General features: G+C 26.7%; 2 protein-coding genes across 5 annotated transcripts; both read left to right on the forward strand.

The window, feature by feature from the left end:
* The first annotated feature begins 3,143 nt into the window (after nt 1-3,143).
* LOC135926687 (DNA-binding protein HEXBP-like) lies at nt 3,144-3,737 on the forward strand. The gene has a single exon (XM_065462621.1). It carries the CDS (start codon nt 3,144-3,146, stop codon nt 3,735-3,737), a length of 594 nt encoding a protein of 197 aa, XP_065318693.1.
* Nucleotides 3,738-13,919: 10,182 nt separating this feature from the next.
* Nucleotides 13,920-114,027, forward strand: LOC135931500 (liprin-alpha-2-like). Of its 4 annotated transcripts, none has more exons than XM_065468661.1 (28): nt 13,920-14,226; nt 48,704-48,805; nt 48,984-49,148; nt 59,670-59,744; nt 62,196-62,387; nt 62,495-62,584; nt 65,170-65,316; nt 65,420-65,554; nt 65,646-65,729; nt 65,882-66,076; nt 66,268-66,392; nt 66,492-66,603; nt 67,635-67,815; nt 68,077-68,185; nt 72,054-72,228; nt 75,616-75,699; nt 76,779-76,927; nt 77,007-77,299; nt 79,158-79,352; nt 81,767-81,989; nt 82,338-82,419; nt 92,750-92,968; nt 102,197-102,372; nt 108,748-108,908; nt 109,818-109,990; nt 110,118-110,183; nt 111,250-111,339; nt 113,168-114,027. In XM_065468661.1, exons 1-28 carry the CDS (start codon nt 13,990-13,992, stop codon nt 113,426-113,428), a joined length of 4,296 nt encoding a protein of 1,431 aa, XP_065324733.1. In that variant the 5' UTR covers nt 13,920-13,989; the 3' UTR covers nt 113,429-114,027. The 4 variants fall into 4 exon arrangements, with proteins under 4 accessions (XP_065324733.1, XP_065324734.1, XP_065324736.1 ...); XM_065468663.1 differs by lacking the exon at nt 13,920-14,226 and adding an exon at nt 34,799-34,933; XM_065468662.1 differs by lacking the exon at nt 111,250-111,339 and having other exon boundaries at nt 113,168-114,026.
* The last annotated feature ends 3,192 nt before the right edge of the window (nt 114,028-117,219 follow it).

A 117,219-nucleotide genomic window follows, 5' to 3' on the forward strand; every position in this document is an offset into this window, starting at 1 on the left:
TTAGTCAACAGGTAAAATATATTACTTTATAAAAAGAATAACATAAGACTAACATTTAACATGGGAAAAATATCCAAGCATCCAAGACTAACATTTAACATTAAAAAATCCCAATATAGGTTCAAGAAAAAAGCATCCAAGATCTTAATATTTAAAAAGAATTTCTCTAACCCACCTTCCCTAATAATTTTGAAACCAAGCCCAGAGATATTAAATTTATAATTAATGAAGAGGAAATCTCTAATTTACCAATTATTCTACAGGTAAAATATATTACTATATAAATAATAACATAAGACTAACATTTAAAATTAAAAAATCCGAATATAATTTTGAGAAATATTATACTTGATAAATAAGAGAATCTATAAAAATATTTTCTATAAAAAAAATAAAATAAAATCAATAAAAAAAATAAAAATAAGTACGTACCGATGACATGACGTAGCAATGACATGACGTAGCGATGACATGACGTAGCGATGACATGACGTCACGATAACATAGTGAGGACATCGGAAAATTATAATATAGATATCTATTTGTAAATTTTTAACTTTGCCAATTTTGCTATTAAAAATACAATTAAAACTTTAAATTAATCTATTAATATCAAAACTAACTTTAACACACTCTTCTTTAGTAAATATCGACTGAATAACGATTTTATTTTTATAAAATTTATCATTATTATTGCAAGGATTGTCAAAAGTTAAAAAATTTATCCTATCACCTACATCTAGCTTATTAATAGTGGTACTATCAGAGTTGAATTTAATTATGTCAAATTCTTTGATCCAGTCTTGACCACATAAAGGTTATCCTTCCCCTTCCAAAACATAAAAATCTAAATATTTAATCGTATTAAAATATTTAACCTTACAATTACTTACTTGACCAATGACTGTGATCGGTGATCCTTCTTATGAGAATAATTTTCTCGAACAACTTTTCAACTCAACATCTTCATAATTGGCCAGCTTTTTAAAATCTTTGATGGGTAAGGATGTCACTGGAGAACCAGTATCTATCATAGAAGAAAAATTTAGATTAAGTTGTATGTCAATCATAAAATCATTAATAAAGTTAATCTTATTTCTTGGTCTAAGATTGTAAGGTGTTTGTATTATCTCTTGTTTTTTGCAGTTGTTGTTGTTTGCCTTAAAAACCTGCTTGTTATTTTTCCACGACGAAAAACCTTGCCAATCTGCACCATCATTTCTTCTCCGTGAATCATTTTCTACAAAGATTTTATTACTATTTATTTACATAGATTGACATTTGACAACAATGTCCTCAATGATATTAAGCTCTGTTGTGTTTTCTTCAATCAATCTTGTTTTTAGTTTTTCATTTCGACAATTAATAATATACTGAATAGCTATTAATTTCGTATTGATCCCAGAACCACAACCTTATTCAAGTCTGTCAGGCTTAGCATTGAACAATTCAAAAATACGTGTAATTTTGTTCTTTTCAACTTTCTTTTGTATCAAATCTTTCATTTGTTGATATGATAAATTATCAATGTTATCCATGATACTCACAGCCATCTCTTTGTCCAATGTTTCGAATAGTTTATATTTTTTTGTAGCTTCATCTACAATATTCTCCGCAAGAAATTTTAGATCCAATGCCTTCAATAACACCTTGATCTTTACATCATTCCTATCCTCCACTATAATGAAATAGAATATAGGATAAAAGAATAGAATAAATTGCGTGCGATTGTATTGAATAATTAAGGAAGAATGATGATTTTATTTTCGACTAAGATCAAAAAAACAAAAGGTAAAAGTGTCATAAATGAGTGACATATTTGATAATATTTATTGCGTGAACATTAATAAATAAATTGTGCCGGTTCATTATTAGACCGTATTTTAATATTTTGTTTTATTTTATTTTTAGATATAGAAATTAAGTTTTGTTGAATCATAATGAAATTGTATTTTATGCGCTTCCCTATAAAAGGGAAGCGAAATATTATAAAATTATTATTATTAACTATTTTATTTTTGTTTTTAATATATTTTTTTTTTGGTTGTAATAGTATATATAAATTTTGAAATAAAATTATTCATTTTTTTTGTGTGGGAAATTCAATAAAATTATTATACTCGGAGTTTTGCTTTCTATTCGGACTTATACGGCACAACGTAATAGTTGGTGCCATGACCAAAAAACTAAAGTAAAAACAATTATTTTTATAAATTATTTTTGGGAAAATATTTTTGTGGGGCGTTGTGGTGGATAAGACCGTCAATTTGAAGAACCGTCAAGAACAAGTACCGTCAAGAGCAAGTACCGTCAAGAGCAAGTACCGTCAAGAACAAGTACCGTCAAGGATAAGTACCGTGTGTAATAAGGGACCGTTTGGGTTAAAAGACCGTCAAGAACAAGTACCGTCAAAAGAGGTGACCGTCAAGTGAAAATTTTCAAAAGACGTAAATTACACGGAAGTGCTGCCAAAATTTTTGGTTATATAAATCTATTAGAAGAAAGTCCGAAAATTTACTAAAAAATTAGGGTACACGGAAGTGCTGCCCAAATTTTTGCCTATATAAATCTATTAGACGAAAATCGAAAATTTACTAAAAAGGTAGAGTACACGGAAGTGCTGCCCAAGTTTTTGCCTATATAAATCTATTAGACGAAAATCGAAAATTTACTAAAAAGGTAGAGTACACGGAAGTGCTGCCCAAATTTTTGTCTATATAAATCTATTAGAAGAAATTCCAAAAAAGTTTATTAGAAAGCAAGTTACACGAAAGTGCTGCCGATTTTTTTTTCAAAAGACGTCAATACACGTAAGAGATTAAAGATTAGCGGAAGGTATTGATTTTTTTTTTGAAATTGATAAATGTATATGTGTATTATTGGAGTTTTTACCTTATTGATTTTATCTTATTGTCTGACATTACAAGTAGTTAAGATATTTTTGGTGAAATTAATTATTAATTTTTTGTGAATATTTTATAAAATTTAGTGTTGTTAGAGAAATAAATTAGGAAAAATTGAAATACGTAAATATTTTAATGAAGGGTTTTAAAATTACAAAATATGTGGAGTTGCAATATAATGTATTGGGAGCGGTGGTAGTGTTGATGATATGGTTGTGTAGTTTATATTTTGGAAGGAGAATGCGAAGAGAAAGGAGTATAAGGATTCGTGGGCAATCGTTGTTGGTAGAGGGGCATAATGGAGAGGATGATAGGTTGGGGAGAGTGACGTGGTTACCGGTTCAAGAAATAATGAAGGGTTGGGTCAATAATGAAGAAATTGACCGGTTAAAGAACGAGAGGATAGATGACAGACATTTGGATGTATACCGTGGACGTCAAGATATGCCAAGGCCGTTCAACAGTGGGGGACAGAGAGGTCGGAATGGTAGATGTTATAAATGTGGGGAGATGGGTCATATTGCGGTGAATTGTAGAGATGTCAAATGTTTTGCGTGTGGGGAGATGGGACATATTTCGACATATTGTCCGGGCAGAGCAGAGAGAATACGTTGCACGGGTTGTGGAAGATTTGGACATGTGTTAAAGGATTGCCGAGTGGGAAAGGTGGAAACAAGGGCAGGTTTTCCACAGAGGGGAGAGTCGTCGGGGGTCGTGAATATGAGGAGTATGACGGAGATAGCTGGAAAAGAAGGAAAGGATATTGGAGAGGAGATGACGTGTTTCAAGTGCCGAGAATGGGGACATTGGGCCAGAGATTGTAATAAAGATTGACTATATGATGGGAAGGAGAGTAAAATAATGACCGTGGCGTTAGGAGGGGGCAAGAAAGAGTTGAGAGTTAAAATGTTGCAGCAGGAGGTTCAAAGGGAGTTAATGTATCTGCCGAGTCCAAGGGTATGGTTCGATATCAACGGGAAGATGGTATCTATGTTATTTGATACCGGAGCAGCTATTTCGGTGATGGGATATGAGGATTTTAAAAGACTTTGGCCGGGTAGTAATATAATTAGAGACGTTATGCAAGTAAGGCAGTTTGATGGATCGGAGATGGAGATGATGGGAAGAGTGCATATTGGGGAGGTAGGAAGAGAAGGATGTAAAATGTTGGACTTATGGATAATTAACCGAGACGTTGAGCCGGTGATGGGATGGGATTGGATTACAAATGTAGGGCCGAGGTATGGATTCTGGGGAGTATTTGCCCGATGGGGAGTATTTGTGGCGATCGAAGAAGATATTCGGGAAGACTTGATAAATATGGTCCGAGTGAATGAAGAGAAGAGAATGTCGAGAGGAAATTTGGAATGGATGGAGGGCCTAGATAATATTGAAGTAGACGATGGAAGATCCATGTTTTGGGGGGAAAGCGAAGAGAATGCGAGAGAATATATGTTGGGGAGAGGTCCGATTTATGTAGATGGAGAAATAGGAAATGTCCAAGACAGTAGATATGGAGTATTGAGGCCGCTGGTTAGTGAGAAGAAGGGAGAGAATTTTGTAGAACAAGGAGTTGCGAAAAATTTGTGGGGGTGTGGAGAGGGAATAAAGGAGGTCCAAAAGGAGGTGGAGAAGTTAGTGGAGAGGTATGGAGAAATATTTGAGGAAGAGTTGGGTTGTTTGAAGGGTTATGAGGTGGAGATTCGGATGAAGGAGGGAAGTGTGCCGAAGTATTGTGCTGTACGTCGTGTACCTTTTGAATGGAGGCGGGAGATAGAGCAAGAGTTGGATAGATGGGTAAAGGAAGATATTGTATGTCCGGTCGAATATAGCTAGTGGGCGACACCTTTAGTACCGGTGAAAAAGGCTAATGGGAAGTTGAGATTATGTGCAGATTTCCGAGTAACATTGAATCCGTGGGTAGTTGAAGTAAAATATCCGTTACCGAGGATAGAGGAGATATTGGCGAATTTGAAGGGGAGTTTATATTTTCGAAGGTGGATTTTTCTAATGCGTATTTGCAGTTGAAGGTAAGGAAGGAGATGCAGAAGTTGCTGACCATAACTACGCCCAAGGGACTATTTGCGTTTAAGAGATTGCCGTTTGGGTTGAGTGTTTCGGCACCCATATTTCAGAGGACAATGGCGGCCGTTTTTCAGGGTTTGGAGGGAGTGTTTTACTATATGGACGATGTATTGATAACAGGTATTACGCAGGAGGAGCATAATAGGAGGCTGGAGGAGGTATTTTGGAGAATCAAGGAGAAGGGATTGCGTGCTAGTAGAGAGAAAAGTGTGTTTGGAGTAATGGAGGTTGTTTATTTGGGTCATCGGATTAATGGAGTAGAGGTTAGACCTTTGGATAAGAATATGGTGGGTATTTCAAACATGTTGAGGCCGAAATGCAAGTCGGAAATACAGTCTTTTCTGGGAATGGTTAACTATTATCACAGGTTTGTAGAGAATTTTGCAGAGATAGCGGCACCTTTGTACCAGTTGTTGAAAAAGGGAGAGAGATTTGATTGGGGAGATGAACAGGAGGGCGTTTGAGGAGTTGAAGTGCCGGATTGGAAAAGAGCCCGTCTTAGTGTGTTTTAATAATGAACTGGAGGTGATATTGGCGGTAGATGCGTCTCAAAGGGGAGTAGGAGGAGCGTTATTGCATCGTATAGAAGAGCTGGAGAGACCGGTGTTATTTTTTTCTAGAATTTTTAGGGCCGCGGAGACGAGATATTCGGTAATTGAGCAAGAGGCATTAGCTGTAATTTTCGGATTGACAAAGTGTCGGGAGTATTTGATTGGGCGTCGTTTTGTAGTCTATACGGATCATAAGCCGTTGATTCATTTATTCCGGAAGGATAACAAGGAGTTGATGATGTCGCCGAGGTTGCAGAGGTGGTTATTGATGGTGAGTAGTTTTGACATGGAGATGATATATCGTAGAGGCCGAGAAAATTATTTGCCGGACATAATGTCGAGATGCGGAGCAAGGGAGGATGTGGAAGAAGGTAATACAGAGGAGATGTGTAAGAAGGAGGTAGCGATGGTCATGGTGGTATCGAGAATGTTGAAGGGAGGTCCGGTAACGTGGGAGGAGATTCGGAAAGAGACGCAAAAAGATAGGGATTTGAGTCGAATAAAAGAATGTATAATGGGCCGGAAGCCGTGGAAAGAAGGAGATAGAGCTTATAAAAATGTTGGAGGAGAATTGACGGTGATGGACGAATGTGTAGTCCGGGGAAATAGGGCAGTGATACCTGGGAAGTTGAGAGGAATGGTTTTAACAATGTTGCATGCAGGTCATCAGGGAATGGAGCGTATGAAACAATGGGGACGAGAATATGTATGGTGGCCGAGGATGAATGTGGAGATTGAGGAACTAGCAAGACAATGTGTAGTATGCAATACTTGGGCCAGGATGCCAGCAAGAGATAGAGAAGGGACTTGGCCGAAAACAACTGAGCCATGGGAGAGGGTTCATGTCGATTTCTTCGAGTACGAAAAAAAGGATTATTTTCTAGTGGTTGATGCATTTTCTAAATGGGTGGAGTTTGAAGTTGTAAGAGGGTTGACAACGCAAGTAGTGGTCAGAAAATTGAAGAATTTGTGGGCAAAGTTTGGAGTGGCTAAATCAATCGTGTCCGACGGTGGACCAGCGTTTAGTAGTGCAGAGTTTGCGAAATTTTGCAAAGAAAATAGGATACGGCATATTTTATCTCCTCCATACCACCCAAGCTCCAATGGGCAGGCAGAGCGGATGGTGGGGTTGGTGAAAGATTGGTTACGAAAGACAAAGTATGGGAAAGGAGAAGTATGGACATCGGTGATGTATTATAATAATAGTAGGAGGGGAGAGGATTTGTCTCCAGCAGAGAAGTTTTTAGGGCGCAGAACGAGGATTGGGTTAGATGCTCTGAGGCCAGAGTCTGAGGGTCCGAGGAGAGAACGGGAGGAGGAGGGACTAGCAAAGTTTATGGTGGGACAGTCGGTGTGGGCGAGGGTATATGGTGAAAAGGAGAAATGGCGAGCCGGAGTTGTGATGGAAAAGGTGGGAAAAAAGTTAAGTCGGGTCCGTTTTCAGGATGGTAAGGTTGGTGTGAGACATGAAGATCAGATACGCAGAGGAACGGAAGCGGGGCGAAAGTGACAGGGGCAAGAGGTCAACGAGAGGTCCGAAGTTAAAAAAATATATATAGGTCAAGGTCACGGGGGTGGTGTAGGTGGTCGTTCCGGAAGGCGGAAGGGAAAGGGGAAGTATGATATAAAGAGGGGTATATATATATATAAGGTGGGAATATAAGTCAAAGTATGATCGAGTCAAATTGTAAAGAAAAATTATAATGTATCAGAGTAAAATAGTAAAAGGAAAATTGTTTTTTTTGAATTGTTTTTTTTTTGTGAAATTTGGTGGAGCTGAAATAAATATTAGAGAAATGTTTAAAAAATGTTGAATTAAATAAATTAAGGAGAAATAAAATTATTAAAAAAAAAATATTTTTTGGAAGTTTAGGTTAAATAAAATAATGTAAAGGGAAAAGGGTTTTGAAAGTGTATATTAAGTAAAATAAATTTTCGAAATATATTTGGTGGAATAAACCGGTAACGAAGAAGGAATAAGCGGCGGAATAATATTGAAACGAAAATAGTTGAAGGTTCTTGTGGTAAACGGAGGGGCGGAGGCAGGAATAGAATGGGTATGAATAATGGGAATAGGTGGATGGGATGATGTAATAAAGAGAAGTATTGAGAAAAGTAAAAATGAATTTTAAAAAAAAAAAAAAAAAGTAATAGTAAAAAAAAAATAACGGGGTTAGGGTTGAGTGATTTGTATTATAATGTTTTTTATATTATAATGTTGTATTTTGTTGGCAGGGAAGAGTGAATTAAAAGGAAAAAATAATAATAATAATAATAAGATGTTAATAAAGGGAGTAATGGTTGTTTGTTGTTTTTAATTTTTCTTAAGAGAAAAATAGTAGGAGTTAAGGTTAAATGATAAAAAATATAATAAAATTAATAAAAGTTTTTCTGTTAACGAAAATAGAGAGAGAAAGAGAGAAAAAAAAATAGAGTTAGGGAGATGGGGTATTGAAATATAAAGGAAATGATTTACGAGTAAGAGAGTGTTGAGAAAAGGAAAATTTTGAATAAGTAAGAGAAGAAGAAAACATAAAATTCATAATTTTATTCGGTAGAGGAAAATATCATTTTATTCGGTATGCCGATTATTAATAAGTAAGTCGTTATATATATATATGCAAGGAGAGTGATGAGGAAAGAGGAGGGAAGAAAAGGGGGAAAGCAGAAAAAAAAAAAATAATAATAAGAGAAGGTAAATGATTATGTGATATAGATCTGTAGACCTGGGTACTCATTTGATGCGAAATACGATAATTAGTGCGGATATGGAACCGCTTGCTAGTGAATGGAGGGCTTTAGCCCAGGAAGGCACGAGATCAATGGAGGGGAAAAGAAGACCATCAGAGCACTCAAGGGAAACGGTACGTGAAGAAAGAGACAGGGTGATATGTTATGGTTGTGGAATGGCGGGACATATCCGCCGGTGGTGTCCCAAGGAACGGTTTGATACTATGGGAGGGCGAACCTGGAAGGAGTTGGAGCCAACGTCCGCATCTTCCGATAACAGAGCAATACAATCATATCAACGAATGGCGCCGGACACGCCAGTGTTACGGGTAGGAGAAGAGGAATATAGGCAGTTGTTGGAGCCAACGAGGTCCGATAAAGGGGGGAAATGTCATAAATGAGTGACATATTTGATAATATTTATTGCGTGAACATTAATAAATAAATTGTGCCGGTTCATTATTAGACCGTATTTTAATATTTTGTTTTATTTTATTTTTAGATATAGAAATTAAGTTTTGTTGAATCATAATGAAATTGTATTTTATGCGCTTCCCTATAAAAGGGAAGCGAAATATTATAAAATTATTATTATTAACTATTTTATTTTTGTTTTTAATATATTTTTTTTTTGGTTGTAATAGTATATATAAATTTTGAAATAAAATTATTCATTTTTTTTGTGTGGGAAATTCAATAAAATTATTATACTCGGAGTTTTGCTTTCTATTCGGACTTATACGGCACAACGTAATAAAAAGTAATCATGATCATTTTAGTATATATACAAAATTAACATCAATTTAATACTAAAATAAAAATCATTGTATAACTTTTCAAAACATCAATTTAATATTAAACATAATATAATATATCGTTTTAAGCCTTAAGTCTTCTACAATACAAAATCCATTAATAAACATTGTTACTTGTATTTAACACCTTCTAGCTATTTTATTACATTATTTATGATAAACTTAGCATTAATTCATAAGCAAATAATATTTCCTTTAAACACATTTTCACATAAGGCAATAAAATAAATTGTGTATCTCTTTATTAGTACCAACCAAAACCCAGCAGATAAGTAATTATAAATAAAAAAAATTATTTACTATTATTTTTAATTAGGGCTGTGCCGATATTAAATATCGGATTAGATCGGCACCGATATTTAGCATTTCCCAAAAATATCGGATAGGACCGATACCTGTAAAAAACCGATCAGATCTTTTTACTTTTCATTTTTTTTGTTATTTTATGTTAAGTATATTTATTTTACATTATTATAATATTTTCTAAAAAAAATTTTTTAAAACAATGCAATGCAAATCACTTCTAAATTTTATTTCTTTTTTAAAATAGATTTATAGTATTATAAAAGTTTTTTTATAAAAATAGAAAGGAACACCCAACGTTTTATTTATTTTAAATCTTTTTAAATAATAACGCAAAATCTATTATTTATACTTTAAATAAAAGAATTCTTTTAAATATAGTATTTGATTATGGAAATATTTTACAAAAGACAAAGATAATCTTGCAAAATGTCTGACTTCAGTGCGACAAGGGATATAGGTAGTCCATATCGTAGAAGTATATTATAAATTTTTTTATATTAAATATTACAATTTTATAATTCATACCAATATAAAATGGATATATTATTAAATATATATTTTTTTAAATTAGTCTTAATTGTAGAAATAAAAAAATTAAATTAAATTCTAATTATTTTAAAGATTATCATGAATCACGTTTGATTGATAAGTGTCGGTAATAATTTTTGTAAACTTTAGTAAATTGTCATTTAACAACATTTTCCTCTAAGCTTATAAATTATAAAGCTTAGAGAAAAATTAAAAAAAAATATTATTATAAATCACATATCAAATCGTACATGCTACCAGAGTTAGTGTAGACTATGGAAAGATGTTTTTCAACAATCAACAATTAAATTTATAAGCTATCTCCTTATAGATGTAATTTGAGTGGGACGAATTTTGAAAATATATTAATTTTGTGGCTTAATAAAAAAAATTTAAACAAAAAAAGTAAAATATTGTTCATATTAAAATTAATCATTGATATTTATTTTTATTTTTATTTTTATTTTTATTTTTATTTTTATTTTTATTTTTATTTTTATTTTTATTTTTATTTTTATTTTTATTTTTATTTTTATTTTTATTTTTATTTTTATTTTTATTTTTATTTTTATTTTTATTTTTATTTTTATTTTTATTTTTATTTTTATTTTTATTTTTATTTTTATTTTTATTTTTATTTTTATTTTTATTTTTATTTTTATTTTTATTTTTATTTTTATTTTTATTTTTATTTTTATTTTTATTTTTATTTTTATTTTTATTTTTATTTTTATTTTTATATTTATATTTATATTTTTATTTATAAATTAAATTTTATTTTATAATGTGCAATTAAAATAAAAGGTAGGTTTTATACATGTATTTTTTTAAATTAATGATAAAATAAAATAATATTTTCCCTATACATAATTCGAATGTAGGTTTGAATACAAAAGTGTTCAAACCGGGTTTTAGAGGTTCGAACCGAACCTAAACCTTGAACCGTTATTTTTATCCGAACCTGAACCCGAACCGATATTCATTTCGGTTAGGATCCCCGTGGGCCTTAATAAACTAATTGCAGATTCTGAACCTGTTGTCAAAATGTATTGACAACAAAATGAAGAAAGAAGAAGGGATAAAAAAAAATAAGTTATTAAAATCAAAATTATATTCAAATCTATTATCATATAATAACATAAATATTCTCATTGAAACTATGAAAAATATGATTATAAAAAAAATTCAAAAGGAGATTGAATTTAACAGATGCTTAGTAAGATTAATTGAAAATAGTGAGACGCCTAACCCTGTTGAAAGACTGATAGACATATATTGTACATGAAATACAACTGGTCTCGATATTAAAAATAATATAATATCCAAACTTGGCTCCATGAATCTACCCTCGAATTCCTAGATGGGCAAAACTATAATGGCGCCTCAAACATGAATGGAAAAATCAATGGAGTGCAGGCTTTGATTAGGGCGGAGGCGTCTAAGGTAGCTTTTATTTGGGGCTATTGTCATCAATTAAATTTTATCATTATTCAATCATGCCAATCAATTAAAGAACTCAGAAATGTTTTAGGAATATTAGATGAGATTTTTGTATATTTTAATGGCGTTAAAAGATATGATTGCCCAAACATGTCAGAGTAATGTACTGACAAAATAGCAACGATTTCTACGCATCAAAAATACCACTCAATAATATTATCTTATTTGTTCAGATTTAAAATGTTTATTTTATATTTATAGAAGCTGGCTATCATCATACAAGCACTAGTAAATTTTTCCTACTTTATGATGCCTTGAGGGCAGCTTTGACAAATTTAAAGAATTCTGGATTCTACCACTTCCACTACTAGTGTTATAGTCTTTAGAATAGAAAAATTTTATTTTATTTTATCACTTTGTGTTTTGGATAAAATATTGCTGATAACAAGCTTGGCTTGTACAAAATTACAAGCCTTTATAAGGATATATGGTTTGCAATAAATAAAATTCAATTGGCAAAAGATTGGCTGATTAATTTGAGAAATATAATTTAAATTATTGTCTTTTATTATTTTTTAATCCTAATTGATAATAACACTAAATGGATGTTTTTTCAAAAGCACAAGAATTTATGAAGAAGAGAAATCTACCTTTTTATTTTGAATGTTCTAGACTTCAAACATTAAAAAGGAGAGGTATATACTTTCATCATTTTTATTTTAGTTTTAAAACCAGTGTTATATGCTGCACCTGATTTTTGAATTGATTATTATGCAGTTTAATGAAAGATTTAATGATGAATCAATGAAATAAATCAAATTTCATTTTTTACACCAAAGGGAATGGCGGAAAAGTCGATTGTTTAAGATGATATCGAAGATATATGTGAATTTTATCATTTAAATTCAAATCAAATTTTTGAAGAAATGTTGAAGTTTCGAAATATTTATAAGATGGCTAAAACAGGGGAGTAAATATTACTCGTGACCTAGAAGTTAAAGATACTAAAGATTTGTCAAATTCTGAGAATTGTAAATTTATTTAATTAAAATATTTATACTAATACATTATTTAGCTTCTACTTCTGATGATGATGATAATTAGACTGGGCAAACCAGTGGCGAAGCTAGGAATTTTCCTTAGAGGGGGTCTATACATATAAAAGCTGGGGGGCTTCGCCCCCCGGAACCCCTTTAACTTGCCCGGCCTTCGGCCGGGTTTATCTTACAAATCATAACCATATATTCTATAATATATAATAAATATATTTTTTAAATGCATCAATAATATGTTATTATAATTTAGTAGATTATTCTCAATGACTTTATAATAATACTATCCAGAATAATTTCAATAGTAATATAATTGATATAAAATCACTTTTAAGTCTTTTGAACGTATAATCTAAAAAAAAATTTGCTCTGGGAGGGGTCCAAACCCGAAAACCACCCCCGTAGCTACGCCACTGGGGCAAACTATTCGTTTATTTTACCTTATCTTCTACTTTAAAAATTTTCTGCTTTACCTAGTAATACAAATATTTATTAACCATTTCTACTACCTCATGTACTGCCGAAAGGGTCATGAGTAAAATTTTATTAATTAAAACAAGATTTTGTAGCACCATGAAAGATCCATTTCTCAATAATTTAACCACTTTATCAATGGAAAAAATTCATTTAAACAATTAAATATTGATGAAATTATAAATTCTTTCGTTTTCTCTTCCCCTAATTTATCAAAATTATTAATTTAAAAAAATTTTTTTTTAAAGTATACATTTTTTTTACATTTTATTTATAATATGTATTAAAGATTGATGCAATAAAAATTATTTTTAATTATGGATGACAAGAAATATATTTTTTAGAGGGGGGTACTTTTCAAAGGGGGGGGGGTATTCTGCTTCCATCGCTCAGAAAGTGTAGGGGCCACTGGCTCTTCCCATGTCAAGTCTGGAGTGTTGATTAATTTCATTAATATTTTTTTATTCTTAATTCCCGACACTAATTTATCCCTCAATACTGTATTATACATCTCTTTAAAACTACATGTATTTGCTTTTATCTTTAATTTATTTATATATTCTGTATTCGTTTCCTTTTTCTTGTTCCGTTTTGAAAAAATAATATCTCTCTAGCATAAAATTAGTTTTCTTCGATTTTTAAAAGTTTAATTATATCATCATATGATATTGCATCTAATGTCTTCGGGTAAATACAAAATTAATTAATTTATAGAAACTGTAATCCAATATTTGCTAATAAAACGTTTTTTTGTCTTCTATTTTTGCGATTTTAAAAATGACTTCCATCTCGCACTCTATGTTAAATTACTCCATTTGAAACTGCACCAATGACATCTCTGACTATTATTTAACAGTTTATTATATTTTTGATTGCCTTAATTTGTACTTAAGTTTATATATCTATCGCATAATACAATATCATAATGATAGATGAACAATAATTCTTAGTCTAAAAAAATTCGAAATATAATTTAATTTTTTTAAAATTATTAGTCAAATCCGTCACTCATTATGTTTATAGTGGATGGAAGCTCTATGAAAAAAAATGACGGATTTAATAATTTTTTTAAAGAAGTCTTGAAATATTTAAATATTGTTTAAAAATGAAATGCATTATGCCTACTATTATAGAGGATAATATTAGTCAGAGGGGTTCGAATTTTTCTGGAGATGAGGCTAATTTTGAACAAATTATGGTTAATATACTTGATGAAAGAGATAAACTAATGGATTCATTACGCGAAAATCAAGAAATACTTTCAGAATTGCAATTAAAATACCATGAATTAGAAAAAGAAAAGGATTCCTTGACTAAGCAACTAGAAGCTGACGTTCCTCATGTAAAATTTCAATCTTGAATATTTATCTATCATATATAACTATGACTACTAATATAGGCTGATATTATTTTAAAAACTAAAATGATATTTTTTTCTGGTTTTTTTATAATTGTATATATAATTTATTTGGTTTTATAAATAATTCATAATAAATTAATGGAAGGAACTAAAAAATTATTTCTTATAATATTTAAATTTTTTTTTACTAATTATTATTATTTTATATGCAACAAGAAGAGGATTTTAAAATGTCTAATGGGCCACACACATGGATTTAACCAATTTTTAATAATTAACGAATATTTTGGCTAAAAATAAAATACTCAAGCTTATTTATTCTTGCCATAGATGGTAAAAGGGTGGACTTTTATTGGCAAAATTTTGAAGCTTAAATAATAATATTTTTTGTATGATTGGCTAAATAGAGCTGTTCAATAACACTAATTAATCCATAAGCATTGCAAATATTTTAAATAACATGATTTATTTTTGGAAAATAAAAAAAATAATACTCTTAATAATTTCTGAAAATTAATTGGTTTTATTAAATAAAAATATCGATAATTTTATGATATTAGCAAATATAGATGGAATCAATATAAATATTAGGATTGGATTAGTTTTGGTTAGACAAGAAAATATTGGATTGAATTAGTGAAAAATTTGTGGATCAGCACAGCCCTTCATATAACAAATTTGAACCTTCATATTATTTAAAAATAAGCTTATTTTGCAGACATATATTATTTAAAGTAGATAAATTTTTAATAGAATCTAATCAAATTTATATATAATCAAAAGTTATATACCTTTCTATATTATTGTTTAGGGTCATTCTACATCATATCTATCAGGTTTCTTGGATCTCGTTCAATTTGATAGAAATTTTGCATGATTATGTTGTGAAAATCTATGCAATTTAATTATTTAAGCTCTAACTAAATTAGTTCTAGTGGTATAGCTGGCCAAAGCTCAAAAATATAACTTCCTAATTTAGAAAACTGAACTAAAATATATGAATGAACAATTTGATATCCTTAAATTGCCTTTGAATCCCTTTCTTAAAAATAATTAAAATTTTTTAAAATAAATCTCAGATGTTTCGTTATTTCTATAATTAAAGGTTGATTTTTAATATCTTCCTGTGCTTATTATAAATACAAAATTATATAAAAAATATTAGGTTGGGAAAACCATTTTAAAGTTATTTATTTTTTAAAATTTTTTATCCATAAAAAAGTCATTATATGCTAAAACAAATTAAATTAATATTTTTAAAATAAATTATTTAAGAAACAGCACTTACTTAATTTGGAAATAGAATATCATTATTTAGTCATTTATTTTCATTTTTTGTTGTTTTTAAGGTTTCAGTAGATGTACCCATGTGAGTTTGCTCTTTCAAATATATTGCATAGGTCCTTATAGAAATAATTATCATGCAAAGTTATTCAATTTGAAAGAGATCCACAAAAATGCCCTTTTTTAATTGGTTTGTCTTGGAATGGCCTTACAAACTATAATTACCTTTCTATATTAATTTTTTAATATTTGGTAAGTTTTTAATATTTAAAATTTTGATAAGATTTAACCAAGGAAATTAAATATAATATTTTTATTAATTTAAATTTATATGTGATCAAAATTTATAAATCTAATTAATTTGCTAGAATTTTGGTAGTTTATCAATATATAAAATATTGATAAGATATAATTAATGATAGGCACAGCTACAAGATACTTAAAAAAAATTAATTTAGCTATATAGTTACAATTTTGTAGTTGACAGATATAGCTATAGCTATAATTATAATTTACTACAAACCTAGTCTTCCTATGAATATTAATCAAACCATTTTTAAATTAGCAATATTTTATTGACTAAAAAGTATATAGTACAATTGTTATCAATATTTAATATCTGCCCAAATTTGATTTAACCATTTTAATCCTACCTCTCTACCCACCTTTTTAAATTTTACAATTAAAAACTAAATCAATTTATATTAATAATTAAGTCAATGTTGATAATTAGATGAAAAAACAAAGATGTTTAGGATCAATTTTAGCAAATTTTTTCTTTTGTTTATTTACTAATTTCCAGATACTCTTAACAATAATTACTGCTACTGGTTAATTTCTTTATAAAATATTTCTAAAAATATATGGAAAAATATAGTGGCACTATAAATTAATATTTCAATGCAATCAAAGGAGCTTTTGTTATTAGTTGGAAAATTATGTCAATATAATAGTTAAAAGTAATAATATATGTAATAAAATTTTTTATTTAAAAATCATTTTTATACATCTAAAAAGATTACATTCCCTCAGTGTTGTTAGATAGCACCACTATTTAAAACTTGCAAGTGGGACTTCTTTTATTATATTTATAAATTGTTTAAAAAGTCATCTTAATTAATGTATTTGTTGAATACAATAAAAATAATATATATTAAAATTATCAAATGTTAGGCTACAAGTTGCTATTCAATTTTTTTATTCTTGTTATTTTTTATATCTAAATTATGAAACATGAACAATAGACAATATTATGTTAAACATACAAATGATATTGAAATGGAAGAACTAAAATTTCCATTTCCATCTTACAAGGAATAATTTTCTCTTCTAAAAGAGATGGAATGTTTAAGGATACCAGTTCTGAAATGGATGGAGATTTTTACAGAATAGAAATTTATCATTTTTTACAATGACATTTATACTGTTCCAGCTACAATAGCAATTTAGTGGTCATGGTAGATGCAGAGGGAATTTAATAAAATGGGCCATTCCATGTTTATCATTTGGAGTCTGAGATAGTAATTACAATATTTTATGAAACTGCCCTAGATTGGGTATTATTTTCTAATTGGTGTAATTGCTGAAAGGAAATAGATTTGGACACAAATATAGTATTTAATAAAATTATTGAATTAGGTGCACTTTTTTAGGTAGTAGATGTTGACATATTGCAATATTGATTAAGATGCATTGAAGTAAATTTTTATAGTTACAAACCGGGTTGATTAGTTTCTTTGGCTCTGATATTTTGTTGCTTCTTAAGCATCACTTGCGTATTTCCGTTTTTACTAAAAGAGTAAGTAAAGAAAAAATAATTATATGTATATTAAATAAGAATTAAATCTTAAATTTGCTTAAGTGAGAATATAAATTCATATTTTCTATCAGCAAATAATGCAAATGAATTTAAATTAAATTTTATTAGTGATAGAAATATTTAATTATAATTTTTGATTAAATTATTCTTCTAGGCAAAAGTTTTTATATTGAATAGAATAAATATGGGATGATAGTGTTTTATATTTTAGCCAATAACATGGTATGGACAGTTGCCAATGATACCCAATACTGATAGAAAAAAATAATAGTCATTTATTTATTGAAAAAATTAAAAATTAATTCAGAATAGTGATCTGCATTGGGTCTATATTTTCAAGCCCGGCCTGGCCCAAAATTTTTGAAAAAGTTTTACTGGCCTGGCCTGACTGAAATTATTTAAAATTTACTGGCCCAGCCTTTATTTAAATTATAGAAATTAATTTTTATAAAAACAAATAAGAATTTTTAATGATAACATGGTTTAAAAATATATATTAAAAATTATATGTAAAATATTAAATAACAATAAAAATATATTGTAAATTTTTTCTGGCATAGCTAAATTAGATATTTATAAATTTAATAATAAAATTTATATTGTTAAACTAATTAGATAGTTTTAAAATTTTAATTAATTTTTTTATAATTTTTAAATAAAAGAAAAATCATTTAATTTGGTAAATATAATGAGAAAGTGAAGGTGATAACTAATATGTTTGGGATTAAAAATTTTAAAACTAGAGTAGTTTCTAGATAGTCCAATCGCTTAAAAATTGATGCATCTACGATTAAGGCTTATAAAATAAATATTTTTACTCCCCTTATTGATACATTTTTATTTCAATTAAAGGAAAGATTTATTAGTCACAATTTTATTCTAAACAGCTTTTATTTTCTTTTTCCGGTTGAGTCTGAATTTGCGAGAGGATATTAAGAAAATCTCAGAGTTTTATTCTAATGAATTATCGGATCGTATGATAAATTACTTTGTGATGTCGAATTTTGGTATAAAAATTTGTACTCTTTGAGATCAAAAAATGTTTTGCAGGCCTTTTCCATGTGTAATTGCACTTTAGATTCCCTGCCTAATATCAAAACATTGCTCTTTATTTTAGAAACCTTATTCATCAGCACCTGCACTAATGAGGTCTTTTTCAACTTAAAAGGTTAAAAACCTATTTAAGAAATATCACCAATGAAAGCCGTTTAAATGGATTCGCAATATTAAATATTTATATGGAGATTATTCTAGATAAAAATTTGATTCTAGATGAATTAGTCAAATCTCAGAGAAAGACCTCTTTTTATAAATTCACATAAAATTGCTATATTAATAACATAAAATTTTTATATTCAAAACGTAAATTCTTAGTCATAATATTTATAATACTATTTTTAATAAAAATATTGCATTTGCAATAAGAATTAGTGATCTGCATCAAGCCTAATTTTTCAAGCCCGGCCCGAAATTATTTTAAAAAGGTTTTACCGGCCCGAACCCGAAATTTTTTTAAAAAAGTTTTGTCAACCTGGCCCGAATTTATTTAAATATAGAAATTCATTTTTATAATTACTCAAAATAAAAGATATATGTTATATGGCGTCTAGTTTCTATAATTATAATCAAATATTTTTATTTTACATGAAAAATTCAACATAAAATTAATAAATTTATATAAAAAAATTTCAAGGCCTGACCTGGTCAGAATTTTTAAAAAAAATATTAGACCCGATTCAGCCTGAACCCGATTTCTTTTTAAAAAATAGGCCTTTTGCAGATCTCTAATTCAGAATATAATATTTTTCATTTATTAAGAATTAATTTATGAAATAAATTATATTAAATTACAGCATCTTCTTAAGATAATTAATTGAGTATCGGTCACTGGTATCTGTTTAAATTGAAATTAGTGACCAATATCCACATGGCACAAGTATATGTATTAATAAATCTTTGATTTTAACTGACAAAAGAAACCATATTGGATAGATATTTGTTATAATGACCATGAGAATGGTTTAGTTATTATTTGTTAAGGAAATTTAATAAAATTTGTATGCTATTGTTTAGTAAATTTAAATTACTTCAGCATTATAAATCTATGCTCAGTAAAAAGAGTTACCTTGAAAGTAAAGGAAAATATATAAATATATAAAACATTTTAATCTTGTCGGAATTGAATTGCACTGAGATTGAATTACTGGATTGAGAAAAAGTTAATAAATTAAGTAATTATATTTATAAAAACAAATGATTAAGGAAATTAGCAACAATTCTCTTATAAAGAGGTTGACTATAAATTGAATTGCAATGACACTGCTATTGAATACTGGATTAAGAGAAAAGTTGAATAAATTAAATTAATATGCTTTTTTACACAATCAAATGATTAAGGAAATTAGTGGCAATGGCCTTGTAAAGAGGTTGAGAATTTAAGAGACTGAATAATGGTTTATTAAAAATAGGGCTGTGCCGATCCACATATTTTTCACCGATCTGATATTTTCCGATATTGCGTCAAAACCGATCCGATATTTATATTGATTTTTCACCACCCCTGAACTAAATGTAATTAAGAAATCAATATTTTTTATGCAAAAATCGAATTATGCATTTAATTTAATTTTTTTATTTCTACAATTAAGACTAATTTAAAAAAATATATATTTAATAATATATCCATTTTATATTGGTATGAATTATAAAATTGTAATATTTAATATAAAAAAAATTATAATATACTTCTACGATATGGACTACCTATATCCCTTGTCGCACTGAAGTTAGACATTTTGCAAGATTATCTTTGTCTTTTGTAAAATATTTCCATAATCAGATACTATATTTAAAAGAATTCTTTTATTTAAAGTATAAATAATAGATTTTGCGTTATTATTTAAAAAGATTTAAAATAAATAAAACGTTAGGTGTTCCTTTCTATGTTTATAAAAAAACTTTTATAATACTATAAATCTATTTTAAAAAAGAAATAAAATTTAGAAGGTGTTGTGATTTGTATTGCATTGTTTTAAAAAATTTTTTTTAGAAAATATTATAATAATGTAAAATAAATATACTTAACATAAAATAACAAAAAAAATGAAAAGTAAAAAGATCTGATCGGTTTTTTACAGGTATAGGTCCTATCCGATATTTTTGGGAAATGCTAAATATCGGTGCCGATCCAATCCGATATTTAATATCGGCACAGTCCTAATTAAAAATAATAGTAAATAATTTTTTTTATTTATAATTACTTATCTGCTGGGTTTTGGTTGGTACTAATAGAGAGATACACAATTTATTTTATTGCCTTATGTGAAAATGTGTTTAAAGGAAATATTATTTGCTTATGAATTAATGCTAAGTTTATCATAAATAATGTAATAAAATAGCTAGAAAGTGTTAAATACAAGTAACAATGTTTATTAATGGATTTTGTATTGTAGAAGACTTAAGGCTTAAAACGATATATTATATTATGTTTAATATTAAATTGATGTTTTGAAAAGTTATACAATGATTTTTATTTTAATATTAAATTGATGTTAATTTTGTATATATACTAAAATGATCATGATTACTTTTACCTTTTGTTTTTTTGATCTTAGTCGAAAATAAAATCATCATTCTTCCTTAATTATTCAATACAATCGCACGCAATTTATTCTATTCTTTTATCCTATATTCTATTTCATTATGGTGGAGGATAGGAATGATGTAAAGATCAAGGTGTTATTGAAGACATTGGATCTAAAATTTCTTGCGGAGAATATTGTAGATGAAGCTACAAAAAAATATAAACTATTCGAAACATTGGACAAAGAGATGGCTATGAGTATCATGGATAACATTGATAATTTATCATATCAACAAATGAAAGATTTGATACAAAAGAAAGTTGAAAAGAACAAAATTACACGTATTTTTGAATTGTTCAATGCTAAGCCTGACAGACTTGAATAAGGTTGTGGTTCTGGGCTCAATACGAAATTAATAGCTATTCAGTTTATTATTAATTGTCGAAATGAAAATCTAAAAACAAGATTGATTGAAGAAAACACAACAGAGCTTAATATCATTGAGGACATTGTTGTCAAATGTCAATCTATGTAAATAAATAATAATAAAATCTTTGTAGAAAAAGATTCACGGAGAAGAAATGATGGTGCAGATTGCAAGGTTGTTCGTCGTGGAAAAATAACAAGCAGGTTTTTAAAACAAACAACAACAACTGCAAAAAACAAGAGATAATACAAACACCTTACAATCTTAGACCAAGAAATAAGATTAACTTTATTAATGATTTTATGATTGACATACAACTTAATCTAAATTTTTCTTCTATGATAGATACTGGTTCTCCAGTGACATCCTTACCCATCAAAGATTTTAAAAAGCTGGCCAATTATGAAGATGTTGAGTTGAAAAGTTGTTCGAGAAAATTATTCTCATATGAAGGATCACCGATCACAGTCATCGGTCAAGTAAGTAATTGTAAGGTTAAATATTTTAATACGATTAAATATTTAGATTTTTATGTTTTGGAAGGGGAAGGATAACCTTTATGTGGTCAAGACTGGATCAAAGAATTTGACATAATTAAATTCAACTCTGATAGTACCACTATTAATAAGCTAGATGTAGGTGATAGGATAAATTTTTTAACTTTTGACAATCCTTGCAATAATAATGATAAATTTTATAAAGATAAAATCGTTATTCAGTCGATATTTACTTAAGAAGAGTGTGTTAAAGTGAGTTTTGATATTAATAGATTAATTTAAAGTTTTAATTGTATTTTTAATAGCAAAATTGGCAAAGTTAAAAATTTACAAATAGATATTTTATTAAAAGATGATTTTAAACCAAGATTTTTGAAGGCTTGGAGAGTGCCATTTGAATTAGAAGAAGAATTAGAGGTTACATTAGAGCAATGACGTCAACAGGGTATAATAACCCCTGTGAGATTTTCTCAATGGGACACTCCTTTGGTATGGGTTAAAAAGAAAGATAATGCGTTGAGAGTTTGTGCTGATTTTAGAGTAACCGTAAATCCACAATTAGAAAGATTTGAATATCCCCTTCCAAGGATAAGTGACATAATTGCTAAAGTAGGAATTGGAAAAATATTCTCGAAAATAGATTTTTCCTCGGCATACTTGCAAATTCCTGTTTCTAAAGAAACTTCCAAATTTTTGACCGTTTCAACCCACAAGGGTCTTTTTCAATTTATCAGGTTACCTTTTGGTCTAACAGTATCAACTGCTAATTTTCAAAAGACCATGGACGAAATTTTATCTGAAATTAACGGCGTTATTTATCATTTAGATGATTTGCTAATTTTTGTTAAGGATAAAGAAGATCATTTTAACAAATTAAGAAAAGTGTTTATAAGAATGTTGGAATATGGTTTGATTGGAAATATTAAAAAAAGTGAATTTAGCAAAGATAGTATTAAATATTTAGGTTACTTAATAAGTAACAAAGGGATACAGTCAATCAAAGAAAAGATTTATCCGATAAGTACCATGACTGCCTAATAATAAGGATGAATTACATTCTTGGCTGGGTCTTATGAATTACCATTCGAGATTTATAAGAGGTTTATCGAAATTAGCAATTAATATATATGAATTGCTTAAAAAGGGTAAAAATTTTCACTAGGGTGTTAATGAAAAAGCTAGTTTTTACGAGATTAGAGAAAGATTGTGTAATGCACCAGTTCTTGCGCATTATGATAGAAATAAGAATTTGTTTATTTCAACTGATGCTTCAAATAAAGGCATGGGTGCAGTCTTATTTCATGTAGAAGAAGATGGTCATGAAAGACCAATTGAATTTATGTCCAAAACTTGGGCTGATACTGAAAAAGATTATTCTATTATTGAGAAAGAAGGATTATCTATTGTTTTAGCTGTTAAAAAATGGAGGGAATATGTAGTGGGAAGAAAAGTTAAGATTTTTACGGATCATAAACCTCTTGTTAATTTGTTTGGATCAAATCCAGTCTTGACCACATATAGAAAGAGGGGTTGGTGAATTAGTTGCGGAGTTTGCAGCTCGACTTAAAAAATTGGCTCAAGAATGTAAATTTGAATCTGACCTAGATGGGAGATTGAGGGATCAGATGTTGGCTGGAATCAAAATTGGTGCATTGGAGAAAGATATTCGCACTAGATTTCCAGATGGAATAAATGACTTGGGAGAAAGGGTGAGTTTTCAACAGGTTTTAAATATGGCTTTGGCAATGGAAAGGGCTGAGGATGAAGTGACAGAGGATGAAGTGACAAATATGATGGTAAAAAAAGTCAATAAACCTAAGGAGCAGATTGAGAATAATCAAGAAAATTTTTCTAATCAAAAGTACTCATATAATAATAATAACAATAGAAAAAGAGGCACGAGCACTTTTGTTTGGTATTGAAAAATTTCATACATTCATTTTTGGTCGAAAATTTTTATTACGAACAGATCACAAACCCTTGGAAAAATTATTTGGTGATAAACGGGAACTACTAAAAATATCCAATAGTCGATTAACGCGCTGGGCTTGGAAAATGTCCGCATATGATTTTGATATTGAATATGTTCCTGGAAAAGAAAATAAAGTAGCTGATGCATTATCTAGACTGCCAATAGATGGCATAGAATCAAATAATGAAAAAAAAACGCGTTAAAAATTAGAGCTATAAATTTGCACGATATAAATATTAGTCAAGTTGAACTCCAAAAGGAAACAAGGAATGATAGCTTGTTTAAAAAAGTAGTTAAAAACATTGAGCATGGATGGGTGGATTTTGATGCGAAAAAAAATACAGAGTTAGTTTGTTTTTATAATCGTAGAGAGGAATTGTCAGTAGATCATGATGTTATTGGTTAAACCTTTTTTTTATAAGGGTTCTTTTCTCCTTCAAAATATTATAATTTCGGTTATTACGGTTCAGATATTTATAACGGTTTATAATGGTTTAACGGTTTGTTACGGTTCACTCCGAGTCCCTGTAAAAAAATGAATTATATTGGAAAGAAATTGTCCCAAAATTTGTCAGACATTTTTTTTACTGGTCAAAGAAATTATATATATATAGCTTGGCACAACTTTCTAGACCCAAACTCAGCTAGAAATATTTTAAAATTTTTGGGCCCTACAGCCCTATCCGACCTTACTTAGACACTAATCGGTCATGTTTTACATTTTTTATCTAATTTTTAAAAGAATAATACCCATAAATGTAATATAATCCTTCTAACAAATTTACAAATTATGTATTGTGTTATTGTTCCAAGGTTAAAATGACAATTATTTACACTTATAAAATGATTGTTTAGAAAAATATCAATTTTAAAAATGTTTTATGTATAGACTTTTATTTATTTATATATAAAAAAAATTCCTAAAATTAAGCAAACCCATTTTCATTGTCATTTTTAATTTTTTTCAGATGAATCAAATAATTTATTTTCTCTTATTTCGATGAGATGGAAAGATTGATTTGCTTTATTTCATTCTGTGGAAATTATTGGAATCTTTAGGAAATAGAATATAAATTAATATAGGTTAAAAATTTTGCACCTGTCTTTTTAAAAATATTTTGCTTACCCATTATCATTAATAGAATCTTACACTTAAAAAAATAAGGAGAGAAGGCATAGTTTATATCTAATGAAAGAGAAACGAAAAGCTAATAAAAAACGGAGCTAATTGTAGCTGTCTAGTAAAATTGTAATGATAATGCTAACTGACTAAGGTATATTTTGTCTGCCAAGATAATATATTAAATTTTTATTTGGGAGGCTTGATATATTTTTGCAGATCCGATACTCGCGAGAGCGGGCGGTATTAATATCGACCGATGCTTTCAATTTTAAACGATACAGTTTTTCATTTTTATTTCCTATCTTTTTAATTTTAATTTCATAAATTAATTATAAATGATAAATAAAAAAATGTTTGTTTTTTTCCAATAAATACTTCATATATAAAAATAAAATATATTCACCAAAAAAGTGATATCACTGCGCCTTTAAGATAAAACATTTTATTGATAACATATAATTTTCTCTAGGCTTTTTCATAAATTTTTTTATTTGATGACTGTTGGTTTCTTTCTTGCTTAGCCTATGGTTTATAAATTGTATACCAATATTTTTTGTCATCGTATACATTTTAACAACAAAAAAATAGAAAATTGGCATTCCAAGGATGATATTTGATGCTATAAGTTACTGCCTAACTTATTAATTCATCCATCAGTTTTGCCAATAAGATAAAAGTAACCGAATTTTAAGCAAAATATAAACTATGATATCACAATGCATGAAGTTAACAAAACTTTTGGAGGCATTAACTTCACTTTTTTCAAATTGATGTGTATTTAGTAGTGATGTTAAAAGTTACTTTTGAAACATAACTAGTTACAGTTACTAGTTACATTGGCAAAAACATAACTAGTTACAGTTACTAGTTACATTTTTACAAAAGTAACTAGTTATTAGTTACAGTTATTTTCAAAAGTAATTAGTTACTTACTTTATACATCATTCATATGCGCATTATTTATTTATTGAATGCATTTATTTAATATAAAAAAAATTAGGATAAACAAAGTATAATCAGTTATTTAAAATAATATACAATTTATATATAAAAAAATATCGCAAAATTGAATATTTACATCGAATATAAAAATATATATTTGCATTGAAAAAAAAACATTTATTTTTCATAAAAATTAGAATCTAATAAATGTTTATTTGCTTTTAACAACAAATTAATTTCAAAGTTATTATCTAGGAGACGTGCTCGTTTATCTCCAAAAATGAGCTCACCTAGACTGAACAAGCGCTCTACGAGAGCACTTGATGTTAGAACAACATTATATTTAATAAAGAGTAATTTTAACTTTGGAAAATCGTTATATAAAGAAAAAGTGTTGTTATTAGATTTGATAAAGTTTTCTATAAGTTCATTATCCAGAATATTTTGGCGCTTTAGGTCAAAAAATCCAACTACATCAAGTGATGTTGGTTTTGAGCATGATTCATTCGTCTGGGATTCACTTTGAGGTATTAAGGTAAATTTGAACGGGAAATTATAACAATCAGACATTTTCACAAAATTTTAAATTAATAAATTTAATTTAAAAAATAAATTTAATTTAAAATTAATTTATCACAACATATTAAAAATAAAATTAATTATTTGAATATATCTTTAAAAGTAACTAGTTACTTTTGGCAGTTATATTTCAAAAATTATAACTAGTTACAGTTATTAGTTTCAATTTTAAAAATATAACTAGTTACAGTTATTAGTTTCAATTTTAAAATATAACTAGTTACAGTTATTTTTTAGCCAAAATGTAACTAGTTTAACATCACTAGTATTTAGTACATTTTAATACTTCAACTTATGCCTAAAACGAATTATTCGATTCGATTCTTATTTTACGAATACGAATAACAATTCGAATCGAATACTAATAAGGAAAATATATTATTGGTTGAATAATTTTTTATCCATTATTCGATCGTATTCGTATAATTTGATTTTTTTATATTATTCAAAATTCTTTATATTCGACATTATTCTTAAATATTCAAACTATTCGTAAATATTAAAACTTATTCTTAAATATTTAAAATTATTATTTACAGAGTTGTTAACGTTCTTTTTTAAAAGTAGCTAGCTCCCGCTCTTACCCTCAAAAATAACTCGCTCCTGCTACTAAATTTTTAAAAGTAGCTTGCTTCCGCTCCAATTAATGGAGTGCCACTCATAGCTGCTCCTTTGATTTTCATTTTTTTAGAAAGTACAAAAACAAAATCATATTTTTTTTATCAAAAAAGTTTTATTTATATTAATGATATATCAAAATATTTATTAGCTTTTAAAAGTAATAAATTTATTTGAATCTAACAAGCATCCATTCCTCTCCACTAAAACCTAAACGCTCAAAGTACTAGAGGGAAACGAAATTTATCAAAAATATTAATTTTGATATCATTATTTAAAAAATATTTTTCCAATATGTTATTTTCCTGATGATCAATTTCAATCTTTCAAATCATTGCAGGGTTCCCGTTACTAGTAGCTATTTTTGCATCAGGAATTTGTTTTATTAAAAAATTAATTATATTTTAGTTCCATACTTTGTGCATTTTTTATCCATTTCCAATTTATTTTGAATGGAGGATGGATAATAGCCGCAATGATATTTTCATCATTTTCATCAATATAAACATTTGAAAATCTGCAATAAAGTTATTTAAATAAATAATTTAATTTTTACTTCGATTTATTCTTCTATGATGTCTGGATCCATAATATCAAAAACTGTTTTTATCATATATCTATAAAATGAATATTAATATGACTTACAAGATTTTCCAAGAAATTTTCAATATAAAAAGAAAGACAAACCTGATGTTTAATATTTTTACTGATTAGATGAAAAACTAATATAAAACTCGGCTCAACATTTAATAATGCATAAATGTGGAACGGCGCTCCTCCACTCCAGCCCTAAAAGTAACTAGCTCGTGCTCCTAATTTTTAAAAGGAGAGGTGCTCCAGGAGCGGCGCTCCTTAACACTGAATTTGTAAGTATTTATCATGTTCCTTAAGGAGCATTTTATTTTTTAAACTTTATTTCTACATTTATAAATCACTTTTAAAATTTTAATCTTCTAATTTTCCCAGAGTTTGAAAAAATATTTTGAGCAAAAATATTTGAAGATTTTTATAGAGAAGGAAGATTTTTGATAAATTTTATCTAAAATTCAAAATAAAAATACATTAATGGCAAAATAAAAAAAATTATTGGAATCATGCCAGAACAAAAATTATACAAGCACTGAATATCCGGGGTTCATCAATATTTAATGACTGATTTTACATATTAATATATAGGGCTGTGCCGATATTAAATTTCTGATAGGCATCGATATTAAATATCGGGTCGGACCGATACCTGTAAAAACCGATCCGATCTTTTACTTTTCTTTTTTTTTCTAATTTTATGTTAGGTATATTTATTTTACATTATTATAATATTTTCTAAATAATTTTTTTTAAACAATGTAATGCAAATACACAACACCCTCTAAATTTTATTTCTTCTTTAAAATAGATTTATAGTATTTTACAAAAGAGGGTATATAGATGGTCCATATTGTAGGAGCTTATTGCCAGAAATTTTAGAGGCTCTCATATTTATTTAAAAAATCTAATATATTATAATTGTTATATTAAATATTACTATTTTATAATTCATACCAACATAAAATGGATATATTATTAAATATATATTTTTTTTAATTAGTCTTAATTATAGAAATAAAAAAATTATATTAAATACATAATTCGATTTTTTGTATAAAAAATATTGATTTCTTAATTACATTTGGTTCAATAGGGGATGTTGAAAAATCAGTATAAATATCGATCGGTTTTGAAGCAATATTGGATCGGATCCGATCGGTGAAAAATATGTGAATCGGCATACCCCTATTAATATATCATTGGACGAAAGAAAGCACTCATCAAACAGAAACTGAGTTATAAAGGAAATAAAAACTATTACGATTTAAAATTCAATTACATCTAAATCAATGATGTAAACACTAAAATTTAAATTAGCGCGCTACCCATAACGCTACTTGACAAAAATGTAACCTCTTCTATACCTCCATTTTTTTCAAAAACGTAGCACCAGGGATGCGAACCCGGTAAAAATTTTGCCCGGTTCGGTTTAAGGTTTCGGTTCGGGTTCGGTTCAGGAAAATATTTTTGAACCCGGGTTTTAAAATTTTTGAAATCTATATTAAATCATAATTAAAAAACTAAACATAAATTTGGTATAAAAAATAAATTTTTTATTTTATTTATAGGCAAAATATAGTTAAAAATTAGTGATGTTAAAATAACTAGTTACCTGTAACTAGTTACATTTTGGCTAAAAAATAACTGTAACTAGTTATATTTTTAAAATTGTAACTAGTAACTGTAACTAGTTAAAATTTTTGAAATGTAATTGCCAAAAGTAACTAGTTACTTTTAAAGATATATCCAAATAATTAATTTTATTTTTAATATGTTGTGACAAATTAATTTTAAATTAAATTTATTTTTTAAATAAAATTTATTAATTTAAAATTTTGTGAAAATGTCTGATTGTTCCCAACAATAACACAAATACTTATATGTATGGCAGATGTGCAGGAATTATAATATTGTCAACCTCTAAAGGATACTATATTAGCTAGTATTGAAAAAAGGTAACTAAAATCAAATAATTATTTATAAATTAATAATATCATGTTATAGGTTTAATAATCTTTATGATAATGACAACATCATTGCTGCAATTCTTCACCCTTTATTTAAAACTGACTGGCCTTGGATTAGGCAAGAAAGGAATAAAGCAAAAAAGGAGGAAATTTTAAATTTAATAAATACCTTAATACCTCAAAGTGAATCCCAGACGAATGAATCATGCTCAAAACCAACATCACTTGATGTAGTTGGATTTTTTGACCTAAAGCGCCAAAATATTCTGGATAATGAACTTATAGAAAACTTTATCAAATCTAATAACAACACTTTTTTTATATAACGATTTCCCAAAGTTAAAATTACTCTTTATTAAATATAATGTTGTTCTAACATCAAGTGCTCCCGTAGAGCGCTTATTCAGTCTAGGTAAGCTCATTTTTGGAGATAAACGAGCACGTCTCCTAGATAATAACTTAGAAATTAATTTGTTGTTAAAAGCAAATAAACATTTATTAGATTCTAATTTTTATGAAAAATAAATATTTTTTTTTCAATGCAAATATATATTTTTATATTCGATGTAAATATTCAATTTTGCGATATTTTTTTATATAAATAAATTATATATTATTTTAAATAACTGATTATACTTTGTTTATCCTAATTTTTTTTATATTAAATAAATGTAGTCAATAAATAAATAATGCGCATATGAAGGATGTATAAAGTAAGTAACTAGTTACTTTTGAAAATAACTGTAACTAATAACTAGTTACTTTTGTAAAAATGTAACTAGTAACTGTAACTAGTTATGTTTTTGCCAATTTAACTAGTAACTGTAACTAGTTATGTTTCAAAAGTAACTTTTAACATCACTATTAAAAATATAAAGCATAGTCATGTATATATTTAAAAAATTTTATTTAGACGTATTTCTTTAAATTAAAATATGTAATATAATAATTTTTACTGACTTGTTAACTTTTATTTTCCTCTAATTAATATTCTTTGAGAATAAGTTAAAAATTAAAAATAAATGTCGTAAATGTATTTAGTTGTTTAAATTTATTAACAATCCAATAGGAATCTTTGAGAATAAATTTAAAATTTAAAAATGGATAAGTTAAAAATTAAAAATAAATGGCGTAAATGTATTTAATTGTTTAAAATTTATTAACAATCCAATAGGAATCTTTGAGAATAAATTAAATGGAGTAAATGAATTAAGTTGTTTAAAATTTATTAATTTCACTTAAATGGAAATTTGAAAATATTATAAAATGTCAAGTAAATTATTAATATTTGTATTTATAATTATACAAATATCTTATATTAAAAACAATATACTGAACCCGATGGAACCCGGGTTCAAATAAAATTCCCGGGTTAGGTTCGCGGTTTTGAAAATTTTATAAATGGAGTTCAGGTTCGGTTTGGGTTCAAATTTTTTCCCCCCAAACCCGTGTTTTTATCTCCGGGTTCGGTTCGAACCCCTGCATAGCGCACTAATAGCTACCATTTTAAAATGTAGTTTTGCGATTTTTTATGCTACATTATATAATATCTAATTCATATCCATAAAATTAACATTTCAAACTCAAGCATGCAGGAAATATTGATATGAAAATGTATTGCTATTTATTTTTATTGCATTATATTTAATAATAAAATTATTTATATAATCATCCTAAAGTCTAGAGCGGCGATCATGATATTTAATTATCAAAAATGTTGATTTGATTATTCTTATATTTAAAAAATTGCGCAAGGATTAAATTATCTAGGGATTGAAACTGTATCCGATAAAACCCCCTTTTTTGATGTGTCCGGCACTTTAATTATTAGCCCGAACCCTTTCGGGTTCAATTAGTTTTTAAATATTTATTTTTAGTCTAATTTAATGTTTTAAAACTCTTAAATGATTTTAAATTTTTTTTACATTAATCACCTTTATTTCCTTCTTTATTATCTTATAATTCCTATTATTAGATTTTGAAGAATTTTCAAGCTAGAATGTAAAAATATTTTGTTAAAAGAAATTTTTAAATACCAGGGCCGGACCTATGATAATCATAGAAATATGGTTTAATTTATTTGATTATTAGATCATAAATACCAAAAGATTTATGATGATTATGAAGAGAGAATGTCAACTGACAATTTTCCTGATGATGCCTTTAGCTCTTTAGAAACTAAATTTCACAGCCCTAATATTAGGGACCCCATATTTTAGGGTAATTTTTAGAATGTGAACATTCGAGTATTTATGGCTTTTTACACGTTGCTCATACTCTTCACTTGCTAAGGAAGATGATAATTACTGTCATATCGAAGGCCAAGTTAGTTAATGAAAAACTAAGAACACTTATAGTTTTAAAGTTTATAAGGATGCTACATTTTGTTGAAACTAATCCTAGATTGTCATACGTGGCATCTACTTATGATATTCTAGAACGGCTTATTAAGCTAAAAGCATTTTTATCAGGATTAGCCAATTCAGATAAACTATTATTTGACAATTAAGTAATAGAGCTAAATAAATTATATATTAAAGAAAAGTTTTGCAGAGTGAGCATTTAACGTTGAGATAAAAATACGGGATTTAGTTAAATTTGATGGCTGAAAGAAGCTTAGCCTTAACTATTTGAGAATTTCTGAAACATTTAATTTATTGTAGATTCAATTTAAAATTTTTTCTTTTGGAATATATGATATGGTTAGAGTAAAATTCATCCTTTTAATAATAAAGATAAGCTGTTATTGATAATTTCACACGAAAGAGTCTTGATATGGTATCATATTTGTCTTTTTCAATTTTTACTCTTAATCTTTACTAGTGTTTTTTTTCCCAATAAACGTAAAAAAAGCCAAAGGGCTATATCCTGGTTCGTCTTATTTCTAAACAGTCGTCGGTTTAGTTAGCTCCATCGCAGCCTAAATAGGAAGAGGCTATTTAGATTTACCGCGTTTTTAATAATAATTAATATTTGTCTAGTTACAGTAATAAGTTTCAAAAATAAGACCAAGGCCAATTATAAATTTATACATCGAAATTAATATTAAAATTAAGTTAATTGAAAATTTAAATTAATGCTTTATATTATGAAATAAATTTTCATATTTAAGTTAATATTTATTTTTTATTTTTTTAACATTTCTTTTCACCTAATTCAGATTGTCTATCATAATCACTATCATATATAAAATCTTCATTCTCACTATTAATTATATTGTCATAATCACTCAAATAAAATGATATTACATCTTAAATAATTATATATTTAGTTTCAGAATCTGCGAAAATCATAAATGATAAAAATAATTTGAAGTCAGCTGGTGAAAAATAAAATAACTCCACCAGAGAAAATCTTTACGTTATCTTTATCATATATAACACGATTTTCTCAAAAAAGTAACCTATTATTATCATCGCTATTTCTCACAAAGAAGTAGCGCGCTATTCTCTATGCTAGATAAATGGTGCTCCAACTCTGAAAAAATTCACCACTTTTTTCAATACTAAAAAATTTAACAAATAAGGTATAAAATTTCTCGGAAATCTGTAATTAATGCATTTAGAACTTAATCCATTTTTTTAAAAATAAATAACTAAACCATGGACATGGAACGTTAACTCTTCCCCTAACCCGAAGTCATCTGCCTGGGCTCATCCACTTTACTTAGTTGCAGTGAAATTTAAGAAAATTATCATTCATAACTATCTAGAGAACAGGAAAACTATCCGGACGTCGGCCCAGCACAAGTCAGCGCATATTTTTACAAGGCCAAAAAGATCGATTTTTTTTATTATTTGAATAATATATTATAATTTTAAAATTATATTATTTCATTTAAATAAATAATGTAAATTAGAAAAATTAATTATTGCCTAAAGCTTTTATCATCAATTATTCATTACTTATGTTCTTTATTATACATCCAAATCCTTTGTATTTTAGAACTTTTTAATGTTTTAGTAATGAATAATTATAATATAAATCATTTCTATTCTATTAAGTCTAAAACATTTTTAGCAAGAAGACACATTAATTATAATATATTTGTTATTAATTGTTTGTTTTATTATAACATTTTATCTTTTTGGTAAAATATGTTCCTATTACCAAAAATCTTAATTAATTTAACAAACAAATTTGCTTTAAGACGCGTTTGGTCCTAAAATTTGCTTTAGAAACAAGGTTGTCAGGTCATTATTCACATAGAGTCTTTACCTTTTCATTTTATTCTTTATAGTGCTTCCAGATTAAAGCGTTTTTTGCACCTTATTTCAAAGAATATATATCAATATCAAATGATAAATATTGTGAAAATTTTTACCTTATTTTGCTTTATAAGATATTTAAAAATATGTAAAATAGTTTTTTATATGCTTTATTCTTTAATCTGATTTTTTGATATCTAACAAAATTATTAGACCAAATTTTATAAAATAATATCATTATTTCTAAATTTGTTTCCTAACGACATTAAAATCAATATTGGGAAAATGTCTTGCTTTAGATATAAAATATAATGCTTTATTAAATTGATTGAACCTTTAAATATCTCTAAAGATACTATAATTTGCTTGTATTTAAAATTATATAGGGCAATTTCCTGCTTTACCTCTAGAATGAAGAAAAAATGTCGTTGTTATTGGTTTAAATATAGGGTGCAGATTTTAAATATTTCCATATTTTTTAATTCGTTTGTAAATAAAATTATTTAACTTGTAAAAATTGATAAGAATATATAAATATGTTATTTAACAATTTTTTTGCAAGTCAAATAATTTTATTTTCAAATAAATTGAAAATTGAAATAATTTAAATTAAATATGCACAATACTGTATTTATATTTTAAAAACTCCTTCCAATAGAAAGAGGGAGAGTTCTGAAATTTCTTCATTTGAAGATGCTAGACATATTTATAATTTATTTCTAAATTTAATTATAAAATAAAAATTAAACAAAATTATATTATAATAACGTATTTTATCGATTTTGAAATTGCAATAGATTTAAAGTGCAGGAGAAATACTTTAGAGAATTCTGTACCTGTTGAGGAAAATATTACAGGAATCTTCCGCTAATAGTACTCTCAACCCTTGTTGGGGATTTTTGCTTTTAACATCCGGTCTTGCTTCCTGTTCATCCTAAGCAATATATAACAAAAATGGTCCACCCGCAAAAAAGCTTCCAAATGACGCCTCTCTCTCAAAAAGAAAAATAAAGGCCTTGGTGGACAGATGGTTCCCATACTAACCCTATTGTGTAACCCTAAGCCTACCCTTAATTCTAAGGTACCTGCCAGACTTATCCTATTCCTAGTTTCGTTGAGATTAAGAAAAGCTATTATTATAAATAAACTAACCCTAAACCACGAACCCTAAGTTAATTGTTGACCTTATTCCCCGTATCTATTTTCAGTTAAATTAAGCAAAACTATTATTAGAAATTAACCTTAAACCATATTTCGCTAACCATACCCCTAACTATGAATGTAAAATTCCCGGAAATTTTGACCCCGCCCCTGAATTTGGGGAATTATAAGGTATTTTGGGGACCTTAGTAAAAATATTCCAAAATGGCAAAAAACCAAAAAATTTGATAAAATTTTTTAAACCTTAAATAAGCCATTCCGATGATAATCAATACCAAAATGTTAGAAACTAATAGACTTTCTTCCCAGATTATTTTTCTAAAGATCTAAAAAAATGTATTTTTGCAGCTATCGGGGATAAATTTCTTCCTACCCAGATATTAATACAATGACCAGATTTAAATGAACTTATCAGACCTCTATAAACGACCAAAACATAACCGCATTTCCATACTATTTGGAATTCAAGGTGCCAATCACTTTAAACCTAAGGTTTTAAAAAGCCCGATTCGGGTCGACTTTTAAAAACCATCCGATTAAGGTTTAGCTAAAAGAATATTATGTAAGCCTGGAGTGCTCATAAATGGCAGAATGGTTATCTCGACTCTCGATTCATCCTTCATAATATTGTTTTTACTTCGGATCCTTTTTCAAAATCCGCCCTAATCGGGCTTTTTAGCAACCCTACTTAAACCTTTTCATAATTTTAGTATACACATCTCTCATATTCAAATTTATCTATCCTGTAACACTTCACTTCACTGATATATTAAATTATTAATATTATAAATTAACATTGGTTATCTCGATTATGTCAAATTTTGGTTGGTTCAATCTCGCATATGCGATATTTAACATTAACCTTTTAACGTATCCTTACCATATCTTTACTTATGTCAATCATTCACACCTCTATTAAAATTTTTTTTTACCTTAAATTATATTTGTTTCTCTATCACTAATCAAGATTTTGATTTTAAGATTATATATATCTGGTGAATTCCATATCAAATCAACAAAAAAAGTCGATTTTCAACCCGACCCCCTTCAATTTTTCTTAAATTTTGTATACTGGTAGTATATACTATAACTAAGAAAAAAATGAAATTTTTCCAACACTGTTTACCCGCTAAGATATGGCCGTTTAAAGCGCGGAAAATGGTACATTTTTGTCAAAATACACCTCATTTATTCTCAAATATATAGAGAAATAATTTGTTAGACAAATATTTAAAATTTTATTTTGTAGCTTAATAAAAGTTCTTTAAAATGACATAAAAATAAATATAATGGACATTTTATTAATAACGATAACCGGATGTGTAAAACCGGAAATGGCCATAGAAAAAAATGGTATTTTTTTTTCTTTTCTGTAGATAGATATCACACTGCTTTATATTTGTACAAAATCCTAGATTGTGATGAACATGGGTTTAGGAGTTATCACTCTTTATGGCTATAATTTAAGGAATAGTTATGAAATAATGATAATTTAAAAATTATGTCTAAATGATAGGCCCTTACTTTTTTTTTTATCTTTATAAAAAAATTTTGAGAGGTGGCTGGGATAAGGATCTGTTTAAAACTTTAGTTAAATTTTATCTCGAAATTAAAATTACTTGACAAAATAATTTTAAATATTTTATTTAGCATAAAATAATCTACCAAAATTGAAATTCAACAATAAATTTTCCCCCATATATTCAAAATTAAAAGAAAGGCTTAATATATTATTTGACGAGAATTCTATAGATTATAAAACATTCAAACAATGGATAGCAGTTGATTGAACTACCCTCGAAACACTGACAAAACCGCTTACGAATTTGTAGATTATTTAATTGAATAATTAAACAATTTAATTCCTCATTTGTTTATAGCTTCACGATGATCATTAATTCAAAACTTTTTAAAATTCAATTTAAATGTTGGCGAATTCTTAGTTATTGCAGACTTTTCAGAAAACTATGCATTTGTAGACCATGCACAAGGATTTAATCAGACCAATAATCAATCCACTATCAACTTTTTTATAATTTATTACCGTGAGAACAACATAATAAAACATGTAAATTTAGTGGTTATATCAGATTGTTTAAAGCACAGCGCATGTGCATTTTATTTATTTTAAAAATTGATCGTATTTTTGAAGGAAGGATTTAATAGAGTGGCTAAAGTTTATTATTTTTCTGATGGACCAGTAACCAATATAAAAATAAAAGATTTCATTATTCTCTACAAACATGAAAATGATTTTGGAATAAAGGCTGAGAGACATTTTTTGAAACCGCACAAGGTAAAAGTCCATGCGACATTTTGGGGGCCGTTACTAAACGGTTAGCAGCTCGAGCAAGCTTGCAACGTTCATATGAACATCACATATTGACAACAATAGATTTATTTAATTCTGCAAGAAATAATATCAAAGGGGTAAATTATATATTTGTGAGCAATAAGGAATATATGAACATAGAAAGTCATCTTGAAAGCAGATTTTTGAGAGCAAAGAGAATTTCTGGAACACAAAGTTCCAAGCTTTTATTTCCCTAGACGAAAACAAAAGTCATAATTTATTAAAATTCCTTGGATGATTATAATATATGATATATTTTAATTATAAATTTTTGATTGTATTATATGTAATGCAATTTGAGGCAAATAAAGTTATAAATATGTTTAGAATATTTTGTCAAGTAATTTCGGGACGAAATTTAACTAAAGTGTTAAACAAAGTTCATTATTCCAGCCACTTCTCAAAAATTTTGATAAAAGATAAAAAAAGTGATAACACCCAAACCCATGTTCATCCCAGTCTAGGATTTTGTACAAATATAAAGCAGTGTGATATCTATTCACAGAAAAGAAAAAAAAATACCATTTTTTTCTATAGCCATTTCCGGTTTTACACATCCGGTTATCGATATTAATCAAATGTCTATCATATTTATTTTTATGTCATTTTAAAGAACTTTTATTAAGCTATAAATAAAATTTAAATTATTTTTCTAACTTAATTATTCCTCGAGATATTTGAAAATAAATGACATTTTTCCGCGCTTTAAACAGTCATATCTTAGCGGGTAAACAGTGTTGGAAGGTAAAATTTCATTTTTTTCTTAGTTATAGTATATACTACCAGTGTACAAAATTTAAGAAAAATTGAAGGGGGTCGGGTTGAAACCTTGGTTGATTTGATATGGAATTCACCATATATATATATCTAATTGGGAGGGGATGTGGATATTATTATAAAAGAACATAACATATATTACTTATTGATAACATATAAAATATAAAAAATTTGCCACAAAAATCAATAATAACCATTTCTAACCAAATTTATCATTTGTTTTTTATTTGCACTCTGCTTGAAAAGATTAGATAGAAATATAGCTCGAAAAATATAAGGGAAACAATTGATTAATTATATTCCTAAATTCGGGAAAGTAGAATATCAGAAAATACGAAATTTAGGCTGCATTCAAAGTGGAGACGGGTCCGTTTTTTACATCCGTTCCGTCAAGGTCAAATTCATTAAAAATGATATATATGTTCAAAGTGCGTCCGTTCCGATACCTTCCGTCTTAAAAACGGATCCGGCAAATTTTATAGAGCGTTATAACGTTACTTATAATTTTTTAAAAATGAAAATCAATATATATATATATATATCATTTTTAATGAGATTGACTTTTGACGGAACGGATGTAAAAAACGGATCCGTCTCCATTTTGAATTCAGCCTTAATAAAACAAGTTAAATAAAAAAGTTGTTAAAATTTATTACTTATATGGTAGAAAAGGTCTTCTAGTTAGTGCTGTTTTTTCTAGTCATTTAGTAAAACAAGCAATAATTAAATAATAATTCACTTTTTTTAAAAGTACAATTAATAAAACTAAATTATATATATTTAATAACGAAATAAACAGTGGCGTAGCCAGGATTGGGGGGGGGGGGTTTAAAAGTTTTTTTGGTCACCCCCAAACCGCATTTAAAATTTTGCCAATATTTTGCACTAAATGAAAAAAATATTAGTAACAAAATTTTGGCCAAACTTATGATTAATACGTGACTGAAAGCATTATTCTAAAAATTTTATCAATATTTAGTCAATTGTAAATTAATTTAATCCGTTCAGCAGTGTTGAAAGAAGAAAAAAATAATATATCTTATTCTATGTTAAAAATAATTATTTATTAAATTTTTGCATATAACAAAATTTTGCAGAGAATTTCATTATAGATTTTATTTATTATTAAAATACTTTAGTATAAATATCACCCCTTTATTTAACTATGTATTTATTTTAATGATAATATACAATAAAATAAATTTCAAAATGTATAAATTTTATACAGATTTATAATAAAAATTTATTCTAAATAACTATATTTAAAAAAATAAAATTACAATAAAATATGAGTATTCTATGGTATTTAAAAAAAATCTAATTTAACAATTATAATTAATACAATTGAGTATATTAATAAAACATAAATAATTTTTATTAGAGATCTGCAAAAGTAGGAAAATCGGGTTTGGGCTGGGTCGGGCCTAATATTTTTTAAAAAATTTGTGCTGAGTTGGGTCGGGTCTTGGAAATTTTTTAAATATATCAATTTTATTATAAATTTTTTATGTAAAATAAAAATATTTTATTTTATTTATAAAAACTAGACGCCATATAACATATCTTTTATTTTAAGGAATTATAAAAATGAATTTCTATATTTAAATAAATTCGGGCCAGGTTGACAAAACTTTTTTAAAAAAATTTCGGGTTCGGGCTGGCAAAACATTTTTTGAAAAATTAGGCCTGATTCAGATCACTAATTCTTATTGCAAATGCAATATTTTTATTATAAATATTATAATATATAAATATTATGACTAAGAATTCATTATAATTACGTTTTGAATATAAAAATTTTATGTTATTAATATAGCAATTTTATGATTTGAATATATAAAGAGAGGTCTTTCTCTGAGATTTGACTAATTCATCTAGAATCAAATTTTTATCTAGAATAAGCTCCATATAAATATTTAATATTGCGAATCCATTTAAACGACTTTCACTGGTGATATTTCTTAAATAGGTTTTTAACCTTTTCAAGTTGTAAAAGACCTCATTAGTGCAGGTGCTGATGAATAAGGTTTCTAAAATAAAGAGCAATGTTTTGATATTAGGCAGGGAATCTAAAGTGCAATTACACATGGAAAAGGCCTGCAAAACATTTTTTGATCTCAAAGAGTACAAATTTTTATACCAAAATTCGACATCACAAAGTAATTTATCATACGATCCGATAATTCATTAGAATAAAACTCTGAGATTTTCTTAATATCCTCTCGCAAATTCAGACTCAACTGGCAAAAGAAAATAAAAGCTGTTTAGAATAAAATTGTGACTAATAAATCTTTCCTTTAATTGAAATAAAAATGTATCAATAAGGGGAGTAAAAATATTTATTTTATAAACCTTAATCGTAGATGCATCAATTTTTAAGCGATTGGACTATCTAGAAACTACTCTAGGCTTAAAATTTTTAATCCCAAACATATTCGTTATCACCTTCACTTTCTCATTATATTTACCAAATTAAATGATTTTTCTTTTATTTAAAAATTATAAAAAATTAATTAAAATTTTAAAACTATCTAATTAGTTTAACAATATAAATTTTATTATTCAATTTATAAATATCTAATTTAACTATGCCAGAAAAAATTTACAATATATTTTTATTGTTATTTAATATTTTACATATAATTTTTAATATATATTTTTAAACCATGTTATCATTAAAAATTCTTATTTGTTTTTTTTAAATATATTTCATTTTCATATCGTATATAATTTTAATTATAAACTGAACCCGTTTTTTAATTAAAATTATTCGCAATAAGATAAAAATATTTAAAAAAAAATTTTATAAAAAATTTTAATAAAAATATTTTATTGTTATGGGAGTGGGTTTCAACCCCCCCCCCCCCCTTTATCTACGCCACTGGAAATAAAGTCATGATAGAATCATGACTTTCAAAAAAAGATAACTGAGTAATGCGTATACAAACCTGATTTGAATTTTCTGAGTCTAAACTAAAATAGAACTAACTGAAATAAATTACATTAGTCACATATATGCCTTTCATTCACATAAGTACAGCAATGTATCGCTTATTTATTTTTTTTATCAAAGTATCGACACAAATTCTTAAAATCATTAGTACCGAGAATTTTTTTTAGAAAAGAAATGACTAGTTTTGAGCGCACATATATTTTTCTGAGGATTCATTTTTTAATTTGAGCTTTTCAGTTTTGGGCAATTTCTTTTAAGCAAGAAATAATTCTGAGCAAATTTTATTCTGAGCGTTTAGGGACTTATTTTCTGAGCATTTCGGTTTTAATTCTGAGCGATTAAATAGGAAATAGGAGTCATTATCTATACTAATTTCATCTCGGAAACATTTCTTTGACACCTCATTAATTTAATTTACGAAAATTCTTCAGACATTTGAGGATTTTTTTTATATCTACATCAAAGGAATATATTATAAACCAGAGTTGTTAAAAGATATTTCCAAATGGATCTTGATATAGATGCACTGTCTAAAAAATATATCTAGATATAGATATAATTTTTATTATACTTATAGATGGGCATAATGTTTAATATAGGATTCATTTTGAAGTGAGCTAAAAAAAAATTGAGCTGATATCACATTTATATAAAAATATATAATTAATAGATTGTGAGATTTTAATAATTCATATACAAAATATATAATTTAATTTTTATAAATAATTGTTAGATTTTAATAATAAAACATTCTCAAATTATATATTATTAGGCACCCCCGTTTATCTGCAACCCCATTTATCTGTAAAGACATTTTTAGCCACACTAAACTTTTTCTGCTTAACACGTAACAGCAGAGTGGTTTTTAATATTTGATGAATAACAACTTTATATTGGTATAAATCATTACGACACTCATTTAAAAATATTCAAAGATTGATGAGCGTCAAAATTCATTCAATATATCATGTAAGAGGTGCCCTAATATTAAATTATTTGATTACTTTTCAGAGATTTTTTAAAAATATTGATCTAAAAATGATGATATACATTTTTTAAATTAATATAAATAAAATTATTATAATATAAAATTTACCTTTGTCATCATCTATTGCATAAAATAAAATTTGTCTGCTTTGTTTTTGTAATGAAAACTGACATATTATATGAATTTAAATATTATTAATATTAAATAAAAGTAAATTATATCAAAATGTATTTTAAAATTGATTCCCGTACCGGTATCTAGATATATTTTTTTTATTTTTTATAAATGTTAATATAGATACAGATACCACATTTTTCTAGATACTTTAACAATTGTTATAAATAGTTAACACTAAAAATTTAGGATTTAGAAGTAATTAAAACAAGTGTGTTTTAATGAAAACGCTATTTCCTCTCAATTAAATATTTCCCGTTATTATTTCGAAAAACGTTGCAATTTAAATTCTGTATTTTTAAATCGTAGTCCTTTACTTTACGAAAAACATTTCCTGCTTTTGAAATTAAATTCCTAAAGAAATAATTTTTTAAAAAAATAAAGGGTCAGTGGCGTATCCAGGATTTTCTTATAGGGGGGGGGGATTTTTTTGGAGGCTACCTGGCTCGGCCGGGTTATGTTTTAGCTATTCTATTAAATTATTCATAATTTAAGAATAATTATATTTCTATTTTTAACTATTATTTACTAATTCGTGCTTATGGATATTACAAGCCTATTTTTTATTATTTTAAGTTAGTTATATTATATTTAATAAAGTTTTTTTAAATGTAAAGTTGAAATAAAGTTTAATGTCATTTTTTTTATAAAATTTGCTTTAAAAACTAGCCTCAGCTTAAATTCTCATAGAATATAAGTAGAATATAAATTTTTTATTGAAAATACTAATAGTAATGTGTATAAAATATTGACTAGAAAATAATTTAAAAAACAAGTTTTTTTAAATTTCTTATCAAATATAATATTATACAAATTTTTTTATTAAATACTATAATTATAATGTGATTTTTAATTTTCGTGGGAATGTTGCCAATTCATCAAGAATTTCGTTTGTTGTTGGAACCAAATCTCTGTGGATATTTAACAGAGCCAACCCATTTAGACAAGATTCGGAAGTAGTACTTAGTAAATATGTTATCAACCTTCTCAAGTTGGAAAAAGTCCTTTCATTCGTACATGTTGTAATAGGCCGTGCAAGAATATAAAACAACTTCAAAATATTAGGAAATTGAGCCAAGGTTTCTTTACACCGATTGAGCGCATCAATAGCATGCTCAGGTAAAATAGCTAAACGTAATAAATATTAAACCACAATTCGAATTCACTGATTAAATTTATTTCAGTATCTATATCATAGGAATACAATTTTGCATTTAATTTTACCAATAGTGGCATTAGAAAGCGAAGAAGAATCTTTGGGTAATAAAACTTGAAGATTGCTAAAGACTTGTTTTTTTTATCTAAAAACGGTACTTTTATTTGCGATAAAAAAGTATCTAAGAATGGGATGAAAATGGATATTTTATAATATTCTTCAGTTGTGCCAATATTTATTTTACATCTCAATAATTGCCTAGGTGCTAGATGAGGTTTAATTAGTGTTATATCATAAAATTTAGCCTTCGATTCAACGTCGAGATAAATATTATGAAAATATTCATCTACATTCATTCTTATTGTATCTTACCTGTTCATATATATTTTCCGCCAAATCAATAACCTGAACCAAATCTAAATTTGGTTTTTGTAAATTTCTACAAAGTAGTGAGCTATAGGAAAATAATTTATTGATGCAAATAGCAGCAATGATAAACTCTGATTGATCAATTGAATTCCATAATGATATCGCTTTTGACGACAGACACATTACTTTTTTTTCATGCTTAGCCTTATTTAATTGTATTTCTATTTCTTCTGTTCTACAAAATGGAAGTAAAATTACTTTTTTTCATGCTTAGTCTTATTTAACTTTTGTATTTTTATTTTTTCTGTTCTACAAAATGGAAGTAAAAATGAAAAATATTTAAAAAATTATAGATATTTATTATTAATTAAAATATTATGAAAAATACTTATTAATTTTAACTCACTAATAATTTTAAATTTAATAAAATAATTTATAAAATATTAAAATAAATTACCGTTTGATTTCAATCTCTTTGACTAAAAATTTTTCCATTTTATTAATATTTTTGAATAATGTTAATGTAAGGAAAGAAAATTTTAATAAAATTTATTTATAAAAAATAAGCTTTATGTTGGAAAATGGATATTCAAATATTTGTAAAATTTTGATGGGGGGGGGGAGATTTTTATTAGCTTAAAATGATATTTATGAAAACAGTCAAATTTGCGATGGGGGGAATTCCACCCCCCCCCCCACCATTGGTTACGCGCCTGTAAAGGGTTATAAAAAATTTTATCTACTTATTTTTAAGCGAATCACAAACTTTTGTTTTTAGAACTTGCGAAATTTTGTTAATTGAGTCTTAGTGAATATTTCTAGTAGAAAATAAAAATAAAATTTTTTGCTAAAAATTTTAAAATAAATCATGTTGATTCAATTAAAAACTTATAATATATTTTTCACTCCTCTTCCTAGTTCTCGCAATTATATTTATAATTATAGTATTTAAACTAAATATTGTTAAAATCACACCAGTTTCATTTAAAAATATTTTTATACATATTGTAAATTTAATTAATAACAAATATTTGTAAGCATACACAAAAGATCGATGGCTTTTGTATTTTCTTTGTAACAAATTTTAACTGAAAAACATCAATTCGTCTTTCAACCTTGACAATAATTAGTAGCTGGTAAGACATTAGAATTTATTTATTTAAATTTTAAAAAATCATATAAAAATCATTACTCAAAAAAATAACGATGTAACTCGCGTTACTCTGCAAAAATAACACCTCTACACTCATCTTCTTTGATTAAAAAAAATAAATAAATTGTTTTCCTTTTTCAATAATCGATATACATTTATTACTCAAATTCCGAAATTCAAACAAATAAATGGATTGTATTGATTTTTATATATTAAGCTATATATGCTGATAATTTAACGATTTTCATGGTGATTCTTTTTAATTTATATCATTTATCTCTCGGTAACGTTTTTTCTATACGGAACACCCGCTCATATGTGCTGAAAATGGTAGGAGGTGTTTTATATCCTATATATAGGCTTAACATTTGCTATTATTAATATCAAGTGGTTTGGCATTAATGGGAGGAAAAGATAAAATTCATAAATTCCAAATTAGGTATTTCCTTTTAGCCCATAGGATTTAATCAACTCTGCATCCTCCATAGATAAATTGGTAACTTGAGCAGGTTAGTCATAGGAACGGTTGTGACGCTTCTATTAATTATCAAATTTATAGCGTTAAGACGTTGATCGACTTAGCTATATGCAGTTTAAATCGTCTTTTCTTTTGTAATCTACAAGAAAATTATATTTCACCCATAAATGAGGCTGTATAATGTAGAACTCTATATAAAAACCAATTGTAACTCTCAATCGTTAATTTCAAAGACCAAGATTACTACTAGGAAATGACGTATGAATCGACTTAGCCTTTCATTTAGAGGCTAAAACATATATACCTAATGAATAACCCAAATCTTACTTCTGATAGTTTCTTCAACCGTAAAGGCCTGTCAAAAAAATGGGCATAGCGATAAATTGGATATTTTTTGTTAAAACTTTTTTACAAAACGAGCATTTAGAAGGGAGTCTGAACATAGTTTATTCCAGTATTTCCTTTCAAACGAATGTTTAACCTTGATATATATGGCTAGATGTACCCCTTATATCATCTCGTATATGATAAACAATTGAGAATTGCCATTGGTTTACTGGTAAATATTCTTGCTCTAAGTCACAAATTATATAATTTTGTAGCTCTTAGCTCCTTAATAAAATTAAATAAATTTAAAATCTCCAATGACGTGGTATTTTGGTTTTCTAAAAAAACAATTGAAAAATTAGTCCTTTGGGACTATGAAACTTATGGGACAATTTTTTAAAACCCACTTCCTCTATTAGGTAGGATTAGGGTTGAAGATCAGAGATAGAGTTAATATATATAAAAATGAGTGTTTTATTTAAAAAACAAAAAAATTGAAGTAATTAAAACCATTTTGAATACAACACGGCACTCAATTGATTTTGAATAAATAACGCACTATATTATTATAAACCCGATTTTTATCAAAAATAACATTATTTATGACTATATCAGATACTTGCATAGGTACACGACCCGGCCCTTATTTTTAATTTTTATAGATTATAATGGCGATTTAAAATATTTGGCAACAGCCCTGCCCGGGTATTTAAATTTTTTTTAGGCCCGGACCACTTATAAAATATAGCCTGGGCCATGTACCCACGCTAGGTCCGGGCCTGCAGGTCTATGATTTATATCTAGTAGAGATCTGCAAAACCCAGTCCGTATGCGCCGGCAAATTTTTAATGCATTATAAGGAACCGATTCGTGTATCAAAAATAAACAAGCCGGGCTGGACAATTCATACATAAAAAAATTGGGCCAAGCCTCACAAATTCTGATTTTTCGTACAATTTTATTGAGCTTTAAAATTTTGAATTTTTTTCTGAAATTCAAAGCATTTACAAAAAATTAAATAAGTTATTTTTGATATGATACAATTAAATACACAATACAGATATATAAACACAATTAATTTACAGGGGCGTCAATCTCAGGGGGATCAACTAAGCCCCCCATACTCCCAAATTTGCATAAATATTAAACATATCTAAAAATAATATTTTTTTAATACAAAATCTATTTACAGTAGACAATGTTTTATAGAATTAACTAATAAGAAGAAATTTATAGGCCTTACCAAATCAAGAATTCTTTAAGAAGAGAATATAAATGACCAATCTAAATCATAAAACTATATGGTGGTTAGAGCTTTTTCTTAGATTACATGATGTAAGCTAGATAAGTAATCGTGAAAATTATTGTGAGATATTAAATTTATAAAAGATTCTCTTCCATTTTTAATGATATATAAACGACGAACAGTTGATTATTATTGCTTATCTAAAATATGCAATCATGCTTTCAGCAGCTATAGTAAAAATTATTTTAAATTACATAGCCACACAAATAATAGATGCTGGTTAATTTATAGTCATAGCCATGACACTCATGATGGTAACCCATATCAGAATTTATTATGTTAGATAAATTGATTGATGAAACAAAAACACTAAATCTTTAGAAGAAATTATGCAAATATATTGAAACCTTGTGTTATTTACACGGCAAGGATGCCATATTAGAAATGAAACATTTTGTAACGATAAAATAAGACCAGAGTGATATCATGATAGCAATTAAAATTTTATATATTATTGTCGCACCATCTCTAGTTGGTATATTATATCTTAAAATAATAGTAGTTTGTAATAATATCTAAAATATATTCGTATTAAAAATTTAACTCAAAACTGTTTTTCAAAAAGAAAATAATAGCTTTTCTAAAAACACGTAAAAAAAGTGAATAAAAGATATCTAATTTATTACATCCATTGTGGGATGAATAATAAAATGTATATTGTAAAAATATTTTAAATAAATAGATGGCGTTAAATAGTTGAATGCAAATTGTTACTTATATTTATTATTAAAAGCATTTATTAGTAAAGTTTTAAAAATATTAACTGTAATATATTATAAAACTGTCAAATACGTCTGCAAAAGTGGCATTTTACCTAATATTTTATAAATAATTATATATAATAGAGGATTATAAACTATATGTCTACTTACTTTTTAATAGATTTGGACCTTGAAAATAATTTTAGAAAGAGACATGATAATTAAATTTAAAAATCAATAATATAGTTGATTAGTGTGATGTTAATCTTGGCTAATTACAATATTAAATTTGTTAATTTTCAATTAATAAATTATTATATTTATTTTAGTTATATAATAATTTAAATAATAGAAGTCAATTAAGCTTCTTCTACTGTTAATGAATGCCAAATTAATATTTAGTGAGTGATATTGATATTCTATTTTTAACACAGAATTTGATTGCAAGTTGACATAATGAAAATATAATTTATATGTATTAATCTAATCTAATAATTAAAATAGTATTCATTTAATAAAAAATTAATTTTTAAATAATAAAATAAAATCTATATATTACTCAATAGAATTATAAAAGAAATCGTTCAGGGAGCAATTAAAAAAATTTATTTTAGTTTAAGGGGGTATTAAGGAGTCATTAAAAAAAATTTCTTCAGGGGGCTATTCAAATTTTTCAGGTGGCTCGATCCCCTGCGCCCCCCTCTAGCGACTCCACTGTTAATATAATTAGATGCAATTTTTTTTACATGCAATAGAAGATTAGAAAAAAGAATTATTAGGATGCAACCTTAATTGATATGCATAAATTAATTCCTTTCTGTCCTATTTATATTCAATTACGTTTCAAATTATCCTTCCTTTCAATGCTATAATTTTCACTTGAATTATATTAGGCACATAATTAGTTATATGTATGCAATAATTTATTAATTTATTTAAATATATTTGTTAAAAGGATTTGATCTCATTGACCAAGGAACTGACTCAAACCAGGGATGGTTTAATGGAAAAGGAAGAAGAGATCTCAGAATTGAAGGCCGAAAGAAATAATACCAGGGCAAGTTATAGGCTTTAATTTTTAAATATGATCAACCTAGATATCTCAATTTTAAAGAAGGAAAAGATATACCCAAAATATCAATTAAATGAGCGCTAAAATTTAGAGTTTAAAATGACTAATTTTTAAATCAATATTTCCATTTTCATTCTTTAATTTTTGTTTACATTAACTACAGCTGCTCTTAGAACACTTGGAATGTTTGGTATCCCGTCACGAACGTTCTTTGCGAATGACGGTGGTAAAGAGACAAGCCTCTTCTCCCTCTGGCGTTTCTTCCGAAGTCGAAGTACTTAAAGCTCTCAAATCCTTGTTTGAACATCATAAGGCCCTCGATGAAAAGGTTAAATGGCTATTTATATAGAGTGTAAAACTTGCTCTTCACAAGGTTGCCCCTAATTAATGACAAAACTAGTTATGACTATCTTCTTATTGGCTGCTAAAAAATATACTACATTTCCTAATAGCAGCATATCATTAGAATGAGTTTGGAACATGATCGCTACTCTGATTTTCATCTAAAAATATCAGATTGGATCATCTGGAAAACCGGTAAGGATGTAAAGCAATATATCTATGATAAAAAGAATAATCTTATAAGTGAAAATAACAATTAATGTATTTTTCAATCAATAATAGAAATTCAAAAAAAATATTTAATACTCGAAAATAGTGGTATTTTTGATAAATAAATTTTTTTTTTCTAACATGAAATTTCGATAAAATGGAAGAACTTTGATTGGTAATTCCATGACAAATCAACCACGGCCGACCCCCTTCGAAAATTGGTAAGTAAAGAAAGGTCAATGTAACTAAGAAATAGCCAAATTTTTGTCTCCTAACATTTATATTTTTGAAGTTATTAAGGTTCAAAGTGGCAAAATGAAGTATTTTTACCATTAGCGTCAGGGATCCAAACCGAAACGAATATCGGTTCAGTTCGGCTTCAGGTTCGGGTAAAAATAACGGTTCAAGGTTCAGGTTCGGTTCGTAAAAAATTAAAATATTGGTTCGGTTCTAACCTCTAAGAACCGGTTTGAACATTTTTGTATCCATACCTACATTCGTATCATTAATTTAAGAAACACATTATAAAACCTTCATTTTTTTAATTGCACATTATAAAATAATATTTAATTTATAAATATAAATAAGAATAAGAATAAGAATATCAATGATTAATTTTAATATGAACAATATTTTACTTAATTTTTTTTTATTAAGCCGCACAATTAATATATTTTCAAAATTCGTCTCACTCAAATTACACTATGAGGAGATAGTATAGATTTAATTGTTGAAAAGCATCTTTCCACACTGACTTGGGTAGCCGGCACTGCCAATATGATATCAGATTTGATGTGTTATTTATAATAATATTTTGGATTTAATTTTTCTCTAGGCATTATAATTTACAAGCTTAAAATATTTTAAAAAAATATTGTAAAATGACAATATACTAAAGTTTATAAAAATTATGACCGACACTTATCAATTGTGATTGATGATAATCTTTAAAATAATTTGAATGCAATTGAAATTTTTTCAATATACTAATAACTTACATATTGTTTTATAAGCATAAAATCATGAAACTCGAACCGGTTCAGAGACATTATAGCGGTTCAGGTTCGGCTAGATTTTTTAGCAGTTTAGGTTCGGTTCAGGTTCGATAAAAAATACAGGTTTTTAGCGGTTTAACAGTTCGGTTCTAGTTCAGTTTGGATCCCTGCCTGCCTTCATTCAATTTAACATGTCTTAAAACCACATAATTGTAAATAATAAATATAATATCAAAATAACATACAAAGATTTTACTTTTAGATAAAAAAAATTGTTTTTCCAATTTCCAGCCATTTTATTTAATATATAATATAATGACTAAAAACAATTTTTTGGAAATAATACGACCTTCAATTTTTAAATTTTTTTTAGTAGACATTACTAAACTATTCCTTTATATTTATAAAAAAAAATTGGTCTGGGACGCGGCCATCTTCATTTTCAAAATAGATAAAAATGTTTAGAAAAGTGTATTATTTTTCCGAAAGGGGACATCTTTGTATAAAATTATATATTAATCAGTTTTTAATGTTTTCTTGAACTATTTGATATAATTTAAAGGATTATTCATCTTGCAAGTGAAAATAACAATAAATGGGGCTTTCATTCAATTATAGAAATTGTCTATCGATATAGAAAAATCAATTTATTACTTTTATTTATTATAAAGTTTTTTGCCCATATAACATATATTTAATGAATATTAATAAAATATATTTAACCAAGTTTATAGTTCTTGAATGTATGAATCAGAATCTTGTGCATTTCATATATAGAATATTAAAAAGTAAAGATTTGATATAATATCTAACTACTTTTAAAAGATTCTAATTTTTCTGTAGCGCATTTACTTTCTTGTGACGACAATGTATAACTACGGCCAGTGCAGTTAACTGTGAAACTAATGTTGAGATATGACATTTTGGCAATTAAAGAGTGTCGTCTATACTTGGAAATGTAAAGGAATTAGAAGGTCCGGATTGGTGTAAAAACTTTATATATATTTCTTCCTGCTTTTAATTTTTCCCTAAAACAAAGGCTAACTACCAATTAGAATCATAAACACATGTTATGTATCCTGATATTTCTCCAAAAATTTACTTTCATCATTATATGATAAATATTCTATAGTGCTTTCTATTGAATTGGAATACATTTTACTTTTAAATTGATGTAGACTTGTTGGAATCACGATGTGAATTTTCTGTGTTCCAGGTATAGGCCTAGTTTTTGAAAATCTTTCCCTGGGTAATAGTTCTTCCTAATCATAATTTTTTTGGGTCATATATTCAAAATATATGCCATTAATATTTTCTTTAGCGAACTCGTACAATACATATGATGTGGTTATTTGCGTTGAGTAAGGGCTAACTATCTCTAGCGGCTAATCTTTAACAGTGCCACCAATCCCATCTCAAACACTTTTACCATGTGCTATAGCAGAAAAATGTCATTCCGCTTGTACCTCGAAATCTATCTCATGATGGCAAATATTAATAAAATTTTTGCGATTTTTATACTGTGCAATGGGTCCATCGAAAAAATAAAAAATTTCATTTGGCATACAAATTTTATTAATTAAAAATTTTACCAATGTTTTTTGGGAAAAATGTACTGTTATTGTATTGTGTTGCAAAGATTCGGATATCATTACATAATTTAGGCAACAAATATTGGCAAAATTATCTTTATAATATATAACAAAAGGGTGAACAGTGGATTGAGCTCTATTCCAATGATAACTTTGTACTTCATCCTGAAGTATAAAGCTATAGTTTTCTTAAAAATCACATAAAATTAAATATTGGCCTTCGTATGATACAACGATTGTTGCATTGAAATAAAAGAATGGGGTAATAAAGATTCCATTTTTTCAAAAAAGGCATTGATAAATTCATCTACTGGCTTGGTTATTGTTTCAAGAGTTCTATCTACGGATAGCCATTGTTTGTATGTTATAAATTCGATGTCCTTAGAACGAGACAATATTTCTAATGTCGCGTAAATGTGTTGACCCTGGACAATTATCACATTTGCCAATATAACAAGATCGGAGGCAGATTACAAATTATTAAGGGTAAAATATGTTTGTATGTTTTAAAGGGCAACATATCATTGGATAAATTGGGAAAGATCCAATGATCATTAATTTAAAATTTTGTGGTAGCTGCAAACACATTCATTATGTGCACCTCTACCTCCAACGAGTATACAATTTTTTAAGCGAATGTTTGCAAATTTCTAAAAACCAATTTTAACATCAGGCCTCATTTCTTTAAAAAATATATTAATTTCTTTCAAATTATCTAAAATTAATCTCGTTTGTATGGTATTCTTTTTTCCGTCTTTGGTCAAAATCGAAACGCAATCTTTCTTGCCTGGCATGATTCTGCTTATTTCGTCCGTACGATAAAATTCTTGTACAATTTTAACTGTATATTCGTCCATAGTTTTTCCAGGCTTGGGGTTAGGTGTTGATAGAAATCCCTTTTCCGCTATCAATATTTTAGCTTGTCATGCCATGTATTTTATTGTATTAAATTCATTCATTATTTTGGACACTGTCCAATTTTCTGGTAATATCGGCAAAATTTTATATTTATAAGTTTTAGATAAGAGTGGGATTTTTTTAAAATATTGTTTAGAATATCATCATCTTTATCGATAGTAGCTGGCTCAAAATCAATTTAATATTACAACATAATAAATACATTTAAAATCTAAGAAATGTACAACCATGAATGATATTTCATCCAGATGATAAGATGATATATGTGATAAACGGAAAAACTCCCAAGTGAAATGATTCATTTGTAGACCCTGATACAAATCATGAAGAGAATCCCACTATGTGGGGAATTTTCAATAAAAGAAAGGTTAACCGAAAAAGGATATCCTATTTAAAAAAATTAACAAGATTTAAAAAAGCGATGGAGTCTCTTTTAGATAAGATGATGATATTATAATAAATATTAAATAAAATTCCCACCCTTATCTAAAACTAACAAATATAAAATTTATATGATATTTCCGAAAATTGGACGGTATATAAAATTAAAATTGAATTTAATACAACATATTACATAGCATAACAAGCTATATTACTGATAACGGGGAAAGGATTTTTTTCAACACCTGATTACAAGCCTGGAAAAACTATAAACTTTATACAGTTAAAATTGCCATAATGTTATTATAGAGACGAAATAATCATGCCAGGCGAGAAAGATTACATTTCGATTTCGGCCAGAGACGGGAAAAAGAATACCATGCAAAAAGATTAATTTTAGATAATTTGAAAGAAATATATATTTTCTTAAAGAAATGAAGCATGATTTTAAAATTAGTTGTTAAAAATTTGCAAGCCTTCGGCCAAAAATTTGTATTCTCGCAGTTGAAAGTGGTAAGCATAATGTTTGGTATTTGCACTAAAAGGTTAAATGAATGATCATAGGATCAAATTTGCCGAATTTAATCAAAGATAATATTAATAAAATTTTTATACTGTGCAGAATTTTTTTTATTTGACATACTAAATTTATTAGTTAAAAGATTTCTACTAATGTTTTTTGAAAATTATATACTGATATTGTGTTATGTTGTAAAGATTCGGATATCATTATGTAATTTAGGCAACATATATTTGCCAAATAATCTTTATAATAAATAACAAAAGGGTGATAATAGATTGATCCCTATTTCAATGATAGCTTTGTACCTTATCCTGAAATATAAATTTGATCTTTAAAAATTACATAAAAATAAATATTGTCCTTCGTCTAAGTTCCATTTTAGATGGTTTTAATATATAGATTGTTGGGTTGAAATTAAAGAATGAGAAAATAAAGACTATTAGAAGAATAAAACCATATTTATATATTATCCGCCTAAATGCGTTGATCATGGATTATTCTTACATTTGCCCAAATAACAAGATGATTGAGGCGGATTACTCTACTGATTTGTTGCCTAAATTTCGTTATGATATCAGAATCTTGACATCATAATAGAATATCAGTAGGGGAGAACGGGGTTATATTGTTTATAAAAAATTGAAGTGCTATAAAAATTAGATGAAGCAATTTTTCCAAAATGTTTAAACGTACTTTTATTCTTTACATATATCTTTACGGTAGAAATCAATCAAGAAAAAAATCTTAGTTTTTTATTAATATAAAAATTTTAAAAAATGAAAATTTGAGAATTAGAAAAACACCCGGGGTACCTATTACCTTTCACGTTGCTTGTCATAGTGCTTCTTTATTTTTAAATAAATTGCCAACAATGTTAAATTTACCAGATTCACCTATATTATATATATTACCCGGAAGAGCTTGTTATTACTTAAAAATGTCATATAATTTACGAAAAATAAGTCATGATAAAATTGAATTTATTTTATCATTTAGAATTTTTAGTCTGAGTAACATTTATAAAAAACTTTATTAGTAAAAATGTAAAAAAAGTTACTTTTGACGTTTTGAAATTTAAATTTGATTTATAATTTCTCATGAGCAATTTTGGGCGAATTTTTTAGATCTCTTTAAGCATATATAATATTTGGCTTAAAAATCTCAAAGTTTATTAGTTTTTTTAATCATTTGAGAAGGAATTACCTGCACCGGGATAACACTATCCCCGTTTAAATTTTTTTAACTAAAAAATTTATCGGATGGATCCGCTGTTTTATTAATTATATGCCATCATTAGATAGATTTTTGTTTATAGGCGGAACAGCACACGAGAAAAATGCTTGTGAAAGAATTGATGGCACTATTAAAAGATTAGCTACTAAGGCAAGTTTACAAAGATTTTACTCACAGAAAATAACAACACCATGTGAATTGTATGAATTCGCTAAAGATATTAATGGCATATATTTTGAATATATTACCCAAAAAAATTATTACAACGAAGAAGTACTATTAAGAGAAAGATTCTCTAAAATTAGACCGAAAGTTGAAACACAGAAAATTCACGCAGTGATTCCGTTCCATCTACATCCATTTAAAGGTAAAATGTAAATTCAATACTCGATGATTACTATAGAGGCAAGTCATTAACGTTGGGTCCAAGATAACTAATATTCGTTCAAACACGATACTACCGAGACATATCATTAATTTTGGGTCAAGATAACAATATTCTTTTAAACTCGATGAAGATTACAAAGGCAAATCATTAACCTTGGTTAGAGATAACTAATATTCGTTCAAACTCGATGCTACGGAGACAAATTTAACGTTGGGTCCAGGTAACAATATTTGTTCTAACTTGTTGAAAATTCGCAGGCAAATCATTAAAGTTGGTTCAAGATAATTAATATTCGATCACAGCCAATGCCCACTTCAGCGAAACTATCGAGATTTTGAAAAGGAAACCACTATACTATCAAAGATATGGGAAGGAAGATAAATTCATTCTTGTGAAATATTATGGAATTCTATATTATTCAGAATAAGGAATCGAATGGGGTAAGTTAAAGAAAAAATATATATTCTAGAAATTTTTAATCGTATTTGATGGTTAAAATAAAATAATTTGGAATTAATGATAAATAATAATAGACTCAATATAAAACTGAATATTTGACACGATAGAAAGAACCCATGATGAATTAGATTTCTAAAAGTATGCATATTCTAAAGTTACAACGGGGCCAACAATATGGGGGGGGGCGAATGAGCTCATTTATGGAGGGCATGTCATATTATTATTTATTTTTAAAAATTATTTTGTTTAATATTTATCAAATTTATAAATAGTCACGCGATTTTATATATCACGTGTAGAACTCGTGATCTCTTTGTCCCCAAAAAGGATTAAAGGGACTAGATTTTATAATTATTATGACTTTGACTTTTTGTTTTTTTTGTAATTATATATTTAGTTGGCGAATAAAATTTGGAGTTGAATATTTATTAATTTTAGTTTTGAGTTGTGTTGGTAAATTGAATGAGTTACTAAATTGCGTTGTATGGGTTGGTTTTTTTTTATTGTATATAATTTTCACAAACATTATTTACGGATATTATAAAATAATTTAATACGATTGATTTTCAATAATTCGATCTGATAATGAATATAAAATTATTCTACAAATAATGTATATTTTCCTTATTCTGCAGACTTAGACGTAGTGAAAGAGAAGATGGTAATTCTAGTTGCCAGAGTAGGGTATACTTTCTTGGTATTCACATTCGTAAAATACGAATCGAATAACGAATTAATTTTTAGGTATAACATTGTTATTTTCACTTACAAGATGAATAATTCTTTAAATAATAAAAATGGAAAGAAATTATTAACTACTGAAGTAGAAATAAATAAATATAAAAGATTTTGTAAATATTGTTTATAAAAAAATTCATATACAAGTTTCTAAGCAATCTATAAGAAAGAAAGGGCTTAATTTCTTTATATTATATTTCTTTTAATTTTATGAATTTCATAATTAATTTAGAAATAATTGACTATTATGAACAATTTATTATATTTTTAACTGCTTTAATATATTTTGTACTTAAGTTTATATATCTTTAACAAATTACAAATTATCTAAATACATCAATTAATCATCATACAATTAATCATATTATCAATTACCTTTAAGATTAATTGATTCTATTACAAATTTTTATAAAATGATAATATTGATGAATTATACGTTTGTATTTTTTCATTAAATATTCTACATTATTATTTTTGATATCATCCGATACTGTGTTAGTTTCGACTTTGGTAGCGGCTGATAGGATGGTATTGTCTCTGGTTTTTAAGGATTTAAAATGAAAAATAGAATTTATAAAGTTATAATTTATTCCCAACTTGTATAAATCAGATTTGACTTCATTGAAAATTAATTAAATTTTATCATTCATTAAAGTTCGATGGAATAGGAAGAACTTTGCAAGGAATTTTTTCAGTATTATAGATAATTATAAAAAAATTAAACATTTTGTTGTTAGATTATTATTACAGGTATCTAGCTTGTTAAATTCATATTTGTTCGAAGTAATTAAGGCACAATATCATCTTTAGGGTTCATCTCTGTCCCATTACAATTACTGACAAAAACCTTCCAGAATTAATTTTAAATATGTATTTTATTTATTATACAACCAATATTGGATCGAAATTTTGTAAATCATTTACTTATTATCCTTCGTTTTATATATTAAATATATTTGTATAAGTATATATATTATATTAGGTATAGTATAGGACAATTATTAGTAACTAGGACTGGGAACAAATATTATAAAGGCACATGATTAACGAATTCTAGAATATTGGTATTAAACAATATTTTATTGTTTTGGTAAAATTGAAATTATTAAAAGAATATAAATAGTGTTATGAAAAATCTTAATTGTATTTTTAAATAAACAAAGAAAGAAAACCATGAAGCATTACTGTTTAAAAATTTTATTAAAACGAGGATTCAAAATTATATAAAAAATTTATGAAGTGAAGATGAAAAATTTGATTTAATTATAAATTTTTTTGTATCAACTAATCAAATAATAAAAATATAGATTTTAAACATTTTATTTAACCCAAAAATATAGCAAAATGAAAGAAATATACAACTATCTATTTGCATAAAATACAGTTCTAAAAATTGATCGGAATTTAATATAAGGATAAATAATTATATGTATTTGTATGTGCTCTATTATTTGTATGTCTTCATTTAATATCCAAAATGAACAGATGAAAATTTTTTTCATATGTAAAAATTTTGCTTCCATAATAACAGATCAGGCAGGTAACCATCAGAAATTTGTTCTCGTTATTATTTTAACCATATAAACCCACACCCTACCCCTCCTAATATGTACAATATGTTATTGTAGACAATAATTTGAAAGAAAAATAAGTAAGGTTAATAATTTATAACGACTATAAATCAATATTTTTTTAAAAAAGCATTTTTATGAATAAAGTGATTAACCAAAATTAAACTTATAAAAATTTAACATAGCCAAAAATCTACAATAAGTGGTTCTAAAGATCTCTAATAAATTTATGGCGGAAACCCCACCTTATAGCGTCCCTCCCCATAAAAAAATCCTAACAGATAGTGGATTAGTTACACTAATTTAATATTGTATGTAATAAGCGTAAGTGGGAGAAAGGAAGAAATAAAAAATAAAGAGTGACATATTGATCTACGAAAAAACCAAATGATTTTATATATTTATCTTTTTTTTTTACTAATATTGGTATTGTGCTTTATATTATTTTTAAACAATATAAATATATCGGTATTGGTCCCACCCATACTAGTAATCCATATTTATTGGTTTATATATATGCATAGAAGAAATAGAATAAGCATGTATTTCAATAAGCAAATCTAAATGATTGACAAAATACTATTTTCTCCAATAAGCAATGAGATTTGGATACTTTTTGAAATTTTACTTTTCAATCGAACTGAACATACCTAACTGCCTTAATAATGGATCCGGGCATGAGCACATTTATGTTATCCCATTCAAAGGCCTGGGTCTCTAAGCCCTTAAGAACTTAGTTTTGCCTTAGTTAGGTTTAATTGAAAAAGCCCTACCAGACACCTTCGATGCTCCAATCCCTCAGGCTCTAAAATCAGGCACTCTTACATTGTTTATACATTCAGGGCACAGTAATAACACTATTCACATGCCGAAGGTATTCCATCTACTTCTTGTTAGCCTCCCTCAATAAACGCCTGAATGGATTTACCCAGGAAAATAGAGAAATTTCTTGCATGGGATTTCTTCTGTTGTCTCAGGGATATACAAATATTTCAAAGGTGAGAAGTGTGATAAATTTCGTCACCTTGAACCAAGATACCCTATTCCGTCCAATAATTTAAACTATGCCACCGATCATTCGTTCCAAAATTATGTTTATTTCAAAGATAAGGTTGCTGATGCTTGCTAGAATAACCAAGAGAGACATACTACATAAAAACTGTTAGCCCTAAGTTAATTACCTATTTGAAATAATAATTATAAAATATCACATTTATTTTTATGGGTTCATATTCATTTTTTGTTGATATATAAGACCATAATAGCAATAACCGGAAATTCCATTGGTATAACTAAATTTAAAATCTTAGCAAAATATTTTTTAAAGAAGTTTACCGAAGGTAAAACTTAAATTATACAATTTCATAAAACAAAAGAGCCATACAATTTTAATTTTGCTAAATTGCGATAAAGTAAAATTTATTCACATATTTTACAAATTTAAATAAAAGTAACTAATTCAAATTTAGCATTTTCAATATTTTTATTCTAAAATTTAGGTGAGAGAAAAATTACGGATAGCTTTGGAAAAGGTGGTATCTCTCGAGGAAGAACTTAACAGAGCCAATCAGGAAGTTATAAAATCATATATTTTTAAATCATCAATTATTTATAATTAATTGGTGTAAATTTCAATATTTTTTTCATTAGAGATTTGCACGGCCAGCCTAACCCTTGATCCTTAAATTTTTTTATTACAGGCCTTGATAACACGATTAACTGGTCGATTTTGCAAAATATTTCATGGGTCAGAATTTGGCTAGTTTTTTAAATCGAAGAATTAAGCTAATTTATATATTTTCCTTCATAACAAATTATTTCGAGCCGGGCAAATATACAATGTTATTTTACGAGATGGACCAGGTAAAAAATACTTGCGGACCTGGCCATAAAACCTTTTTAACGGCCCAACCGCGCCAGCCTCTAATTGTAATATATTTTGTCTGCTTAAATTAAGATAATTGTTTTTATTTTTTAAGGGTTAGGTAATTTAAAATATATTAATTTAATCGATAAGACATTTTTAATTCCAAATCTCTAATATAAATTCATGCCTACTTTTATAATGGGTTATTTTGAGTTTTATAGGCGCGGCATTTTAAAGGTTAATCTGATTTAGCCGATATCTAGTTGATATCAACCAATGAAATTTTTAATAATTATATTATGGGGAAAGGATTAAAGGAAATATAATAAACCATATATACATCAAAAAATAAATATACATAAATAATTGGGGGCTATTCCGATTTAAAAAATATATATTTAAAAAAAATATTTCCGTATTTCGGTATTAATATTGTTTTACTAATAAAAATTTTACACCGATCGGCTCCACCAATTTATCATATCGGCTGATAATCTATTGCTTAGAAATACGAATGATACGGCCAATCCGATATTAAAAAGGGGTTATGATTTTATGGACAGTAAATTTAAGAATGGGTATTATTTTTATTATCAAAAATATAAACAATTTAGGCAATATTTATAAAATATTGAACAATAAAAAACAACAAAGTCAGTAGTTGTTTAGTATTAATACATATCTTTTTATTATAAGCCAAGTATATTATATGAAAATTAACATATCAAAAATGAGTTGCATTATGGAATCACAAATTTTATTACACTGAATCTAAAAATGGAAAAATATCAATTGAAACTTACATGTTACTGTAAACAACCCTTTTTAAGTATTTATACAAATATTTATTTATTATAAGTTCAAGTTATCAAGTATATTTTGTTAAAATTAACATATCAAATATATAAAAAAATTAGAACAAATAAAATATCAAGAGTGAGATCCATTATGGAATTGTAGTTTGTATTGTGCATTTGTGTCAAGCAAATCTAAAAAATAGAAAATATTTATGTTAAATACTAGGAAAAAATTAGAGCTGTGCCGATATTAAATATCGATCCTTTTACTAAAAATGCAATTCTTAAAACTTTTGAGTAATGAAATTATGAATTATTATTACATCATATTTATTATTTTTTTAAAAAATATTTAAAAAAATAAAAAATTTTTCGAGTTTCAATAAGGTTCTATATTACATTAATAATATTTTCTAAATAATTTTTTTTTAAACAATGCAAATTTTATTTATTTTTTTAAATAGATTTTAAAAGTTTTTTTATAAAAATTTATTTTTAATTTTTTTAAAAAATAACACCAATTTTATAATTTATACTTTAAATAAAAGAATTATTTTAAATATGGTTTCTGAATTATGGTTTTGATGAAGATAAAGAGAATTTTGCAAAATGCGTTATCTGCGGAATTCTAATTTCACGGGGAGGAATAATGAAAAATTCATTTAATTCAACAAATATTCGGAAACATTTAAAGCGATTCCATCAAACGGAATTCGAAGAGCTAATACAAAAATAACGAGAAATATTAGAAAAAACAAATCGAAAGTCAGCCAACAATATCAGCCATTCTTAATAAAACTAATATTTGGAAATATTCTGATCCTTTGCCTGAAAATCTAGAGGCTCTTATATTTATTTAAAAAAATCTAATATATTATAATTTTATATGTCAAATATTACAATTTTATAAACCAACATAAAATGGATATATTATTATATTTATTTTATCTATTATAATATAATTTTTTTATAATTATTGTTGAAATAAAAAAATTAAATTAAATGCATAATTCTTTTGCATAAAAAATATTGATTTCTTAATTACATATGGTTCAAAGAGGGGTGGTGAAAAATCAATATAAATATCGGATCGGGTTTTAACTAATATCGGATCGGATCGGTGAAAAATATGTGGATCGGCACAGCCCTAGAAAAATAGACCAGGAATTCTAAACTGTAAAATGATAAAAGAGCTTAAATAATTTTTTGACTACATAATAGGTAGTTATTTATAAACCTCATCTTTTTGTTGACACTACTAGATGATTTGATTTTAGAAGTATTTACTGTTGTCATCGAAAGATATCCCTTATTTAAAAATTTTTATTATAATTCTTGCATGTTTTTTCTCTCTCAAAAAGATACATCGACTGAAGGAAATAAAACGTGACACTAATGGTCATGACAAATTATCGGTTATGACTTCACCCGATGGCACCATTTCTATAGTCAATTCCGATTATTCCATTTTCGGGAATAATGTTTTATCGAGCGAATGCGACACTCCTACACCGAAAAACTTTTCTGAGCCAAGCACCCCCGTTTATAATAAAGTATAAAATGTAGTTGTATATAACGGTTTATAAAGAATATTTATTTTTTCGAATGCATATATGTTTTATATTATCTATATGATTTATTTGAATCCTATATTTTACAGGAAACTCAATTAGATAGAGATATTCGCGACGAAGAAGAAGTAAAAACTTTGAAAGAACAAAGCGCTATATTCCAACGAGAATTGAGAGAAGTTTTATGGCTATTATAAATGTTTTATAAATTTTATTTTTCAAAAAATAATTATTTATCTTATTCTATAAATATCACATGATTTAAAGGTTTTAATCTTAGTTTACTCTCCTTCCCTAAATAAATCATTCTTAATTATGGGCGCCCATGGAATAGAATTTTATTATGGCATTCGCCATAAAATCTGTCCCCTTCTCATTTCCACTAGGGTAATCACATTCATACTCTCATTTGCAGAGATCTGCCCAACTGACCATTACAACTAATATTATTTCAAAAAAGAACCGGGCTTAAAAATAAAAAAACAACTCCAAGCTGGACCTATAAATATCGTTTTTTTAGTATATCAGGACTGGTCGATTAAAAAATGATATAAATTAATCAATTGAAAAATTTTATAATTTATCGTTTAACATTAATTTGCTTCTAGGGTTAGCAAAAATCATGATTTTTTTGATAAAAATAAAGAAATCTATTAATTTAATTAAATCAGAATTTTTTGATTTATATCAAATTTTATAATAAAATGATAATATATTTTTAAAAATATCCTGGAGAAAAATAACTCATAAAGGGAAGTGATGGAACTGGCTTTCATTTTATTACGTTATATCTTTTTCCCTGAAATATTTATTAACAAACCATTGTTAAATTAATTAGCAATATTTAATTAACAATTTTATCAATATTTAATTTTTTAAAAATCAGCTTTTCTGCTGAGAGCGATTGGTCTAATTTTTTTCGAAAAAGTCCACCAAATTCAGCCTAAAATTATGATTAAATAAGTCCGGTCCTGTCTGTGCGATTTGTCAGATTTTTTAAAAAAAATTGCAAAATGAGTTGTTAAAAAAATACAATTACTTTGATAGGCTAAATTTTAAAAATTATAGGTGGAATGTATTTGCCATAAGCAAAGTTTATTGTGTCACATGAATGCTAAATAATAGCTTCTATTAATAATATCAATGTTTATATAATGTAAAATAATTAAAGCTCTTGTTGAATTTTAAAAATTATGACAAAATAAAGGAATTTTAAATTTGAAAGTATAATTTTTAAAAAATTATAAAGATCGTTTAAATGTTGTATCTTAAAATAGATTTGAAATTTTGAAAAAAATCAAATTCTGTCTAATATGAAAATCAATATCTGAAAAATTTACCCTGTCATAAGTTTTACTTCTGGCAGGCGAACTCGGACAGATCTTTACAGAGCACTATTACTTATACACTCCACTAGTGTTGTTAAACTGCTCGTTGAGGCGATTTTAAAAACGGCTTAGGAAAATATTGCCTACGCCTCTAGATTTTGCTATAGATGTCTAGACATTTGTAACAACTATGAGCAAAATCTTCAGGCTTGCGTAATATTTTTATTAATAAAATATTGAGTTAGCCGTTTATAAAATCGACATAAAAATGCAGTTATGAACTGGGATGAAAGAATAGAACAACCTTATCTATTAGCAGTAATAGCAATGTCTTACCCATCTACACATGTTGTGATCTATTGCCTCCCTTCAAAAGGTTTTTAAACCTGAACCTCTTAAATTTTAATAATGAACTTAATTAATAAGTTCGATACTCCGGTTAATACATCAGAGCCAGACTTATTTTTTCAAATTCGCTCCAGGCCTATTTATATATAAATAACGGTATGATTTAATTTTTATTTCGTTAAAAAAATAATACCGGGGGTGAACCTTTTTAAAAAGATTAATTTATACATAAAGATGTACATTTTTTTAAAAATTTTATCACTACAAACCCATATTTATAGAAATGAACCTCTATTTTATTTTTATTACCTAGAAAATTTATAAATGATTAAAGTTATAAATAATTATATGATATTTTTATTATTCTCTAATTAAAATGTTAGTTATTTGCTTAAAGTCGTGATTTATATAATAGAAAAATTGATTTTTATAAAATAAATCACAATTTTTGCCCACCCAGGGAGCATAGCACATTATCGGGGTTCTCCATTTCAACTTCTTCTAACATTTGGTCTATAATAAAATGAAATTTGTCAGGTAGTCTTATGAATCTTTTTTTTCGTTAGCTCTCATATTTTCATTATTCTTGTTCATTTAATAATATAATAATTTTTATATTAGTTAATGTGAATCAGGAACGTTGTGTTATCTTAAAGCGCTAATTGTTGCTTTTTGTCCATCCATGCCTATAGACCCTGAAACTATATTGGCTTGCCAATGATTTATTTTATGGTCATTCAAACTTTATTTCGACAATTATTTCTATCTTTTTCACTTACATATTTCAAAACAAGTATTTCTAAGCCCATGCCATCATAACTATCCTTTATTAATTTCTATCTTTTCATTTTTATCCATTCTCCCTTATTCAATACAGAGCTATTCTCCTTTTCTCTGCACCTTAATCACATCAAGCGATCATCCCTACATCCATACTCATTTACGTGCTTTTTACTATCAAATCTACGTAACAGCTAGTTATATTAAATTATCAAATAGAAATTCCTAATATAATCAAAATAATTTCGGATTTAGAATAAATATATTCAAAAAATATTTTAAAATTTTCTCATTAATTTTCCTCAAAGTCATTGGCACAAAAACACGATCAAGAAGAAAGGATAACCACTCTAGAAAAAAGATACCTAAATGCGCAACGAGAATTGACCCATTCCAAAGAAACAACAGAAAAACTAAAGGCCGAGTTAATAAACAATCAAGCTTCATTGAAACAAGTATAAAAATATTTAGTTATTGAGCACAAAATTACTAATATTATTTGAATCCCATTACTTCTATAATCTATTTTGTAATCTTGGGTCACAATATAATTCTTAGACCGAAGATCAACTCAAAGCTTTTAAGGAAAAATTAGAAATATCCGAAGATAGATTGTCACAATTTATTCTTAAAGCCGAAGCCTTACCCACAATGGAAGCAGAATTGGCTCAAAGATTGGAAGCACTTTCCAAAGTACTGATATTCTTTTAAAATAATTATGTATTCGAGAATATATTTTTTTTATTTAAGATATATTTTAACTATAAATATATATCACTTTTAGGCTCAAGAAAAACAGGGTACATCTGAGGATAGAATTAAACGACTAGAAACACAATTAGAAGAAACGAAAATGGAACTACAGCGAGTTACATATATTTTATGATTAATGTTTAAAAGGCCAACTTTTTTTTCTAACTGGATTAACATACCATCTAAGTGCTCTTAATGACAATCCTCATTAGTATTTTGACCAGGGTATCTAATTTATCCAATATAATATTGTATTGTTGCTTAAAGGGAAGACAACGCGAGAAAATGAATGAAGAACACAACCAACGGCTATCGGAAACGGTAGATAAACTTCTCTCAGAATCCAACGAGAGATTGCAATCACAACTCAAGGAGCGCATGAATTCGCTCGAGGAGAAAAACAACCTTTCACATGAACTCGATAAGTACAAACGTGTGGTCGAGGATATGGAGAGGGAAAAAGTGTGTATTACACCATATTTTATTTTTCCCACTCGTATTTCAATTCGTTAAATATTACTACCTAATGGAATTTTAAAAAATGAATTTTAAAAAATTCCCTTAATAATAAATTGATGTTTATTATGTGATCTATAGTTTAGAACAGTACAATAAATGAACTTTTTATAAAATTTAACTTTTTTATCAAAAAGCGCAAGATGATCGAGGAAATGGCTAAGATAAGATCCGAATATGAGATATTCAATGCTGTCGGTGATAAAAATTTACTCATGCACCCTTATTACCATTTCCCTAACTCATCTTCTAACAATAACGAGTAAAATTATTAAATTCTTTAAAAAATAATTTTTAGATGTAAGCGGATTACTCTTAACTTAATAAATTTTAAATATATAAATATTGTTAAAATTTCTAGAGTGTTATATCAACTGAATCACGATGAAGGCATCAACACATCAACGCACATCTTGAGACGCCCATACAATATTCTTAAACAATGTGCTCTATACATTGGGGATAAAGATCAAGTACAAATCACACTTTAATCGATAATCATTTTATTTATTACGACATCAATTTGAACTAGAAAGTCGCGATTTTTTAAAAAACTTGACCCTCGTTGTTTTATTTTAGTTAGCATTAGCATACGCAAATTTAAAGATCATAGTTAAATAAATAATTTATAACTTACACCGTGTCCACGTGGCTTTGTAAAAAACTATATAGTAACTCAAGTGTTTTACTTTTTCTTGCTTATTCGCAATGAGTTTTGTATGATTGAAATGTGAGAACTTTTAAGATTAAGTATTAGAATAATTCATACCAATTTATGTACCTTTATCAAAATTATTTATCTTTTTTCAATTTTTATTTTGAATTCATTTATAGGATTAATTAAACTGCTTTCAAAATTAATTTTAAACTAATTTTTTCCTAACCTATTAATGATTAACTTTACATATATGGTACAATTGTTATTATTTTTTTCACATATTATTATTTTGAGTTGAAATATTTAAAATATTGCCTTTTTCATGGCTTATATTTCTACAATAATCGTCAATTTTGGACGTGCTACATGTTCTAGACTTCCACATTGACAGAATTTATTTATTTTTAATACAATTATAAATTAAAATTTAATTTTATGCCCATTATATTATCTAGTCTCGAATTTAAACAAAGGATTTTTAATGTATCATATATCTGCAAAATTGTCCAAATAGCAGTATAAAATGTTCCATTTTTCTAAAATTTTTTACAATAATAAAATTGATATGTAATATATTTTTTTAAATGAATGAATAAAAACTATTATTTCATCATATATTTGATAAATATTTTCTTCTAGAAAATTTATACGGTAGACAAAGAATATCTCTCGAGATGTGTAGATCTAATTTTATCTCCATCCTCGTCCTGTTTTTTGTTTCAGTTTATATCATTTATGATATATTTTTTTTCTTCTTCCTATAAAAGTTTTAATAAATTTTTTAAAAGCTTTTTTGAATATTTGAAATTGATACAATTAAATCCTTTAAATGTTTTATATAACAAGGCCTTGCCTCATTCATTAAACACAAGAGAATGCAACGATGGGGTTATAACTGATCGAGTCAATGACGCCTTTTTAGCTTTAGGAGACGCCGCTCTTTCATTTCAAGAAAGTAGAAAATCTATTTATTCTGCTATGGAGATTCTCTCTAGTAGCCCAAGACCTTCGTTTAACATACGTCAGGGTAAATATTTTAGTTCTCTAATCCTTACTTTATCTCTTGCTTAATTTATTTTTATCATTTTTTTGACGTTTTAAAATGGTTCTTATATTCTTATTTTTCCTCATGTTCTCTATGATTAATTAGTATCTTTATAATACAATTTAATTTATCCTTCTGGCATAAGCTGTAAAATTAGTTAAAATTCATTATTATATTATTAAAATTTTTCGAACACATTTACTTATTAACGTAATAATTTTTAAAAGTTGTAATTATATTTAGATAATCTTGACGGAAATATACATGCCGTACCCTTTTCACCATCCTCAGATCCACGGTCTTTAGCTATTATTCTCCAAGAACAACTTGATGCAATAAACAATGAAATCAGGTGCGTATTTGATTCACATGTTAAATAGCTTTAATTAAAAAAAATTGTATTCATGAAAATATGACGGATCTAATTTTATAACGATTTTATATTGAATATCATTTTTTCCTAACAATTTTAAAAATTCTACTCAATATACTTGGGGCATAATTTAATCATGTAACACCTCTTTTTTAACCTATTAATTATATTATCCTCAAGTTTAAAAACACATCAAGCCAGAAACTTTAGGGATGTTATAGAAAACAGATATAAAAGATATACTGATTTTAATTAGGGACTCGGGCCTATTTCTTTTTGCATTCCTGATCAGTTTCAGCCTAAAAAATGTTCTATTCCAGTTTTGTGAAAGTTCAGGAATGTTCCTGAAAAATATTCTTGTTATATTATTACCCAGCACATTTCTCCATTAATCATTATTAATTTAATTATTACATCTAAGTTATTATTTATACTTTATTATTTTCTCTAAACGATTATATTTTGGGACTTTAATAATAAAAACGTGAATGTATAGAAACACACTTGACAGTCACTTGTATGACATTAACATGTGCAATTATAGAATCGATTTATTAATATTATCCACTGCGATTTTTAAGTTTAAAAGAATATTTTATTATACCAGCCGCTCATTGCACCCAGGTGAGCATTGAAAGGCTATTCATGCTAAGTTATACTAATACGTATAAGTGTAAATTTATACTTTTGGATAATATATAACTTAGATGTAATAATTTTTAAATATATGATTGAAAAATCATCAATTTCTTAAAATGAGAATATTGCTTGAGCAAAACATTGGAAGCTATATTTTTCGTCCCATCAATCTAATCCAACTTGTTCCAGGTTCCTAATTGCAAGTCAAGGATAAAAATATCCCCCTTTTAGCCTTTTTTTTACCCCTCAAATTATATTGATTAATGCTCAAATATGATATTCTAAAAAAATCAGCCGAAAAAAATAATCCTAAATAGAAAATCTAGCCTGGTGCATATCTGCACCGTTAACCAGATTAAAAAAGATAAAAATTATGTATAATACTAAAAGATCAAAAAACAACAAAAATCTTTATTCTTTTTTTGTAATTTATAATAAAAACAAGAAAATGTTTATATATTATGAAAATTCTTGAAACATTTAATATGAAGTGCGATTTGACATGTTTGACACATATATCTTGAGTGCTTATGGCAATATCTGCATATTCGTCTTTTTCTATCTATAATTTTGGATAAATATTGTCCAGTTTTCACTCTGTAATGCAAACTGGCTGGCGTGCCTTGTACTTAAATTTTTTACAAATTTTACTGGTGTTCGAAGGAGGTAGTTAGTAACTTCTCGTCTAAATGTAAACAAACTCTTCTTGTCATCACGATTCACGAATTTCTAAATTTTCCACGAATTTACCAAAGCATCAATAAAATTGGTTAATATTGGCTACCACCATTTTTTTCCTCTTATTTTTATTCTATATGTAGATATGAGATATCACACAGATCAACTCCACCCATGTGTTTGTTATAAGCAAATTTTTATTTTAGAAGATATTTTCTTGGAATACCTTGAAACATTAGAAACCAAAGAGATAGTGTGGCATGTCGATGCAACGGTTACCACCGAATTATCATTCCAACGAACTACAAATATTTCGTTTAATTTTTTGTACCTATAATCATAATATCCTCTTTCTTTTTTTTGCTAAAACCTTTATAGATTCAACTGGGCAATGAATGCTCTATTCTATTGTCCCTCACAGTTCCAGTTGTAAAATATCCCATTTGTTTTAAGTATGACAAAAGTTTAAATGAGGGAAAGAAATTATCAAAATATATTTTATGATAATTTAGTTTTTATAAATACTTTTAATAATTTTATGATTACATTTCCACCTAATCCATATTCATATTTATTTTCGATTTTTCCTTGATATATATCAAATGAGAATACGTAACCGTCGGGAGAGGCCAATATCCAAGATTTGTATTCGAATCTAATTGGTTTTCCTTTTATGAACATTTTGCAAGAATGTCTTTCTCGATATGGTATCATCTGTTCATCTATTGATAAATTATGTTTGAAAATTCCGAATTGTTTTATTCAATATATTAATGCAAGGCCTAACTTTATAAATCTATCATGTTTATATATTTTATTGTCTGCCAAATGAATATTATATTTTGAAATTGTAATTGAGAAATATCGCTATAATTAGACCTAGTGTTGTTAAACGGCTCGTTTTGGGCCGATTTTTTAAAACGGCTAACTCAATATTTTAGCCAGAAAAGTATTGCCTAAGCCTCAAGATTTCGATAATATATGTCTAGACCTTGTTCCTTCTTTACTTTGTTCTACAATTAAGGAATATAAGTCTTCGTCGAAAATTAAAGAAAATATATCTTATGGACTTTTACCTTGCAAATCAATCATCCTCTTTTTCCCTATTGAAAGGGCTTGAAGAATATTTTGCATCTGTTTTTCTCCATTTTAAATTGTGAGAAATTCGAGAATAGCTTCTTGTAGAAGATAGTTCTGGAAGGTCGTCATCAACTGAATTATGAATTTCCAATTCTCCAGCTGTATCTTGAAGGCATAACTTCATAGTCATTTTCGTCGAAATTTTCTTCATCACTAATTGCAGAGGGGTTTGGCGGAATTATAACTATATCTCTTTCTTCATTTGGTTCCTCTTCAAAAAGTTGAGCAAGCGCTTGTTCATTTGTTAGAAAACGATTTTATTAAAAATTAAATATTTAGAAAAATTATTTTCGTAGGATCTTGATTTTTAATTAGTCATCTATTATTTTGATAATTATAATTTTGATTGAATTGACAAAACAGGTGCATAACAAAAAAAAATAAATTTAAAATAAAATAAAATGTTCAGCAAGGAATATGTTACAAATAATTTAAAATTTTTATGAATAATTTTAAATATTTATTAACCAAATATTTGGAATAATTTCATATAATTTGATCGAGATACAGAATTATAAAAGGAACAATATATTATTCGATTTAAATCTCAGGGGACTATTTTTTTTTATTATTTTCAAAGGACCTTTTTTGGGTATAAAATTTTTTTTTCAAATTTTCAAGGGAGCCATCCCCCTCCCATTAGTGGCGGTTCTGGTTTTAAGTATAATATAAAGAATTATAATTCATTATGTTAAATTTGATTTGTTTGAATTTTTTAAAAAATTTATACTGCTAGATTGTTAACGGTGCATATATGCACCAGTCAACTTTTTGTGGTTACCTATTAAAATTTTAATTATTTAAAAATTCAAAAAGGATTGATAAATATTGATATATCTATAAAGAAAATATGCTCACTAGTTTTCATCGAAATAATTTCATAATATGCTCGTAGTGTTGTTAAACGGCTCGTTTTGAGCCGATTTTTAAAAACGACTAACTCAGTTTTTTATTCAGAAAAATATTACGCAAGCCTGAAAATTTTGCTCATAGAAGGAGCAAAGGTTTAGGCATATAGTATCAAGATTTCGAGGCTTAGTTAATATTTTTCTGGCGAAAATATTGAGTTAGCCGTTTTTAAAAATAGGCTCAAAACGAGCCGTTTAACAATATTACTCGTGAGATCACTTAGAAAATTTTGCATTTTAGACCTTTTTTTCATATTTTTTTTACAGTTTTGAAGTAAAATGTCTGAACTAGATAAAAACCTTATTTATTATTTTTTAAAATAAAAACTACTATATTTAAAAATGGTATATAGGAGGTGGTGCATATATGCATCGTACCAGTAACGGGTTAAAATATTAAAATTAAACAGAAACGCAAAATGTGATAAAGTGAATCACCCCACCTATCTATATAAGACATTATTTTATTTTGATGTTTATAGATTGATTCAAGAGGAAAAGCAGTATTCCGATTTAAGAGCTGAAGATTTGGAAAGTAAAATGATATACGAAATTATTAGCACAGATCGGCAAAATATATCACCTTCACATGATCACATATTACTCTCCTCATCCTCTTCGCCCCCTATCGGAAGCTCTCCTGGACTTAATATCCAAGTAGTATTTAGCATTTTTTTTTGTTCAAATTTTTTTTTTTATTTACTCACATTTAAAATTTTTCCTAACTTATATTATGAATAAAATTTAAACGATATTAGCAAATTTTGAAATTTAGTATAATTATACAGTTAACCCACTCTATAGTGTGTATCGAAACTATTAGGAAATATTTTCAAAAATTAAAGTGTTATAAATGGATTGGATTAGTACACTGTATCAGAGTTGTAACAAGATAGTTTTAAATGTATCTAGGAACTGACCAGGGTTGGGCAAATTTTCAGAAAATTGTATTCGGATACAGATACTTTATAAAATTTTGTATTTAAGATACAAGATACTAGATACTTTAGAAAAATTTCAATAAGATATAAGATAAAAAATACTTGTATTTTTTTTAAAAAAAAGTATCTAAGATACAAGATACTTTTTAAAAAAACTTTAAATAGTCAAAATCAAAATGTATAAAGCTTTATTTCTTATCTATAATATAAATTTATAAAAAAATATTTAAAATAAATTGTAGAAAATAACAAATTTACTATAAAAGATAATGCGATATTCTATTTAATAATTATATAATTAGTAAATAATAATAAATCAGCATCATATATCAGCATTATTTTTTAATATTATTAATTTTACAAATGATTTATCGTTCAATCTTTGACGATTTGGTCTATTAACAATATTAGCAAGGCTAAATAATCTTTCAACGGGGCTGAGGAGGGTAATATTGTGTTATATTTAATAAATATTTCTTTTATATATTTATAACTATTTAACATATTTATACTCCGCCTGTCATCTTTCATATAATTTAGGACCTCTATTTCAATATCATTTATTGAATTATTAGAATTGGGTGTGGTACTTTTAAGGCAAAAGTAATCATCATCTTCATTAATTGAAGATTTTGTTGAAGTATTAATTTCAATATTATTTTTAAAAACAATTAAAACTTCATGTAATAACAAATCCTGAAGGTATTTTTTTTCTTTTTCACCATCAATCCAACGATTTTTAAAATAGGGATGAGAAATAGTTGCCAAAAATGCACTTTTAAAATTGTTATCAAGATCATATATATTTTTAAATCTTTTATTTAAATAATTTTCTATGGCAACAGCTAATGGTTTGCAAAATTGTAGATTGGTTTGAATTAAATGTAATTTTTTTTAACGACATTTAAAATTGGAGCTTATTCTCCATAATAGCAGTTGATTTCACTCTGTATTTTGTCAATCGCTATAGCCAATGGGGCCATTATATTGCAATATTCTTCTAAATATTGAATTTCAATATCTCTTAATTTAGGAAATTCTAATTTTTGACATAATTTAAGAAGTTCGCCTTTAAATTTTAATAAACTATGAAGACTATCATACAAACTATTCCATCCAGTGCAACAAGGTGTAACTAATTGTTTTCCTAAAACTGCTTTGATAAGTTCTGCAGTTTTAGGCCTATTATTTGCATTCCATAGCTTAGTACATTTAGCTATTGCAGGATGATGAATTTTAGAAATGTTAGGAGAATCATAGCTCTCTCGACATCTGTTGTGGCAATTAGACTTATCGTATGGCACAAACAACGATTGTGTTGAGGCAATGTTATTGAGGCTTCTTTACACCCTTAAATAAACAAATAAATAATTTTATTTGAATAAATTTTTTTACTAAATTCACAGTATCATAATAAATTTTAAAGAAGTATTAAATAATACTTAATGATTTCGAATTCTATACATTCATCATCATTGATGTCATAGTCATTCTCTACAGCTTCCATAGAATATCCAAACTTCTTGAAAGCTTTCTTAAAGTTAGAGCCGTTATCTGTAACAGTTGCTATAACTTTTTCGTCAATACCAAAGTCACGATGAATTTCTTTATTATGACCATCTTGAAGTACTTCAAAAAATTTGCCATTAAGTATGCTTAGTTTAAATTTATTGTTATAATTTTCGGTTGAAGAATCATCTGAAGACGAAGATAAACATATTATTTTATTTTCTTCTTCCATAATTTAAAATAGACAGATATAAAACGATTCAAATATGGTAGTTCTAATTGTTAGCAAATTGCTATATGACGACCAACATCATATATCAAAAATTATCTTAAAATATCTAAATTTTGACTAAATTTTTCATTTAAATCTTAAAACAATATCATTTTAAATTTTAATACTATTTAAATTAACCAATATAAATTTTTTTTAAATTATCTGTATCTTTTTGAATACAAAGTTGGTTAAGATACAAATACTTTTAAATAATATGTATCTTAGATACTGGATACAAGATACTTTACAAAATTAGATACAAATATCCGCGATACTGCCCAACCCTGGAACTGACATTGTCTAAAATAAATCTAGATACAGATACAATCTTACAAATGTAAAGATACATATTTATTATTTTCAAAAACATGATTGATTTTTAGTTATTTGCAAATTTGATATTAAAAAAATGTAAGTGTATCGCCGCTAATGGCTATACACTTTATTTAAATTTTAAATTATTTCGAGTATATCTTTTATTTTAAAACCAAAAGTCAATTTCAAATCATGAATATTATAATGAATACACTTTTCATTGTAAAATTATTCCATAAAAATTAATGTCTCATCTACATACAAAATATACAATGATAATAATTGTTAGATTTTAATAATACATTTACATGCAAAATATATAATTATATGATTATATAATTGTTAAATTTTAGTAATAAAACATGGGTCTTTTTCTATATGAAGAAGAGGACGAGGAGTCTAGTTTTAAACTTCTTTATTTTCCATATGCTTTTTTAATCTTTATTATAAGAGTTCTATGTTTTCTCTTAAAATGATAAATATTACAATTGTTAAGTATATTATACAATGTTGGAATTTGTGTATTTGTTGCTTTTATTTTGAAAGATTATTTTTATTTTAAAAAATTTATAAATTGGTTAAGGAAATTCAATATTTAACCCGCTAATGCTGGATCGATTATTTCTTCTGTTTCTTCATCATAACTAGTAATGTTGATCTTCTAAAAATTAGAATATATATATTCAATTTAATATAAAAATTCACCATGTTGTTGTTATCCATTGCTTAAAATTTGTCTGGTATGTTTTTATTGAAATAAACTAGGACATAATATTAAAATTAAATTCAAATATTTATAATATAAAAAACGTAAATTAAAATTATATCAAAATATATAGATATAGATGCAGCATTTTTATGCCCAGATACTTAAATAATTGCACAGTATATGCGTAACGTATTATAACTCACTAACAAATAAGTCACGTTTTCACGATTATTCAGGAATAATAAGAATATGAATACTTAATGACTATCATTAATACGATTTTATGTATTTATTAGCTATCTACTTTAACTAATCAATCTTCCCTTCAACACCGTTGCAATAGAACACTTAAAGCTAGAATACTTAAACCAGAAATTTCGGTAATAATTTTACCTTATTATTACAATTAATATCGCTATAATTTCCATTTTATTTTTAAAAAGTAATATAATCAAAATTGTCACCCCGAAATTCCAAAATATTATGGGCCATTTTATTTGAAAAAAATTATTTTGGGTGACCCTTTTTAAAATAAATGAAACTTGGCATTATTTTGTATATTTAATAAATTTGAAATCGTAGAGCGCAAAAATGCATGGACTTAAAATCGAAAATCGTGCTAATAATTATTTCATTAAATCTCATTTTTTATGCTAGCCACAAATTAGATATAATTTTATAGCCCATAAAATTCTTCTATCTTCAGCGTTTTCTTATTTACGGTAAAATGAGAAGGGAATTTTTTAGGTGCTGAAACTTGCTAGGAATTATTATAACTTATTAACTGTTTAATTTTTATTATAGTATAATAAAAACCAATAACAACTTTTAATTTTTTATTATTTTTTAAATAAAAATATCTAGTATTTATCACTCTTTATTTAAATAATTGTAATGTAAATTTTTTGATATACTCTTATATACCTATCCCTACTGGATTCAAACAAATTCCAATATCGAACCTATTTTTTCAGGTCCAATTTAATTTTTAAAATGTATTGTCCGACCAATCCGATTAAACATTTTCCTCAAGGTCGGAGTCCAAGCTGTAAGTCAGTTTCAACCGAAAATAGAATCTACATAGTCCCACTCGTGCTATCGAGAGTTAAAGGCATATATCTTTACTATAAAATTTAAATTTTTGCAAAATTTAATATAAATGTTAACAAAATTCGGATCATTAATAACCATTATGCCAAGTTGGTTTATGAGAGTCCTCCATAAATCTCATTTTTTGCTTGATTTGTCATGAAATACCCATGTTTGTAATAAAAAAGGTCCGAATATATATTAATAATACATCATTGGACTTGTTTATGACCCAGTTCCCATGTTCATCCCATTCCAATAGGCCAAAAGTATATTTTTTTTCTTCTGAAATTAAATCGATATTGCGCAAAATCTATAATAAATGAAATATACAATAACGTTAATAACTAATAAAAAAAATTTTCGAAAGGAAAATGATATATATTCTACTATAAACCCACAAGAAAAGAGATCACCCATATACTATTCAGATCAGGGTATACAACAAAGTGTTTACTCACAAGAGAATCGCCATTCCCCCCAATCGATGTCTATAGAAACTATAAAACAATTAGAAAGGTTGGTTATATGATAGAACATATCTTAATATTAAAAAGAATTTTTAAAAAGATTAATTGAAACCAAATTATTTTTACAGTGGAAGCGGTCAAAATTTAATTATGATTGGAGCTTCTCCTTCAGCCATCACATCACCTTCCGCTTCTAGGGCTAGGCTTCTTATAATGGGAGGTGCTCCTCTAATTAGGAATAACAACTCCGATATTTCTTTAACTAACAAATCTGATTACCTATCCGACGCCCTTCCTAATCCTGAAACGTTAAAAATTTATAAGAAATTCGTAAACGGCGATATCAATTATTCCATTTGTCGAGAAAATAACACTAGTAATATCAATTCTCAACATGATCCTAGTAATGTTTATTTGAAAGGTAGAAGTATTCTTTTTTGTAGATAAATTTGATTTTATATTTTTCTTATTTTATATATGGTTAATTTCATACCAAATCAAACAACGATTCAATTCTATAACTTCAGAATTATATAAATATATTTAAGTAGGATTTTTTTAACCTAAATAAATCAAAATACAATTAAGTAAGTTGGCAGTGGTTTAAATTTTATATGCCTTTAATTGACATAGAATTTAGCAGGATGGAATTGAATAATTATATATAGATAATAGAATACAAATATATACAAAATAACTTACACTGAGGTGATGGGTCTAGGAGTTATTATGTTATTCTTTATAAAATTCGACCTAAATATAATTAAATTAATATTTAATAGTGAGAATTTTTGGTTTCTAATCTTCTTTACTAGGTTATTTTTTCATTTGAAATTGAGCTGCAAGAAACGTATGATATTTTTATAAATTAAGTTGCTTATATAATAAATAATACAACCATGGTAAGAAAATAAAGAACCTATTATATACATCAACCTACCAAAATAAGAATATAATAATTAGATTATTTGTATTCGTGCAAATATTAAATCTTTATTAGATTTGATTCGAGGATTTAATTTTTCCATTCCAAATTTAAAAATTATTATATAGTTTTGTAATAATTATTCCTCCCAGATAAAAGATGAATTATTAAATTGATAATAATAAATTGTCTATTGTATATTTATCTGATAAATATTAATTATACATATTTTTGAATAGATTCAATTTAAAGCATTATTCAAATTTTGTTTGCTTTCTCCCATATTTAAATTAGAGGTCGGCACCACCTTAAACAGGGTAAAGAATTTCAGGCTGGCTTGGACATATTCTGCAAGATATTTTTATTAGCCGGACCGAGGTTTTGAAAATGTTTTACTGATTATGAGTAGGCAATTATGTCGTTTTTCCTTCATGAAAAATTCTGGCACAACTTGTATAAAATATATGATATAAATAATTACAAGCCACGCCACAAAACCCGATAAAAGATTTTCAAGGCCCGTTCCCCGCCACCTATTCCAAATCAAATAAATTAATTATTGAAATATTATTGAGCTATTTAAGTTTATCACGGTTTGCAATAAAAAGGTTGAAATAGGAAATAAAAGGTTCCAGATCCTCTACTAGGAACATATTTTAATAGTATCGTTTAAAATATTTATGAATATTATAAAAATTACTTTTAATATTTTATTGAGATATAAAATTATCCAAAAACTAAAAGCATATATAGTAAAATTTATTGAACTTTAATAATAAATATGAGTAATGCATATTATAAAAATTAATATAGTGAATGTGCTGTGTCTATAATCAAAAGCTAATTATATAATCATTAAAAACTAAAATATGGTCATTTTTAATAATATATTCTCCTCGCCTTTTAATTTACAAAAGAAAGATGTCAAAACAATCTAACGATGCAATGTCATTTTTGATAGAAATTGAGGATAGGTTTACCTGTTGGTCTTCATCACAATGACTTAAAAATATTAAAGGGTGTTTTATCCTCAATATAATTATGTGCCATTCATTTTTTTAAATGTAAGAGTATGATCAATAATATTATGATAATTAATGGCGTAACTGGGGAGGGGGCAAAAGTAAGCTCATTACATCCAAATATAATATGATCACACTAAAAATATATTCTAACAGTTTTTTTTACTGAGCACGTGTCTAAATTTTGTAAAATTGGCATTTTAGCACGCCTAGATAAGAGCTAGTAACACCACTAAATAATAGTTTACAATATTTTTTTATATAGTACAGGGTTATGTTTTATATTTTTTTTATGATAATAAATTTTACCATGTAATATCCTTCTACATTAGCTCTACCTCCTTCATCGACCACAAATAGCAAGAAGAAAAGCTTAAAAGGAAGTTTAGTTAATCGTCTGTTTGGAACTGGTAACAATTCTTGCGCGTCTCAAAAAACTATTACTCGTCAGGGTGCCCTAATTTCCTCCATATCATCTGCTCCTTCTATCGTTTATACCTCTCATCATTCTTTGACCTCAGCTCATGGTAATTGAATGCCATTTAAAATGAAATGCTAATTTACTTTTATTCAAAAGTTTAATCTTGGCCATTTTTAAAAGAACAATTTTATAATTTGCCTCTTTTTTTATGTTTTCATATTACTTTCTGATGTCTAACGAAAATTTGTTTTTATTTCTTTTAAATTGATAAAACCCCCTCCTTAATTTTCCACTCCTGTTTCTATTAAATTATCTCAATAATTTATTCTTAAATTTATGCGTGAAAAAAACCTAAAAATCCTAAGAATAAACACTACTATGGTGACTTATTTTTTTTAAAAAACGTGAGGTTTTCCAAGGACATTGCAAGTTCACAAATCAACTTAGTACTTTACTAAACAATAGCATAACCTTAGCGCATAGTGAAAAGAAACCTCATTATATTTATACCTAATTGATTTTGAATCGCATATTTAAGACTTAGCCCAAAACATGCCATTATAATTTAATTTTTCTTATAACTAGTTTTTGTTTTGACTAAAGAAATGAATCGATAAATTAGTAATAACTAATCAGTAGTCTGTAAAGTAACATCGAGTAACGGCGTTACCTTTTTGAGGAAAAGGAAGCCATTCGTTACTTGCTTCAATTTTTTTTGAGTGATGGTGACTCAAAGTCTCTTGGTTTAAATTTTTTTCATAAAGATTATATTTTATTATATATTTTTTTAAATTTAATAAATAATTTAGGCCGAGTTTTTAATTCCGATCAACCACCTAATTTTTATTTTATTTATTAAATTTTTTGTTAAATTTTATACAGTCTAGATGTTATTAATCTAATTAATATTGTAGCAATCAAGGTATGTTAATTTATAATTTATTTTATAAGGAATATATGTCACTAGTACTTATTTTTTCCTCAGATGAAGATGTTTTAACTCTGCTCTGACCTCCCTATGAAACATTTTACACAAATAAGAAGATTAAGGGCACTAAGTCTACTTTGTAAGTGTAAATTGTGCCCTAATTCAAATATTTGAACCTCGATGTCCAGCAGCTCAAATCTAAAACATTAATGAATTCTGATAAAGATAAAAAAAATTGACGAGGATTTGAATGAAGATTTCTGTGAAGATGATCCATAAGATTTTTTTATAATAAAAATCATTCTTTAAATATTTTTTAATAAATTCCTCCGATTAAAGATTTATTTATTTAATAAATATAATAAAATCCTCGAAAGCTCTCTCTTGTTTATCTGGTCAAAATTTTGAAAATCAATTCTTAAAAATAGATAAGAAATTATTACAAAAAGAACTTATCTTACGATATATTATTTTTGTATAATTTTTTACTATGGAAAAAAATAAATAAAAGGAAAATTTATATATAATATGTAGTATTTAAAAAAATTTTTGAATAGCGAGTAACGCTTTCCCCTTTTTACTAGGTAATGACTAATGGTAGCGCTTTCCTTTTTTAAACGCAATGAATAAAGCATTTGTCTTATAACATTACATACTGGCATGCCCAGATTTTTAGTGCCTCTATATAATTTTCATACTGGTTATCATTGCAACTTCTTATCTTACCGCTTTCCTTTCTCAAAAGAGTTGAAACACTATTTTGTACTTTTAATATTGATATAAGCTACAGAATTATTGCAACCAGAAGTTTGGCTGATCTAAAAATAAGGTTATATTCTGTGATTTAAATATTAATGAGAATCTGTATTTTTTATCAAGAAAATGAAAAAGATGCAAGATTCTTTTTAGAACTTAGATACAGATACTAGTATTTTATTGTGTCAAAAAGATGCTGAGTACAAGATGCAAAAGGATCTTTTATATTAGATACAAGTATTCGTGGTACTGCCCAACTTTGCATCTGAGTCATATCGAATATCGATTCAGGTGTTCCCTTAAAAAATATTAGGAAATATTGAGTTGACTATTTTTAAGATTCGCATATTTTATAATCGAGAAATAACAACTTAAATTTTTTAGTTAATTTTCATTTATATCGATGCCGGTATATTGACTATTTTCAATTTAGTTTAAGAATCGATTGTTGCTTCATCGTTAGTTAAATTATACTAGTTCAATAATATATTATAAGCATCTTCAATGGCATATAAATTAAATTTATATAGGTTGCGCTGCAATGGCCTCGGGCTATTTAAGGCTCTACCTAAACATTTTTAGAGACCAAAAAGATAATAATAGTGGCGGAAGGTTGAATTATTTTACTAAAGGCCTGTTGAAAAATAATTTGGTTATATATAATTGTGTTAATAAAAACAAATATAGAATCTAAATATTTTTTCCATTCAAAACGAAACTTTTCATTTGTTTTTTAATAGGCCTTGTTAATTGGATATTAAATTTAGATTACAATCAAACAATTACTATGATGTTTCGAATGTCAAATTTTTCATGATGGAAATTTTTTTTAATAGTAACGATGATAACATCTTTCACATGTTCCACTCTACCTCGGGTCATGAGCATATCCTCTAACAAATTACTTTCAACTTCATCCTCCTCCATAACTAACACAAGTGGCCTTGTTCCTCCTAACCACGATTCATCCGTATTTTCAGAAGATCCAGCCAATTCTCCTTCCTTTTCACCTTACCACCCGGCATGCCCAGGCGATTATGATAGACGCAAAAACAAAAAGTTTATATAATAAATGTCATTTCCGATTTTTTAAATTAGAGCGTTTTCTTTTTGCGTTGTATTTCAAACAATGAATTTTAACTGGTAGTGTGCTAATTGATCGCCCATTTTTTCTTTAAAAAAACGTAAATTGTTTGTTTTTTACATTCAAAAATAATTTCACTTCAATTTAAACAACGTAGCTTTTCTTTAGAAAAATATAGCGGTTAACGATTTTACTCAATTTGTAAGCACTATAACGTAGAGAATAATCTTTTAGATAAGTATAGGAATTAAGTTAAGCACTATTAAGAGAATATATAACGGATACGAACAAAAATTATATTTAACCACCATTAATATATTTAGATATGAATTATTAGCCGAAGCTATAAAAGCAGGAACGCCCTTTGCATTATGGAACGGCCCCGCTATAGTTGCTTGGTTAGAGGTAATACAACAAAATTTCGAAAATTATAAATTTACCGATATCCAGCTTCCATCTGCTAAATATTTTATAAATATTAGTTTATTTTTAAAACATGGGTAAGCGCAACTCATAAATTAGAACTGTTAACCCTCGTTCTAGAGGTTCGGGTTGAAAAGATCTATTAATGGATTTCGATTTTGAAGTTCAGAAATATATTGGTTATATTCAACGCTCTTTGAATATTATATTTGTCATACAATATTATAACTTTCCTACATTTGATATTATATTATTGAGGTCAAAATTGCATAATATTAGAAGTTAAATATAATTAAAATACTAGATATAGAAAAGAATTTAAAATAAAGATACCGATTGTTTTGACTATAAAATAATATTGGCGACGAAATAAAAAAAATGAGGTCTTCGGTCAAGTTAAATATTAAATAGAATTGTATACTTTTTTTGTTAAAAAATAAATAAATAATAGATCTGTTTAGAAATTATGGATAAAATTATATTAAATGATTTCAAAAATGATGAATGTTCTCTCGACGACTATATAGACTACATCAATTATATTCTGAATGTTAAAAATATTCCTCAAACTGACGCCACTTTGAAAAAATTATTTATAGCTTATGGAGGAATAAATATTATAACTGATATATAAAATTACTGATTCCAAGAAAAATTGATGATGTGGTATGGGCAGATTTATATAAAATTGCAAAACAACTTTATAAATATGAAAGAACTGTTTTGGCATCTAGAATTGTTTCATTAAGTCGCGGACCAACAGAATCCGTAATGAGCTATTTAAAAAATGTAAAAGAACTAGCCCGAAGATGCAAATTTGAAGATAAGTAGAACTTAGAATTCGCGATCAATTAATCGCTGGACTAAAGATGAACTAGATAAAGATCTACGTTTAAAATACCCAGATACTAGAGACGAAGACCAACCGTTAAGCTTAAACAAGGTTATAGAAATTGCTTTAGCAATGGAACTGGTATTTTATATTTGGATTCTGACTTAGAAATAAATAATACTACTAAAATGGTTTATAAAATTAAAGAGACGACCAAATATAATAATAATAAAAAACTAAATCAAAATGATAATAATAATCCACAGTATAATGATAATCTACACTATCAAAATGAAAATAAAACATACATAAAAAGAGAACCAGTGCAAGATTATAATAACTACCACAAATAATAATAATACAAGAAAACTATGCTATTTTTGTAATCGTTTTCATTCCCTTCGAAATTGACCAGCATATAGAAAAACATGCAGCAAATGTAGGAAACCAAACCACTTTGCAGTGTATTGTAAAACTAGAGAAAAAGTTTACTGTACAGACTACAATAATAACGACGAAGATTCAATTTCTCAATAAGAAAAGTCAACAAATATGGTCAGCATCCAACAATTATGGTATTAATAAACAACCACCAAATTAAAATGGAATATGATACAGGTTCGGCGGTAACCATCATTAGTGCAACAATATGAAAAAAATAGGGAGGCCAAAACTTAGCATGGTTAGAGCTCCAACTAGATATGAAAACAATACAATAAAGGGCGAAGCTTATGTAAAAGTTCAATTAGAGATAAAATAAAATGGCTTCCGTTATTAGTTACAACAACAAATGATGCAGCACTATTTAGATTTCCATGGAGTATAGAATTTGCTTTATCGTTACCAACAAATGTAAAAATCAATATGATCAACAATAAATATAATGATAATGGTAACGTGAATATTCACAAACTTTATAAAGAATTTGCTACGGTGATAATTAGGATTAATAAAAAATTTCGAACCAGTAAAATAAAATTGGGAGAAAATACAAAACCAATTGCACTACCAGCTTGATGCCTTTAAAAGTAGAAATTGAAAATGAACTGAAACGTTTTAAAGAAAATATCCTAATAAAGAAAATAGATCCTTCAACAACAAGAGTAAACCTGGAGTACTCCTATGGTAATGGTATGTAAAACTTCAGATGAACTACCATTATGTGGAGATTTCAAAGTAACATTAAATAAATTTTACTAAAAGACTATCATATTCTACCAACGTTTGAAGAATTAATCGCAAAGATTGCTAATGGAAATAAATATACAACATTAGATCACAAAAACGCATATCTACAAATGAGCATAGACGAAGAATCGCAGGAATTATTAACAATAGTTACACCAAATGGATAATACCGCTATTTACGATTACCTTTTGGTATAGCTAGAGCACCAATAATATTTCAACGATATATGGACGATTTACTGGCTGACTGTAAAGATAAAGCAGTTTATTTAGATAATGTTATAATCACAGGAAAAAATGATACAGAACATATAGAGAATGAAAAACAAGTCCTCAAAAAATTACAAAATGCGGGATTAAAAGTCAAAACAAGCAAAATAAATTATATGAAATAAAAAGTATCATATTTAGGATACATAATTGATCAGAATGGAATACACCCAGATAAAAACAAAATAATAGCAATACAAAAATATCCAACTCCAAAATATAGACATGACATAAAATCATTTTTAGGTATATTAAACTAACATACACGGTTCATACCTAACTTACATAGAATTATAGCCGAATTACATATAAAACTAGTAAAACTGTCAAATGGAATTGGACTAGATACATTATTTGAAAAAGTAATAGTAACAGAACAAAATACTATACAGTTTTATAAACCGGACCTCGAGTTAATATTAGAAACAGATGTATAACCAAGGATTTGGAGCTGTACTCATGCAAAAATATGATGAATGGTAAAGAATTTCCAATAGCTTACACCTCAAAAACTTTACAAGACGCTGAAAAGAATTATTCTACAACAGACAAAGAAGCAAAAGTAATAATAAACTGCGTAGAAAAATTTCATAACTATTTATATGGACGAAAATTTAAAATACGAACAGACCACAAACCTTTAATAAAGATATATGGTAATAACAGAGATTTAAGCTCATTAACAAACCAAAGATCATTACGTTGGGCTTATAAATTATCTGCATATGATTATGATTTATTATACAAGAATGGCGCTAATAATACAATTGCAGATACTTTATCGCGAAATCCAATAGAGAAAAATGATGATAGAATAACAAGCGAAAATAAAACAGTGAAATATATAAGAAATCTTACTTATGACGCATTAACTCTATCTAGAAAAGAATTTAGAGAAAAAACCACAAAAGATCCAATTTTAAGAAGAATAAATAAAAAATCAAGCACCAGAATTACAAGTTTTTAGATCAAGAATACATGAAATAGAAAATGATGATGGTATTTTATTTTGGAATGGCTGGTTAATCATTCCGTACTCACTTCACAAAAGAGTATTATATATATTGCATACTGGATATCCAGGGATTACATCATTGAAATTCATTACGAGACATTATATATGGTGGGAATAATTAGATAAAAATGTCGAAAAACTAGTAAACAGCTGTAGTGGATATCAAAAACAATCAGAGATATACCAGGGGTTGCCGTATACCAGGAATTCGCCATCACAACCCTGGAAAAGGGAAGAAGAAAAAGAAAAAATTGCAGGAAAACACACCGACCAACTACGAACAAGGGAAGAAGCAGTTGAAACTGAATCAATAAAAATATATAACAATATAAAGTTAGAAGAAGATAAAATAAAACCAAGTCAAGAATGAATTCAACCTCGATATCAAAAGAGGGAACGAAAGCCAACAAAAAGATTAATTGATGAATTTGAACTTGGTGATTTATTCAAAATAATAGAAACATAAATTTAAAATTTATTTTATTTTTAATTAATGGTAAGATATATTTTATTTTCCTTTAAGTCTATGTCGGTTCTTTATAGGACTAATTTCTTTTTCAAGAAAAATTTAACTTGGAAGGGTTACTATAATTAGCCGTTTTGCTTGATGGGCAGGTTAGGCAGAGTTACTAACAGCTAATTAATGTTTATTATATATTCTAACGCACATATATTCTGCTTCTCAGAGATATCGATTTACATCAAAAATTTATTATATCAGTTCAAACAACTTAATTATTACTACCCGGTAGAAATCCTAGTTCCTTTATATCACAAGTTTCGTCTAATTTATTATTCATAAGATACTCTTGATATTGGGGAGTTATTAAGAGGATTGTGGCAGTTATATTGAATTTTTTATACTTATTTAAACATGTTTTTAATTTTTTCTTCTTCTAATGAAGTAGATATTAGACCATAACACAATTGAATAATATGCTTATAAATGTAGTTCTTATTATTTATCAGAGACCTGCAGGCCCGGCCCTAAACCCGGGCCGGGTCGTATTTTAAATTTTTTAAATATACCCGGGCCGGGCCTAAAATAAATTTTTTTTATCCAGGCCGGGCCTAAAATTTTTTTTTAAAATATATCCGGGCCGGGCCTAAGATTGTTAAACCCGGGCCGGGCCTAAGATTGTTAAACCCGGGCCGGGCCTTAATATTTTTTATAAAAATTTTTACATTATGAGTTAATGGTTATAAGATTATATTATATTATAGTTATGATTAATATAATATTGGGTGATGGTTAACAGTGCCTAACACCCACAGATCGATCTAATTATTAATTTCCTGCAAATTTATTCAAAGTATTAATATATTTTTTTATAATTCATATCTAAATTTTACAACATATTTTACCAAAACAATCAAATAAAGGAATATCTTAAATAAGCCCCCTATTCAAGTATTATTAATATATTTTTTTTATAATTCATATCTAAATTTTTAGAATATATTTTACCAAAACAATCAAATAAAGGAATATCACTTCTTGAAGTTTGTAATACCTTTCAAAGCGAAAAAGGAGAAATAAAATTGTTTTTAATTGAAAAATTTGTTTTACACAAGTATCATTTTATTTCTCTTTTTCTCTGTCCCAAATTCAAGCAATTACGTATGTTGTCAGGGACAGATCGCAAGATGACGGAAAACTATATAAAAGATTATATTAAATTACAAGAGGCTCAGGAAGTAAATGAAATACCATCGACCAGTCAAATTACGACTGTTGTTAAACAAACTGAATCGTTTTATGACAAATGGGGCGATGGTAATTCTGGTAATATGTCAATACCCGATCATGAATATTATAATTACATAAATAAAAAAATAGATGAAACATTTAAGGTGGATAATTTGTTAGAGTGGTGGGCGGCTCATCAAAGCGAATTTCCAATTTTAGCAAAATTGGCAAAACGGGTATTGACAATTCCTGCTTCAAGTACAAGCTGTGAGCGGAATTTTTCCACTACTGGGAGAATTCTTGAAGAAAGAAGAAGTAATCTTCAACCTGAAAAGGTAGATATGCTTCTCTTTCTTCATGATAATTTGTGAATTTTTAATATCTTTCTTGAGTATAGGGTTTCGTCAATCATGCTGGTTTTTTAGCAAACTGTCAAATATTTATTGCATTTATTATATTTACCTTGAGTCATGAAAGTTTTTAATCCAACATTTTTCATTATTTTTTTTACAATATTATAATTATCTTCTTTTGTTAAAAATTTTTATTATAAAATAAATTATATTAATATTGTGCAATTAGATTATATTTTCAAAATATTTATTATACAGGCATTTTTTTAAATAGCGATTTATTTTTATTTTATAAATTAAATAGTAAATTAAATACAATATATTATATTCTCAAAATATTTTCCATTTTTAAAAATTAAATATTAATTTTATTTTTTTTAAATGCAATATAAAATATAGTATATGCTCAAAATATTATTACCATTTTTATGAATATTATTTTATTTTTATAAATGCAATATAAAATATAGTATATGCTCAAAATATCCATTTTTATAAATAACAGTTTTATAATTTTTATAAATTCAATATAATATTCTCAAAATATTAGCTTTTTACATGTATTTTTTAAATAATAAGCAATAATACTCGCTGAAAAATATGGTAAAATACCTCATAGGTGAATTTTTGTATATACCAGGTCGAATATAATTTTAAGCCGGGCCTAAAAAATTTAAAACCAGGCCGGGCCGTGCAAATGGTACCTCTGCAGGTCTCTGTTATTTATTAAGTGGGTCGAAATATATTTGTAATGATAAATTTAATAATAATTAATATAACCTAACTTTAACCAACTCCATTGTAGATTAGCTAGGCATTTTGGCTAAACCTCTAAGTTGAGTCTCATATTAAGAAAATCATTTGTATTCTAAAGATATCGGGAAAATGTAGTCTGGAGAATTAAAATCTAGACCTCCAGAAATTTTTTATACAACAAAAACTGTATTCTTGACTAGAATAAAATTTTGTTAAATGTAAGGAGAAAATAATGGGAACATAGAAAATTTTATAAATCAGTTAAAAGAAAGTTGTCGACAATGCCGTTATTTCAAAACAACAATTGACGAACAATTTCGGGAGTTAGAGTTAAATTACAACTAGTATTAGAAGTCCGAACTAGATCCCTGAAGATAAAAGCGAAGATGGTATTAAAATAAAATTTCAAGATGTCGTAACAGTAACAATTTTTATAACTAGAATCCATAAAGAAATAAAACTTTTAATAACGAACGTAAGAAAAAATGCTAATAATTGAGATAAATTTGATAATAATGACAGAAATGACCGACGAGTTTATAATAATAATTAGAGAAAGAATTATGATAATAGATGACATATATACTAAAGAAACATGTCCAGCATACCAAAAAGCAAACAACAATAAAAGTACGGATAAATAAAAAAAGCATTTATAATGGATTTTTACGTTCATTCTAAATATAAAAAAACATAGTAGAGGAAAAACTCAATTATGCCCCTCATCATAACTACTTATGAAAAAAAACATTACAAGCATTAGGTGTGATATATATGAGTATGAAATTAAACCCTATCAATATACAGAATATAGACTACTAATTACAATGGATTACCATTGTTTTTAGAATTTATTTAAGACTCAAGGCCAAGTACAAATAAATTGTTTAAATGTAGCAAATAGTAAGGAAAAAAGATATTAAGAAATGTATTGGTAAGTTGAGTATAAAGTTCTCGAAGTTTGACCCAATGGCCACTCCAATTGAATGGGCTACACTAGTGTTGTTAAACGGCTCGTTTTGAGCCGATTTTTAAAAACGGCTTATTCACTATTTCATGCAGAATAATTTAACTCAAGCCTGAAGATTTTGTTTGTAGAAGGAACAAAGGTTTGGACATCTATTAGCGAAATCTCAAGGCTTAGGCTATATTTTTCAGGCTAAAATAATGAGTTAGCCATTTTTAAAAATCGGCTCAAAATGAGCCGTTTAACAACACTAGGCTACACCAATTTAACCATATTAAACAGTTTGTAGAGTCAGAATTTGTGGAGACTTTCGTGTAACTTTAAATCCACATTTAAAATTTGATCAATAGTTACTATCAACGTTTGAAGATATTAAATTCAGTGGTCGTATGTTCACTACAATAGATTTTTGTGATGCTTGTTGGAGATTGACAAAGAATATCGAATATACCTAGTTATTATCATACAACTTGGATATTTACGCTATTCTATTACCTTTTGAGTTAAATGTTTTTATTGAAATACCAATTGGTTCTTAGAAGATGTACAGGACTCGCAGACCAAGACAATATTCAAGTATATAGTATGCTAGGGAATAAAAATAAAACTATCAAAAGCGATTTTTCTTTAAAAAAATATAACATCCTTAGGACACTTCTGAGGATAGCCTAATTTAATAAAAAAATTTATAAAGCTAGGCAGTAGGTACCAGAGTTGTTAAAGTATCTAGATACTTGATATAAAAATGTGATATCTGTATCTAGATAGATTTTTGATTAAAGTATCTGTATCTAGATATTATTTTAGAGGTATCTGTATCTGTTTTTAGATACTTTTTAAGTTACATTTTGATATACTTTTATTTAACGCTTTTTTATATTATAAATAAAAATACTTGAGTGTAAAATTTATTTTATTTCATATGAGCATATAAATTAATAATATTAAAAAATTATATATATATGTAAAATATTAAAACTTATATATAAAAAAGATATATAAATATTAATTAAATATTATGTCCGAGTTATCAATAACAAGCAAATTCTGATATTACAATCCATCTCAAGGAATTTGCCATTTTTAATTGCTATGGAATTGGTATTTTATTCTATTATATTAATTTTTAAGTTTAATATTGATGACGAAAATGACGACATTCCATGGCCAATTTATAGACCATATTTTAAAATAATATCTCAAAATAAAGAAAACAAATCTCTGTTAGTAAAATGTTTGCCATGTCCCAAAAAATATGAAAATTTCAGTTAGCATTACCTTAACTTCGAACATTGTAAAACATTTAAGGGTATAGATACTAAATAAATGTTTAAATTTTAAGAGAAAACATCAAACACTCTTAATCCTAATAAAAAAGGGGAAGGAGAAAAAATCTATTAAAGAAAATATTGGACTAGGCTCATCGTCCATTGGTTTTTTTTTCAAGAGACCTCAGACTTTAACCCAAACCATTTTAGATGATTTAATATCTGATTTTATTATAGATAGAATTCAGCCATTTTCAATTGATGAAAATCCATCATTTATAAAAATGATCAAAACATTAGCTCCACTAAAAAATATAATTTGCAGATAGACAGTGATTGCTAGAATTTCCCAAAGATGGGAGAATGAAAAGAAAGAAATCATTAAAAGTCTAATAGAACCATCGTTAATATGCACAACAGCCGATTGTTGGAGTGCCTATCGCTGGTAAACATATTTCCCAGCTCATTATTAAATTGAAAATTTTTAAACAAATGAACCTGAAATTTTGTTTACCAATAGGTAAATTAATAATAAATTAATCAGTATTTAATAATTCTAGGTTTATGTGGACAATTGTTGAAGATGAAAATATTTTGGCAACTATGCTTCATCCTTTTTTTAAAGATTGGACATGGTTGCAAATGGATGAAAATTTTAATAAAAAAAAAACAATTAATACAAAGATTAGTTGAGGAATTATCAAAGTCTTCAAATGAGTGCAAATTAACCTGTGAAAAAAAACTAATAATTGAATATCCGATTTTTTTCAGTATCCCACAGCAGGAGATATGATTGTTAATGATTTAAATTCTGATAATCAACAAATTTTAAATAGTTTTTTCAAAAATGAATGCCAAGATTTTAGTATTTTTAAACAATATCCTGATATAAAAATGTTATTCATTAAATATGACACCACAATCCCTTCCAGTGCCCCTGTTGAAAGACTTTTTAGTATAGCTAAAAATGTCTTTACAGATAAACGAGGATGTCTTAAACCAAAATTTTGAAAATATTACTGAAATCTAATAAGTATTTATAATCATTTAATCATATATTATATTATTTTATTAATGATATATAATAATTATTTATATTAATCATATATTATATTAATATCTAAAAATCATTATTATAGTTATATTTTGATAAATGTGATATCAAGTCAATAAATTTTTTAGATCATTTCATGAATTTTCACAAAAGAATCCTAATTTAGGTTTATCAAACCTTATTTAAGAGTATAATAAAAAATGTATCTGTATCAAGATAACTTTTTAGAAGCTGTATCTGTATCTAGATAAATTTTTAGACTATGTATCTGTATCTAGATCCATTTAAAAAGTATTTTTTAACAACTCTGGTAGGTACTATAAAATTAAAGGAGATTATATTGAATTTAAAAAAATTATTTATTCAATAGCAAAATTTTTTTTATTATAATAATATTTTTTATTGGTTTATTACATACTCTAAAATTAATTTAATGGCTTAAAAGAAGCCAATTTTGCGCCAAACAATTGATAATGTGTTACAATAAAAAAGGGGAACTCTCAATAATTTATACCGATACCGTTGTAAGTTGAAATCTGTAAGAAGCATAAAATTTAGGTTATTTAATGTAGTTCATTCCCTTTCTATATTTTATCGGATGGAAAATGCAAAATATAAGGCTATAAACGGTGGCCTGGTCTGAATTATTTAATCGAAATAAATTTAACAGATTCGATCTTAAATGTCTTGCATTTTACTTGACTATCATATAACCCCTTACATCACAATGATGGTGAATTATTTATACCCGAAAATCAAAGCCTTTGATAGTCCTAGTTTTCAAGACCAATATCCCTTTTTCAAGCGTTTTAAATTTACACATCAAATTATTTTTAAAATTTTATCCAAAAATCTCTAAATATAATCGATGATAAAAATTCAAAAATACATGGTTTAATTCTTTTTATTGATTATACAGTTATGGGTGGGTATGCCGGCATGGTACGTAGCAGCATGTCGTGCCAACGTAAAAAGCGGAGCCGTTATGTCGGCTCTTTCCGACGCCGAAATTCAGCGCGAAATCGGTATCAGCAACCCGTTGCACCGGCTCAAACTGCGCTTGGCTATACAGGAGATGGTTGGTCTCACAGATCCCACTACAGCCTTGACCCTCAAACAACCCTCTTCTTGCCATAGTGTACTTAAAATTTTAATTTAGTTTAAATAAATTAGGCTTGCAGACTACGATAGAGTCTCTTTTTGATTATATCTTCTTATTTATCATTCTGACAATGCAAATTAAATTGTAGGTAAGATTACATTAAATTTAGTTAAAAATGAGACATCTAATATAATTATGCTTTCAAAAACATATGCTTAGAAATTTATTTTTGTAAGGATTTCTTCAAATTTTAGTTTTAGATAATCTCAAGTAAATGTCATCCCCTGCGGATAAGCTATAAATTTTTTAATAGTTTTATATAATTATTTAGTACATTTAAGAATTTACACTATTTCCTTCTTCATAATTAACTTATCAGGGTTTGGCAAATTTTCAGAAAATTGTATTCGGATACAGATACTTTATAAAATTTTGTATTTAAGATACAAGATACTTTAGAAAAATTTCAATAAGAAATAAGATACAAGATACTTGTATTTTTTAAAAAAAAGTATCTAAGATACAAGATACTTTTTTAAAAAACTTTAAATAGTCAAAATCAAAATGTATAAAGCTTTATTTTCTTATCTATAATATAAATTTATAAAAAAATATTTAAAATAAATTGTAGAAAATAACAAATTTATTATAAAAGATAATGCGATATTCCATTTAATAATTATATAATTAGTAAATAATAAAAAATCAGCATTATTTTTTAATATTATTAATTTTTCGTTCAATCTTTGACGATTTGGTCTATTAACCATATTAGCAAAGCTAAATAATCTTTCAACGGGGGCTGAGGAGGGTAATATTGTGTTATATTTAATAAATATTTCTTTTATATATAACTATTTAACATATTTATACTCCGCCTGCCATCTTTCATATAATTTAGGACCTCTAGTTCAATATCATTTATTGAATTATTAGAATTGGATGTGGTACTTTTAAGGCAAAAGTAATCATCATCTTCATCAATTGAAGATTTTGTTGAAGTATTAATTTCAATATTATTTTTAAAAACAATTAAAACTTCATGTAATAACAAATCCTGAAGGTATTTTATTTCTTTTTCACCATCAATTCAACGATTTTTAAAATAGGGATGAGAAATAGTTGCCAAAAATGCACTTTTAAAATTGTTATCAAAATCATATATATTTTTAAATCTTTTATTTAAATAATTTTCTATGGCAACAGCGAATGGTTTGCAAAATTTTAGATTGGTTTGAATTAAATTTGTAATTTTTTTTAACGACATTTAAAATTGGAGCTGATTCTCCATAATGGCAGTTGATTTCACTCTGTATTTTGTCAATCGCTATAGCCAATGGGGCCATTATATTGCAATATTCTTCTAAATATTGAATTTCAATATCTCTTAATTTAGGAAATTCTAATTTTTGACATAATTTAGGAAGTTCGCCTTTAAATTTTAATAAACTATGAAGACTATCATACAAACTATTCCATCTAGTGCAACAAGGTGTAACTAATTGTTTTCCTAAAACTGCTTTGATAAGTTCTGCAGTTTTAGGCCTATTATTTGCATTCCATAGCTTAGTACATTTAGCTATTGCAGGATGATGAATTTTAGAAATGTTAGGAGAATCCTTAATAGCTCTTTCGACATCTGTTGTGGCAATTAGACTTATCGTATGGCACAAACAACGAGTGTGTTGAGGCAATGTTATTGAGGCTTCTTTAGACCCTTAAATAAACAAATAAATAATTTTATTTGAATAAAATTTTTTACTAAATTTACAATATCATAATAAATTTTAAAGAAGTATTAAATAATACTTTCAATGATTTCGAATTCTATACATTCATCATCATTGATGTCAAAGTCATTCTCTACAGCTTCCATAGAATATCCAAACTCCTTGAAAGCTTTCTTAAAGTTAGAGCCGTTATTGTAACAGTTGCTATAACTTTTTCGTCAATACCAAAGTCACGATGAATTTCTTTAAGCTCCGTGAAGTTGACCGAACGATGGAAGCACTAACGATGAATCATATGTCATTTTGCTTCGTTAGTGCTTGTTATTGCTTCAATCCGTATAGTAGCCGAATTTAAGGAAAAAAAGTTATAAGCAAAAATAAAAATTTGTGCCAACTTCACGCTTAAAAGTCGATTGTAAGCACTAACGATGAAACTTATATCATTCTTTAGTGCTTCGCTAGTAGAGGTTAGTGCTTCAATCCATTTTGTAGCCGAATTTATGAATAAAAAGTTATTCACGAAAAAAACAAAAATAAACAAATAATGGCGACGTGCCAAAACAAAAATTATAGGAGTACTAAACATCCGGTTTTCGCCATTATTTAGTGCTTAATTAGTGTATTTAAATTCCGTTATTAATTTTGTTAACCGTCATATGAAAAAATTGTAAAATGCTAAAGAAATTTTTAGAGGTGAAATTTCGGCTAGAAAATTATGAAAGCACTAACGATGAAACTTATATCATTTTTTAGTGCTTCGTTAGTAGAGGTTAGTGCTTTAATCAGTTTTGTAGCCGAATTTAAGAATAAAAAGTTATTAGCAAATAAAATAAAAATAAACAAATAATGGCGACGTGCCAAAACAAAAACTATAGGAGTACTATACATCCGGTTTTCGCCATTATTTAGTGCTTAATTAGTATATTTAATTTCCGTAATTTATTTTGTTAACCGTCATATGGAATAAATGTAACACGCTAAAGAAATTTTTAGGGGTCAAATTTCGGCTAGAAAATTATGAAAGCACTAACGATGAAACTTATATCATTCTTTAGTGCTTCGTTAGTAGAGGTTAGTGCTTTAATCAGTTTTGTAGCCGAATTTAAGAATAATAAGTTATTCACAAAAAAAACAAAAATAAACAATGGCGACGTGCCAAAACAAAAACTATAGGAGTACTAAACATCCGGTTTTCGCCATTATTTAGTGCTTAATTAGTGTATTTAAATTCCGTTATTAATTTTGTTAACCGTCATATGAAAAAATTGTAAAACGCTAAAGAAATTTTTAGAGGTCAAATTTCGGCTAGAAAATTATGAAAGCACTAATGATGAAACTTATATATTTAGATCTCATTATTATCAATATAATTATGCAGGAATTCTGATAGTTACCCTGATTCAATATAGCACATCAATAATTCAAATTTTCTGACACCTCTTTAGAAGCTTAAGAAAAGAATATATCAAATTGATTATGTTTCTATAGATAGATATGAATAATTGTATTCAAACTCTTCTCTAGAAATTATCAAAACAACTAAAGAAGTTATTAATAAAAATGTAAGTCCAACTCCACTTAGTGGTCGAAAATATAATCCTCAAGCGTTATATCTTTTTATTGGAAAACTGTTACTCGATAATATAAATAGATTGTAGAATAAGAGTGTTATAATTTTATTCGAATATTGTAACTACAATATTGATGGAAGAATAAAGAAGGAAAAAATTATAAAAAATGTATGATATAATTTTCAACGAATAAAACAGCAATTAGCGAAAATAAGCATATAATCAATAAAACATTCTATATAACAAATATAAACAAATACGAATATAGTTTAAAAAACCTTTATGTTTAAAAAACCTTTAGTTATAAATAATATTTAATTTTTTAATACATATAATGCAATATAATTTTATTTGAATTGTATAGGATAATTTTCAATTCACAATTTCTGTTGTCACAAATGCCAAAATTTATTTAGGGGTCGTGTAAAATCATTTGATTTGATAAGCTCCTCCCAAGATAAAAACATTCTTCAATCCTAAAATCATATATATTATTCATTTGATATTTTAAAATATACCTTATTCTATAGGATTAGGAAACTTCAGCAAATACCATATAATATATAAGATCGGAGAAAATATCATATATTTTCTAATTTAATAATTCCAGTACTATATTGAACGACAAATTTAATTCTTTCTCTAGCATAATATGGATTTAATTTAAATATATTTTTGCATGGGAAGTGTCAAGGGCTTAATTGTAAAAGCTATGTAACGAAATGTTGAACAATATTAATGGTCAAACTTTATTTTTATTTGTATTATGATAACTAATTATAACAGTACTACCGTCAAGAAAGACGGGCGCATTTAATTTTTGCCTACAATTTTTTACCTTTTTATTTATAATTTAAAGCCAAATTAAGTTATTATTGTTAGATGAGAGTTTTTAATACCTATCTTATTTACCCCATTAACTAATCACATTTACTTCCCACCCCGTGAAGGTGGGAGTTGGAATTTAAGGGAGCAAAGAGGGAAAAATAAGATTGACTAAAAAAAGGAAGAAATTAAAAAAAAGAGACAAAGATATTTATAGCATTTTTATAATTTAAAAGAAGAGATGCTGATACTTTCATATTTAATACGTCTGAACAATACCAAAAAATAGGTAGTATATAAATTACAAACTATGTTAAAATAGTTTGTAATATAATATACAATTTCACTTTATATATTTTTTAAAAAATAATTTTTATTACACTATGATTTTGAATATAGATTTCGTATTTCAATTTTTTTAAAAAATTCACAAAATAAAGAAACATTATCACAAATATTCTTAAATATAATTTAAATGGCTTATTTTATTTACAATTTTATACTAAAATAATTAACCACACATGAGATTAATTAATCTAATCTATTATAAATTTTATAAAATTTTTTACTGCCTTTAAAAAAATTGACAATCTAGAAAGAAAAATAATTATACCAAATCTTAATATAGCTCCTATTCTCATTGCTTGTATCATAGTTCTTTGATTTTTAATTCATTATTCTTCAAGTTAATTTAAAAAATTTTGTGTTTAAAATTATTATTATATAATTATTTCATTCATTTAATGACCATCAAGCCAATCGGCATTTAATAAAGATATGATTTTAAATAATTTTCCGTAATTTTTATATATTTAGGATGGTAGGGAAGGTAACCTCTTGCAAATAACGGGGATAAATAAATGGTGGGGAATCAGGGATAGCAAAATCTCTAAAAATGATTAGGAAAAAAAATACAAGGTTTACCCCGAGAAATAATTAAGTTGGAGAAATATTTTAAATTTTAATATGTAGCTTAATAATAGTTCTTTAATATGACATACAAAGTAAGAATCAAAATCCCCGCAAATTCTTATATTTTATCAAATAAATATGATATATTGAGAACTGCTTATTGATATTGGGCAAGCTTTGATCACATATTCCTTTTATTTTCGATTTTTTTTTAATTAACATTTTTAATTTATAATAATGGACAATTAAAATATTTTTAATATACAAACACGAAATTAATAATAACAAGGTTTAAAAAAAAATCATAATCATTACATCTAATCCTTTCCCAAAGGATGATCAGAATTTTTATTTTCATCGTGTGGGCGTTTGGGGCATAAAATATTCAACTGTCGGGAAAATTATGGATCTTTGCCAAGAACAAGATCTAGGAGAACCGACGTTGCCCTCGCGGGATTGCCAAAAGAATCGGTGGATAACTCATTCAGGATTCCATTGTCGGAAAAGTTCATAAAGCCTCGACAAGTGGGACAGGACATCAGGCGCATTTAAGGACATCATTGGAAGTCCAAAGAATGGAAGAGCTGATGCTAGGGCAAAGTGACGATGAAAATAAAAATTCCGATCATCCTTTGGGTAAGGATTAGATGTAATGATTATGATTTTTTTTTAAACCTTGTTATTATTAATTTCGTGTTTGTATATTAAAAACATTTTTGTAATTGTCGATTATTATAAATTAAAAATGTTAATTTAAAAAAAAAATCGAAAATAAAAGGAATATGTGATCAAAGCTTGCCCAATATCAATAAGCAGTTCTCAATTTATATTCTATTTATTTGATAAAATATAAGAATTTGCGGGGATTTTGATTTTGATTTTTACTTTGTATGTCATATTAAAGAACTATTATTAAGCTACATATTAAAATTTAAAATATTTCTCCAACTTAATTATTTCTAGGGGTAAAACTTGTATTTTTTTTCCTAATCATTTTTAGAGATATTGCTATCCCTGATTCCCCACCATTAATTTATCCCCGTTATTTGCAAGAGGTTACCTTCCCTACCATACGGAAAATTATTTAAAATCATTTCTTTATTAAATGCCGATTGGCTTGATGGTCATTAAATGAATGAAATAATTATATAATAATAATTTTAAACAGAAAAGTTTTTAAATTAACTTGAAGAATAATGAATTAAAAATCAAAGAACTATGATTCTCACAAGCAATGAGAATAGGAGCTATATTAAGATTTGGTATAATTATTTTTCTTTCTAAATTGTCAAATTTTTTTTAAATTATTTTAATGGCAGTAAAAAAAATTATAAAATTTATAATAGTAGATTAATTAATCATTGTAAATAAAATATGCCATTTAAATTATATTTAAGAATATTTGTGATGCTTCTTTATTTCGTGAATTTTCTAAAAAAAATTGAAATACGAAATCTATATTCAAAATCAAAAGTGTAATAAAAATTATTTTTTAAAAAATATATAAAGTGAAATTGTATATTATATTACAAACTATTTTAACATAGTTTGTAATTTATATACTACCTATTTTTTTGGTATTGTTCAGACGTATTAAATATGAAAGTATCAGCATCTCTTCTTTTAAATTATAGAAATGCTATAAATATCTTTGTCTCTTTTTTTTAATTTCTTCCTTTTTTTAATCAATCTTATTTTTCCCTCTTTGCTCCCTTAAATTCCAACTCCCACCTTCACGGGGTGGGAAGTAAATGTGATTAGTTAATGGGGTAAATAAGATAGGTATTAAAAACTCTCATCTAACAATAATAACTAAATTTGGCTTTAAATTATAAATAAAAAGGTAAAAAATTGCAGGCAAAAATTAAATGCGCCCGTCTTTCTTTACGGTAGTACTGTTATAATTAGTTATCATAATACAAATAAAAATAAAGTTTGACCATTAATATTGTTCAACATTTCGTTACATAGCTTTTACAATTAAGCCCTTGACACTTCCCATGCAAAAATATATTTAAATTAAATCCATATTATGCTAGAGAAAGAATTAAATTTGTCGTTCAATATAGTACTGGAATTATTAAATTAGAAAATATATGATATTTTCTCCGATCTTATATATTATAAGGTATTTGCTGAAGTTTCCTAATCCTATAGAATAAGGTATATTTTAAAATATCAAATAAATAATATATATGATTTTAGGATTGAAGAATGTTTTTATCTTGGGAGGAGCTTATCAAATCAAATGATTTTACACGACCCCTAAATAATTTATGTCATTTGTGACAACAGAAATTGTGAATTGAAAATTATCCTATACAATTCAAATAAAATTATATTGCATTATATGTATTAAAAAATTAAATATTATTTATAACTATGCCATAAAGGTTTTTTAAACATAAAGGTTTTTTAAACTATATTCGTATTTGTTTATATTTGTTATATAGAATGTTTTATTGATTATATGCTTATTTTCGCTAATTGCTGTTTTATTCGTTGAAAATTATATCATACATTTTTTATAATTTTTTCCTTCTTTATTCTTCCATCAATATTGTAGTTACAATATTCGAATAAAAATATAACACTCTTAATCTACAATTTATATTATCGAGTAACAGTTTTCCAATAAAAAGATATAACGCTTGAGGATTATATTTTCGACCACTAAGTGGAGTTGGACTTACATTTTTATTAATAACTTCTTTAGTTGTTTTGATAATTTCTAGAGAAGAGTTTGAATACAATTATTCATATCTATCTATAGAAACATAATCAATTTGATATATTCTTTTCTTAAGATTCTAAAGAGGTGTCAGAAAATTTGAATTATTGATATGCTATATTGAATCAGGGTAACTATCAGAATTCCTGCATAATTATATTGATAATAATGAGATCTAAATATATAAGTTTCATCGTTAGTGCTTTTATAATTTTCTAGCCGAAATTTGACCTCTAAAAATTTCTTTAGCGTTTTACAATTTTTTCATATGACGGTTAACAAAATTAATAACGGAATTTAAATACACTAATTAAGCACTAAATAATGGCGAAAACCGGATGTTTAGTACTCCTATAGTTTTTGTTTTGGCACGTCGCCATTGTTTATTTTTGTTTTTTTCGTGAATAACTTTTTATTCTTAAATTCGGCTACAAAACTGATTAAAGCACTAACCTCTACTAACGAAGCACTAAAGAATGATATAAGTTTCATCGTTAGTGCTTTCATAATTTTCTAGCCGAAATTTGACCTCTAAAAATTTATTTAGCGTGTTATATTTTTTTCATATGACGGTTAACAAAATAAATTACGGAATTTAAATACACTAATTAAGCACTAAATAATGTCGAAAACCGGATGTTTAGTACTCCTATAGTTTTTGTTTTGGCACGTCGCCATTATTTGTTTATTTTTGTTTTTTTCGTGAATAACTTTTTATTCTTAAATTCGGCTACGGAACTGATTGAAGCACTAACCTCTACTAACGTAGCACTAAAGAATGATATAAGTTTCATCGTTAGTGCTTCCAATCGACCTTTAAGCGTGAAGTTGACACAAATTTTTATTTTTGCTTATAACTTTTTTCCCTTAAATTCGTCTACTATACAGATTGAAGCACTAAAAAATGACATATGATTCATCGTTAGTGCTTCCAATCGTTCGGCCAACTTCACGGACCTATTTCTTTTATGATCATCTTGAAGTTCTTCAAAAAATTTGCCATTAAGTATGCTTAGTTTAAATTATTGTTATAATTTTCGGTTGAAGAATCATCTTAATACGAAGATAAACATATTATTCTATTTTCTTCTTCCATAATTTTAAAATAGACAGATATAAAACGATTCAAATATGGTAGTTATAATTGTTAGCAAATTGCTATATGACGACCAACGTCATATATCAAAAATTATCTTAAAATATCTAAATTTTGATTAAATTTTTCATTTAAATCTTAAAACAATATCATTTTAAATTTTAATACTATTTAAATTAACCAATATAAATTTTTTTTAAAGTATCTGTATCTTTTTGAATACAAAGTTGGTTAAGATACAAATACTTTTAAATAATATGTATCTTAGATACTGGATACAAGATACTTTCCAAAATTATAAAAAAGATAGAAGAGACAAGATACAAAAGTATCTTGTATCTTAGATACAAATATCCGCGATACTGCCCAACCCTGTAACTTAGATAATATTTTTTATAGAATCTGGCTTACGGAGATATGAATCATGAATGGGTGGGTAATGAATGGTTACCTAGTTTAGGTCTTTCTCAATACAGAACATCATTTATGGAATGTCTTGTTGATGCAAGGATGTTAGAACATTTGACCAAAAAGGATTTAAGAAATCAGCTAAAGATAGTTGATTCTTTTCATAGGTTTAATTCATTAAAACTATATCAACATACTATTTATCTGTCAAGTTTTATTTCAATAATTTTTGGGTGTTTTGATATTATTTTATTATTTAATTTTTTTTGTTAAGATCATAATTAGGGCTGTGCCGATATTAAATATCAGATCGGTACCGATATTTAGAGTTTGCCGAAAATATTGGATCGGGCCGATACCTGTAATAACCCGATCCGATCTTTTTACTTCTTTTTTTTGTTATTTTATGTTATGTATATTTATTTTACATTATTATAATAATTTCTAAATAATTTTTTTAAATTTTATTTCTTTTTTAAAATAGATTTATAGTATTTTAAAAGTTTTTTTTTATAAAAATAGAAAGGAACACCCAAAGTTTTATTTATTATTATTTTAAATCTTTTTAAATAACGCCAATTTTTTTATTTATACAAGAATTTTTTTAAATATGGTATCTGAATAATGGAAATATTTTACAAAAGATAATTTTGCAAAATGCGTTATCTGCGGAATCATCTAAGTCTGCTTTACGGCAGGAGATATAGCTGGTCCATATCGTAGAAGCTCCAGAAAATCTAGAGGCTTTCATATTTATTTAAAAAATCTAATATATTATAATTTTATATATTAAATATTACAATTTTATAATTCATACCAACATAAAATGGATATATTATTAAATATATATTTTTTTATTATAGTCTTAATAGTAGAAATAAAAAAATTAAATTCATAATTCGATTTTTTGCATAAAAAATATTGATTTCTTAATCACATTTTGTTCAAAGGGGGGTGATTAAAAATCAGTATAAATATCGGTATCGGATCGGTTTTGAAACAATATCGAAAAGATCGAATCGGTGAAAAATATGTGGATCGGCACATCCTTAATCATAATTATTAAATTGAAAATTTATATGCAGTTAAGCGATTCCATAATTTTAGAGATACTATTTTCGGGAATTATTTACAAAGGGTATAATTTTCCTAAAACTTGGTTCAATCTTTCAATTGTTTAATTTCATCATTCTATTAAAATTGACCCTATAAAAATGAATACTTTTATGATAAAGTGACTCATATTTTCATTTTTAAATATTCAATAACGCCAGTTTTACTCCAAATATTCATAATAAAGCGAAATATCCAATAGTTTTTATTTCCATTGTGATAATATAAATTTATTTTAACGTATTTATTGGTTATTAAAAGTATGTTTTCCTTTAAAAGAATGGTGCTGAAGTACTGCATTCTTTTGTTTAACATTACAAATGATACATACACATTGTTATTTTTGAAAAGTTTGCAATTAATTGATTGGATTACAAAATTAGTTATCGAAATATCTCGAAAATAAAGAAATCAATTTGAATTTCATTATTATTATATAGGAAAAAATATTTGGTGATTTGAGTTGGAACAATTAAATTAATTTAAATAATGCATTTATCCCGCCCACCCGGTGGTAAATATTTTTAGAGCGAGGCATAACCTTTTGCAGCCTAATTTAAAAACAGAAAAAATATCAAACTCAAAATATTTAATTATTTTCTTTTTCATATAATGCATTAAATTTAAATAGGGGTAGCTCGGGGTGTAGCATAATTTTTAATTAATGGAAATATTATTAATTTATAATTTATATACAAAAGAAGGGTATCGATTTCAATATTAAGCTTATTAGCAAAAGAATATATTCTCCGCCTACCCTTGGTTATGATAACCATGTACGGATATGTACACTTGGACATACCTTTTCTCAAATGCCTTGATTTTAACATTTTAATCGGACCGCACCTGGAGCTTAGCGTAGCTTTGAATTATTTTATTTAAATTCTTTTTAAAAAAAATACCAAAATTTTTATTTTCCTCAGGCCCTTATAATTTTTCCACTTTTAAAAATCAAACGCATATTTTTATTTAAAATTTTTGGATCTAACTCGGATCGACAAAAGTTTAGAATAGATTCGAATCTTTGAAAAAAATTAGGTGCTGTATCATTACTCTTATCGTGAATTTTATAGGTTCGAAGAATTCAGCCCTAACAATTGCAACAAACTAATTTATTTTGATGAATCTAATTTTTTTTAACCTAATTAATTATACATGACAATTAGGTCTATTTTGAAATTTCAGTGTCAAAAAATATTTTTATGCAAATGTCAAATTTTTAGACTAATTTTGACTGATGTGTGAAATGATGTGTCATAAGATATTAGTTACTTTCATTTTAAAAATTTGCCCTTTTAACATAATTTTAATATATTGTGTAAAGATCGAACCAAGTTTTATAGGCTTAAACCCATCCTTTTATTTTACGAACTGAGCCCAGAACCGTTATTTTTCTGATCCCAAACTTGAACTGATATTCGTTAAGGGCTCTTATCCTTGTATTTTATCTAATGACATTAATACTATAAATGACAATCGTAATGTTAAAATAAAATATGAAGCATATAAAATTGAAGTGATTTGTGGTCATTTTGTGTATGGAATTTGTATTATACGAGTATAGATTATTATCGGAATTTTCTATTTTTTTAATGCGTAATTTTTGTTTATATTTGTCAAGATCTTTTCTCAAGGTTTAAATATTTGAATTAGGACACAATCTACACTTATAAAGTGTAAACGTAGTGCCCTTAACTTTCTTTATGGCGTAGAAAAGTTTCAAACTGGGACCAGGACAGAGTTAAGTCATTTTTTCATGAAGAAATAAGTACTATTGACAATATATTCATAATAAAATAAATTATCACATTAGAGAATATAAATTTACTTACTTTAATTGATTCAATATTAATTAGATCAATAATCTTGAATATGTAAAATTTAATAACAAAAATATATTAATTAAAAATAAAAAACGTTGGTAGTTGATTTATAAAATTTAAAAAAAAAATTCATATTTTTTAAAAAAAATTTAATGTAACGTTTTCGTTAACATTACTCACGTGAAACGCGTTAATCGTTAGCTTTTGAACAAGTATTCCAGAAAAGTAACGCCGTTACTTTTATTTTACGTTAACAGCACTAATTACATTCTTATGAATATTGTCTTTATTACACTGTGTGGCAAATTTCGACTTGATTTTTTTGGGAGAAAATTAAATAAACATGTTTTAAGACAGTTTTTTTATGCATATTCTAAATCCGCTGTCAGTTTTTTTCTAGCACGTCAGGTTTTTTTTTATTTATTTTAGGTTAAAGTGGCCAAAAAGGTCATTTTTAACACTTTTTGAAGGTTTATAACTTCGATTCTAATGATCCCTACAACTAAAAAATATCTTAATTTTTGCAGCAAACCTTCCTTATTATTATTATACTTTTTTTTTATAAAATCCTTACTCAATTTTTAAACAACCTATATTTTTTAAATTTACCTTTATTTATAAAATCTTTTTTAATATAGCTTACATTTAACGAATTTTCTTCTTATTTTTTTGTTAAACCTAAATGTACTAATCGAGCAAAAATAACAATCCCATGAATGATTTCTTGCTACGTGCCAAAATGCAGGTTTCGAATAAGGCAAATATGACCGTTTTCCATTTACCCACGAATTAAAAGAATTATAACATGTTTTACATATGTAATTAGGGGCAAATGGTTTATCCAAATCGCAGAGTGGAATATTGTAATAAATTTCATAAATCCTTTGAATGATGGGAGAAATTGGACATTTTTGTTCGGGCAATATATAGCCCGCACAGATGTAACAAAATTTAAAGACACACTTTAAACAAGGGGACCTTGGCATTAATTTTTTGTAGAATATTATATAAGGAGGGAATTTGAATAATATTTAAAATCCAATTTAAAAAAAAAATTAATGAAAGAAATTTAATGTTTATGAAAAATTAAGCGCGGAAAAAAATAATTCTTCTCCTTTCTTCCTACTCGTTATTTGGCATTATTATTTATTGCCCATACTACGGGTTCAAGGTACTCCATTGGAAAATCATATATTTTGATATAAATTGATTAAAAAAACAAATATTCTTAAATAAATCTAAAAAAGATAAATATTAATAAAAAATATGAAAAAATTACCAATTATTGCATTTTAAATGAATTTTGCTTCAAAAATGCTCAATTCAAAAAGAGTACAAATTAAAAAAGTGGGTACAGATATCTGATTTTGGTATAAATTGATCATAAATGCATAAAATATTACTAAATACAACTAAAACAGATAATTATTACTTTAATTTTGCTTTAAAAATGCTTTATGCAGAGAAAATTCAATAAAAGTATACAAATTAAAAAGTTCGAAAATATCTGTACCGACTTTTTTAATTTATAGATTTTGGTTGAATTTTCATGGCATAGAGTACTTTTGAAACATAATAAGAATTAATATATAATCTTGAGCATATTTGAAGCAAAATTATATAAAATTTATCTACTAAAGTTAATAATTTTGATAGTAATTTAAATTGAACTTAGACCTCCAAAACGAAATTCTTTACCATTTTTCTCAAAAACCAATCGATAAAAAATTAGTAAATTTATAAAGAAGTAGTTTAACACTATCACTAATTTTCAGGGATTTTTATTCGACACTTTTTAAAATATATCCGTATAAAAACCTAAATTTTACCATTTTTGAGATTTCGAAAAGTTGTCTTTATACGTTAATATTTTTAAAACTTGACGTGTAGGGAAAATTTGGAAAACGGATTCGAACTCAGCGTCAAATTCTGCACCAAAACTTGTTTTTATTTTCTTCTTCCATTTTTCTTGTCACACAATGTTATTATTGTGAGATTAACCAAAATTATGGAGGTTATTATTTTTTCGCAATATATATTTACTATTGATTTTTGTAGTTTTGTGAATAAAATTTAAATAAAAAATATAGTTAAAAAATTACGTAAATTAAAAATTACCTCATTTATAATAATTAAAGAATAACGAAATTCAAAGGAATAATATAAAATAAAATATAAAAATACTTAGAAATGCAAGACTGAAATAATTATAAAAATATAATCTTTCTTTTTATTCATTAAAAAAAGTAAATATCGAAGCATTATATGGAGAATTTTTTTATATAATTCAAAATATTTATCAATAAAATAATATATATTAAATATTTTTGATAAAATTTTGATCACAGCAATTTCCAGTTTCTAAAAATGATAAATTTTATAATACGCGATAAAAACGTTTCGCCCTCTAGTTGTCCATACAACAAAGCTGCGCTAGTATTCCTCATCTTCAGACTGATATAAAAATATTTAGGGGAAATTTATATGAGATGCTCTTTACACGTTTGTAAGCAAGAGTGAGTTTGGCGAGGAAGTTTAAAACTTCTAATATTTTTGTGGATCCACAGATGGTTCCACCATCAAGATACCATATGTTTGGGTCCAAGTCAAATTTGGATTTAAGGTTATGGACAAGATAATAAATAACTTTTTAATCTTGTCATATTTAAATTCCCAATTTTTTTTTATAAAAAGATTTTTTAGATAAAACTTGATTAAAAATATATTTAAAAAAATCATCGTCGTATTAATCTAATTATTTCTAAACAGCCATCTATATAGCTTCCTCTAAACAGCCTTAAAAAGAAAGAGGCTAATGATTTATTACGTCTTTGTTTTATTTGTACCGTAAAAATATATAAACATAATATTTATCTAATGTACAAACTTAAAACAAACCAGAATAGGGTATCATAGCTCAAAACAAAAATGTTCAGTGTTGACACCGCCTCAGAGATTTTTTATAGTATAAATATTAAATCTTCATTAAATAATAAACATCGATCTTACTTGCTCTGCAAATTTAATCAAAGGCCTAACATATTAAATTATATTCTTATTACTATAAGTATTTATTAAATTGATTAGTCTATAAAATCTTGAAGATATTCATTAAGTAATAAAAACAATAAATCTTTACTTGCTCTGCAAATGTTTTTTATTCATCTAGTAATTTATTATAAGTAAACAATAAAAAAGGGCAGAAAATATTAAATAGTATTCTTATTATTACCATAACAAGTATTTGATTTAATTATTCTATATAGATCTTATAATATTATATTTAAATATTATATAAATATGGATATAATATAAATGTATTCATATATTGTAAATATATGCATCAAAATATATATACTCAATTCCTATAATAATTGATATTCTTTTATATGAATCCCATACACAAAATAACCACCGATCACTCAATTTTAGCCACTTTAATGCATTAATTGCCAGTCTATAGTATTAATATCATTAATTTTCTCCTTATGTTATGCTGAGTTGACCACAAATTATTGATATAACTAGGCTCTTGCCTTGATATCAATTACCTGATTATACAATAACATTTTTATTTTTCAATTCGTGAATGAATATATTTTACAGAACTAGTCTTCAATACGGAATCATTTGTCTAAAGAAGTTAAATTACGATCGGACAAAATTGGAAAAATTAAGGAACGAAGCTAGAAACTCTCTCATAAATTCTAATTGGCTTTCCGAAAACCTCAGTTCTAATAATACCAAAACATCATCACCTTTTACAAGTTTTTAGACTTAAAAAATCCAAATTACTTCTCAAAAATTGATATTTGTATAATTTAATATTTGCACTAAGGATTTTAAAATAAACTTAATTGATAAAATTCAAATTGGATAAATTGATAATAAATTATAAACATTTATATATTTATAAGTGACTTGTTTAAAATAAATTATTATATATTTTTTAAATTATAGTGTCCTTTTTCTTTCCAAACACATAATGACTTTTTTCAATTAGCATGGTGTCTTTTTCAACATAATAAAGACTTTGCATTTTTTGATGTTTTTTGGAAAATGTTAAAATTTTAATAAAAAGACTATTTTTTGTTTGAAAAATTTCATACCAAATTGACCAATTTTATTAAGTTATCATTTTTACAAGGTTATTTGTTATTATTATGATATCCATTTCGAGTCCATTACTTTTTATTTGGGTCTAGTGGTTAGAGGGACTCGCAAATTACTTTCATGGGAAATCTATTCAAATACTATATCATCACTTTTATTACATTTTGCAAATTTATTTAATAATTAATTAACTAACATTCTTGTTCTAAAATGTCAATATTTCTTACATTTTTATAAAATAGAATACAACATAAACAAATATAAAATAATATGCTAAATACACTATTAAAACGAAAAATAAGAACAAATAAAATTGTAATAAATTAAAACTCATGTTTATATCTCAAGAGAAAAAATATAAATTTTAATCTAATCACTATCAACAAAATTAATACTACATAAAAATTAAAATATTGATTATGAACTGAACTAATAATATCAGTATTTACGAATATAAATTCAAATACTTTCTGTTAATATTAATTTATTATTTATAGGAATAATTTACAACATATTTTATTAAAGGGATATTTATATTATTTTTTTTGGTTATATTATTTAAGACGTCTTGGTGTGGACGAATGAAAACATCATGCAATGGATAGCTATGATTGGTTTGAAAGAATACACTCTAAATCTTAAAGACACAGGAGTTCATGGAACTATTATCGCTTTGGATGATAGCTTTGATCTTAAAAGCTTAGCTCTGGCTCTTCAAATTCCACAGAATGCTACGGTTATACAAATTTCATTAGTTATGGATAAAATTATATTTGAATTCAAAGTAGTATTTTCTATCAATTGACGAAGCGGGGAATTGATATTTATATTGATAATTTTATTAATTCAAACTTTAATTTTAGGCTCGACAAATTTTAGAAAAAGAGTTTAATCGCTTGATATCAATGTGCCCCGAGAAAAAATACGAAGTAAAAATAAAAAAGAATATTGCCTAAATATTGAAGTGTACTTTCTGACCTTTTGAAAAGAATGCGATAAGGGCGAGTACATATAATAATTCTCCATAGCATTATTGTATTTTTGTACTCGGTTGTATAGTATAAAACTAGTGTTGGTTTGAATTATCTTTATTTTTAATATACTTTTAGCCCTTAAATGTATTGATTAATAATATTTATCAAAAAAACTCAAATGGAAACATATCAGACAAATCAAATCATCAGGCTAATTTATTAAATCATATCTTGCTACAAGTGGTGTATTGCTTGAAAATTTGGCGGAGGGGTTATTTTATATATTTTCAGAAAATATGATATATATAAAATCGATTTTTCCATTACATATGAATCTTATATTATTTTTAAAAATTTAGGTTACAAAATACCACTCAAATATCTAAAGATATTAAAATAGATATGAATTTAAAAAAATTCTATAAATCTTTCATTTCTTCATTTTCTTTGGGCTATATTTTTCTCTGAAAAGATTTCATTTTACCGCGATGATTAATTTATATATTTTCATAGATGGATCTGGAATGCATTCTGATTAGTGTTGTTAAAAAGCCTGGATTGGGTCGATTTTTTAAAATGGTCCGATTAAGATTTTTGCTAATATTATATTATGTAAGCATCCAGATTTGGCAAATAGATGTCCAATTTCTGCCAATTATGAGCAAAATCATTAGGCTTACATAATGTTATTTTGGTTATAATTTTAATTGGGCCTTTTTTTAACATTGACCCGAATCGGACTTTTTAACAACACTAATTCTGTTATCAAAGGTTCATTAATATTTACGAGCATTAAATTTGACATTATTTCTTAAACTCGTTCGATTATCTACCATGGTCAAAATCATAGGATGAAAACCCCTTTCGCACTCGGCAATAGAGCAGGATAAATTATCCACAGAGTTAAGGATTTTTTTATATGTATTTTCGAAGTTAGAAAAGTATTGGAACGATAATTATTCATAAGCGATTTTAAAACCCAAGTTAATTTATCATATTTCCATATAAATATATTTAATAGAGTTTAGCGTTGAAAGATCTTTTCCACATTAAAATTCATTCTTTCACTGCAAAGATCGTGGATGGGCAAACAACTCTTGGAAGATATTATGTTAAATTTTATTTTTCATACTAAATTTATGTTTTGTTTTTTAATTATAATTTAATAGATTTTTTTTATCAATTCAAATATTCCTTGAACCCGTAGCCAAACCCGGGTTCAAAAATATTCCCTTGTACCGAACTCGAACTGAACCCACTTAATTTTTTTAAAACTTAAATCAAACGAAACCCGGCTAAAATTTTGGGTTTGCATCCCTGGTTTCAAGCAAAGATATAACTTGGAGAAATCGAAGGGCATTGTCCATACTTGGGCGGAATTAAAACAAAAATTAACAATTTAATTAAAAATGTAAAATCTAAAAAATATGAATAATTTATTTTATGTAATTGATTTTTATAATAAAATAATAAATAATTTTTTGAATTTTGGCTAAATTCTCCCACTTTTTATCTGAAAGTATCTGACAACCCTTGTTATAACGGTTTTTTGAAGTTTGATATCCGCATGGACTCCTAATCATTCTTGTACCTTTTTAAAAAATCTAGTTATAAATTAGAGTTTATTTTATATATATGTTTTAAAAAAACTACAAATTAATTTGATTCTAAAAAAGCACCCTATCTAAATTGGAGTTCGGGGGAACCTCACTTATTCTCTCTATAAGTTAATATATTTTATTTTTTATTAAAGTCAACGATTAAAAATTCAAGTTCAAACCAACACTAAATATTTTGTGATTACAACAGATTCCTTTAATCCAACATTTTTTTTATTTATCAAAAGAAATGAGTTAAATACTTTTCTTAAAAAATAATATATGGATATACAATCATATTCAGGGTAGAGGTCTGCAAATGGTAAAATTTTCCGGCCATGTTAGAATTTAGCGTTTGCTTGGGCCAGGCCTGGGGAGTGGTTTAATTAAAATTATGGATTATCACTTCTATCAAACATCAGAATCAATATCTCAATATTTTTTTGCCCGGCCCAGATAATTTTTTTAGCCGTTACCCGGTCATCAGACAGGGCACTGCGTACCTCTAACTCAGTGTGTGTCAAATTTTATTTCCGTCAATAAATTTGTTATATAGTATAGACCTAATTTTCTCCTTTAAAAAATAGTTCAAAATATCTAGACTAGAGATCTGTAATGGGCTGGTTTTAGCCTGAAAATATTTTTCATTCACCCACCCATTTTTAAATTTGCTCGTCCGTCCATTTATTTAAAAAGCTTGTTTAAGCCGCCTGCCCAATGTTTAAAAATTATTTTAATGGCTGGTTTGGTTATTCATTTATTTTATTGAATTTTTAATTACATTCTGCTCATTTCGCCCGATAAATATTTTAATCCATCCGCTCATTTTTTATAAATATTTTTTAACACACCCGCCATCCGCCCAATGTTTAAATTTTTTTTAGAAACCCCCACGCCCGCCCGAAGAATGGACGGGCGAAAAAACCCTCCCATTGGAGACTTTTTTAGTTCACTGAAGTGAGGATATATGACAAAAAAATATATTATTATATAGAATATGTTAGCGTCAATATGTTTTTTCAGTTAATGTATTATGTTTTCAATCTTAAATTATTTTTTGACCTCGTTTTTCTATTTAAAAATCTGATTTTACCGGAAATATATTTTGGTGGTATGTTTAGAAGCCTACTTTGACTTCTAGGAATTTTTTATCTATACTAAAGTTAACAGCAAAATAATCTGAAATTCATAAGGTAGGTATTCTAAACATGCCTGCATTTACGATTATATCAGATTAAATTTAAAAAAACGCGCATAAAAAATGATTTAAAGTTGAAAAATTAACACACTGATGCTTAATATTTAAATTTTTATACGAATTCCATATTTTTTTTAAATTAGGATCGGCACCCATTATCGAGTAATTATACCGGCGGAGTTTCTCATTCTTCTCCATATGATCATATATTACACTCTTCTGGTGTCGAAGAAGGCAATTATTATCATCATGTCAATCACTATGCCAATCATGTTAATTATCCCGAACACGGCAATCATTCAAGTCATAAGATTGAAGACCGTACCATTAAAAGTGCATTAGCATATTACAATCCGGCCTTTAGTATGAGGGTTTCTGAAGAAAACTCCTCGGAAGATAATTAATTCACGAGTATTAGGAATTAGTTATCCCCTTAAAATCCAAAAATAACCAAATACATTATTTGCTTACGATAGCGCTTATATTTAAATTTTACTATTTTTAAACACATATAATACAAAAGATCCCTATTTTTTATCGGGATGAATACTAGATATGATAATTATATATTTTTCATTTTATCGTGCTCTAAAATTTTCGATTAATTTTACAATAATTAATTATCTTTATCATATTTTCTAATTATATAATTGTATATTATTTGGCTTTCAATCACCGACCTAGCACACTCTTGGTTATAAATTTTGGATTATAATTTTATTCTTTGCAAGTGACATATTAAATAAATAAACTGTTTTATAATCTTATATAAATCTTTAAATTTTAGCGTATTGTCTTTTATGTATAACTTTTTATAATTTATATGAAATCATACACGTGTTGTTATGTTACTGTAATATTTATATTTTTTGTTAATTTTTTTTTATGGCTGTACATAATTTCACAAAATCGTGTTATAATCAATTTTTTGAACCTTTTGTGCCAGTTTTATATAATGTATACACACTCATTGATTTTTTACGACCCTTATTTATTTTTGTATAAAATTTGTTAAATTTTAAAAAAATAAAATGAAGCGATTCGATTATCACAATTATAATAATAGTGGTATTATATGCTGAATAAAGATCCAACTCCCCTTCTATTATTTTAAAAAATTTGTATTAGATAGTATACAATTTAAGTGCCCCATTTAATTTTAAATATCTCAAAAAATATTTTAGCTATAAATTTATTATATAATAATATAGTGAAAATCAGGGTAATAAAAAAACCCATAAATGGCCATAAGAAAACTGCCTTTTATCTTAATTTTTTTTATAAATAGATAGTTAACTCCCTTATATTTGTATTAATAGTGTAGTGGAACAAGCATTCGCCCAAAAGTTATCGCACCTTAAAAATTTGTCTTATGGCTAAAATCTTACAAAAGTATCATTCCTATTAAAAATATGTCATATTTTTCCCATTTATGTCAAAATGAGTAGAAAGCTTAAAATGACATTTTGCATAAATAGGTAGGTGGATAATGTGGTGCATTTCCTAGAATCTAAACATATTTATGACTTAATTAAGCTAACTATTTATATTACATAAAAATCTTAATTTTCCCTTGTATTAAACATTTCAATTAATTACTTTATTCGTCGTTTAGGGATCCTTTTTCAGGTTTATCCGAGTAAGCCACCTACCCTTCTAATCACTTTTCTCCTTTATCCTCTATCATGTGCATTGCCCTCCGTTAAATCGAGCGTTTTCATTTATAGCACTTTCACCCAGGGTTGGACAGTAACATATTTATATTTAAAATTCTAAGTACAAAACTGTTATGTGTATCGTGTTTTAGGTATAGCGTGGGGTCGTTTATTATATAAGCATTTTATTTGTGATAAGTATTTTTTGATTTTTTTTGCGCATTCATTCTTTTTATTTTTATTTGTGATTAATATTTTTTTTTGATTTTTTTTGTGCGCATTCATTCTTTTAATATATTGTAAAAAAATTATTATATATTTTTCATTGTAGGTGTATATATAGATAAAAAAAGGAAATAAAAACAGTTGTCATTTTTTTCAGATTGATTTCTCTTGGGAAAAATTTTTTGGAAAAAAATAAGAAGTTGAAAGAAAAGTAAAAAGAATTTATTCTCTGTAAATCCTTCATTAAGATAAAAACATTATTTGATTAAAAATTAAATTAAATATATATAATTAATAATTTTTGGAAATAACAATTTAAAAATAAATAGAAGATCCTTGGTATAACCATTACATTGCTGGCCAAGACTGTTCTTCGATTCTCGCGTTGCAATCAAGTTTGTGATACAGGGATTAATTGAAAGGCCATAAGGGCAGGTTTGCATCAGAGCAAATAGAAGAATTAATTGAAAGGCCATAAGGGTAGATTTGCATCAGAGCAAATAGAAGAATTAATTGAAAGGCCATAAGGCCAGGTTCGCATCAGAGCAAATTCTAGGGATTAATTGAAAGGCCATAAGGGCAGGTTTGCATCAGAGCAAATAGAAGAATTAATTGAAAGGCCATAAGTGCAGGTTTGCATCAGAGCAAATGGAAGATTATTCGAAAGGTCATAAGGGCATGTTTGCATCAGAGCAAATTCGAGGAATTTAGTACACAAATAGGGTCCAGTAACACGGAAGTGGTGCCAAAATATTTGCTTGTACAAACCTATTGGACGAAATCGCCCAAATTTTTATTAAAAAGGTCAGTTCAGAAGTGCTGCCCAAATTTTTGCAAATATAAACCTGATAGAAATTCGCTCAAATGTTACTAAATAAGCCAGTTACACGGAAGTGCTGTTCAAATTTTTGCGAATATAAGCCTGTTAGAAATTTGCTCAAATTTTTACTAAATAAGCCAGTTACACAGAAGTGCCCCAAATATTTACGATTATAAATCTGTTACAAAAAAATTTTACGCTGATTTGTCAAATAATAACCTAGTAAGTGTACATCATTGGCTTATTTACGTTACTTATAATATCTTACTTGTTGACACTGCAAATAACCAAGATTTTTATCTTGAAATTAATCATAAATTTTTTATAACGCCGGAATGAAGAGTTTAAAATTTATGAAATACTGGGAGATACAATATAATATTTTTGGAGCGCTGGTTATACTATTAATATGGGTATGTAGTCTAGTTTGGGGCAGGAGAATCCGGAGGAGTCGCAACGTAAGGATAAAGGGACAATCATTGACTATTGAGGGACATAATGAGGAGGAGGATATGATAGGTAAAGTAACTTGGTTACCTGTTTAGGAGTTAATTAAGGGGTGGACGGATGGTGATGTAAGTAGAAATTTATATGGTCCTGATAAACAAAATTTTGAAAATAATCAAGATTTGAGACCGTATAGGGAGCGCAGAGCAAATTCTCGAGGAAGAAGATTGGAGATAAGACAAAGTTTTGTGCCATAGAAAAAGGAACAATGAGTTGTTATAATTGTGGTAAACCAGGTCATATGCTCAGGGATTGTCGAGATTGGGTATGGAAGGTTGGGACATATAGCCCCTTATTGTCCAGGTAAGCAAGAGAGATTAAGATGTGCGGGTTGTGGTCGATTTGGGCATAATAAAGAGGAGTGCAATAAGAGCAATTACAACAATAAAAGCGGTTTTCCCCAGAGAGAAATGGGTCCCAATGCCTCGAATGTGAGGACGATTGCGGAGGAGAAAGTGGAAGGAATGTGGGCAGTAAATATCAAGAAAGGGGAGGAGAGAAATATGGAATGTCTTCGGTGCCGAAAGGAGGGACATGTGGGATGGACTGTAAAAATTTGTGACTATATGATGGCGAAAAATAAGACAGGTCGGGGTGCAGCGGTTGAAAGGGACAAAGGAGGAGTTTAATCAGAAAAAAACAAAAAAGAGGGATGTGTAAATATGTTACAAGAGGGTCTAGTACATGATCCTTGTCTGAGAGTGATGATAAATTTTGGTAGAAGAATGGTGCTCATGTTGTTTGATACTGGAGCAGCCATTTCTGTAATTGGATATAAGGGATATCAGAGTATTTGGCCCTGGGAAATAATAGAGAATGAGGGGTTAAGAATAAGACAATTCGATGGGACCCTGTTGCCTGCGATGGGTAAGGTGGAGATTATAACAGCATTGGAAGAAAGAATTGAAGTATTAGATTTATGGGTTATCAATCGGAATATAGAAGCGGTGTTGGGATGGGATTGGATAACTAGGATTGGTCCACGGTA

Source organism: Gordionus sp. m RMFG-2023, chromosome 1 (genome assembly GCF_954871325.1).
Source record: "Gordionus sp. m RMFG-2023 chromosome 1, tfGorSpeb1-WG-v2, whole genome shotgun sequence".
NCBI lineage: Eukaryota > Metazoa > Nematomorpha > Gordioida > Chordodea > Parachordodidae > Gordionus > Gordionus sp. m RMFG-2023.

What these genes read in the sequence shown, in the direction of transcription:
- LOC135931500 (XM_065468661.1), top strand. Translation starts at nt 13,990, where the DNA reads ATGAAATGCATTATGCCTACTATTATAGAGGATAATATTAGTCAGAGG. An exon ending in CTATAGTTGCTTGGTTAGAG is followed by an intron (nt 82,420 to 92,749) that starts GTAATACAACAA and finishes TTGATTATACAG; the next exon opens with TTATGGGTGGGTATGCCGGC. An exon ending in CAACTCTTGGAAGATATTAT is followed by an intron (nt 111,340 to 113,167) that starts GTTAAATTTTAT and finishes TTTTTAAATTAG; the next exon opens with GATCGGCACCCATTATCGAG.
- LOC135926687 (XM_065462621.1), top strand. Translation starts at nt 3,144, where the DNA reads ATGCGAAGAGAAAGGAGTATAAGGATTCGTGGGCAATCGTTGTTGGTA.